Raw genomic sequence first — 107,720 nt, 5'->3', positions numbered from 1 at the left:
CCTCAAATTCCATTGATCTTCTGTCATGAGATACTTAACTCCCCAGGTCTCCTGTGTTTCCTGCCTACTCTTTCTTGTTAGTCCCTCCCTGGCCCTCCCGTTGTGGCCTTCCAACCTGACTTCTTCCCACACTTGTGGACACAGCTCTTTCAGGAATGTCCTTATCTCCAAATTCAAATTTTTTTTAACTCATGTCACGATTTCTTGGCAGCCCCTAATCCTGCTGCTAATCTCCTTTCTGAAACACTTCTCCTTTGGCTTCCATCGCCCTAAACTTTCTTGATTCCTCTCTTACTAAATGCTTCGTTCTTCTTACCTCCTTTTCTCTTTCTCATCCCCAAATATAGATATGTCCCATGTTCTCCTTTTCAAAAATTTTTCTCTCCATATATTTCATTATTGTACCTGCTGTCGTGGCTTTAACTCTTCCCTGTAAGAGAACTATCCCCACAACTACCTCTTTTTATTTTTTATTTTTTATTTATTTATTTTTGTTGAGACAGAGAGAGACAGAGCATGAGCAGGGGAGGGGCAGAGAGAGAGTGAGACACAGAATTCGAACCAGGCTCCAGGCTCCAAGCTGTCAGCACAGAGCCGGACACAGGGCTCGAACTCACAAATGGCGAGATCATGACCTGAGCCGAAGTCAGACGCTTAACCGACTGAGCCACCCAGGCGCCCCCACAACCACCTCTTTATACCTGATTACTCTCCTAAATGCAGACTGACAGTTTTTGTTGCCTATTGGACACCTTACAAACACATTACACTAGCACATCCAAAGGGAACTACTCATTTCCTGTCCAGAAGCCTCACCTTCTGACCCCAAGATCAATCCAGGCTTCCAGGAATGGAATTTCAAACTCAACTTTAAACCCTTCCTCTCCCTCATCCTCCAATATTTGATGAGTCGAGAAGTTTGATGAGTTGTTTTTGATTTTCCAGTTCTCCCATGTCTAGTTTTCTCTTTCTATTTCTGCCACCACCCAGTTCAGGTCACCATTGTCTTCTCCGGCAGCCCTGTATGTGGTTTCTCTGCCTCTATTCTTTTCCTACTTCGACCTGTATATACTACATACTGTCATGAAAGGAATCTGTGTTCGGTCCCTATCACTTCCTTTCTTGAAAGCCTTCTATCTCGGAAACTAATTTGACAATAAATTTCATATAATAAAAAAAAAAAACTCATCAAGTTGAACACTTAAATAAATGCACTTTATTATTAAAAAAAAAAAAAAGAAAGCCTTCTATCTCTTCTCACCGCCTATCAAATAGACGTCAAAATCTCTAACATGCTCTTTAAAAGCCTCCATAAACGGGCTTTAATGTATCTTTCCAGCCTTCTTTCTCATCACTCCCCATGCTTTATCCAGGCCAATCCAGGCCATGTGCTGTCCCCTAGACATGACCCATCCTTCCTGCCTCTGCACAACATTTTAAAAAAATCATTATTAGAAACTTTCTTTCTTTTTCTTTCTTTCTTTCTTTTTTTCTTTCTTTTTTTTCTTTCTTTCTTTCTTTCTTTCTTTCTTTCTTTCTTTCTTTCTTTTTCTTTCTTTCTTTCTTTCTTTCTTTCTTTCTTTCTTTCTTTTTCTTTCTTTCTCTTTCTTTCTTCTTTCTTTCTTTCTTTCTTTCTTTCTTTCTTTCTTTCTTTCTTTTAGAGAGAGAGAGAGCACACGCAAATGGGGGAGGGGGCAGGGGGGGGAAATCAATTTAAAACATGAAAGAACTTTCAAAGAATCAACACCTGCAAGTTCATTATCCTAGGACAACTGTTTTCATTTGTGCCTTGCTATCGCCTGGCCCTTCTCTACAAGAATAAAGGTTTTACATAAATGCGATCATAAGTACTTAATATTATGTATTCTACTTTTACTTAGGATTATATTTTTAAGATTTTCTGATCATAACACCATCGAAGGTTGCGTTACATTTTGTATGCCATAACTTACTAAAACATTTTCCTAAGATTTGACATTTCAGGTGTTCACAAGGTCTCACTAGTATAGACAGTATAGGCAATAACAGAATGAGCGGCTTCAAATTAAAAAATCATTTTGCCCAAGTTAGACTAATCTGAGGAGTGGGTTTACTTGGTTCAGAAGCTTAAGACTCTTTACGACTCTCTTGCTATATTTCCCAAACCTTCTTTCAACTTGCCACGTCCCCTTCCTTAATTTTCATCTCTCAATCCTCCTCAGTTTTTTTTTTTTAAGTTATTTATTTTGAGAGAGAGAGTGTGTGCACGAGTTGGGGAGAGGGGGAGAGAGAGAGTTTTAATCTCGATCTCACGACCCTGGGGTCACGACCTGAGCTGAGATCAAGAGTTGGATGCTTAACCAACGGAGCCACGCAGGCCCCCCAATCCTACTCACTTTTAAAGGCCCAACTAACCGTGACTTTTCTTAACAATTTTCCTGCCTCCGCTTCCTCCCAGACAGGAGGCCTCCTCCTGGAAGCTGAGCTCCCATGGCACATTCTTCTGTGAAAAGTGTTTATTACATTCTAACCACCCTGAATGGATGATATGCGTCTATCATCTTGTGTCTATTAATAGACTGCGGGCTACTTGAGAGTTTCTTATTCCGATGTCTTATTCTCCTTCATAACTACACCGAGGGATGTTCCATTAGTTCGAGCTCTCTTAGGCGTTTTCTTTGTATTTTATCCAGTTTTCCTATGTGTTTTGGTAGAGAACAAAGTGAGAGATGGGAAAAGTTTGTCATATCATGTCAGTATGACATCTTGGTAAGAAAACCTTAGGATTCTTGCTTATTCTGCCCTCAAAAAAAAAAAAAAAAAAAGAAAGGAGAAGAAAATACGTTCACTTATTTTTCACCATCTCAAATTTCCGATGCCGGGCTGGGTTTCATCTAAATGTGGTAAGCAATATTACTGCAGAAGATTTAGAAATGTGGTTCCGTAAACAGGATATAGGGGAGACTCAGAAGACACAGTTTAGGTCCTAACTCTACTTTTGTCTCAATAGGTCTTTTTAAGGATATAGTTATTCGGAGTCTATTTTCTCAAATTGAGAGGTTAATTTTTGCCTCATAAGTGTTGGTTAATTTGAGGTTATTTTGTGCCTCACCATTTGCGTCTCATGAAACTATGAGGCATCCCCCTAGCTGGGATCTGAGCTTCCCATTCTCCTTACGGACTGGAAATTAAATCCTTCATTCCCCATTGATCTGAAACTGGTTTTAGAACCAAGAAGAAGGTTTATTCATAGGGTGCTTTTCTATGACCCAGCCTGCTCAGCTATAATGTCAGGGCATCATTTTTTGGCTGCAGCTTGGCTTTCTGAATTTCCAGAAAATATTTTACTTCCTCCATCGTTAAGGAATTTTCCTTGAGTCTTTTCATAAAGTTCCGCATGGCTTTGCAAAGGTCTTTCGTCTCCTGAAAGGCAACCTGAAAAAGAAATTTTTTTTTTTTTTTTAAGTAAGTTACAGCTTAAGAACTGAGATTCTCTGAAGCCATATACTCCGAAGCTAATGCGTAGCGTTTAGGTCCCTGATCTGGGTATTCAACGTGATGAATCACTTAAATTTTTCTAGCTTATGTATACTTATTGTTATCCCAGTAATAAAAAAAAAAAAAAAGAGGGATCTATAAAAGGGATCTCAATGAAAATTGATCTGTTCAGGGTTTTTTTAAATCTAGAAGAATTTCAGAGACTTTTTACAGCAATACATACAAGTCTAAGACATGACTATATAAAACTCGCTCTATAAAGTCCATGAGACAATAACCCTTACCAACACGTCCTCATGAGGTGTTTGTGATGATGGTGGTGAATGTGAACTTCTCATGTAAAAATACGAATTAATAGTTTATGATCCCTCTTCTACAATCGGGCCAAGGCCAACTCTTCAAAAACATCCCACAGTGAACAGATATTTACTGAGCATGTGCCAGGAGATACAACTGTGAACAAGGCAGACAAAAGCCTACTACTTACAAGCACCCGCTCAAACTTGGTCTGTGGAATTGGTTTGGGAGCTTCTTGGATCAACTCACAGACTGGAAGTGCACTGCTCCACTCCCCATCAATGCACCGTTGGTCCCGCGTGCCCACCAAGTGGTACCTGAACAGACATTAGAATGGCAACAACACTTAACCTTTCCACCTCTGATCTGGGCTAAGGCAGCCAACTAAGGTTGGTTTTGTATAGTTGTTTTCCGCATTTCCTATGGTGATAGGATCCACCTCCCCGAGCCTTAATGAATGCTTAAGTTATTTCAGTATTACAAAGCAGCCATCAACTAAAGTCACTCTCCTTTGGGGGGTGGAGAGGACCCAAGTGATAATTTAATCTGTAAAACACGGACCAGTGAGATCTGAATACGTGTGTTCACACACAGTTGTTGGGTGGAGAGGGTGAGGGACGAAGTGTTTCATCATTCAATAACTTAAAAAAACATCTGCCATCTACTCTCTAAAAAGGAGTGGAAAGCTAGAGAAAATCCTCAAATAAATCTTAGGAAGGAGATACAGCTTTTAATCAGAAAAAAAACATGCCCACTGGAAGTTTATAATAAGACTGAAATGCTAGTGAAGCAACACGACCCCGAGTTAAGAAGGTTGAAGCCGAGGAAAGAGTAGGTAATCTGTAAGCTAGAGGATGAGATAGTCTAAATTAAGGTTAGAATTTAATTAGGATGTATTAAAGCTCTATAAATCATTCTCTTTCTTTTTCTTTTTTTTTAAAGATATATATTTTTTTAATTCAAAGAACTGCAAATAGGAAACCAGATTGGGGGAGGGGGGGTGGTGGCAAGCTGGGACAATAAATCATTCTCTTTCTTTACCTCTATGTGTTCTGTGTTTCTTTGAGTTTTTGTGCTGAGAGTCTTTGAGACTCTGAGAGTCTTTGTGTTTCTTTGAGTTTTTGTGCTGAGAAAAAAACATACATTTTAAATATCTTCTCTTGTCTTTTTTTTTTATTTGAGACAGAGTGTGTGCACAGGTAGGGGAGGGGCCGAGAGAGGGGGCAAATGAGAATCCCAAGCAGGCTCCATGCTTAGCCCAGAGACCAACATGGGGCTCGAGGCCATGACCCTGGGATCGTGACCTGAGCAGAAATCAAGCGTCGGACGCTCAACCCACCGAGCCACCCAGATGCCCCCGTCTCAACTAAGAGAAAAAAAATGTAATACTTTAGGATAAATACACTAAATACTTTAGGATAAAGACATGAGTCTATCTTTTAGAGATTGGGGACAGCTGGCAGTGGCCAAAGCAGCTCTCGTCAGAATGAGCTCAGACTCCTGAAGCAGTAGGAAGTCAGGGCACGAGGTGACACAGGCTGGGTCACTCCCCACAACAAAGCTACCAGTCAATGGGCAAGATCTCACTTTGTGGGGTTTTTTTTAATAATTTTTTTAAATTTTTATTTACTTATTTTGGGGGGGGGGAGTGAGAGAGAGAAAGAGAGAGAGAGAGAACGTGCTCAAGCAGGGGAGGGGAAGAAAGAGAGGGAGAGAGAGACTCAGAGCACAGAGTCCGCCCTGGGGCTCAACCTCACAAACTGTGAGATCATGACCTGAGCTGAAATCGGATGCTTCACTGACTGAGCCACCCAGGCGCCCCACGATCTCACATTTGAAAGGCTGCAAACACTTACCTGTCTTCACAGTAATAAGTAATGGTCGAACCTAAGTTGAAATCTCTTCCCTCAAAATAGCCATGAGCCGGATTCCCAGGAGGGCCACAGTCTCCTGAGAAACAGGAGAACAGGAATGACGGTCATGAGTTACGCTCAGTTAACAGCACCCCCTAAGTTTAGCTGTCTATGCGGGATCTTAGGGCACCTTCTCCATTCACTTCCTTCTGGTCAGAATCATGTTTATCCTGGGAGAGACTGCCTTCTCCTGCTCCTCCGCTGAGTGATTAGGAATGTGGGAGTGCTTTCTGATTGGCGTGAGTTTTGAGGAAAGGAAGTTTCAATTGTAGAGATCGTCAGGGAACAAGAAAAGGAAAATTAAACCAGAGGTAGAGGTGGGAGTTGCAACTCCCTAAGAGGGGAGATAAATGGTGGGCGTTCAAATGGAGGCTGACGTTCTCTGTGGGACAGAAGTGTGCAAACACGAGAGCTTCAGAAACGCAGGATACAACTGGGAGGAAAGAAGATGAGTCTATAAAATTGTGGAAAGAGAGTTGGACAAAGTACGAGATGTTGTGAATTTGGGGTTCTGCCTCTTCCACGACCCATGATTTTATCCTTCTCGGTTTCCCTCCTAACCTATGAGATGAGCAGGTTAAACAGAATTATTTCTTAAGTCCCTTTGAGCTCTGAGATTATATACATCTAAACATGATGATCAAGGTTAAAGGGTGAATGAAGAATAATTACGTAGGTATGTATTTATGGAAACATAAATGCCTTCAAACCAAATAGTTGAGTAAAAACAGCAAAGCATAAGGGAATATGTGTTAGTATAGTACATAGTATGTGATACTATGTATTATAATAATACATACAAATTGAAATGTAATTATAATAATAGCATAAAATGCTATTTTTGTAAAATACACTCATGCATCAACGTAGATGAACAGAAAAAAAGCCTGAAGATTATATATCAAAGTACTCTGTTACTTCTGGGCAGTAGGTTTGTAGGTAATTAAATGTTTTATTTTCTGTATTTTTCTACACCACAGATGTTTTCTTTGAGAAGTTAATAAATAATTTTTAGAAGATCAAAAACTGAGTTCAAAAGCTGTATAGAGGAAAGGAAAAAGGATTTCCATGAGTTGATTAAGGAACCCCAGTACAGACAGGGCTCTCCTGGTAACTTTTAAGAGTACAGTTTTCAACTGAAAGAGATAATATGGATCTTGGGCCTAAGCAGAAAAGAATCTGCTTTACTCGGGGACCTAAGGAGCTTTCTTTAGAATTGGGCAATGAACTAACACCAAAAGACAGAGATCCTGCATTTCAGAGCTAGAATGGGAAGTCCTGAATTAAAAGAGATTAAAAGAAATAAATTCTTTAAACCTGTGTCAGGCTAATAATAATGATGTTATATGCTTGTGATTTAACTGCCTACAGTATATATGTATGTTTCAAGTAACCCCTAACTCCTTGAAAGAGGCTACATATAGTTTGTGCTTTTAAACTGCTTATTGGGGCACCTGAGTGGCTCAGTCGGTTGAGCATCTCTTGATTTCAGCCCCGGTCATTATCCCAGGGTCATGGGATCGAGCCCTGCATCAGTCCCTGTGCTGAGCATGGAGCCTTCTTAGGATTCTCTTTCTCTCTCCCTCTGCCCCTCTCCTCCACTCACGCTCTCTCTCTCTATAATAAAATAATTTAAAAAATTAAAAACAACAAAAGGCTGCCTATTATTTTAATAGCTACTGCCAAAATATATCTACAGAATGATATCTCTTTTCCTCACTGACATAAGTGACTAGCCCCTCATATCATGAACGATGTTAGGTGAAATCATTTTTTTTTATTTGCTAATTTGATCAGTAAAACATGTGTATCTAATTTCACTATTCATTTCTGTAATTATTAGTTATATTCATTATCTTTCCATAAATTTGAGGAACATAAATGCTGTTTGGGGCCTAATCTTGGAATTGTTTAGCCTTAAAATTTGCCAGAAACATAGGGGAAGGGAAGCAAAAATGAGATAAAAACATGAGAGAGACAAACCATGAGATTCTCAAATACAGAGAACAAACTGAGGGTTGCTGGAGGGATGTTAAGTAGAGGGATGGGTAAATGGGTGATGAGCATTAAGGAGGGCACTTGTTGGTATGAGCAATGGGTGTTAAATGTAAGTGATGAATTACTAAATTGTATTCCTGAAATCATTATTACACTATGTGTTAACTAACTTGGATCTAAATTTAAAAATAAAATAGGAGCGCCTGGGTGGCTCAGTCAGTTAAGCGTCCGATTTCGGCTCAGGTCACGATCTCACGGTTCATGAGTTTGAGCCCCGCATCGGGCTCCGTGCTGACAGCTCAGAGCCTGGAGCCTGCTTCGGATTCTGTGTCTCCCTCTCTCTCTGCCCCTTGCCTGTTCATGCTCTGTCTCTCTCTGTCTCAAAAATAAATAAAAACATTTTAAAAAATTAAAATAAAATAAAATAAAAATAATAAAAATAAAAATAAATAAAAAATGGGCCCCAAACCTTACAGACACCTCATCAAAGAACATATACAGATGGAAAATCAGCATATGACAAGATGCTTGACATCATTTGTCATCTGGAAATGCAAACTGAAACAAGGAGATACCATTATACAACCATTAGAATGGCCAGTCTGGAACACTGACAACACCAAATGCTGACAAGGATGTGGAGCCACAAGGCCTCTCCTACGTTGCTGGTGGGAATGCAAAATGATACAGCCACTTTGCAAGACAGTTGGATGGTTTCTTAGAAAAAAACTAAATCTACTCTTCCCATAAGAGCCAACAATCGCCCTCTTCGGTATTTATCCAAAGGAGTTGAAAACTTACATCCACACAAAAACCTGCACCCGATATCTATAGCAGCTTTCCTCATAAATGCGAAGACTTGGAAGCAAGCAAGATGTCCTTCAGGAGGTGATCGGATCGATAAACTTATGGTACATCTGGAAACGGGATATTATTCAACGGTAAAAGAGAATTAGCTGTCAAGCTATGAAAAGACATGGAGGAACCTTAAATGTATATTTCTAGGTAGAAAAAAAGGCAGTCTGAAGAGGCTACATACTATATGATTCCAAATATATGACATTCTGAAGAAGGAAAAACTATGGAAACAATAAAAAGATCAATGGCTGAGATGGGTGGGGGAAGTAGAGAGACCAATAAATAGAGCACAGAGGATTTTTAGAGCAGTGAAAAGACTCTGTATGATATTATAATGATAGATATACATCATTACACACATGTCCGAACCCACTGAATGTAAAACACCAAGAGTGAATCCTTAGGTAACTATGGATTTGGGGGGAATATGATGTATTAACATTGGTTCATCCTTGGTAAAAAAAAAAAAAAAAAAAAAAAAAAAAAAAAAAGTACTAATCTGGTGAATGATGTTGACAATGTGGGAGGCTGTGCATATGCGGGGCTAGGGAGTGTATGGGAAATGTCTATACCTTCCCCTCGGTTTTATTATGAATCTAAAACTGCTCTAAAAAACTAAGTCTGAAAAAAATTAAGTCTTTAAATCAATAAATCTGTAGTGTTAGATATGTACCTTCCCAAAGGAGATTTCAAACTCAATTTTTTGTTTTATACCTTTAAATTTGAAACTCTTGGGGCGCCTGGGTGGCTCAGTCGGCTAAGCGGCCGACTTTGGCTCAGGTCATGATCTTGCGGTCCGTGAGTTCGAGCCCCACGTCAGGCTCTGTGCTGACAGCTCAGAGCCTGGAGTCTGTTTCGGATTCTGTGTCTCCCTCTCTCTGACCCTCCCCCGTTCATGCTCTGTCTCTCTCTGTCTCAAAAATAAGTAAACGTTAAAAAAAAAAAAAATTTTAAAAAAAGAAACTCTGGGTAGAATTCCATTGCAATACCAGTCTGTCCATGCAGGACCACGGTATATCTTTTATTTAAGTCTTATTCCATGTCCTTCAGTAAACTTTCATATAGGTCTCATGAATGGAATTATTTTTACATTTCAATAGTCACATCATAATTATTAGAAAGTAATACTGTTGATTTTTCAATATTTATTTTGTGTCCAAGAATGAAGTTTTTTAGTAGAATTTCTTGGATCTTTTAAGTATGTTTTACAAATAAGTATATCCTGTGACTTACCAATCATTCTAGGAATCTATCCTACAGAAATAATAGCATAGACATAAAGATATATGTATATGTACACATACATAACATTCGTTTCAGCATTGTTTGTAATAGCAAAAATACAGAAATAGAACAAATGTTCATCAATACTGGAGATATGGAATAACTGATGGTGTATCCACATTATTTTTTAAAAGCAGGAGATAGAAAAAACAAATAAATAAAAGCAGGAGATACAGCCACATATACTGATCGAAAAAGATTCCCATGTATAATGTTACATAAAAAAAAAATTTAAACAATACAAAGCACAAAGTCCCATTTTTGTAAGTGTATATGTGTGTAGATGTGTGTGTGCGCATTTGTTTATTTTAAATGTCTGCATAAACATAGGAAAAGACATGAAGCAAACACATTCCTACTAATTTCCTCTGAGAAGTGTGAATTACCATGTTAGAAGGAGGTACTTCTAATATATGTTAGAAGGAGGAGGTACTTTTTTTTTTAATTTTTTTTTCTTGAGAGACAGAGACAGTGTGTGAGCAGGGTGAGTGGCAGAGAGAGAGGGAGACCCCGAGTCCAAAGCAGGCTCCAGGCTCTGAGCTGTCAGCACAGAGCCCAAAGCGGGGCTCAAACTCATGAACCACGAGATCAACACCTGAGCCAAAGTCAGACACTTAACCCACTAAGCCACCCAGGCGCCCCTCAATTCTTATTTTATATAATTTTGCAATGGATGAGATATGGTCCTCTTCCCCTGTTTTCATGTATTTTTCAAATAAGAACTGTAAGGCGTTATCATGAAACAAACAAACGAACAAAGAAAGTCAGATGCCCCAAACTATCCTGTGTTGGACTTAGTAGGAAAGGAATCCTACTTGAGAGGGGAAATAAAGTGTTCATTGTTTGGATGCTGTTTGTTTCACTGGAATATACCATTTGAGGTGACTTTTGGCTCTGTGAGCTCCATTTGTTTTCTGGCTTCCTCCGAGATCCCAGACCCTTCCCAGATACAAAAAAAAAAAAAAAAAAAAAAAAGAGGAAAACATCATTGCAGGGATGTGACAAATGCCTAGGGTGTCCCTCTGGTCAGTGTCTTTGGATTGGTGCTTGTTTCTCTGACACTTACTGCTTTTGCAGATGGGTAAGGGAGGCATCCAGGTGTGGTCGTTCATGCACTGACTCCAGTTGCTGCCCTGGAGGATGTAGTTCTCATGGCACTTAAAAGTGACTTTGTCACTCACATTCACAGGACCTGAGAAACTGGGTTCACCATTCACCAGCACAGGGTCAGGACAGTGGCCCACTGAAGAAGAAAACAGGAAGTGATCGGAAAGAGCAGGAGAAAGTCCGCCACTGCGGAGGCTAGACCACCTCAGTCTTCAATGAGAGAATAGAAATCAGAACTAAAACTGTACTTTGTAACGGGGACTCCTACACGGTACCAAATCGTATCAGTGCAGGACGCGAAGGGACTAGGTTGGCCTGAGTGTGGTAGGAAAGGTCTTGGTCATGCACGAGAGTGACAGTTGGCACTTGAACTTACGAAAAGTAACTAAGCACATAACTGGAAATGATCAATAGCGTGTTCATCATCCTGGTAAGCGTTGCTGAAAATACTTCACCCTATGCTGGAGGCAAGTTTTTCCCTCCCTTTCCTCCATGAAGAGACACATCACTCATCAGTTTGTACTTTGTTTCATTTTGCTTCCCCCCCCAACCCCCCCACCCCCCCACCCCCCACCCCCCACCCCTCCGTGAAAAAAACAGGAGAGAAGGTGAACTTGTTGGTATAAATAAAGGATAAACATTTGGTGTGCTTTACTCTAGGTATCAAGGAGAACAAACCCAACTATTCCTAAATATACTAATAATAACGAGGATATTGACCAGTTATTCTCTGTCTCTACAGACACCACAAGTGAGTTTTGTGAATGTGAGCAAATCACTTGGATCTCGGTTCTCACATTTGTCAATTGAGAATATAAATGTGTCCCAGTTCAAAAGTCATATAATGGATGAAATAAACTATGACATATTTACTTCAAAATAATAATCATGCAAAACACAATCGTTGAGAAAAAAGATTAGTTACATGTTGACAGTTGTTGAAGCTCAGTGATGAGTGCATATGACCTGATTTTGCTCTTTTGTCTTTTGTATATGTTTACAATTTTTATGTTATAGAAATTCTATAAATAGATTTCTATAACATAAAAATTTTAAAGGAGTATGATATTAAATTAGACCCCCCCCCCAAAGCCAGTTTTAATATATGGTAGAAATTCTTCCCTCCCTGCAGGGGTGATTGAGTCTATTAATTCTATTAATCAACTAATTAAATCAACACTGAGGAAGAGCTGACCATGTACCTTGTAAGAGAAGTTCCACCCTGGGGTGCTTTAAAAATTAATTCCCAGAAGTTGAGAATTTTTGTCTTATAAAGTTTTAACGCGGCCTGCGGGAGGTAGGATGTGTAAGAGCGGAGCGAGATGACAAGATACACAAAGAAACAAAATTTCAACTCACATTGGCATGTGGGAGTGGGAGTGGGAGTATTCCACTCCCCAGAGGCATTGCAAATAAAGGTTTTCTCTCCTACCAGGTGGTAGCCCTTGATACAAAAGTAAGTCCCCAGAATTTGTCCTTCCACCTTCTTTGCGACAAATATGCTATATCCCACTGGGGGAAGTTCTGGACAGTTCTCTGTTGGAAGGAAAAAGAAAACAGATTCACTTGGCATTATCACGTGCTGTGGCGAGGCCCCGTTAGACAGCCATCCGAGTGTCCTTTTCCTGGATTATTGATTCTCCTTCCTTGTACAATTCCATGTCCATGTATATCCCCATCCCCCCCTTCCCAAGAATTCCCAAAGTTTTGTTTTCAAAAGGATAACAGGCATTACATTCAGTTCAACCATGAAGATACAATTCCCTTTCCAAATAGCATTTCTGGAGTTTATAACAGACAAGACCTCTCAAGATTTTGAAACTGGTACTTTTTGGTACCAAATTGGTACAGTTAACCACCCACTTCGTAGAGCAGAATTATCATTAAATATTTACTAAGCCCCTACTGAATACAGGGCATTAGGCCAAGTCATTTGACATTTTTCAATAAAGGAAATACATTTCATTGACTTAAATTTCATTAAAACCATAGACAGCATGCTTCGTACCCCGCAGGCTGATATTAAGTACCCTAGAAACTAATCTTAAGCATACGCACCGTATGAGGCAGAAACCGGCCACACAACCACAAGATAGCACACAACCCGCAAAAACATCTTGCGATCAGTTGCTTGACCCAGGCTGGAATTAACCCAACACAGACAACACGTGGTTTGGATCAAAGTAGGAGATACCAACCACCTCCCTCCTGGAGATGTTGTATTGATTTCTCTTCCCTAGGAAGAATGAAAAAAAAAAAAATTCTACCAAAGGAAATAAGAACAGCTGTGAGGAAGTCAGTACAGGGAGGGATTTTGCAAAAACACAAAGGGGCGGCTGATGAGCCGCCCGTTTTAAAATTCAGTTTTAGAAACTGCCTGGTTGTGTCATGCAAACCCAGTTGACCAGGCCCTTTGAACTGCAGACGGGCCAGATGGTGTTACCCTGACTCTCAGTTCTGTCAATATTTGCTTGTGTTTACCATCCAGCTTCTGTGACTCTCTCCAGCGTTGCGGGCAGGGGTGGGGGGGACCAATCTCTGGTGCTTTGCCAAGTGAGACCCAACCCTGAGTGCCACCTCTCTCAAATACCAGGTGCCCCAACAGCACCGAAGGCTGAAGACGAGAAAGCTCAAGGAGTGAAACTAACCTTACCTTCCTCTGACCTTCCGGATCTATGGCTCCCAGCAAGGAGCTGATCCCAGTTACTTCCAAACCTGAGAAAAACTCCAGTCCTGCGGGGACACTTTGTCCTCATTTGCCAGGCCTGTGCCAGGGTTTCCATCCTGTGGGTCTTTGGGAGGCAGGATTTAGCCTGAGTCCAGAGTCAACCAAATGATTTTCCAAGGGAAATAAGGGAAAAGCTTTTGTCTCGGGAATTAAAACATGTAGAATTGCTTTTGGGCTCTCCTACCTTTTATTCATTTATTCATACATTCATTCATATTTATTTAATTATAGCAATTAGCTGGTTGTCCGTGCTCCAATTATAAAATTGGGGTAAAATTCCTCCAAATGTTTAGGTTTTAATGAAATAATATAAAGCATCATAATAAATATAAAGCATAAGGACACAGTAATGTCTTTTTGGGGTGTTTTGGGGGATGTTTTTTATTTTGAGAGAGAGCGTGAGAGTAGGAGGCCCAGAGAGAGAGGGAGAGAGAATCCCAAGCAGGCTCTGTGCTCTCAGCACAGAGTCTGATGTAGGGCTTGATCCCACCAACTATGAGATCAGGACCTGAGACAAAATCAAGAGTTGGACGCTTAACCGACTGAGCCACCCAGGGGCCCCTGGACAGAGTAAGGTCATAAATGTTCTTCTCTTCTCCGTCCATTATCATTACTTTATGATGATTTGTTCATGTGTTCTCCCACACGAGACTGTTAACAACTCTAGGACAAAGATTGTACCTAGTGTATTTCTATGTCCTTTCTTGGCACTCCATAATGCAAAACAGAATTGTCTGCTAAGTAAATCTGAGCAATGCAGTACAAATAAAAAGAATACAGTCATACAGAAACTGTACCACAGCCCCTCAAATCCATACTGATAATGTATCATTTACTGTATATTACCTTTATGATTTCTCCATATCTTATTTTCACTCAAATAATATGTGAATTCCTATAGGGCAAGTACTCTCTATTTTTTGTCTTTTTTTTTAAATTTTTTTTTTTTACGTTTATTTATTTTTGAGACAGAGAGAGACAGAGCATGAATGGGGGAGGGTCAGAGAGAGAGGGAGACACAGAATCTGAAACAGGCTCCAGGCTCTGAGCTGTCAGCACAGAGCCTGATGCGGGGCTTGAACTCACGGACTGCGAGATCATGACCTGAGCCGAAGTCAGACGCCCAACCGGCGCCCCTTTTTTTTTTTTTGTTTTTTTAAAGTAGACTCCACAGCCAGCATGGAGCCCAACATGGGGCTTGAATTCACAACCCTGAGATCAAGACTTAAGCTGAGATCGAGTCTGACACTTAACTGACTGAGCCACCCGGGGCACCCCTAGTGCAAATACATTTTACAGTATAATTTTCAGGGGTGCCCCAGGTGGCTCAGTCAGTTAAGCATCCGACTCCTGATTTTGGCTCGGGTCGTGATCTCATGGTTCCTGAGACAGAGCCCTACACTGAGCTCTGCAATGACAGCCAGAAGCCTGCTTGGGGTTCTCTCTCTCCTTCTCTCTCTCTGCCCCTCCCCCCCTTGCACGCTTGCTCGCTCTCTCACCCTCTCAAAGTAAATACACTTTAAAAAAGTGAAGTATAATTCTTGAAACAGTAAATAACATGATACTCATATTAAGTATAACATGAGCATGTGTCGAAGATTTTGCTCATGAATTAATGAGAGAACCATTAAGAAAGAGGCTACAGCTAATTCAAAGAAGAATTTGAGGAACAGAGATTTATGTGTTCAGTCAAAGGCCTTCTGAAGTGACTCTTCTAATCGATGTAAAACTGACTAATATCATACATGGCAACACCCTGTAATATTTGGAATCAGCTTTTCTAACTCCCGGAAATTAATTGAATCTCTCTCTTCTGGACAAAATTCATTTGCTTTGTTATCAGAATCCTTTGCATTGTTTTCAGAAAAAGAATCATTTGCATTCCAAATTAACCTCTAGTCTTATAGAGGTGTAAAAAAGACGGATTGACAATCAAAATTTCGCACTCCTGTGAAATTGATGATCCCTGAGAGGGTCTACAAAACAATACTCAGTCACCTACTGAAAATGTCTCCAGTGATTTCTTTTTGTCTCTTTTGTCAAGCTTCGAGTAATTTTTCTTAACACACTACATATTCTACTTCTTGAGGAATACAAGTTCCCCAGTACCTACTGTATATATTGTTTGTACAATACATGATTTTTAAAAAACAGAAAATTGGGGCACCTGGGTGGCTCAGTCAGTTAAGCGTCTGACTTCGGCTCAGGTCATGATCTCACAGTTCGTGGGTTCGAGCCCCGCGTCGGGCTCTGTGCTGACAGCTCAGAGCCTGGAGCCTGTTTCGGATTCTGTGTCTCCCTCTCTTTCTGCCCCTCCCCTGTTCATGCTCTGTCTCTGTCTCAAAAATAAATAAACATTAAAAAAAATTTAAAAAAAACAAAATTTTGTTTCCTCCTAAAATTAGGAATTTGTTTATTCCTAAATGAGAAATTCCTAAATACCTAAGAAAATAGAGCATTATTACAGGAAATAATTGCAAGTAATTCTTCATCTCAATGGTTTATTTCGGATCCATATTAGGGCTTCAGAAAGGCACTATATTATTTAGACTATTGTTTTACTAATACTTCTCTATGCAATGTAAAAATATTTACACTAAGTGAGATATATAGAGATTACAAACAACCTCACAAAGTTTAGGTCCAATTTTCCTGTCAAATAAATTAGGAGAGAACTTTGTTTTCAAAGCTTTTGAATTTTAGGATTACATATAAGGGAATGCAGGACTGCATGTTTTATTATGAGCATCTGAGCTTAGAAAAATTAATGAGAATTCAGAAACCCTTCTAGACCTTTGGACGTTAAGGACAGTTTGATCGAATCCAGATTGTTTTCTGGAGAACGGGGCTAACAGGTCAAGTGCAGAAGTTGTACTGACTGGTTAGCTTGCTCCACAAAGGAATGGGCCAACAGTGGTTAGTGGAAGGCTAAGACTAAGACTAAGACTAAGGAGGTGAGCAGGGATGTCAGCCAGGGAGTTGTGGGAAGTTAAACTGTTGTGTGCACGTGAGGTTTCAAGAAAATTGGGAAAGGACATTTCGACAAGTTCTCTGGTATGTTATGAGTGGATTCCCTTTGGTCTTTGTCATGATAATTCAGAAAAGATTTAAAATGCTTCTCCATCTTTTTTTTTTTTTTTAAATATATATCAAGTTGATGTCTCTTGAATATCTCGCCAAGAAAAACCTGGCCCAGAGAAGTAACCTTTACGCAGAGTACGTGAGAATGAAACGAATATAAATTTCTTTAAAGGTCTAATTGTTCATGAAACGTTGTAGAATAACCATTGTAGAATAACCATTGGCGGGGAGTCAAATGAGAGACTTAGCCTCTGTGCTCCTTCCTGTTGGTGACCATGTAGGCAGGATTCCGGTAGCTCCCCAATAGCTATGTGGTACTGTTGGGGTAGAATCATTTTGAGGATAATATGTTAACTTCACAGAAGGACAGAGGGGCAGAAAGTCCTGGATGACTGGGGAAGCTCCATTCCAGTCCTAGACTGTTTCTTATCTCCACACCGCTTCTCTCCACACTTCATTGTGGATGAGAGTAACCTTCTGTCACAGGTAAGGTGCTGTTCTCTGGGGTTTGCTGGCACCTTCTAATCTGAAACACTGACGAATCCAAGAAAATAAGGGTCTACCAGTGTTTGAGTAAAATGACCCAGGAATTTAAATTCAGAGAAGAATGTTTAATAGACCTTATTAGGGGTGACGGGGTGGCTTAGTCAGTTAAGCGACCGAGTTCGGCTCAGGTCACGATCTCGCGGTTCCTGAGTTCAAACCCCGCGTCGGGCTCTGTGCTGATGGCTCAGAGCCTGGAGCCTGCTTCGGAGTCTGTGTCTCCCTCCCCAACTCATGCTCTGTCTCTGTCTCTCAAAAATAAACAAACATTAAAATTAAAAAAACAAAAATAGACCTTACTAAGTTATGCCCAGAGACTGTTTCCCTTTCCAGCCATAAATTCTAAAAAGGCAATGGACAAAAGAGGAGAGAACCTGGCAAATGAAAACTGAATGTAAACAAGAACGTAAGAGGTTCACTAATGAAGAAAACGCAAATGGACGAAGAAGCTGTTGTTCTCTGCAGGCTGTGTGGTTGAAGGCACTACATGCTTTGAGGCAAGGCTCTATGAGATCTGCAACACTGCTTCCCGTGCTTGTGAAATTATTTAATTGCAAGGAGGAACTGGTCTCTTGAAGGTGACCTAGCTGTCGCCGGCAAGGTGCCGCATAATACCAACAGGGTAGGTAGGTGCCCTTGGGAACTGGAACGGAGCTCTGAAGTGAGTTGCCCTGCCTGTGGTGATGAGCAGTGGGGCATCGGCTTCACGAAAACAAAAGGAGACAGACTATGCACCTTGAGGTTAAGAAAAAGAAAACACACACCCGGGGGGAGGCTTAGTGAAACTATGTTGTTACGATACAAATTCCTAAATATTCTACAATGTCTGGTTTAAAAATCTAAGCGTTTCAGAATCCCATATATTCTTCTCCTCTGCTTAAAAAAGTTAATATCAAATAGATATCTCCTGATTTTTTTTTCTTAATGTCAAAGAAAAGAAAGGGAGATGGGTTGTGTCATTATCATCTAGCTCCTGCTTTGCTGCCCTGGGGTCACGACCTCCCCTAAGCTATCTGTGAAACGTACATGCATCTACCTTTTGGGGGTGGGGGTCAGGGGGCCCTTAGCTTTCGTCAAATTCTCTAATGAGTTCAAGACCATGAAAGTGGGTTTGTGGCAGGATTCTCGCACCGAGAGTCGTGGCACTGAGGCTTTTCTTTCCAGGAAGCCATTTTATTTGTGCTGGCACTGCTCACTTGGGTTCCTATCGGAACAACTGAGCCTCAAATGCCACGTGGCATAGTTTTTAATACACTTTTTACTTTTTTGTCTCCCATATATGGTAACACACAAACATGTAGTCTGAGGGGCGCCTGGGTGGCTCGGTCGGTTAAGCGTCCAACTTCGCCTCAGGTCGTGATCTCGCGGTCCGTGAGTTCGAGCCCCACGTCGGGCTCTGTGCTGACAGCTCAGAGCCTGGAGCCTGTTTCAGATTCTGCGTCTTCCTCTCTCTCTGCCCCTCCCCTGTTCCTGCTCTGTCTCTCTCTGTCTCAAAAATAAACGTTAAAAAAATTTTTTTTTTTAAAAACACGTAGTCTAAGTGGTCTCCTATTACGAGGTCCAGAGGGATGTTGTCACATACATGTATAACCAGGTTGCCTTGAGGTTTTGGGTTTTTTTTTCTTTCCTTAGGGAGGGGACCCTACCACGGGTTGGACGGTGCAGTATACTTCGAGACAATAAAGCACAGTGATGGCTATTGCTGGATTCACACAGGAAGTGCTGGTGGGGTCGTCACCAACCTGGCCAAGCTAGTGAGCTTGAAGGCTGATCTTCTCACAGTGAGTCCCCAGTGAAGATCCGGGAGAGGTTAAAGATCTGATATAATAATTAAGGCTACAGAAATCAGACAAATAATGACCACCACCCAACACCGGGGCACTGTCTGCAGAGTCATTTTTTAATACTGGTATCTTTTTTTTTTTTTTTTTAACGTTTTATTTATTTTTGAGACAGGGAGAGACAGAGCATGAACGGGGAAGGGTCAGAGAGAGGGAGATACAGAATCCAAAACAGGCTTCAGGCTCTGAGCTGTCAGCACAGAGCCCGACGCGGGGCTCAAACTCACGGACCGGAGATCATGACCTGAGCTGAAGTCGGCCGCTTAACCAACTGAGCCACCCAGGCACCCCATTATACTGGTATCTTTATTAAAGTTTCTAGCTACATTAAAAAAATAGTCTGGGGGTGCTTGGGTGGCTCAGTCGGTTAAGCGGCCGACTTCAGCTGAGGTCATGATCTCATGTCTCCTGGGGTTCGAGCCCCGCATCGGGCTCTGTGTTGACAGCTCAGAGCCTGGAGCCTGCTTTGGATTCTGTGTCTCTCTCTGCCCCTCCCCCACTTGCACTCTGTCTCTCCCTCTCAAAAATAAACAAACATTAAAAAAATTAAAAAAAAAAAAAAGTTTGTTATGGGGCACCTGGGTGGCTCAGTTAGTTAAGCATCTGACTTCGGTTCAGGTCACGATCTCACGGTTTGTGGGTTCGAGCCCCACGTCAGATCCTCTGTCCCCCTTTCTCTCTGTCCCTCCCCCCGCTCATGCTCACTCTCTCTCAAAAATAAACATTAAAAAAAGTTTTTAATAATAAAAAATAAAAATAGTATATGTCTGTTGGTCCCTCATTGTTATATATCATACCATTTACCTTGTTCTGAGGTGTGGGCTTTGACAAAAACTCCATCAGTGTTGAGGTAAGTCAATTAGTGTGTTCATTCACCTACTTGTGAAATAGGGAGAATGATTGCAGACATGCTTAGCCTTCTACAGATGATGGCTGGACCGCTGAATAAGATAACCCCTGCAAGAGTGCCTGGAGACCTTTCCAAGAAAAGGGGACAAGGACTTGGTTTTACTCACTGCATGGCAACCAATAGGTGATCATTAAATATTCTTTAAAGAAGTTAAAAAGCTGCAGAATGTCGATAATACATGGCAATAATGATCCCCCCGATATCATTTTAAAATGGCTAATGTAACTTGATAAAAGCAGGAGTCACCAGTCAAAACACCAGTTGGAAATATATATACGTATATTGTCGGTATATATACGTATATAGTCCGTATAGTCCGTACATATATACGGTATATATACGTATATAGTCCAGTAATTTGAGAACCTTTTTAAAGAAGCTAGTTCCAAAAACATTTTGCACATCGCCAACATTTTGTGTTATGTATATAATGCGCCAAATGTTATCCTATTTTGTGTGTGATGTCCAAATTAATCATATCTTTAAATTAAAAATAACTTTTATTATGTTTCTTATTACAAAGCAATGCATATTACTGACATATTTTAGCATAATTTTATTTTCTCCAGAGAAATGCATCTCGTGGATGATACTTACAATAAAAATCAATGAGAAAAAAAAGTATTCAAAAGCCATCCACTGTGTCTTAGCACAGTTATCACCCTTTTATAGAAGACAGATACCTATGCCCTGGAAATTTAGTTTAAGGTAATACTATGGACATCAGACTTAAAATCTCAAACTACCTAAATTTCTACCAGAAAAGTGACACCAGCAATTATCTTACATTCTGATTAAACACATGCAAACACTAATATGGGGACTTCGAAATATCTTGCATGGATGAATAAATAACTAAATAAGAACATTATCAGATCATCAACGGACACTGTGCTTAGATGCGGTAAGAAACCCGCATCACAGGAACTGAAGTGTTCCAGTACAGCAAGCTACGAGCAGCTAGATGAAAATCACCTGCCACAGAGCAGAGTCAGGAGCCTTTCCGAAGGCAGCTTTGTGCGTATAAAAGCAGCTCCTAGTTGCTGGATGCTGAACTGCCTGCAGCCCAGCTCATCACATCTTAGGTAACAGAGCCCTGTATCATCCACAGTATAAAAGAACCGTTTGGGAACAGTTGCATTTCATTACTTCTCTTGCTACTTACCCTCTTGTCCAGCAAGTGGGTATTTGCATGAAAGAGAAAAATTATTTACAAAGCTAAAAACTTACTGTTCTTAAAAAAAAAAAAAAGGGTGGGAGGTTGCATGTAAGATATTTATCCCTTGGAGCTTCCATAGTTCCATAGCCTCCTTTGGAGTGGTGACAGATTAAAATCACACTGACAAAGATATTTGTACATTTGACAACCACTGATCTAGTTAATGATTACCTGGCTTATCTTTAAGGGAAACCAAATGATGGATACATCAAGGACGTGGTTCCCCTTTGTTCCCTGCCCCTCCCCTGCCGCATTTTACCTAAGAGACCTGATCAGTAGACCCCGATAGTGACAATTAGCTAAGAGGCAGGCATCAGAAGACTGCTCTTGAAGTCACAGCGGCAGCTTAGAGACCACATCACGGTGACAGACCCCACAGAAAGTCACGTCCCCCTACACTTGTTTTGAAGCCAGAACTCCCTGGTAGAGTTGATTCCCAAGGAACCTTCTTTACTTCTTCAGGTAATGCAAATGGTGCCCTACTTTTCCCACCCACTGGAGAACGGTATTATCCCTCTGCAGCTATGAGAGGACCCAGCATCAGCTAGAAAATACAGGTAGAAAATGAAAAGGGAAGTTAGAAGATGGGTATGCATTCTGGGGAGCCTTGCAGTCAGATCCTGCCCTTACGGGGCCTGGAACAAGAAAACCTTCTCTAAACGAAAAGGCAGCTGACGCTGCTTCTCCATCACCAAAGTAGAGACGTTTCAGGGACTGAATTTCTCAGATACCCTCTCTATTCACCTGGTGAATGTGTCTCTTGTTTCCAACGTGACAAAGGGACTGCTCGCATAGGTATGTCGTACTCAAGCCCGTTCGCCCGGAACGGATGGAGAGACCAGCTCTTAGAGCACAGAAAAGGCTTGCGCAGCACAGCCCGTTCACTTGGAAACAATTAAATCCAAAGAGGTACGTGTGCATTTCAGGAAAGAACAGCCAGCCAGGGATACAATTGCAGGTAGGAAGTTAAATGCCCAAACGGAACAAGATTGACCAACTGAGGTCACACCCAGCAAGGAGATAATAAAAACTAATGGACTCAGGCTGTTAGATATTTTGAGGCACAGGGAAGTGAAGTTCTTCAGTGTAGCAGAAATTCCATTAGGCATGAGGGGAAGAAATGTGATGTTTTTCCAGGCCTCATTTTGGGGGATCTCAACATCCGATCCCTGCTCAACTTCCTGATCAAGCCCCTGTGGAGCTGACATCCCAAGCTTTATAGTTGATCCTGGAGAAGTCTGGCCTCTCAAACTTCTCGTCATCAGGAATGCGACGTGAGGGACATCGTGGAAGACAAGTGCCTGTGCACAGCCAGCATGGACTCCGCCTAGGAGCCGGAGAAGAAAGAGAAAGCCATTACACCACCACAAAGGGACCGGTAAAAGTAACGCAGAATCCCCGCCCCCGCCCCCCCCGCTTCCACTGCTCCCCCACAGGCCAGACCCCCACATCCGCACACACGCATGGACACTCTGGTGTGCTCACACATACCCGTTTTACCCTTGGGATTCAGCCAAACTCCACCGGTACAGTCATGGGCTTCTTTCCCTGAGAAACCAACCTTGTACCCATGCTGGACCAGGCAGTCCTTCCAGACCTAGACCATAAGCCATATGCCCAAGATACGAGCCACGTAAGCCCTGTGGTAAAGGGAGAGCACGTAGGCCCCTACCAGCCAAAAGACCATGCCGAGAAAATGGCACCACATTCAGGGCAACTTGGCTTGTGAAGAGGGTCTCTACAGTTGTTATCCCAGTCCGTCCCGCAACCGGTCGTAGCACAAATCAACTTCTTCCCATAAACTGGGATTTAATGTTTTTTTTTTTTTCTGGAGAAATTCTCGCCCCGAGAGCAGTGTTGCTCAAGTGATAAATGTGCATCTGAATCACTTGCTAATCCCATGAGGATGAGGATTCTGATTCAGGAGGCCTGTGACGGGGCCGGAGGGTCTGCATGTCTAACGAGCTCCTGCTCCTTGCGAGGGTACCAAGGAATGAGGCAGGAGACAGTGACACAATCCCACCTATCTTTCCTGTCTCAGAAGATAAATGCCATTTTATCCCTTCGGCTGTAAGTGCTTTAGAAACAGGCAGGTCATATTCCAGAAGGAACAGCCCACTAAATTCTAAGAGATCTCCACATTTTTTCTTTACGACGAAGAGGTACACATTGCTAATGGGAGTCACAGTACGGTGTGGGCAAAGGTTAATTTTTTCTTAATTCTTGTAGAGGCGCCAAAAAGTACACACAACTCCTACTCAAGTTCACGTGCCTTCCATAACGTCCTACCCATGTTTCCCAGAAGGTGGTGGAAGAGAGCCATGACTCCATCAAGGACTCCAGTCACACTGCCAACTGGCTTTGGCTTGTCTGAGGCTCGATCACGGAGCAGCATGAGATCGTTTTGGAGGTGGGGGGAGTGGGTGGAGAACACAATCCGAAATACAAAACAAAAAACCCAGAAGCCTTCTGATAGGTTCAAGTTACACGCCAATTTTATTTACCCATTCTACACACACGCGCACACACAAAAAACATTTCAAATATAGTTATACACACCTTCTGTGGATCTGAGGGGCATATTTTGATATCAATGTCACCAGATTAAATCAGAACGCTGGTAAGGACTCACATTCCTTTTTCACCAGAGCTGTGCCTAGGAAATCCGCAGGATAACTAGTACGTGAGTTCCCAAGTCAGTCCATTCCCTTCACCCATTTCCAACCCCCTCCAAGGGGCACAGCTGGTGATCAGTCCTTTGCTTTTGCCACAGTAAAACCGGCACCAGATCAGAATGAGTTGATTTTGTTATTCCAACACGATTTTAAAAATGTGCACAAGCGATTCAGATACAAAAACACCAAGTTGGTGAATAATGGTCCTAGATCCCCAGTGAAAGGCTTGCTGGAAAGAATACTTCTGCCAACTCTTAAAATCAATTTTTAAGTGCAAAACTTCCCTTGCATTTTTATGTACTAGATTATGAGTGAGAGCCAAATGCATGGCCAACTACACACAGCGGCATGAGCCACTGCTACATCCCGTAACAGGGAAGCTGAGGACACAGAAGGTTCAGAAACAGGCAGTGAAAGGGAAGTCCTGCCTAGAAGTGGGAGAATGGATGGAATGAATTCGGGCAGAGGTAACAATTTCAGGCTTTGAGTAGGCATTTCCTTCGCTGAGTTTACAAAATACCATACACAAGTGATGTTTTCATCATTTGCTGCAAAACGGTGGGGATTTGGCCGCTACTCTAAAAGAAAGGTCTATTAAAAATCATAGCGTACAGAATGTCCCCCTTAAAAAAAAAAAAACAGTGAGTGTTTCCTTCCTTTCTTTGTAGGACTCATGCAACAGACACAGAATGACAATGATGCGCATATACTATTAACTGCCACAATTAGAAAACAGACTGTCAGCATACAGACCCCAATAGAGTCCGTCAGTCATCAGCATACAGATCCTACTGGAGTGTGTCAGGCGGTCAGCATACGGATCTTACCAGAGTCTGTCAGTCAGCACCGGGACCCTACCATACATAGTCTCTCGGTCAGTCAGTCAACATACAGACTCGACCAGGGTCTGCCAGTCAGTGAGCATACTTATACTCCCACTGGATACAGTCTTCTGGACACTATGCATCTAAATTAAATTCCTGGACGTACTTCTGATGGCTGATGTCACCTCTGCGGGAAGTCAGAGATCAACCCTGATCTAGTTGCCAGTGCTGCAATCTGACTCGATCGTTAGATATTTTTCAAAATGAAAATATTTAGAACGTGACCCAGGGAAAATGCATACTAGAAAACCTGAGTAAATTTATCACATTTCTTGCAAACGACCACAACGTGGCCTCTGAACTCAGCAAAGACAACGGAATGTGCGTAAGACTGTGTAACCCGGATATAGTTCTCTCAGTTCTTGGACACTCTTCCCCATCCTTTGGCTACTCCAAGCACCAATGAGTTTCTCCAGAACTTAGATCTCCTACTCACAGAAAGATTGTAAGACGGACTTATTTCCAAGGTTATGTCATGTTTCTTCAAAATGCCAGGGCCTCTGCAGATCAACTGTGGGTTGCAAAGAGGAACACCCAGAACCTCCCAGGAAACACTATTCATTCAGTCTAGGAATAGGAGTAAATTGTATTCCTAACTCTAACTTCGCGGAAGGACAGCAAACAAACCTGAGACAATAAGAGAGGGCGGACCCCCAGCACCATGCACGTTTTTGAAACATTTTCTTATTCTGCTTTGCAGCTGAATGTAAAACAATCCCCTTGTCAAAACAAACCCAGAGATAATACAGATAATAAGAGCTAAATTCTAATTTGAGGATTAAGAGACCAGAGAAGCTAGTTCTCTAAATCTGCTTTACATTCCTCGTTCAAGTCTGTCACAAAATTCATCGTTCGGCTTCCAAGCGAGAAAACAAAATATACAACGATTTTCCTTTCCTCATTTACTAGACTAAACAATTTAATAGATTAAATGCTAAAGCCTTCGCCTATTTCTCCCACAACGAAATGGAAAGTCTCAGCAAAGGGTACTCCGGAATCCATCCTTTCTTTGTAGAATCTGTGATCTAGGCACAATTACAGTCATATGTATATACTGCCAATACACGTTTTAGTAAGAAAGGAAGAGGAAGACAGAAAAGAAAGGAAGGAGAACTTCTCTGAAATGTGGAGTAAGAGCTCTACGCCTTCTGTATCCTCCTGGCTTCTTCCTGCTCTAACTCCTCTGGAGGGATCTTGCTTGCTCTAGAATCTACTGAAGGACGCTGAAACCCATGCTACCGTCAAATCCTAATTTCTTGGGTCCCACCTGAGCATAGTAAGCCCACCTCAGTCTCCTCTTCTGGGAGAAGCACACTAGGACAGGGGGAGAGTGAAGAAATGATGGGCGGGCTGGGGGCCAGCACGAACTCCCCAGTGACCTGTGTGTCCCATGGTGGGGTTTACAACAGGGTAACACAATGCTAGCTCGTTAGAGAATTCTCCTCTCACTAAAAGTACGTACAGCCTAAATCCAAAGTCTTTGGCTCAAGATGCTCCTGCTTGTCATTCATGAGCTCTGAATTGCTCTCACTGCACAGCAGGAAAAAAAGAAAAAAAAAAAAAAAGAATAATCATTTAGGCTAAAATGCTGCCAGCCAAGTGAGATGAGGCCACCTTCTCAAAGTGCCACACATACCACCTAGGCCTCATTCTCACCTGGCGGGGTGGGGGTTCTCTCCTCCCAGCCCCTTTAGTCTCCTAGCCAGAGGACAAGAGGAACGTCAGGAGAAGTAATCTGAACTCCACAGCAATGTCTACATTTACAGACTCGATGTGTCGCTCTTTCGCAAATGTTCATTTAGCATAAATTATACACCCTGTCTCTAATATAACCTTCTTCAGGGCAAGGACCTTTTCTTCTACTTCTGTGTACCCGACCCCTCCACCACCCTCACCACCAAGCCCCACAAAGACACTGTGTACATAGAATGTAACAGCGAAACAGGAATAGCAGGTTAGACGCAATTAGGAGCAGAATCTAGGCAAGCAGCCTTTGGAAAGGCCGTGATGGGTGTAAGAATAAAGGACTCATGGTCACAAGTGGGCTGCCTATGATGATAACCCTTATCGTTCGACAAGTTTTATCTCTGTGCCTTTACCCAGAGTGCTTAAAATTCCCAGGTATTACCCAAGTGCATTTATTCACACAGGGATCTGTTCAACACAAAGGGTTAAAGATGGGACGAGAACCTAGGGTGACCCTCTAGAACACAGCAGACTGCCTTCACAGGTGTCACCTCATTTAATATTGTGATCTGCTTGATCTGCTCACACATCTAACTCCAAAGAATCACCCCTTCCGAGCCGAGAGGAATTCAGAATTCTTAGGTTGACGTGCTGTCCAAGGAACTATTCCAGTATTTCTCCCCCACAACTTCATAAAAAGGAGTTCTAACATGGAGTAGGAATCAGAATTCGGGAAGTTGTTTCAATACGTGCATGTCCAGACCCCAATCCCAAAGACTCTGAGTTAGTATTAAGCCTGAAGTGGACCCAGGCACGTCTAGGTTTCAAAAGTTCTAAAGAGGATTCTAATGACTGCTCCTAGGTGAGAACCATGACAAAAGGTCATCTATCACCCAACAAAAACACCCTTGGCAAACAGGTAACTGGCTCTTGCTGGTTACCTCTAAAAGGCAAATCGGTAACTTCAAGGTGTGGACCCATTCCATCGCTTTTAAAACAAAATCTCATGAGAGATCTGGACTTCCCTCTCAGAAAACTGCACATACGTTCCTGTTTTAGATACAGAATTGGAGGGGGGGAGGAGTATGCCGCCATGGGTCACCAAGAAGCTAAGAAGAACTCCTTGCTCTAAACATTTCCTGTTTAGCCCTACTGAGAAAATAAGGTGACGCAAGTGAACAGGCAATTCCGGACAATGAAAGGCTAGACCCCTCAGGGTCCCGAAGACTTCTGGATGGCAAGATGAGACAAAAGAATATGCCAGTGAGGGAGATTAAATTCATGACCAGGCTTCTCCATATTTAGAACAAAGAAAACAACAACTGCTCTTGCGTAATTTTTTTTTAACGTAAAGAGGGGAGTGTGTTGAAAATTACGGGAAAATCAGAAAAAGCTCTAGTGGACTCTTCTCTGCTGTTTGAGCAATTCCATCAGAGGTGACTCTTTAACTCTGTCCTTCTCGACAGCCCCAGAGGTCACTGGCCTTGGCAGGAAAGCTGCTGTGGTTGGCAAATGGGGAGCCACTGGGGAGAAAAAGACATGACCGCCCTAAAAGAGCCCAGTAAGAGCTAGAGACCGTCCTCTCCCGAACCTCACTCCACAACTGCCAAGGGCCCTGTGCCTGGCTCCCGAAGTGAAAACTACCAACCCAGCTATTTCCCACGTGCTCAGAGCCAACTCCCCCAGGGCACCGCACACTTCAGACTGGTTCTCGTGAACCGAGGTGCGAGCTCTCGCTCTATGTCCACCTGTAGGCTCCAGAGCATCTGTGGATGTTCTGAGGCCTGGGCTGACCCTTTCACGACCTGGCTTGAGAGGAAAGGAGGGGGGGGGGGGGGAACCACACTCCCCAGTCCCGATCCATTGAAGCCCCCTGTAGAGAGAGCATCAACAGAGCCTTGACTTCTGTCTCGCCCACCACCCCTTCCCACCTCGACAGACACGATGACAATGCCATGCATCACACCGGACAATCCAAAGGGAAGATGAGGGAGGGGAACAAAGCAGGCAAGTAAGGACCGTGAGTAGAGCACACCTTGAAGAGACAAAAGTGAAGGCAAAATGGGCTTCTTTGTCCCCCCTCTGCCCTGCCCCCCACTTTAGCAACACAAGGACATTAGTGAGTTTAGACACCGAGGACAAAAACCAAGTCTATGGGGCATACTTAACCTCAGAGCCAGCTATGCTAAGCACCCAGGGGAGTGTACCCCTTTTCCTCCTCCTCCAGACCACCCCAACCGAGGACATGTCCTGAAACGGCCGCTGGTCAACTTGCCCCTGGGCGGGGAGATGTTTCACACTGGAGAACAGCTAAGATTGGTCTGGAAACACATGAGCTCATGTTCTCTGTTGAGATCCACGGTGTGTTGTTGGGGGTGGGGGCTAGAAGTTAAATGACTCCTTGGTGATTAGTGACAAGGGCAGGAGGCCAAGCCGGGGCAGGGGTGGGGTGGGGGATATAGGGTTACACCACCGGAATGCTGACTTGGGTCTTCGGCTGGTCGGCCCCTTCTTGCGTGTCCAGGGCACGGAGAGGGCTGAGGGGCTTGAGGGGCCGGCTCCCAACACTGTAATTTCTTGGACGCCTTATTGTATTCGAACTGGACAGAGGCGTAAAGCTGTTCCTTCTCATCCTTACAGGGGTTTGGTTCTTGGGGAAGTTGTTCTGATTAGAAATGGAGGGACACCATACAAATGAAAGCCAAGCCAAAAGCTCACTCATCAAGGTTAAACAATGCTTGTAACCACAAGTTTCCTCCACTCCTGCTCCTCTGCAGACAGAGCCTCTCATAAGACATGGGCCATAGCCTTGTCCCCAGCCCCTGGAAACTAAAGGGTTGTAGCTAAAGGTCCTTGAGCATCACCATCCATAGTGAAAGAGGGCCCGCAAAAGGAAGGGGCTTAAGATCACACAGATTATCAGGACAGACCAAGGAACAAATCTATTCCTCTTAACCCCACTGTATAGGGTCTCCTGGATCCTATATTCTAAAGGGAGCATTCTCTGGGGGAAAAATTTTGTATTTCACTTCAGCTAAACACTTTCCATATTTAACAGGACTTCCAGGAGCCACCTTTCAAGTGAAGACTCAGGAAAGAGGTACTAATTTTTAAAAATAATAATTCCAACATCTCTTCCTTTTGGAAGTAAAGAGACCACACAGGACACGAGTTCTGGACACGTTTTCCTTTTGTACATAAACAAAAGCCCAGGCTCGTGATGTCAGAGGTGCAAAGACTCAAGGTGGCAGGGAAGCTGCACGTTCATCTATGAGAAAATACTTACAGTTGGCTTGTCGCGATGAGTGTTCACAGCCTCCACGTTGAGTTTAATTGTTTCCACTTTGCATCCTGAGAAAATGGAGGAAAGAGAACAGGCTTTCAGGGAAAAAAAAGCTCAAAGAAAAATTCTTAAGTTTCAGTATGGGAAGCATACCATAAAAGTACGTATATATACCCGCATACAAACATACAAACATACATACATACTTTAAAAAAATTTTTTTTTTTTAACGTTTATTTATTTTTGAGACAGAGAGAGACAGAGCATGAACGGGGGAGGGCCAGAGAAAGAGGGAGACACAGAATCGGAAGCAGGCTCCAGGCTCTGAGCCATCAACCCAGAGCCCAACGCGGGGCTCGAACTCACGGACCGCGAGATCGTGACCTGAGCTGAAGTCGGACACTCAACCGACTGAGCCACCCAGGCGCCCCCATACATACTTTTAAAAATGGAAGGCATTGATGGGATTCCCCTGGTATACAGGGGTCATGAAGTTGAACTTCTGGACAAACTTCAGACAAAATTCAAATATCCTTTCTTCGGTCCCCACCTCCTGCCCAGCTCCTTAGCTCATAGTTACCGTAGGCCACGGGAGTAAGCTGGAAGATGGTATGGAGAGGACACCTCAGGTACGGTAGCTCATCTGAAAGCAGAAAGACCGGGTGCCAGAAGTCGCTTTATCATGGAGTAAGGTCAAGTTGGTGGGCGAATCTCAGCCCACGAGTTTTCTTTACCCTACCTAGAGTTGAATAATCCCCCTCCTGAATCCCAGACAATTAGCAGGACAGTCACCAAAGAAGCTGCCCAAGCTACGGAGAGGCTAAGAAAGGAAATCAGTCCATTTTGGATCCTTCCACGCAGGCAAAACAGGAGTAAGAGCAGGAGCCAGAGCCCCATGAAAGAGAACATGGGGGCCCAGCTGGGTGTGCCAGAGGCCGGCCTGCAAGCTTGCCAGCAGCTCAGGTAGATCACGAAGGAAAGGGTCAGAAAAGCCAGCAATTTCCTCAGGGCTCTACCCAGACGGAAACTGTCCTACGCCCAATCCAAAGAATGAAGACAGTTCTAAGACACCACGCTCCTCGTAACCGAATAACCAGCTGGGAATGTTTGACCACTGAACATCCTGATTCTGCCAGGAGTGTCAGCTTGACGCTGGCCCTTTAGCCAAGGAGGATCAAGGAACTCCAGCAGCGGCCACTCTCCGCTGAGGGCTTTTGTACCAGCAGAGTAAATTCAGCTGCTGGGAGCCCCACGCTGCTGCCTCAAGAATGCACTCCAATTTGAGTGGAAGAGGGGAGGTCCGGTTGCCCAGGATCCTGGTGCCACCTCAAGTCTAGCCCCCTCCCCATGACTGTGTCCCCTGGCCCTTCCCTCAAATGTCACCTGCACCCTTATCCAAGAAGTAGGCCAGGAGGCAGCGCATGACAGCCTGGTGGGAGATGACGAGGACGTTGCCCTGACGCTCCAGCTCCATGATGACAGGCTCCAGCCGCTGCACCAGGTCCTGGTACGACTGCGGAGGAAGTGGGGCACACGGGTAAGACGCCAGCACAGGCCAGCAGCCAGGTTGGCGGCCGGGTCCGGAGTCAAGAGGCCACTTCTCCTTCCCCAGCTGGCTTTCCTCCTGGAGGTTCAGCGACTTCATGTCGCCTGCTAACTCCCCCCAGCCCTGGGATCTCTTGAGAATACTCAAGAGCAACACTCGGACCGAGAAAGCTACGGTCAAAAGGAGGAAATCTGAATTCAGCCTGTGTTTTTTCCCCTTCCCACAGAGGAACAGGCAGAACGTGAGGCAACGAGAGTCTCCTAGGGGCTCCCCGGGCCTCTGCCGTTGCCTCCCAACTCTCGACTACGAAGCACTCAAGCCAGGGAATGGCCTCAAACACGCCAGATGATAGGGGGATCATTCATGTCCCATATATTTACTTGGGGTCTAGGCCTGCTTGGGTGGGGTGGGACAGAGGGAGTGGTACGAAAGAAAGATGTAAAAGAGATGATGTTGATTCTGCAATTAGTCAACACAGAAGACATCCTGTCACCTTTTCCCCTGGAGATCTCAATGAGCCATTCGACTGTCTAAGCTGAATTAAACACAGCGTGACCCGAAGGCAGAAGGGAAAAACGACGCGATGCCGTGACCACCGTCTCTAGACCCTCCACATCACGTTCACTCCTTCCCCCAATTTAAAGCTAAACCCCCAACCGAGGGCTGGGCAGTTGCCCCACGTGAGGGGAGTCTCACCTCCCCGCCAGGGTATCGATACAGGTATTTCTCTTGGTCCCGAAGCGCAAACTCCTCTGGGTACTGCTTCTCAATCTCTGCGTAGGTCATCTCCTCGCACACACCCTGCAGGGAGCCACGCCGGCTGGAGGAGGCAGACCGGCCCACGCATCCCCCCACACACAAGGGGGACAACACCGAAGAACCCCAGCTCTCACTACGTGCCAGGCACTGTGGTGCTTGCCCGCGCTGCCGCTGACTGGCCCTGGCATGTGACACTGGCAGGGGGAGGGCCGCCGCAGACAGGACGTGGCTGCTTAAGCTGTCGCTTGCTCCGGCTACTTCGGAGGAGTCAGAAGTCAAGAAAAGTCAGCAGGATAGAGGGAACAGGAAACAGGGAAAGAGGGGACACTGAAGGGACCAGAGAATTCTTACAGAAGGCATAAAAAGGTACAGAGAAAGAAATGAAAAAGAAAGGTCTACTTCTCGATGAAAAAGAATGAAATCTTGCCATCTGCAACAACATGGTTGGAACTAGAATATATTATGCTGACTGAAATAAGATATATGACTTCACTCATATGTGGAATTTAAGAAACACAACAGTTGAACCTTATAAGGGAAGGGAAGGAAAAATAAGGTAAAAACAGAGAGGAAGGCAAACCATAAGAGACTCTTAAATACAGAGAACAAACTGAGGGTTGCTGGAGGGGAAGTGGGTGGGGGGGGGATGGGCTAAATGGGTGATGGGCATTAAGGAGGGCACTTGTTGTGATGAGCACTGGGTGTTATATGTAAGTGATAAATCACTAAATTCTATTCCTAAAATCATTTTTATATATGTTAACTAACTTGGATGTACATTCAAAAATATACAATAATAATGAAAGGGAGGGAGGGAGGGAGGGAGGGAGGGAAGAGGAGAGGAGGGGAAGGGAAGGGAAGGGGAGGGGAGGGGAGGGGAAGGGGAGGGGAGGGGAGGGGAGGGGAGGGGAAGGGGAAGGGAGGGGAGGGGAGGGGAGGGGAGGGGAGGGGAGGGGAGGGGAGGGGAGGGGAGGGGAGGGGAGGGGAGGGGAGGGGAGGGAAGAAGGAGAGGCCTACTTCTGGGCTCAAGGACAGAAAAAGCCAAGAACAATTTGGAAAGGACTTTTCCAAAAGAGCTGACCAAATGATCTAACCAGAAATTAAAGTGTTGTTAGCCATTTTTTTCCCAGGAGAAAAATAGGCAAAGGAACAAAATGGAGCTTCCCTCTCCCCAGGTACCAGAGTGGCTAGGTCGCAAACTGGTTTGGGCCCATCACTGGCACAGGGGCTCAAGCATGAGGCAGGCAGTCCTGACTAGGGGTGCAATTGTTCTCACCTCCTCCCCACGTACTACTACCCGGTAGTTCTGGTTTTCTAGACAAAACTGCCCATCTCCTGACTTCTGAGTTCCTGCCTGAATAAGAGACTCTTACTGGCTTTGTAGCCATCAGAATTTCTTACTCACAGCATCAATCTCATTCAGAATCTTCCACTGCTCATATGTTACACCCAGGGACTCAGCAGTCTGGATAGTCCTCTTCAGCTGGCTTGTCCACACTTTGAGGTCTGCTATCTCCTGTTCCCCCAGAAACTTCCTTAGAGCCTGGGCAAACTGGGGTTTGAGATAAAATTTTAAAAGGAGACACACACGCACATACACGTGATTGCTAGCCTGGCCTGTAAAAGACAACACGTAGGATCATGGTCAAAATTCAAAACATGCTACACAGTTAGGATAAACCCACGGGGAAATGAACTTCAACTGGAGCATCCTGTACTGTGCTAGGGACACAAGTGGTGCCCAAGAGATAGCTGACGGTCCCATGAACAGCAGAAGTGGTTCTAAGTTATCCACATTACAACACAGAATCAGTGGATGAGAAAATGTCTTCAACATTTGCTTGGCTAAGCCCCAATGGGATTTAGGAAGAAGTAATGGGATAAGAGGCGTGACCTCTGCCATGCCCTTCCTCCAACCCTAAGCCTGGGAACTTCAGCCTGCCGCCGAACCACTCACCTGCTTTCCCCGTGCCGAGAGGCCGGAGTCGCCCCCAATCTTCCCCAAGAGGTTGAATTCACTCTCTCCGTGCCGGCAAAGGTAAATGGTGCGAGGCTGCACGTGGATATTCATGAGGTAGTAGACTATTTTGCTCTGGATGTAGTCCTGGACTCTGTTCACTAAAAATCGCTGGCCCACATTTATCACCTTGATGAAAGAAAGATCCCTGGGACAGAGCAGGAGAAAAGAGAATCCCTGCGAATGAAAATCTGAGGATAACAGTGGGAAGGGAAGGATTCCCATAGCCACTTTCGGGTTCAAGACAGCTCTTCCTCCTCTCCTATCAGAGCCAACTCACATTTAAGGAAACAAGCGGTAAGAGACGGGTTACACCTCAGATCCAGTCTACCACTTCTTCAGGGCCTATACTGTGCCATGCAGTGTAGACAGGTACGATACAAAGAATCCAGACTTTCCTTCAGGGGCTAGACTAGGTGATGTGACAATTTTGCTACCCTGAAGTTTGGTGAGAAGCACATTCCCCATCTGAGGGAGCGAGAACGTCTTCGCTGGCAGGGAGGGCAGGAGGCAGCAGAAGCTTAGAAATCTCTCTACATTCCTGCATCGACCGAACCAAGCCTCTCTCAGAGGCACTTCCACAGCTGTTGCCCCATCAGAGAATTTGTCTCACCGTAAAAATGATCCATGCTCATTCCAAAAAATTTTCCAAAAAAAATGTGTAACGATGTAAATAAACATCACCCAAACCCTACCTACCAACACACACACACACACACACACACACACACACACACACACACTTTTAGAATGTTATTCTATATAGGACCTCTATGAAGAATATACTATTACACCCTAGAACTCATCCAAATACTAACGTTCTGGGCAATCTACTTGAAGGAACTTTGAGACTCCAAACATTAAGCAGACCATTAACACAACCGAATGATGGGCTATGCACACTTATGTCGCCACTTGCTTGGCTGCAGGGCTGTGTTCTTGAACACAGCTGTTAACTGCCTCGACTACATACTTTGCCAAAGGCCACATTCTCCCAGGTTTCTGTGTACACATCTTTCTCCAAAACGGACCTGACATTTTACTAGAGCTCTCGTACCTCGTGCATATCAAGTTATCCCATACTACACACTACATTGCTAACAGACACTGGCACAGTAATAATGGCTGGCCCCGACCAGACATTTCTGGTGAGCCAGGAGTGGCAAGGACTTTACGTGCTATATATCCACACACAGACACGTGTGTCTGTGTGTGTATACATATACATATACATACAGGTATATATACACATATGCATATTCATACACCTACACACATGTTTTATATATAACATATGTTTGAGTTTATTATAAATTTTTGTTTGTATCTACTCGTATTATGTGTATTTATATGTAAAACGACAGTATATATACATTACCCATATTTGTACATGTCTGCATGTCATATTTTATATGAACATATATTTCTACATAACGTTAGGGCGATACATGTAACATATATATGTGTATATATATATATACACATATATATGTAGATGCTTCTTACACATTACACAATATATATACACGCAATAAACTTTAAAAATTTTTCAAAAACCGATGACACATCTCTCTGAGGGGTTTCCTACAACACCCTAGATGAGAACCATGGATCCAGAGCAGTGGTCCTCAACCTGGGGTGACTGTGCTCCCCAGGGACATCTGCAGTGTCTGAGAACACTTTAGGTTGAGGCAGATTGGGAGTATTACTGATGTCTAGTGAGGGGAGGCCAGGGATGCTGCTAAACATCCCACCGTGCACGAGACAGCCCCCTACTGCTCTGATAAAAAATTAGCCAGCTCAGAACGTCAACAACGCTGAGACTGAGAAATCCTGTTTTAGAGAAGAGAGAAGAAGAATGGTGGTAAAAGACACCTCACTGTTCAAGTGTAAGGCGTGACCCACATCGAAGCCACAATTCCACACCTTGTTTCTCTGGAAGGATGTAAACATTACAGGTCTGGATTGTCAGACAGAAGGTTTGAGGACAGGGGGAGAAAGGCTCTTTTCTCAAATGAGACCCCAGCCTCAGGCCCTTCAAACCATGGCCTTAAACCTTACTTGTCATAGCTGTCTGGGTCAAGGGGCCGATAGGTGACTTTGTAGCACTCGATCCTCTTTAGGAAGTCCTCCATCACATTCTCCCTGTTCCTTTCAGGGTAGTCAGGGCTCGACACCTTTACCTCCTGGAATCACAGGAAGAATAGGGCCTGGTCAGAGGTCTGCCCTTAACAGCCCTCCCATAAACAGCCAGCGCTAAATAAAGAGAAGGAAGTCCACAGAAGGGCCCTTTCACTAGAGTGTTGGCAATCCCCACTCGTTGAGCGCCCCCTCCCTGTCCTGTGACCCTGGCAACCAAGAAAGGAAAGACAACTGGGGAATCATGTGCCTGCCCTTGGCTGAAGGACTGAGGCAGTCACGCAGCTGAAAATGCTCCTGGGCCCCAATCCCTCTATGCGCCCTGCCAGGAAAACAGAATGGGCTTCCATTTCTCTACACAACCACTCAGAATAGGGTGTTTGATCTGATGCAGACCTGACTTGGACCAGATGCTTCTTCTGAGATGGTCCCAAGTTCCCACATTGCTAGGAGGGCACTGCCATGACACCATGTATACACGGCACAGCACAGCCCATCAAATGAGCACTGGTTTACACTGTGACAGTACAGAGCATGAGGCATTCGGTGCACGGAGCGCTGACCTGAATGGCAGACAGTTAGTGGGCAGGTGAACTTCCTATACGGCGGCCCTGACAGACAGCGAAGGGGCGGATCCACTCTAAGGATATACCGAGGTCTCGGCACCCAGCTAATACCCAGAACACGGGGCCAAAACTCCTACCGTCTTAGTCTTGGCTTCCATTCAACAACTAGTTCTTACTTTATTCCTCAAAGCCTCAGCTTCGCCTCCCAAGGGAAGGGTGTGGAAGTATAAAATGGTGCTCCAGCAGATTAAAACGATCAGCTTGTATTGTTAAACGTGTCTATTTCTTTCACTACCCGGTTGACTCTCACCGCTCAGCCACCAACACACACACAACACGTGGCAGAGAGGATAGAGAGGTGGCGGTATGCAGGGGAGTCACCCACCAGGATGTTGGCAGCAATGACATCAGGATCATCACAGACAGATTCCACAAAGAATACCTGGCCAGGGAGAGAAGGCAGTGATAAATGAGTCCAAAATGGCCGGGCTGTTAATTAACAGCATGTGCTCACACCTGCCCCACCCCAGTCACCACATCCTCCAGGATTTTCTTTCATGAGAGCAGCCTCCACGGCCTCTTCGTTTAAAAATAGCTCTTACCACATCCCCGGGGCCTCAGACATACAGGCTACGGGGCTGAGAAAGGACCTGAAAGAAAACACTCAAGGACTGGGGGTATTCCCCAAGAAAAGAAAAGGGAGAGCCAACCCGGTCCTCAGACACCAGAGCCAAAGAGATCCACGTGTCCCTCCTGGCTCCCTACCTCCACTCATCCCAGCATGAAACCAGGTTCCTACCTTGAAGGAATTCTCCTTGGCAAAGTTCAGAATCATGTCCCGCCTCTCCCTAGTGGTATTGGTGGCATCGAACACCTGAGAAGAGAGGCCCCAAAGTAGATGAGTGGGAAGAGAGACTGGGAATCCCACCGAGACAGACCCAACGTGAGGCCGTGCAGCCACGCTGCTGGAAGGGTGGAGACCAGGATGGGGAAGGGGCAGGGAAGGCTCACCGCGATCTGCCCGCTCTCCTCCGTAAGATATGCCTTCACATCTTGCAGTGCCACCAGAGCGCACTGTCTGCCGTGAGAACAGAGGACATCAGCGAGAGCAGCACCAGACCAAGGTCAGAGACGTGAACGACTTGGTTGCTATAGGAGTCACATCCCCTCCCGCCCGGCTTTCCCAATGGTCAAACATTTTCCCTAACTAGACTTTTCAACTTCCCCCCTGAAGTTTTTACACCCCCCCCCCACACCTTTCTCCCTCCTCTGCCCCATGCGTACCAAGCGTCCCTCTGCAGGTTTACCCCACAAACACACATGCATCTCCCTGAGCCTGTTCTACCTCCCAAACCCGCTATGACCCGTCCACCAAACAACTTCCAGTTAAAAGCCCCACAGGATGTTTACTGAAATGAAAACCGAGCCCTGTCACATCTAGTCTTGTGATGGCAGAGAAAGAGCTGGCTGGGAGGTCAGGCCTAAGAGGACTCACTTGCGGATCTTCATGGCCTCCTCGTTGTCATGCCGGAAGAAGTCATATGACTTATAGGACTTGACCGCTTCACGCCGATATACCCCAAGATTAAACACTGCAGATGACACCAACAGCCTTCAGCAGTGAAACAACACAATGGTCCCACCAAAGGGGACTTCTTGGTCTACTGTCAGAATGGCCAAGGAAATGAAAAAAGCACCATGGTATGTTGGGAACAACACCAGATTGCGAGTCAAGTTAGATTCAAGTTCAGACTTACTAGACCTTGAACAAGTCTTAAACTGCCTGAGTCTCAATTTCCTCAGTCACTTTGGCTATTTCACAGGGGTACTGCTAGGATGAGGCAGGATGGTATACATGGAAGGGCTCTGAAAATGCAAAGCCCTATATTACCAAAGGCATTCCCTTAAAACTAGGCCCATCCACCCAGGCCAAAAGGAAACAAGTCTGTAAACAGGGAGTAAATCCAGTAAATCAGGAAGCAACCACTATTTCTGCCAGGAGCACCCTGTAACCTTGATGCCAAGGAGAATAAATCGCCCAGAGGCCCGGGAGGCCCAAGAACTAATCATTTCCCTTCCCAAGGGATACATGACCTGCACCTACCTTTGGTGGGCACTCCAATCCAGTTGAGGTAGCGTGTGAGTTTCTTGGACACGTAGGTTTTGCCCCGGGCTGGCAGGCCAATCATAACAATGAGCGTTGGGGAGTTGGTCATGTAAGAGGCCCATGCTAGAGGGGGGGAAAGAGCAGAACTGAATGGCTAGGGGCTGAGTAAGGTTCACGCACTGGGCTAGGTACTTCATAGCCATAACCTGATTTAATCTTTATAAGCCTCAGTAAACCCAAGGGAAAACTGGGAAGGCAAACTGAGGAGATAGCAGTCCAACCTCCTAAAAGAGAATTAAAAGGTCATGTAGATTTCCAAGAAGTACCCAAACCAAGATATGTCTTCCCCACATATGCAACGTCTCCACAGAGGTACCTAAGGTGGGAAGAGAGGGCAAAGTGGCAAGGATTAGGAAGATAAGAACCATGGCACCTTCCTTCACGTAACCATGTCAGGTAACCCAAGGTTGATCCGGCTGTGGAGACACGCCTTGTGTCTGGAGAGTCTCCAGTGCAGAGCTGGGCTGGCTCCTAGAACAGACCCAACAGAGCTGGAGCTTCCTGAGCAGCTTGCTCGCGGGGCCTGGCTGCGCCCGCACCCCGGCCACCCGGCCCATCCTGCCACAGAGGAGCGGCAGGAGATGGGCCTCCACTGCTGCCAGCCACTCTCCTGGGCCAGGACCCAAACTGAGGTCATGTAGGACTTGGGCTCTACAGGCTCTTGTGAGGGGAGGCCCTGCCCAGGGCTGGGAAAGGGAAAGAACTGCCTCCCCTCTGCACTTCCCAGCACTGTTTTCCAGAAGGTGCCCTGCAGGTCGCTGCTGCTTCTCTGTTCTGAGACAAGGTGACCCTATAAGGCTAAGAAACAATTCAGTGAAACTGGGCTACTTGCACAGGAAAGTCATTTTCAACAGATCTCAGGGGAGAAGTGGGCAGAAGGGCCTGGGTAGAGGAAGACCACAGAAGGAAGAGCGTTTCCTTAGGGTGTTTGGCAAGAAGTACCCAGAAATCAAAGAGTGGCCCAAGGGGTCAGGGAGGAGTAGATGCCCAGATGAGGGGTTAGGGGACTTGGCCTTTAGTCCTTTACCCGTGTGCACAGGGAAAATGCCTGGGCCTGAGCAGGGGCTCCTCCAAGGTAGGTAATGAGCAACACAAATGATTTTCATCTCTGTACAAATAGGGAGCACAAAGCCAGGCAAAAACACCACCCTGCAGACTTAGCTGATGTGAATCCCCGATCTCTGATCCCCTAACAGGTCTGCCCGGAAGCTGCTGCCTCGGGTTTCAGTAGTAAAATTCTCCCGAGTCTTCACTTTCTCCAGCTCAGCGCGATGCTCTTCTCAATCCCCCGTGATTTGCCTCATTACCTGCACTTCTGGGCCTGCTTTGTCCACAACTTCCAGCCCATTAGGCGCTTCCCCCTAAGGTCCTCTCACCCTCCCTAAAGCTGAACATGAACTGATACTTGGGAGCTGCTCTGAAGCTAAACAGGGGGCCAGCTGCTGAATGTTTACCTAACCAGTCAGAGAATGCTAAGAGCAAAAGAAAACAGGGGTCTCTAAAGACTCCCCTAGGCACCACACCTCCCACCACTGGGCTTCTCATTTTCCAGGACTTCTTAGTTTCTGAAACGAAGCCACACTTCCTATCTCAGATTGCCACATTGACAAAATTAGGAACCTTCTGTCCGGCTGGTTACAAAACAAAACCACTACCACCTTAATTTGAAGAGTAGATAGTTCAAGCTGATTAATTTCAGGGACAGTGAAACATACCCCTGGACATATAATGGAAAGCTGTTTCAATGCTGAAAATTCTCTCCTACCTTCTTTACATAAGGTTTAATTTGCTTTCTTAATCTTTTTTTAATTGTTTTTTAATGTTTACTTATTTATTTTGAAAGAGAGAGAGAGAGCAGGGGAAGGGCAGAGAGAGAGGGAGACAGAATCCCAAGCAGGCTCCGCACTATCAGCATGGAGCCCAATGCGGGACTCAAACCCGTGAACTGTGAGATCATGATCTGAGCCAAAATCAAGAGTTAGATGCTTAGCCGACTGAGTCACCCACGTGCCCCTCCGTTTCTCAATCTTAAATTTATTCTCCCTCATGAACATAATTAGAGGAATGGAGGGGTTGATAACCTCCCTCCTATAAACAGAAACAGTCAGACCCAGGGAAGTGAACAGCTCGGCCCACAGTTCTACAGAAGGTCAAGTCAGGGCTCTGACCGGACTCCTGGTTTCATGACAGCCCCATCAGTTCCAGCCACCAGCTCTTGTCAGCACCTGGCGACGGGAATCATGTGATAAGTATGACTACACTCTCTAATCTAATCCTAAGAGGTGGTCTAGAAGGTCAGTGGAGAGAGCATTGGTGGTTCGAAGGTAGAAGGTCAGTGGTTCCCAGCCTTTTCATGAACAAGGTCTTCCACGGTATGTTCTAAATATACCCAATATTTTTGGAATATACAGCCTATTAAAATGTATTTCATTAGTAGTATCTTTTTTCATGTATGAAAAGTCATAAAACTGCCAATTACCTCCTGCTATTTGACTGATAGGCATGAAATAGCCAAGTTCTGCAGCTATAGTTGATAATGCCCAATTTCCACTCATGTGCTTTGAAGTATTAAAAATAGCTAACAACGTAGAAGTTTTTAGGAGAATAAACCAGTAATGCTGACAAACATTTCAGATGTGTCTATCTTTCCTCCTATGATTTCTGTGCAAACAGGCAAAGGCGTACACGCGAGCATGCTCCCTGCAGCATTGTCTATGATGATGGAAAACTGGAAACAGCACAAATGGGCATCAGGGGGAGGCTGGCATATGCAGATAATGCAGTTAAGTATTACTATACAGAAAGAGGTAAATTTGCATTTATGAACACACGCAAAAAAACGCTCCATGATACATGGAGGTACACATGGGAATTGGTCTGTTCCAGACCCACTCAAAATATCAAAGAATGAAAGAAACAAAGAAAAGCATGTACGCCCACACTCACCCCTATCCCCAACAGGCCTAATTCCTGAGGTGCCTTTAAGATGCCCTGAAGCCAGTCATCTGAGCACCTTAAAGGCACCTCGGCCAGCAACCTCCCTGTCACCCCCATCTCTGGAGCCGCTGAAGTTCCAGTAATGCTCCTTTGGAGGCTGTGGCTCCCTAAAGTCATTCTCCGGTCCTCCAGCTCAGGCACTTCCCGGAGCGAAGCCAGCCAACACAGGTGTAACTGGCAGCAAGGGGATAACGGCTGACCTATTAATAAAGCAACTGCTGGGTGTGAGCACTAAGCAGCCAGGGGAGCCCTGCTCCAAGACACAGGCAAGCAACAGAAAAAAAGGAAATCAGCTAACACGTATTTTCATGTGCGTTTCTCCTTTGTGGCTGCAGCTGTCCCCCGGTTCAACCCACGAGGGGAGAAGTAAAAGGGGGTAAATGAAAGATGGCGGTGTCAGGACAGCCCAGACGCTTCCAGTGGGGGAGAAGAAGGTGGAGCTTGGAAAGGAGAAATCAGAGCCCAGAGCAGGAATCAGAGACTAGAGGATAGGAAAAAGACCTGGGAATACTGCCTCCTTAACTATCGAGAGCCCTCAAGGCAGAAAAACTGCAGAAGAGCGGGAAAGGCAGGTAGCAGGTTTCTGTGGAGAATAAAGCGGAGCTGGAAGGCTGATGCTGGGCACTGTGCAGCCCGCGTCCCCACCAGCTCAAGTGTCCTAGTAACATGTGTGCACCTCTCTTTAAGATGTGCATCCCATACCCCCAAAGCCGGGTTACAGTACAGCAAGAGGAGAAAGCATTCTTTACTGAGAATCTAATCCTTCACAGGGCTCTTTCAAATAGCTCCCAGCACAGCATTTTCAATTTATATGCAATGAAAATAGAGTCACCAGTGAAAACTAACACACTTCAGCTACAGAAACACTCTTGTAAGTACTTTCTTATATTGACTCATTTAACGCTCACATCGTTCTAGGGGGAGATATTATTTGTATTCCCATTTAATAAATAAGCAAACTAAGGCCCAGAGAGGATAAGCAACATGTTCAAGGGCACACAGCTAAGAAGTAGTAAAACGGGATTCAAACCCAAGCAGTCTGACTCGAAGGGATGCACTCAAACATCATGCTATACTAGTTATCTCCTATTTGCCCTCAGTACCCAGCTTCCTGCTCTGGCAGAGAACGGAGACCCTAATCATAGAGGTGTGCCAACCCCAGTGTCACATCCAAACAGGCTGCCTCTGTTGCAGCGCAAACCCCAGCAAGCTTTGTCAGCGCTAGATGAAAAGAGATCATCGTCCTTAATCATGAGACTGACAAGGACGTGACATCAAGGCCGAGACCTGAGGGAAAGCTTTGACCATGAGAGATGGATTCCAGGTCTCATGCTGGTTGGCTGTCGTTCCCACCTGCTGACACGCATAACCACTGAAGTGAGAACTGACTGACAGGGTTCCAAAGGAAAGGGGCATCTGGAAGCAGGGCCGAGGGTTAGCATTCCTTGAGGACCTTTTGGACCATACAGTCTACAATGATGGTCAGGAATGCAGGTGCATGGGGAGAAGAAATGATGCTTCATTTCTCTACAAACCCACCTGATGTCTCTGTCTAAACTGGCAGGGAAACACTCCGGTGATATCTGTCCCCAGAGGAGTGAACTTGCGGGAAAAGTAGTTTGCAACGTGCAAAGGCTAACCCTGTGGGAAGCAGGGTGCCCGCGTCAGAGTGAGAAGTCAGATGCCAGGGTTGACTCCCCTAAGGCCAGTCAAAATGAACGACTGCTGGCTCTCACCTGCCATGTCCACAGTGAGCAGCATCCTCACAAAACTTGGCCCCCCAAATAAAGGGAAACTGTTAACAGTATCAGCCCTAAGTAATCCCCGCACCTGCCATTCTGCCTTGCACACCGTGTAACTTTCAACATCAGTCAAGTGTGCACATCCCCCCACCCCCACCCCACGAGGCAGTTAAAGAAAGCAGTAAGAAAATGTAGAGAAATACCAGCAGTCTAGCTCCAGTGACAGACATTTCACTGGGTCTCCTTGTTTCGGACAAGAAATTCCCCTTGTAGATTTGGTTCTAAATTCCCCTGTCAAAGAATTATCGCTTACTCCCACCAAGCATTAAAGTCAAGGATTACAATTCTATTCCCAAGACAAAATCCTGGGAGGGAGCAGCCCCTCCTCCCTCCCCGAACTCACAACATTTCTTCTCTGACATTCGGAGACTGGAGGTTTTGGTTTCACAGCTGTTGTTGTTCTGTTCTGAGGAAGATGCAAAATTCCCAGACATGGCAGCTCTTCAGGAGATGTCTGGAAGGGACAAAAGGAATGGAAGGAAGGAAGGAAGGAGACATCCCTCAAAACACTCAGGGAAGAGGACAGGTGCAGTATCAGTGAAAGAACACGGGGCCAAGAGTCAACCCCAGAACTTGTTGCTCTCAGTTAACAAGTTGGGAGGACCTTTGGAGAAGGTCCTCCCTAGCCCTGTTTCCTCATCTGTAAACTCAGTTGCACTAGAACCTTCCATGTTAAATGCTACTTAGGGGTTTACATTCACATAAATTCAATCCTTCTAATAATCCCTCAGTAAGGCATATTTTGCTACCATTGTTACTTTCCCCCATTTTACAGGTTGAAAAACTGAGTTTAATCAGTCAGTGGCTCATCCAAGTTCCTTCCTGACCTCAGATTCTAGTTTAAGAATCTGGGGAGTAGGGGTGCCTCAGTGGCTCAGTTGGTTAAGCGACTGACTTGGGCTCAGGTCAGGATCACACAGTTGATGAGTTCAAGCCCTGCCTCTGGCTCTGTGCTGACAGCTCAGAGCCTAGAGCCTGGAGCCTGCTTCGGATTCTGTGTCTCCCCCTCTCTCTGCCCCTCCCCCAATTGTGCTGCTGTCTCTCTCTGCCTCTCAAAAATAAAATAAATGTAAAAAAAAAAAAAAAAAAAAAAAAAAAAAAAAGATGCTGATGGTGGGACGCCTGGGTGGTTCAGTTGGTCGGGGGTCCGACTTCGGCTGGGGTCATGATCTCACAGTCTGTGAGTTCGAGCCCCGCGTCGGTCTCTGTGCTGACAGCTCAGAGCCTGGAGCCTGTTTCAGATTCTGGGTCTCCCTCTCTCTTTGCCCGTCACCCCCCCCCTTTCAAAAATAAATAAACATGGGGGAAAAAAGAATCTGGGGGGAGTAGTGGCAGAAGTCGGGGGTGAGGTGGGTTGCAAATAGATGCAGTTCATTATCATAAAGTCACTGCAGCCCAACGGCAAGATTGGACTGAAAAAAACGGGAGGAACGGGGAAATCTCAAACATGTTCCCTTAAGGAAAACTGTAACTGGACCCAGGGACAACCCTAGTACGTCACCATTTCTCCTCTGGTGTTCCCATTCGCAAGCCCTTGCTCCACACCCTCTTCCCATCCCTCCCTCGGAACGCAGTCTATATAAGGAACACGGGGGCGCAAAGAGGTGATAAATGACTTCCCCAAGGTCACCTGCTGATTAAGACTCGAACTGGGGTGGAATAGCCTCGTGCTCACGCCCCACACCCAGACAAGGGGCTCGTGAGGACCGAAAGTCCTGTTGCTTCCAGAACCTTGTCACTGCCCTTCCACCAACCACACAAACGCTCCAACCCCAACACCAGCCGCGGCTCCCGGTCCCCGAAAGTCCGCACTCTCAGCAGTGCCAGCACTTCCCCGAAACGGTAAGGCATCACCGTCCCGCACCTCATTCGGCTGCACGTAGCCCCCCTCCTCCCTCCCGCCCAGGCCCTCCCGGGCACAGTACAGCTGTCGCTCACCCTGTGATCCCTCCTAAGCTCCCTCCCGGCAATGGCCCCGGCACTTTCCCCGTTACGCTGCGGACGGGAGCCGGGAGACTGTGGCCCGGGTCCCGTCACCTCCGTAGCCGGCAAATCACGTGCCCGGGTCTGGCCCCTCCACCCAGGCGTCGGTCCTCACCTGGAGAGGATCGACCAATCCGGCGCCCGCAGGCTCCAGGGGGCGGGTTCAAATCCGAATCGCTGACGCCGGCTCTGGAAGGTGGATGAAAACTGTAAAGCCAAAAAGATCGCTAGCTCCCAAGTTTCCTCGCCCTGCGGAGGTTGGTTGCATCGTTGCTAGGCAACTAATAGGGCTGGGGGCGGGGCTAATAAAAAAAGCATAAGTTTTTTTCATACTCTCGCGAGAGGAAACGAAGGGGACGTCTTCAGAGGATGTGACTTTTTGGTGATGGGGAAATGTTGCGGAGATTAACGCTTTCCTCCCTGAATCCCAGAGGGACCTCGCTTAGATCCGTAAACTGGAACGTAAACTCTAGAAGGTGCTTTGCTAAAGTAAGCTACCACCGTCCTTGAGGTGATTACACCGTAGGGGGTTTGTATATCCTTCCCATAGGCCAGACACTGTAACCTAAGAAAGTCAACTACTCTTCTGTCATTGCTGAACCAGGAGCTTCCCTGGACCTTCCACATACTCCAGTGGTCTCCCTTCTGCCTCCTATGCTATACCACCTGGTCTGGTCGTCTTGAAGACCCAAAGAGGAAAATTGCTCCAGCAAAAATATTGGGTTACAAAAGTGAAGAGGCAAAGCTTCCATATAACTTATTCGGAGGTATTTAGAGTAGAGGTGAGTTTGTACATTTCAAGAGAACTTTTCACAGTTGCTCCCAGGCCTTTCTGATGCTTGATTCTGTTGATAAACTCACTCTACGCAGGCTAGGGCGTGCTCCTCCAGGATGGAAAAAGAACAAGGAATAGAGATTTCTTGGAAAGGAGATAAATTCAGAGATGTCTTTATTCCTGGGGATAAAATTCATCCTTCAAAATAGCTCAACTAGCGCCTCCTTTTTGAGGCTTTTTACAACAACCAGTATAACTGCCTTATCTGTACCAATACAACTCTGTATGCATTCAGCAAGTGTTTGTTGAACGCTTGTTTGGTGAGGCACAGTCCTTGGTTCTAGGGATACAGGATTGCCAAAGGTCACATAATCTAGCATTACCACGTGGCTGTGAAATTCGGTGGGTATGTGCCCTTTACACCCCACCCTCTCTCCTGATTACAGTGAGTACTTGCTATGCTGAAGGCAGGAATGGAGTCGTCTTCATATCACTATACCCAGAGCCTGAACTGGAATCCGAATGATAAACATTAGTCCTCTTCCTTAAACTGCTACCACCCACGTGTAGCAATTGCCCTAGGCCCAGATGATGACCTCATACTGCGCTTTCTGATGTGGCAAATGGACATTTTCAAGTTACAGCGTCGAGGTGGCCAGGCCAGTTGTCTGGCTCCCTTAACCTCAATGAGTCAATGTTTGCTGCAGCCACGAGCCTAGTCACGAGTGTCTGATTGTTTTTTGACAGGTATTTTGACTCACTGACCATTCTTGGTATTCATTTGCGTTCTGAACTATGACTCTATTTCTCCCGGTGTAGTTTGGAAGCCCCAATTTACTAATTTCCGACCTCACTAACTGCAAGGTTACATTCCAATGTACCCGATTCAGGAACTCCTTCCTCCGCCCTCTTTCCTTGAGCATATATGCTGCCAACGCAGAAGGCACCTCACTCGTTCGACAGGTAGCAAAGCCACTTGTACTGGAGGAACAGGGATAAATCTTCATCCTTTGGCTCCTGCAGGGTTGGCGGCAGAGAATTAGTTGTCACTTTAAGAGAGTTCGCGCTAAAGCTTACGCTACACCAAAGTATCGCGAGAACTGTAGCCACCTGCGATTTCTCGCGATGTTTGGCCCTGCAAAGGGTGGCCATTTTGGAGTCCACCCGGCGGCTGGTTGCCCCGGCGGCGTTTGCCAACCCGCTGCCGGGACCAAAGCTGGCCCCACGGGTGTCTGGCCTGCGGGCAGCCGGACCGACACGATGTGGCGGCTCCGCTGCAAGGCCAAGGACGGCACCCATGTTTTGCAGGGGTTGTCCAGCCGGACCCGAGTGCGGGAACTCCAGGGCCAAATTGCCGCCATCACCGGCATCGCCCCCGGCTGTCAGCGAATCCTCGTAGGATACCCGCCCGAATGCCTGGATCTCAGCAACGAGGATACCATTCTTGGGGATTTGCCCATCCAGTCAGGTAGGGAATCGAGGTTGGGGCCAGGGAGAGTCCTGGGAGGACGGAGAGGGGCGTGGGGGGAAACAGAGAACTGATCCAGGCAAGGTAGCTGTGGGTCTGTTGGGGGTTTGGAGGACAGGGCTAAGGATAAATTAAGGAACGGAGAACTCTGACGGAGGCCGGGGCAAGTGTCTAGCAACTCTTCGACCACGTACCTGGTTGAAAGAGGGAGGGAGGGCCCAACCCGTGTGAGAAGCCCAAAGCCTCGGGGTCCCCCCTTCCTCAATGTGCTTTCTGGTCTGCCTCGAAAACGTCTCATTCATTTTGTTTTTTCTTAGTCCACAAACATCCAAAAAAAAAATAATAAGGCCTATTTTCTCTATCCTGATGGCTTTTTCTCCTCTATCTCTAAAAAAAAAAGAGCAGGTCTGAAGGATGCAGAATACTTTTTTTCGCTTTCCTGGTTGGTTTTTGCCGTCACCTTCACGTAGAGTTCGTTGTACTCATTTTAGAGTATGCTTTTACACATCCACCGAAGGCCCTTTCAAATTCTAAACAACGGCAGTTATTTCTGTCCGCTGTTAAAACTTGAACAGCACTATTGATCATTAAAAGCTTTCAGCTGTTGTGTCAAGGATCCTGTAAACACTAAACTGGGTAGATAAAATGTTAAGCTTCAGAGGACAAGAACCCCCCTAGTGGCCTAGTCTTGGGTAAATACCTTTTGGAAGATGAGTGCTTTTAAAATGCAGAGAGGGAGCATAAGGAAATTTTGTTGTTGAAGTGTATCTTTTCATGTAAGTATAAAGGTGTATAACGAGGGCTCCTTGATTGGAATGCCCCCTCAAATGTTTTTCCCTTTGGTTTGTTTTCGGCTTTATGAAGACTGAGGAACAAGAGGTCTTACCGATTACTTGTTTGCAAAGCTGTATTCTCCCCAGTAACCCAGTTTATCTTTTTTTTTTTTTTAACTCTTCCTGTTCGTAATTTGCAAACTTGGCTATGAACAACGGATTTCATCTATAATGTCTCTGCAGTTCTGGCTTTGTTTTATTTTTAACAGGCGACATGCTGATCGTTGAAGAAGACCAAACCAGGCCCAAAACTTCACCTGCATTTACAAAACATGGTGCTCCTAGTTATGTCAGGGAAACTTTGCCCGTGCTTAGCAGAACTGTGGTCCCGGCAGACAACTCCTGCCTCTTTACCAGTGTATACTATGTTGTAGAAGGAGGAGTCTTGAATCCAGCTTGCGCCCCTGAGATGAGACGCCTCATAGCGCAAATTGTAGCAAGCGATCCAGACTTCTATAGTGAGGCAATACTGGGAAAAACAAATCAAGAGTACTGTGACTGGATCAAAAGGGATGACACTTGGGGAGGAGCTATTGAGATATCAATTTTGTCTAAATTTTACCAGTGCGAAATCTGTGTGGTGGATACACAGACAGTAAGAATTGATCGTTTTGGAGAAGATGCAGGATATACCAGAAGGGTCCTGCTTATTTACGACGGCATCCACTATGACCCGCTTCAGCGTGTCTTCCCTGACCCAGACACCCCGCCTCTGACCATTTTCTCCTCTAACGATGATATTGTTCTTGTACAAGCACTGGAATTAGCAGACGAAGCTAGAAGAAAGAGACAGTTCACTGACGTAAACCGCTTCACCCTGAGATGCATGGTGTGTCAGAAGGGATTAGTCGGACAAGCAGAAGCAAGGGACCATGCCAAGGAGACAGGCCATACCAACTTTGGAGAAGTGTGATCTATGCATGATGAGGACTGCCGCCTACTACCTCACAGATCCAGAAGGCTCTGGGTTTTCCAATAAGCTATTCGTAACCCTAAAGAACAAAGGAACACAATGTTTGAACCATCTTTTTTAACTTAAAACCACTAAGACCCCGAAATCCCTTGTCAAGATTAAAAATGAGTGTGCAAGTTTACAGATGTGTGTCTCCAGTGGTGATACATGCCCTTTTTCTGCTGGGGTGACAGACCAGGTGGTCCTTGCCACTTACTGACACTCACCGGAAGATTGAGTCCTAGTATTATAAGCTAGCACCCAGCAGCTTTAACTTGTAGAAGAAGACAACTGCGTATGTTGGGTAATGCGGAAGGCCTCACGTGAGGCCACTGGACATCGACCACAGTGTCTCCATAATTGAGTCCTTTTAAAAACTCTGGAGTAATAATTTTCTAAATTGTGCATCGATTCCTCAAATGAAGATACACAGAGTCGTCAAAACTGATTTTATATTGCAATTTGGTAGACTTTATAAATGTGTACTTAACCAGTTATAAGTACATTACAAGCAATTTTTACAGGGATGAGTCTGTTCCTTGAGAATGTTACCTAAGGAACTGATAGTACCCAATTTAGGATTTCTAGTGTATAAAAGGAGAATGTATGAGGGAACAGGTGCCTGAGCAGCTTACTAAAGCTTTAAAAGACCGTTGGCCTCGTGTTTTAATGCAACTCATTTATTGATGTTTGTCACATTGGATAAGAATTTTTAATTAAGCAGGGTATTTATTTGTAATTGAAGTTGCTTGTATTTTGAGTGCTTGATTTTTTTTTTTTTTTAATGATTTATCTGGAGGGATTCACTCTCCTCAGCTTTTTCTCCAACTCCTAAACAATCTTCATCTAAAGGGATAATGCTATGCTTTGATTTGATTTTTGTGAGATCTTTTCTTACCTACACAGTACTTATTTTCTTGCGAGCCTTATCTGACCACTAATGCTCTTTTGAATAATTTCACATTTCTGCAAATTAGCACTTTGCTTATCTACTATCTTTTACTTTGACTTTTGAAGAGTTTTAAAGTAGCGGGGATAGTAATGTTGAATGAATTTGTTTCACTTCCAAAACATGACCGTTTTTAAATCCTTGCCTTATTCAGCTTTTCTCGGAATTCTGCTTCCTGATACTAGATGTGTACTCTTTTGCTTGGTGGGCTGACCTGCGAGGCACACCCTCTAAAATTAGCTTCACCATGAGATCTTCCAGATAAAAGTTTCCTACCTCTTTTCTTAATTCTTCTGAAGATCAGGGATGCTAAATTATAATTTGTTATGTATTATCTCATAAAATGTGAAGAGGTTTAATGTTGTGACGTTTTGTTATCTTGGTCTCATTTTTGATGAAGTATCTCACTTAGAATACCAATGGAATATTTTAAAGCACTTCTGTGTCTTTCAGCTTATCTTCTTGGCAAATGTTTTAAAATTGAGATTTACTTTTAGCACTTCACTTGGTGGAGGTGGCCATATAAAATTAGGAACATGGGAACAGTTCAGTGGACAAGTTCCTTTAAGGAAGAATTCACAAAGTATGCTTGAAATCATTAGGTGACCTTTCTTGAGTACCTTTTTTGTGAATAACTACTTTAGGCATTGTAAATTATGGTCAGTATAACTTAAATTAAGTGTTGAATTTTCTATTTTACTGAGCCTTAAAATAGCCCTTGTGAGCTTGAGATACTTAATGTTTGGCAATCATACTACGTACAAATGAATATGTTTGAAGATCTCTTTGCACCTGGCTGTCATCTTGGTCTAAAGATTTTTGTATCTCTCATTTCCCCAGAAAGTAAGTTTAAAACTAGAAGTTACGAGTATACCCACTGGGTAGCATCCATCAAATTGAGCTTTACACATCACCATTCATAAAGCTTGCCTTCTTAGGTACTTCAGAAGCCCAATTTGACATTTGCTTACTGGGATTTTAGACAAGTTTATTCATGCAATAAATAGTTATTGAGTAATTTATAATATCCCAGGCATGTATTGATATGTGTCCCAGCATAAAATTCTGTCACTTTAAGATGGAGTGTATCTTATCTATGTTGGATTAACTTAACAAATAGAAAGACATAGAACCTGATAGTTCATAAAATTAAACCCCTTCATTTTTAAGTGTTTTTGTTTGCATATTTAAGCTCATGCTTTTATACAAAGCAAGTGTCAAGTATTTATTCCGGGGACCTTACTCTGTTTTACCTGTTACATAGGTTGTCCATTCACCACTGGACACTGATCACTCTGTCAAATTGCTCTCAATAATGAGTTATAAATTAACCAGTTGCTGAAATTCAGTACTAGGACTTGAATGTTCTGATCATGGAAAATCCAAGATGATGCATTATTTGCGGACAGTTTGTTTTAGTTATGGAGGAGTAAAAACCCAAACTTGTGCTCATTCTAAACTCAAGCTTGTAAACCTCACAGAATTTAAAGTTGTTTTTTTTTGGTTTTTTGTTGTTTGTTTGTTTTTTTTAACTGCACTTATTGAACTCTTAAAATCAGTTTTGGGTGTTTTGTTTTTTTTTTTACTGTTTTATTTATTTTTGAGAGAGGGAGACAGGATCTGAAGCGGGCTCCACGCTGACATTCGTGTGTCCGATGTGGGGCTTGAACTCTTGAACCACGAGATCATGACCTGAGCCAAAGTTGGACGCTCAACCAACTGAGCCACCCAGGTGCCCCTTGAAATTAGTTTATAAATGTGTATAAATTCTAATCTTCAGAATTTTGAAAACCTATGGGTTTTAGTACTTGCAACAGGATCAAAAGAAACTTTCTCTTCAGTTTGCACGTGAGCAGAATGAAACCCTTCTTCCTATTTATTCAGTTTTTGACTGCCGTTCAAGAATATCTTTTTAATTAAAATGAGGATAGTTTACCTTCCTGGCTGAATGAATGAGGACTGTGCTTTCCTGTCCCCCAACCCCTTTCTCTTATTCTTCTTTGGATTTAGAGATTCGGTGTGGGAGCATGAAGATGCACTTCTGGATAGAGTGATTTCAGAAATTAAAGTGAACACCCCTAGGGATTTGGGGATGGGAGAGCCATAGAAAGACATCAGGGTGGCACATCTTGTGTTAATCATTCCTAGTTGATTTCTTATTTCCCAGGAATGAAAAATGGGCACAGTCGAGTGGTACCCTTGAAAGTTTGGCTGCTGGTCAGCGTGACCCTTTTGACAAAACTAATTTAATCATGCCAGTTGATTACTCCACGCTCAAGTCCCAGCAAAGTCATAATCAGGAATGCGTTAATGTATTGTCTCTCTATAAATGCCCCTAAGTGCCCACGCCTAATTTACTTATCCAGCATATTCTTTCTATCCTACCTAGGCATTAATTAAAACATGTATGTTGCAAGTTGCCCTAACTAAACGTAGTTTTTTGTCTTTTTTTCTTTTTAATTAGAATGGGGAGTATGTAAAATGAGAGTAATTTTTGTTCTTTATGGATCAGGTGGCCTTCCTAAACTTTCATATGTTAAGATTTATGTTCTTTCATGTGTTGAGACACACTTGTTATTATTTGCAGCACTTTAAAAGATAGGAAGTAAAAGTTTACATGTTAGCCCTCTCCAGGGTTCTTGTTAAAGACATTAAAATATAATTCTTGAGCTGCTAACGGTCAGCTCTTAATCAGCATTGCCATCAGTGTATGCTGTATCCATCCAGTGGTGCAGCATTCTGGTGTTTTGATAACAGTGCAACTTGATGTCCGTCACTTGGGAGCATGCTGTGTGGCCTAGCATTCAGAAAGTTACCTGTTTCTATAATGTGATTGTTCTTAATCATTCATTGTACCGTGCAGTATTCAAATTTATCCTTGTAGCACAAAGAGGACTATACCAACTTAGAAAAGATTAGAATCTTAAAACTCTTCATTTGTTGCTAAGCAAACTTATTTTACGGAGGTGATTTTTTAGCCTTAAATGTATCCTTTTTAAGTCTAAAGTGAAACACTTCATTTGAATAAGCTGGTTCATTAACCAATGATGTTTCCCGATTAAGAGTTACAATATTTCAACACATGTAATTCGTCTTAGAAAGATTATAAAAGTTGCCTGATTGTGGGAATGGGTTTTATTTATTTTTTTTCTTTTCCAAAAATTAACTGGCATTTTGTTTACAGTGCTTTGAATATTTGACTTTGAAGAAACTACATTGATATTGAATTGTGGGGTGCTGATTTAGGTAGGTCTTGGTCCATATGAATTTAAAAGAGATTGCTATTTTAGGTTAAAAAGAAAGGGGGATAAAGTACCACTTATCACAGAAGAGATCCCCAAGTGAATCCTTTCCTTAGTCGTGAATTATGCTTTTTGAAAAAATTTTCAAGCAATGCCTTTGTGTCATCCCAACCCTCCTCACCCATTTCTTGGCATAGAATGTAGCAGGGCCATAACTGAGAAGTTTGTCATTAATGTGTAAAACCATGAATATGAGCATTTTGCTATGATGCCTTTTTATACTTGTTTTTTAAAAATATCCTACATGTAGTATAGTTTAGGGATGTGAAGATATGATTTGGTTAAGTAGTAGGTAACAGGTTAACCTAAGAAAGGTTTAGAATTTCTACTAAGATTACATGAGACGGACTTTATACATGGTATAGGATCTGTAGTTCGTTGTTGCCCATAAGTTACTGAAAAGGACCAGGGCACTTAATTCTTGGCAGTTTTCCAGTTCACCTTGGTGCCATTCATGACTCAAGCTGTTTACAAGCTGTTTAGCAAAGAGTAATTTTTTTCCCCATTACAGAAGTATTGAATTCAGCTTAAAATGCGGAATCAACATGTATAGCTTGTCAAAAGGGATAGAGAATGATAATAGTCCTGTATTTCCTGTATTAATGGAGTAGAGGTGGAGATTCCTGAAGCAAGAAGGAAACCACAAGATTGTCAAATTTAGAGCTTAGAACATGACTTGAAAAAAGTAGCAGGAAAGGGCAAACAGAAGAGTTTGTTTCTTGGCATATTTTTATTCATTAAGATGGACAGTGTTTTCTTAATGTTCTTTTGTCTGTTTGCCAGCATTTTTTTTTTTTTTTAAGTTAATGCACTGCTGCTACCTGGGAGATGTATGATTTCATTTTGTACAACTCTTACGTGATTTTGCCATTGTCATTAAGATGAATTGATTTTATTTATGAGGTCCATGATTTTAAGTATCTAAATGCTGTACGAAGTGACTTGTTTTGAAGGAATAAATGAACTGAAAATATTGTTGTCTGAGCATATTTTGGGGTGAATACAGCGGGCCGGTGGACAACCATGACACCCAAGTTGCATGTTTATTACCAAAAGCTGATAATAGTCCACTGCTTTGAGGAGGGTGCCAACATCTGCTGAATCTCACTCTGTAGGTGGAATCTTAATGACTGACGGGAGAAACTAAAATGTTCCTTCTTAACACCAGAGGGCATTTGAAATTTTCCTTCCTTGATTTCCCAAATTTTCTGGTATGCAATCAGCTCCTGAAAGTTGTTAATTCAGTGTCTGTTGCTGAGCAATTGTGGGAAGGCTAAATGTTCCCTTTCCACTTGTCATAGACTGAGATCTACACTGCAGCATCCCTGTGGGAGAATTTATTTAATTGTTGACAATGTCAACATTTAAGCCTATTTCAAACAACACTGGAGTTATTAGAATTGAACTGAGCTCTAAGGACCAGAGTTTAGACTTGAACCACTTCTCCGTTCTTCTCACTGAAGCTTAAAAACTATGGAAATGGAACCATAATATAATCTAATCAATTTGTGGGAGATCAAGATACATCCAAAGAATAAGTCAGGACAAACCTCATTAAAAGGTTTGTAAGGAGTCTCATAAACTGTGATGGCAGCTTGTGGAATAATTAACTGCACCCATAAAGCAATACTGCTTAAAGTGTGTTTCTCTTATTATCTGGTAACTTGTTAGAAATGCAAATTGTCAAAAAGATCAGAAATAAATGAGGCCAACAATCTGTTCTGATTCTGATGCATGATACGGTTTGAGAACCAGAAGTATAACCACGGTTAATTAACTTCCAGAAGACCTCTGATGGCTAATGTCAGTCCTTTGTCCTTGGTTTCATGCAATCCCTTTTCATCCACTACTTAAAGACAGTTACTAAATTTACAGGTAATATAAATCCAGAAGGGACTGATAGTACAACGAATGACCATTCAAAACTCTTCAACAGGCTGAAAAAACCCTAAGATTGGATATTCATAAATGTGAAGCCCTGCCCCTAAGTTCTAAATCTATTATGTGAGTCCAGCATGGGTAAAAACTGGTTTTGTAGTTGATCTGATGAAGAAATAGCAATAATATTTGAACTCTAATCTATCCCAGCAGGGCAATGTGACTGGGCCGCAGAAACAGTTGCATTTTAATAGTTAAAAGATCTAGAAAACAAGGAAACACTAGTGTTCGTGTAAAATGCTTTAGTCACATTGCACTGGGGGTTTGGGTGAGGGTTTTACATGGAAAACCTAAGGAACGACTGAAGTTTGACAAAAGGAACTGGAGATCCTTACCTGGACGAGAGATCGCAGGGCGATGCGACAGCTTCAAATTCGAGGAAGTATTATGTGAAAGATGTAGATTTATTCCTGAGGCTCTAGATGAAAGAACTCAGACCAATAAGGAGTGAATATTGCAAAGCAAAATTTACCATAAAAACCTAACACAAATAGAAAGGGATGCTTTACCATGAAAGCTCAAGTACTGTGATCTAGCCTTCCTGCCTTGTGAGAAATAGAGCTACAAGTCATTAGGTCCCTGACATCTTGGAAATTTTGTTTCAAGTGCTAGTTACATGAAACGGATATTTACAAAAAGAACTTCTTCCCGGGAGGAAAATCGATTTTTTTGTTGTTGTTTCCTCATTACCCCTCCCATTAGTGTTTAGAAAGGAGTGTGGCTTGTACTCTTATTTAGTAATAACAGCAGAGCCTGCAAAGCAGGACTGACATATTTGGCAGTGGTATACGCCATGCTGCTTACATCTCTAAGCCTAAAAAGAGAGGTTCAATAGTAGAAAAGCAAGCACCTCAAATATTTTTTCTATTTAAAAAATTTGTTCGAACTTGGATTGCCTTTGTCTCTATTGTGTTTGTAGATTTTGAGGATATTTATCTGATGGGATCAAGTGCCAAGGCATCATAACATAGTTCCTTAGGCTTATTAAACTTAGGATTTCCCTATGTGTGAGTTAAAAGAAAATAATAATACTAAGTCAAGAATTCATGAGGAACAAGTTCTGAATGAATAGTCCTTTCTCTGCTTTAGTGACTGCCTCTCTCAACTGCTTCTCTGCCTTTGTGTCCTAAGATTTCCTTCTGTCCACCAACAGGGGTTTTCTGATCTTTCTTGAGAGCATTTATTCAATTGAAGGGCTTCATTAGTGAATCTTAAGATATCAGAGCAGGTGTCACAATGACTTGGCCGTGTTCTAAAATCCTGCAATTGAATAACTGCAGTAGGTTGAAAGCTATGAGTTTGAAGTTTGAAGCTTCCTCAGCCGAAAGTCAATGCTGAAGTTAAATACAAAATACGGACAAAATTTTTCCTGATAATCCCTTAATTGGCTCATAGAATCACCACAACAGTAAATCCAACACAGCTAGTGTTGAAAGAGTTTATGCTCACTCCTGCGGTGCAGCTCGGAGTTCCCCACCCACAGCAAGCAAGGGCGGTATACTAAGTACACTAGGTCCCCATCCACTGGTGGATCCTGGACTCCCAATTGCTGATTCTTCGCTTGTGTGAAGCTGTCAGAAGCACCCCTTAGTATCTCAGCCACCCATTCTGGGTTAGAGAGAGGTCTCCAGAGGAAAAGTCCCAAATGTTGGCTGTACTAAACCTGACCTCTTTCCTCATCTTGACCCAGGCCTGGCGATTCTTTCTTCAAAGTCTTCATTGTATGTTTGGCTCCCCACTGCTTCAGCAAGGAGGGGTTGTTTGAATTACCTAGTCTGACGTTACTGGATATAGAAGTCCCCAGCAACATCTTTCACATGATAATCAAGAAACAGCTACTATAAAATTTGTATCTAAAAAAAAAGCAGGGGTTGGGTGGGAATAATCTTGGAAATATAAGGTAAGAAGCAAATTATTTAATAATATATTTTTTCCGTCATCAATGGTGGGAGGATAGTAAAAAATTTGTCCGTGTTTATTTTTAAAATTCCAGATGGAAAATACTTTTTCAAGTAACCATGAATATTTCTAGCACAGTTCATTTCAGCTCTGTTGGATATTCATATTGAATTAAGTAGAAAATGTGTCCCTTATGGAATGAGGATAATTTTTTAGAGTCTATTATGTGGGATATTTCAGAAAATTATTCATCCTAATTGTGGATGGAACATTACACCTATTAGAATTCCAAACTTCTTTCTACTATGACTTTCGCATTGGAATTGATAAATCTTTCTCTTTGGAATTTTACAGTCTTGCATTACTTCTTTTAGAGCTTGAATATTATGGAGTAAAACTAATGAAGTTTTTAAGCCAAAACAACGAAGGTACAGACTGAATTATGTTAACCTTCTGCCAAAATGACTCTTCCCATTGGATCCATCCTTTAGCATCCGGCCTTATTTTTCTTACTCTTAATCTATAACAACGAAGACTGAGAAAATGATCTTGGATTTGGCTAGAAGCAGCCAAAGTCATAATTTATCTGCGATTAATTGTTCAGCAGTTTAATTTAACAAGCTTTTATTGAGCTTCTATTTCTTACAAAGTATGCTGTCAAATACCTTAGGATTTAACAAGGATAGTCATTCATTCAGTAAGTATTTTTGAATGCTAAGTTTCAGGAACTGCCCTAGGTGCTGGGTTTTTTTGGGTGGGGGTGGGGGGGTCCACAAACAGCGCTACAAAGAAATAGAAATACAGGTGCTATGAAGGGAATAACAGGGCAGGGAAATTCTAACTCAAAGTGGTGAATCTGGGAAAGTCTTTTGGCCAAAGTGACTATTTGAAACCTGAAGCATGAATAGGGGTTAGTCATTTGCGGAGTAAGAAGAGCATTCCAAGCGGGGGTATAGCATTTGCAAACCCTATATTGCAGGAGGAAAGGAAACCTCTTCCAGGCCAGTCTGGCCATAGCGTGATAAACAGGAAAAAAAAAAAAAAGGGACTTGAGATGAAGACTTTAGGAGAAAGCAAGGATCCAGATTTGCATCATCTATGAGCTATATTAAGCACTTACCTGAATACCTACTTGCCACATATTATTTGCTTGTTTATTTTATATGAGTGTCCCCAAGTAGTTTGTCCAAGGGCAGAGACCAGTTCTCCCTATTACCATTGTAGTCTCAGCACCTAGCAAAGTACTGGACACATAGCAGACATTCAATATATATTTGAGTGAATGAACATACGAATGAATGAAATCAATGTATAACTTTAATAGGACATGAAAGTCTATTAAGGAAAACATCAGATTTATGTTTCTCCAAGTTATTTTAACTGCTCTTCGGAGAATGGGTTGAAAGGGGCAAGAATGGAAGTGGAGGACCAGTTAGAAACAGGCTACTGCAGTGACCTATTTAAGTGATGATGGTAATAATTATAATAGTATTTGTTGAGCACTTACAACGTTGTGAGCCTTTTTCGTATATTAGCTTACATAATCTTCACAGCAATTCTGAGATGCATAGTTATTATTAAGATTTATTGAAAGGCATAAAGTCTGAAGGACAAAGAGATGGTGGGATAAACGATAGCAACAAAATTTTGGAAGCTAGCCAGCAGTTGGATGAGTGGTAACTGACCTAGCAGATTTGAAAGAGCTGACCCTAAGCTAGCAAGCCTATTTTTACCATGGAGGCCCCGGCCCTCAAAAATTCAAGAATTGGTGGCATTAGTAACCCTGGAGACAGGGGTGGGAAAAAAATCAGGAAGGTGGGTGAAGAGTCTGGTTAAGAAACAGTTAAGACCTCTCAGATCTTCTCTCCCACTCAGAACAACTAAGAACTTGCTACATCCCCTCTCAGGAGAGGGTAAAATAGGGTCTCTCTGTACTAAAACTAAGGGGATGAAGTGTTGTTTTTACATACTAAATGCTGAGAGCAACAACCTTCCTCTGCCATAGGCTCCAAGAATGCTAGCTGCCAGAACTGCGCCCTTCAAGAAGGATTTTGGAAAACTCTTCTCTGAAGGATCTGCTCTGAGGATTTCAATCAAGCCATCAAAAAAGAGTAAAGATACAGGCATCAGAGATTTTCCAATCAAATGGCCCTATGAGATTGCTCTGTAGCGAAGTCCATGGTCAACCAGCCCCAGCCAGGGCTTCAAATGTATCTTTTTGTTGACAAATTGTTGAATTTGAGTGGATAGCCAAGAATCATCCGACATGTGAAAATATTCTTTAATAAGAAACAGAAAAGCCAAAACAAATAGGAAAAAAAAAAGTAACTTGGAGAAAACATTCTATAGAGGCAGAAAAACACTAACACTATATATGTTCTTAAAGTAATAAGATTCTGCATCAATGAAACTCGAAGAAATGTAATAAAAATTCAGAGAACAAACAATAATTATTGGAAGTTAAAAATACAATAGCAAAAAGAAAATGCAATAGGAAGTTGTAAATACATTTTAAAAATCTCTCAGTAGCAAAACAAAACAGAAGTTGAGGTCCAGGAAGGTGTCCAATAACATCCAAATTATATAAGTTCCAAAAAGAAACAACAGAGAGAGAGAGAGAGAGAAAGTGGACAATAGGAATTCATCAAAGAAATAATTCAAAAAAAATATCCCAGAACTGAATGTCATGAGTTTCCAGATTGGATTTACTGAGTACCCAGAGTATAGATTCACTCCAACACACATCATTATGAAAATTCAGAATACTGGAAACAAAGAGAAAGTCTTAGATTTAGAATCATAGATACTTTGGGCTTTGCAACAGCAGCACCAAAATCTATCAAATACTGATCTAGAATTCTATACCCTGACAAACAATCAAATGAGAGGCTAGAATAGCAATACTTCAGACATGTAAGATCTTATGCGCTCTTTCTTGGGAAACGACTAGAGAATGTGTTTTATCAAACTGAGAGAGCTAACTCAGGAAAGAGGAAGATGTGAGATTCAAGTAACCCAACAAGAGAAGAGGTGAAAGGACTTTTCCCAGTAGGACGATGAAGACACATATGAAAATGACAGCCATGCAACAGACTAGATAACAACATATCCAGATGGAAGCAAATCAGAATGTTCTGGAAAATGTTTCTCCAGGATGAAACTACTACTACCTCTGAATGTACTGAGAGGAGATTTACACAGTGGGCAAGAGTAGACGGACAAAAAAGATAAATGGAATTGGAAAAGTAAACATAGCATATCTCAGAGCCCACCTGTCAATAGCATTTTATTTACATGCAGAAGCAGAGAATCAAATCAGACATTTTGACTCCAGAGACACCTAAGTGTCATATATTTGAATGCTGATGGGCATTATTTTAGTAGAAAGGTCAAAAAGATGATGTAAGAGAGAGGACTGCAAAGGTAGAGAGTCTATGAGATGAGATCCAGAGCATATGCGGACGGTGGGGTTTTATTGGAAAAACATTTTCTTTGTCGTCCCAAGAGAGAAGAAGAAAATGAGTACAAAGGAAAGCAGGTTTGTAAATGTGATGGGAACGGGAAGGCACAGTGTAACAGGATGTCAAAAGATAAGATTTAGAAAAAAATAATAAGCAAAATCGTGGCAATAGATGGGTTATCCATCAGTACGATCTCAAAAAAAAAGGGGAAGTTTAAAATTTAGGACATTTTTCTTAAGTAAAGCACTTCAGTTGCCAAAAAGTTCATCATCAGTTTGGCATTAATATATAACCACTATAAGTAAGACAATAGAAGAGTTATACACAGAAATATTCGATGTTCTTCATGAATTCAAATTTTACAGGGTGAGAAAAAGGACAGTTACACCCTAGTGGGTTCAATTCAGAGATGTACGCTCTGCATCAGATTACAGTGAAGCAGCACCTAACATCCCATTCCAAAAGAAGATGGTACTTGAGTTGAATCTTGAAGGAAAAATAAGACTAAGCCAGGAGGACATCATGGGAATGGGTCCAAGCAGAGGGTACAACATGTGCAAAAGTCTCAGAAGCATGAATGTGTGGCAGTTTCAGAAATATTAGATTGACTGTAATAAACAATATAGATGACTACGTGACAGGAAGAAGCACGTAGGGCCTGCTCACGAAGGTCTTTCTATGTCACATAGGGTCTTTGAATTTAATCCTGAGCACTATGAACTTGCACCCAAGAATTGAGACGATCAACCACCCACATAATCTATAAACCCACCTATAAAATGGAATATGTGAAACAAGACATTCCTGTCGTCTCTTCACATCTTCAGTGGTCCACAACCCTATAACTTGTGCAGTCCTGAAGCTGAATAGAGAGGAAGAAGAGCGGCAATGATCTCACAGGAGACAAGGGAGGATTGCTATGAAGCACGGAGCCTGGGTGAGAATAGGTATGGTGATGCAATTAGCTGGCATGGGGAAAGGGGAGAGAGGACATGTTGGTAGGGGCACAGAGAGCAAGATGAGCTCAATTTTGAACATGTTAAGATTTGACACTCTCTGATCCTAATAGGTGACTTCAGCCCTCAAACTTTCATTAGCACTGGAAGGAAAAGGACTGCCGAATCCTCCTAATTTCCATGGTAGGTGGGCCAAAGAGACACTGATCTCAAAAAAGAAAAACAAATCTACCCCTAAGTATTACTTAATGATTAATTTCAGAATTTCTTCGTCCAAACCCACTTAATTACACCCTTTAGTTCCCCTCTAATCATTTTAGGCTTAACACTAATACCACTTTGGTGAGAACTGGGTGATCTATTTGATGTCTTAATATGGCCTATCAATTCCAATTTGGTCTTATAGCCAAATTATAATCACCCGCATCTGAACCTCTCCCCAGCCGTTTTCTCTTTAAAGCAAACTCTTGCTACTACTTGAGGAATAAAAGCTTCCCTCTCCCTGATATGTTGGGAAAGCATTCGGAGACGCAGTATACAGTATCATGCTCAATATCATGAATATAGTGGGTACCCTGTGTCTCTTAAGGATGGTGGTAATACATGTTCAAAGTAACTTCATTATTCCTTTGGAGAGGAAAAGGAAGACACTGATAGGATGTGACTATAATGTGAATGAATAAGTATCATGAATGGTTAGAATGGACATCCACAGCTATTGTGCAGAGAGTTCAACTTTATAAGGGGCCCAAAGAGGAAAGATTAACCAATGACTGGTAACTTTGGTTTTGAATTAGTGTGTGTGTGTGTGTGTGTGTATGTGTGTGTATGTGCATGCGTGTGTGTGTGTGTAGGAAAAATGCACTTGTCTAGGGGAAATTAGATCTTTCAGTAGGAAGTTGTACTGAGAAAGGAAACCATAAACTAGCCTGTATCGGTCAAGGAGATGGGCACACCACAACAGCATACAGGATGGATGAGTCAGGTGAACTGGGCTGTAATTAGATTTCACGGTCAGGTCATCAAATAGGAATTCAATTGCTTTTCATCAAGAAACAACTACACACTTTCCTCCTCAAATGATGACCTACATCAACTACATAGCCTTAGTCTTTCAAGTGTTTCTGATTTTGAAGGACTCTCTTTCCCCTAGTCCAGGCCTCCTTTCCAACTCTCTTGGAACCTTTAGAGACTTGATATTTTTCCAAGCAAAACCAAAGAAAGCAAACCAAAAAAATTCCAGGGTAAGACACTTAAAGATAGAATGAGGAATACCAAATTCAGGACAGCAGTTCATTTCAGCAGGGGCATATGTGTGTTTTGAGGAGGTAGGAGGAAAGGGAGGGGCAAAGTATGTAAGTACCTTCAACTATAACATTCTATTTCTTGAACTGGGTGTTGGTACAATGGTGTTTGTCATGTTGGTACAATGGTATTGGAAATATTTCATAATTTTCAATAAGACATGTCTAAAAGGAAAGAGAGGAACAGAACGATCATTTTATCTATGTTCCTACTTCTACCTGTGAAAAGATGAGTCCTTCCTATTATACTAATTTTAAATTTTTTTAAATGTTTTATTTATTTTTGACAGAGAGAGAGAGAGAGAGACAGAGCATGAGTGGGGGAGGGTCAGAGAGAGGGAGACACAGAATCCGAAGCAGGCTCCAGGCTCTGAGCCGTCAGCCCAGAGCCTGACGCTGGGGCTCGAACTCACAGACCGCGAGATCATGACCTGAGCCGAAGTCAGACGCTCAACCGACTGAGCCACCCAGGCGCCCCAAATACTAATTTTATTATAAACTGAAAAACTGTTCACAAGCAAGACGGTGCCTGCTATCATCTTTGAAGTTAATGCTCATAAGTCAAATTCATTTTTCTAGCAAATGTTCAAATCACACACGTATGAAGCTGGGTCAACTTCAGCGATTCCATCCATGGGTGTGACTCTCGTTGCACTGAACCCCTGATGTGCAGCTGCCTTTCCTGTTTGGTTACTCCTGTGACATCATACATGTTTACGTGACACACCACAAAGAGAGGTCATCACCCTTAAATGCTCAGTTAGCTCGTTCAGTTGTGATAGTGTATTGGTTATCCCAGGCTTCCTCGGTCCTCCTTCCTCCTCGACTAGTCCTGCCCCATTTCTCCTCTCTCTTGGCCCCTGTACTTCTTATTTCCTACCCAACCATGATTACAGGAAGAGAAAAGATGAAAGCCATGCGTCATCTTTTTAATAAAAGGTGTGAATGGCTACAAGACAGAAATGAGATAGGAAAGCTTTAATCTAATTGTTAGAATTAGACCTGCAAATTATCTGTGTATTTCACGTTTCCCACTTGGGAATTTGTCCAAAACGGAGGCTGACTAGCATTATACTGATGCATGGCAAGCTTGGCGTCGTAATGCCTGAATTGAAATCCCCGCTCTGCTGCCTCCTGGCTACATGATCTTGTGCAAGTTATTTAACCTCCCTGTAAAATTTGGATACTAATGGCGCCTACTTTTTCGAAGTTGAAATAAAGGTTGCATGGAATAATGCACGAACACACGTAGCACAGCATAATCCCTAGTACACAGCAATTGCTCAATAAATGTTGGCGATCATTATGTGCATTGATTTTAATTTTTCTCCCTGCCCTTTTGGCATCAAGGATGGCCTATATCCAGGAAAAACCAGCTTCCAGGCAAAAAAAAAGTCCTTTCTGGTAAAAGTGGCCTCCATACCCGGGGGGGAAGTTTTTTCCTGAAAGCTGTGATTTCTTCCACCTACTCCCATCTCCCTATTCTCCTCAGGTTGTTTTAACAGCAGATGCAAGGAATCTGCCTATGGAAGGAGACAGGTTGCTAAGCTGGTTGGTAGCTTGTTTTGTTTTCATTTCTTAATACTCATTGCCACCTTTCAGGCACAGCCAAAAGAGATCAGAGACCCAAATGACAGCATGCATGTTCCCTCCTTCGAGGCCATCCAGTCACTTTTTCCTCAGGAAAGGGACCCCCTTGGGAGAGAAAGTGGCTTCACGCCCCCCAGAAATAAATGAGGTCAAGAAGCTCATTGCCAAACAGTGGGGCAAGGGTGTCTCCGCTCCAGCACCCCTAGGCTCAGTCACCTTTTCCAGCAGTCCTGAGGACAGGGGCTAGTAGTAAGAGCTGCTAGGAAAAGGCTTGAGAGCAAAAGTGCTTGCGAACAACTAGAAAAGCTACTAACAAAACTGGCCACAGTGGATCTTAACTTGGAGAATTCAGGGGAATCCTTGCCCCGCCAGTGAAGGAAGGCAGCTCTAGATAGAAAACCAAGTTTCAAACAGACATAGAAAAGCATACCGCCTGTCTGTGTTTCTTTACAGTCAAATTTTAAAATAGTATCTTTTGCCTACTCCCTCCAGGCCAACTCTCCTCTTCCAGTCTCAGCCCAAAGGAGTCTTCTCCTTCCAGCCCTCCTATTTCTTTTTCTTTTTCTTCCTCCCCCCCTGTTTTTTTTTAAAGGGCTCTTTATTGGCTCTAACCGGGGAAGGGGAGGGCAAGAGATGATTGGCTACGGAGCGGAGGGAAGGGGGGGGGAGAGTCCCGCCCATTTCCCTCCCACACCCTCCCTCCCGAAACAGCTGGAATGAGAAGTAGGGAGGGAAAGCTGCCGGGATTGGCTGTGAGTCAGTGGCAGGGTGGGGTGGGGTAGCACTGATGAAGCATTTACCTGTCCAGGTAAGTCTGGAGGAGGTCAAAAGAAGAAAACAGTGGAAGGCAGGGGAGGCAGTCTCTGTCTCCGTCTCTGCCCTTTGAAATAAAAGGGTCTTCCTTTCTTCTCTTCAGCCCCTCCTCCAGTGAAGGTGAGTTAATTACTAACCAACTATTGCTTATTCTGCAGCAAGAAGGGGTGCTTCGTGGAAAGTCAGGGCCACAGGATGTGCGGAGCCCTGTATAGAGGGAAGCTAGGGGGCTTCCCTCTCTGTTCCTTAACTCTCTGAGCCCACTCCGCAATCACAGTAGGCTGGTAGCTTCTGCAGATGGGACTGTTTTTGTGAGAGACCCGGGCTCGGATGCATTTTTTTGTTTGTTTGTTTCCATCTGCCTGTTTAGGTTGGATAAGCATATTTTGCAGACGACAAGGAAATAAAATGGGTTTGTTTTGCAGATTTCCATCTCTGACCAACTGAAATTGAGCTGTGATTTTGGAAAGGAATAGTTGGGAGCACAGGGAGTCAAAATGGGGGATCACCCAGGGGAGAAGAGTGCCATGGTTTCTCCGTTGCGTTTATAACAGGAAATTTGCCCATGGTTCTATCAACTCAATGTCTATAGTTCAAGAAAGGGTGCTGTGTGTGTGTGTGTGCAATAATGGTAGCGTGGCAATGGACCTCTCTGTGGACGTGTGTAAAGGTGTGAGCTGCGCTCGGCTGTGTGTAAGGGGATGTGAGGCTGGGAAAACTCCACCTCGGACTACCAGTTCGCCTTTGGAAAACCCATGAATAACCTGGTTGCAGAACGGAGTCTCTTTGGATTCGACTCAATTTTCCGACTTTGCCTGCTATTAGACACAGAGACTGACAAACACAAAGCTCCTCACCCGCTGTGCCGGGGCCTCACCCACATTAATAATATTTCACAGTAGTACCTCGAGTCGGGCGGGAGTTCTCCGGGGGGCTCAGGCCAAGTAGTGTGGCTGAGTCCACAAAGAAGAGCCAGACCCCTACGGTGGTCCTCCTTCAGGTGATAGTCTGTGTGGCAGGCTCACCTGTAGAGGTCAGTTCAGAGTAGCTTTATCCACCTCAGGGAGGGGAGGGGGCTAATGTCCTGGTCCCTAACTTTGCCTCTTTTCCTCTTGCTGCAGGAAAGAGCAAAGTGGGGAGACCCCAGCACCAGGCTCCCAGGGCCTGGCACATACAAGCCCTGAGCAAATATACTGGGTTTCCAGTCCTGGCAACTGGCGCTTGGTTTCAGCTTAGCCCACACCGCGGGACCAGCCCCCAAAACTCATTGACCGAGGGCTGCCGCAGATGGTGAACTTGTCGGTGACAAGATAGCCTGTAAGTGTCAGACAGAGCTCTTCTGTGCAGAAGATATTTCGACCCACCTTTTCCTGAAACCCATCTGTGAAATAGGAGATTCTAACGTTGACTAAACACACTCGGAAACTTGCCCATGTGCTCACGGAGAAGGACGTACACACAGGGCAGCTTTTAGTCCTTCCTGGTGTTTTTCTTAGGATGTTCCTCAGCCCGAGGCATATTTCTGGATAGTCGGCAAAAAGGAGAGATACTTGTTCTGAAAGAAATAGGTAATCTTGGGGCGCCTGGGTGGCTCCGTCGGTTAAGCGTCCGACTTCGGCTCAGGTCATGATCTCACAGTCTGTGAGTTCGAGCCCCGCGTCGGGCTCTGAGCCTGCTTCCGATTCTGTGTCTCCCTCTTTCTCTGCCCCCCCCCCCCAACTCATGCTCTGTCACTTTCCCTCTCTCAAAAATAAATAAACGTTAAAAAAAAATTAAAAAAAAAAAGAAATAGGAAATCTCTTTGACCAGTGGGGAGAGAGGTTGAGCTCTTGGAGGATACGGAGCTGGGCTCACAGGAGGAGGGTGACAAGGGGGCCTTGCGTCTGTTTAGAAGGTACAGAGAAGCCAAACAGGAATGGGGCTGGAGCCCGGCCCCTGCCCCATGCCAGAACTCCAAATGCTATTTATTTACTCTCCTCCAAGACTTGGCCGGTTTCAGTGGAGCAGTTAATATTTAACACGCTTTTGCCTGAGTGGCCCTGACTATAGGCTGTGCATATGTCCTTCACCCATTTCCTCCTCCTCTCAGATCCCCCAAAGAGGTCAAGGGTCAAAAGATACCAAACTCTCACCCTGAGTGTTTTGCTTGTTTCTCAAAAGGCTTCTTATCAGGTCGAAATACCTCAAGTTTCGATGGCTGCCCTGAAAGAGCCCCCAAGTTTCAAGGTTGTAAAGTTGGTGGATAGAAATGCAGCATCCAGGTCAGGCCAGAGTGCTGAGAGAGAGAGTGGAAGGGGGAGAAGAAGAAAAGACTCTTACAGTCTATGTTCTTTGGATCAGAAAACTAGGTGCGGAGCCGGGATGCAAGCACTCATCCGACTTTGGTTTCAGGCTCAGATTCACCTCTGCGGTGATTACGCAGTGCCGGATGCCACGATCTCCAGGGGCATTTGGTGGCGTTTGTTTACTCTGGAAACATCTGTTGTTGGGCCAAAAAAGCTTGCCTGGAAGCACAAAGCTGAACCAGATAATTTAGAGGGTTTCAGGTGTGAAGTAAAAGGAGAAAGGTGATCTTAGGGCTTTTAGTGTTTAGTCAGGGGAAGCCAATGGCCCTTCTTCAGGTACAACGTGGCCCTCTTGCCATCTCCGAGATGCCTTCTGGAGGGACCGGGATCCACAGGCTGCCCTGTATATGCAGTTGTAGGTTATTCGCTACTTCCCTTAGGAGACACCAGTAGAAAGAGACCCAGATTTGTCATCTGTCAAAGAAGAAAATACCGCATGTTGCCTAAGTTATCGGGCTATTTGGAAGATCTAATAGGCATATCTGAAAGTGTAAGCTAGACCATGTTTTTGTTTTGTTTTGTTTTTGAAGCAGTGCCATTCATATTGTTTCTCTCCCTCCCAGCTACTACTGTAGGCTATCCTTAGTTCCAAAATGAAAGTGTGATGGGTTGCCCTGGGAGGAAGGAGAGGCTAACAATCCATCATAAAGTCTGAAGAGTACTTGGAAGAACAGGGTGGTAATTGTCTTTGAAAGGCAGAGGCATCATCTGGTCACCCGTTCACAACATTATATTAACTACAGTGATTAATACAGTACTAATATTTATTGCTCCAACGTTGATAAAACTGGAGCCCAAACCTAGACCCTTGGATTTACACTGACTGCTTGGAAGCAATGCCTTTGTCTTATAAAGTGTTGCTTGCCCCATCCCTGTTAGGTGCTCATGAATGTTAGTTTAGCTGAAGGCATTGCCCAAATTCCACTGAGTCGTATATTCTCAGGGAAATAAACTACTTAAGAAAGAGTCTGTAATAATAGAGCAAAAACAACAACAAAAAAAGTGGTCTTCCAACAGCTTAACTCAACAGATGCTAGAACAGATGGCAAGTTTATTCATCCAGCATTTTTCGAGTGCCTTCTGTGTGCCTAAGCTTATGAGAAATGGATCTCTTTTGCTATAATGGCCTCAGCCCTACAGAATGTTAGGGATGAGTTAGTATCCTCTGAATCTAAGCTGTCATGAATGGAATGGATAGCTGAGGAGACTGAACTTCATCCACATGACTCCTCATGTTTCTGTCTTTGGGGTTCTGGGTATTGGGAAAGAAACGTCACGAAGAAGACTGAAGAGCTATCTTACCCAATGCTGATTTATCACTGGGCTCCTTTGGTGTGTCTGTCCCCTGTGGTCCTGTCCCTATCTCCTGAGAGGCTCTGGACCCTTATGAACTCCATGTGTCTGGCTCATTGGGATTTTTTCCTCTTCTTTCCCCGTTGTCCTGCCCCTCCCTACCTGTCCCATTTGCAGACCTTCCCCCCAAATCGGCCTTGTGCTGGTCAGCTCTACAGCATTGGCAGCTGACTCACCCAGCACAGCCCAAACCTGACTTGGCAGTGGAAGAGGTTATGGGTAGAGGCCAAAGAGACAACCTCCCTGGAATCCAAACCCCGGGTCCCAAGATCTCCAATTGAACACATTTTTTTCTATGACTTTTTACTTAGTAAAGGGGGAGAGGGGTGGGGAGTAGAAAAGGTGATAGAAAATATAAAATGGTGTCACAGGAAAAATATAGATTCTAATCCTAGCTCTCTCCAAACTCCCTATCTGACCTTGGAACTGGCTTTTAAACTTAATTTTTCCAGAATTTTATTTCAACATAGGAGAGCCCCATCTGGCCTTTCTAGACTTTGCGATTTTCAGAAGGAAAATGGTACCGCCTTCCTTTGCTCTTACTATTGGCAGAGTGAATTTGAAACTCTTTTTCCCTACGAGTTGGAATTGGGAGGAAGCTACACAGGCCTTTTCTCTCGTTTATTTGACAAAGATTAGGCAACCTTGCTGGAAATAAGTGCAGCCTCAGAGTGGGTGGTACACAAGAGGGAAACTGGGTTTGTATCAACCTGTGTGAGTTACATAAGAAGCTCCCAGACCAGGGAGATGATGGTGGCCCTGGTGGCAGGGGCTGTTGATGATATTGGCTATGACAGCAGCTAACAGTTACTGCACAGTGTTTTACGTGAAGTATCTCAGTATATGTCCATGACAACCCTATGCGGTTGGTGTCGTTGAGGGCCCCGTTCCTTCTCCCCCACGTAACCCAAACCCTTCTTTTCTAAACTCTTGTTCCCTTACGTCAGTTTACTTTGATCCTCGAAGGACCTTGTCTTTTTCTTATGACAAGAACAGTAGCAGTTAGTCCTTTATTCATCGAGCATTTACTTCCAACTAAGCTGCGCAAACTGTTCTCATGTAATCCTTGCGTTAACCCTACCTAATGAGAAAAACCGAGTCAAAGAGTAATTTGCCTCAAGTCACATAACTGTAAATGCAAGCGGGATTTGAATCCAGATCTGACTTCCTCCAGAACCCACGTTATGAACCCCTTCCTATTTATTGCTTGTGGTCCTGGAAATGTAGCCTAAGCTCCCCGACGCAGAGAAAAAAAGCAGCTAAGACAAGTGTGGAGTTCCCTCTCTGACTAGACTGCTTCTGCACCTGCTGAGCCCGTCCTCCTGCATGTGTGTGAGCCCGCTTCTGCGTCCTTCCACGCAGGCGGGGAGGTGTGGGGAACCGCCGTGCACGGCCCCTTCCAGCTCTCTGCTTGCTTGGTGTCCCTGCCGCCGCGCCCCGGGGGCCCGGGCAGAGCCTGGCCCGCTCACACGTGGCTTTGATTCTTGTCTTTTCAGGCCGGCTTGGGACATTCTTCACTTCCCTTCACTTCCCCTCTGGGAGCCCCTCTCACCGCCCCTGCACCTTGCTTCAGGCGATGCCCAGGAGCGAGCTGTGGCCAGCGGGGCCTGGCTCGGAACCCGTGACCCGCATCGGCAGCTGCGACAGCATCATGAGCACCGTGTCCACCCGCTCTGGATCTGTACGTACTCTCCGCCTTGCAGCCCGCCCCCCCTGCTTCTGTCTGCACGCCCGCCCCGCCCCGCCCCGCCCTGCCCACCGCCCGCCTGGCTGCTCCTTCGCTTTCATCTTCCTTGTCAGAGAGTGAATCACACCGGTTGGTATTTCTGCCTTTGAGTCACCCAGGTTCTCGAGAGAAAGGGTGGGACAGTCCCAAAGCGCAATGAGATGAGACTTGCTCCCAGCTTTCATTCACGGGGGGTGGGGGGCTAAGTTGAGGTGAGAGCCAGGGCCAGTGATCTGAGGTCCTGGTGGAAAGCAGAGGGTAGATCACCATAGCACTCACATTCCTGAAGCCTCCCTGCAGCCAGCAGGGTGCCTTCAATCTTTTACCAAGATCACAGAGGACAGAGTAATTAGGAGCCTGGGTTCTGGAGCCAAGCCGGTCTGAGTTCTCGATCTATAAGCTCTATGGCCTTGGGCAAATTATTGAATTTCTGTAACCTTCAGTCTCCTCCGTTTTAAGGTGGGATATAAGGTAAACACCGAGTCCTCCGGGGGGTGGGGGGAGTGAACGAGATGCGTGTGAAACACAAAACACTCAGCACACGCCTCTAAGTAGAAAAGAAATAGCCTTATCCAGGAGCATCGATTCAGAATCGCCCAAAGTCATCGTGTCTAACTGTTTGTGAGTGGCAGGTAACAAATTGTAATTTTTCTGGGGATGAATTTAAGTCAAGGTTGTTGTAAGGCTGGTGCGAAAGAGTACATCTGCCCTACATCCAAATGGAAACATTCCTTTACTGTTGGTGTTCATTGTATACCTAATAACCTAATAACCCTTGAGAATTTATACTTTATTGCTCTATATCCTACAGAGGTACTTGAAAATTTAAGGATGCTGAAGATCTCTACCAAATGTCAAGGACTTTTAATATAGCCAGTGAGTTTTGATATGTAAAAATGGAGTAGAGAAAGCAGCACACGCACACACACACACACACACACACACACACACACACATACACACACACAATCCAAAGCGTGGGCAGCCCGTATATAATTTCTTGTTGACCTGAGATGGTGGGACCACAGAGACATCTTTCTGTTTCTGTTAGGCTGAGGCCAATACGAGCAGTTACATACTACTGGACACAGAGTGTGGCACGGATTAAAGATCTGCAAGGTGAATCCTCCACAAAGGAGAAATTCAGAGTTGGTTTATCTTTGGCAAAGCTATTTTGGGAAGAAGAGGGCCGTAAAGAAGATTTTGTTCAGGGAACCCCTGGAATCGGCTTCAGGGCTTCCATGGGCTACATTTGTAGCTTCCTTTGACAGGTCGGCCTGCCAGATGGCCCTTTAAGGAGTCAGGGGAACTGGTGGGGTTATTCCAACAACCATCTCCTAGGGTATCTTTAGAGCTGTCTCAAATCTTTCCTGGCCATCTGAGTGGGTCTGGAGAATATATAACTCTGAAGTATCTTAAATATTAGGAAGAGGGATGAGATAGATGCCAGGAGGAAACTCAGGCCAAGTTTCTTACATTTCCATTTGCCCTTTTGGTTTTCCCTTCAACCTTCAACTTTAGAGAGCAACTATCCTATGGATCTTCCTGGCCTTGCTGACCGTGGGCAGCAACCATTTAAAAGGGCCGTAACACTTTTCCCCAAATACCCCTATGTGCTTTTTCATCATGACGGTTATTTACTTTAATATCTACTTGATATTTCACACTAAGTTCCTTTCCCCTCCTCCCATACCCGTCCGGTTTCTCCACCCTACCCACCTCTAGTTAATATTTGCTTAAGAAATGCACACTTATTTGAATGTTAGCCAGAGCCAAATGCCATCAAGAAAGTAAATACACAAAGGAAAAAAAAATCCTGTATGGAATGCATTTCAAAGTCAAGTGTAAATTATTTGGTAAATTTATCTGTGGCTACTCATACCACTGTTGCCACTGGCCGGATAGCCAGTGGCTGGCTGCGTTTCTTGTTTGTCCTTATACTGTCCTTGACATACCAGATCAAGTGTGCAAAAGTACTCTGACAAGTTAATACCATTGAAGTTTAAGGTCAAGTCATTATGTTACCCATGTAATTCAGAGCTAAATCGGAGACACGTAGAGGGATATGCTTGTGCCGGTCACACACAGGAACTAGAATCAGAACCCGGGACTGCTTCTGATCTGTTCCCCTAAGCGTCCCACCCAGGACTGGGTGGAAAAGGCCAGCTGCCATCTGCCTGCCCAGCACTGGGCGCTGGTGGGCCCACAGCCGCCAGTCTCCTCCCTGTCCGGTGCTCGCAGTTTCTCAGGAGACAGACAACTCCCGCAAACTTGCGGAGTCGCCTCCTGGAAAGGTTTCCAGCCCTTCAGCATTCCTTCCAGACACAGGGTGGTTCTCAGCCCCACCAGTTTCTGCGGAGCTCCCTCTCACAGCTCCCTCTCTCCCTCTCTCTCTGTCCTCCACGCCTCATTCCAGAGTGACGGCAGCTACGACTTCCTGTCCGCAGAAGAGAAGGAGTGTCTGCTCTTCCTGGAGGAGACCATCGGCTCACTGGACACTGAGGCTGACAGCGGACTGTCCACTGACGAGTCTGAACAGGACACAGCTCCCCGCGGCCCCCGAGCCCTGCCTGTCACCCAGCCTGCCCCTCAGGGTAAGAGAGACCATCTGGGGTGGCACCACTAACAAACCCAGAAAGCCAGGACATTCTTGTGGCTGCTTTGCACCCTGTTTGCCCTCTCCTCTGAAGGTCATAGGCAGAAGGAACGACAGCACTCCTCTCCACGCCCCTGGCTAGAAATAAGCCATGTCCCGCAGAGGAGAGACTGCGGACAAGCCGGCGTCCTCTGTCTTTCTCTGAAGTCTCAGAGGCCTGGGAGGGAAAAAGGTTTGACTAGCTCCCGTTCTCTCGCAGAAATGCTGAAAAGACATGACCGCAGAGGTTCATGGGAGGGGTTCAGAGAAGGGTGGATGGTTGCTCTGGGGACACGAAGTGAGTCTGGAGAGCTAATCTGGATGCTCCAGGAGGATGAGGCTGCAAGAGATAAGGGGGAAGGGCCCCCTGAACTTCAGTGGGTGGCACCTCGAGGCTCTTGTGAGAGGGGGTGGAAAGCCAGTGGTGTTGAGGCTCAGTAGAAGGGGGACAGGATGGCACATGAGTGTGGCCATGAGGGTGGGGCCATATGTCCCAGAGTGAGGGGGGCACTTTACTCCTGAAGACAGCCCCACTGCTATCAGGATTGCAATCATTGATTTATTCGTTTAGCAAATATTTACTGACAGTGTGTTAGAACCTCCATGGAGATAGAGGTGTAACTGGGGACAAAGACTTCACTGCTCCCTGAGACTGATTCCCTGGTCCGTGGGCCTAATGCACCTGCTGGAAGGAAAGAGCCCACGTTGCTCACTCGTGTGGGGACGGCTGTGGCCATTCCAGAGCCATTCACGTGTTTATAGAAAGTGAAGGTGGAGGAAGGCGGAAGTCTGGTCAAATCAAGAGCAAATCTGCTGTTCATGGACTCAGTTGCTTGGGAGCCCCGAGATAGCTAGAGGGAATCTCTCCCCCACCCTGGTGCTTCTGTAGAAGCTTAGAAGGAGCCCGAGTCAAGGACCTGGAGTTATAGGAGGCTGCTCTTTCCCCAACCATTGTGAAAAAGTAATCCTAGGTTGAAGGGAACCTGCTCAGATCGATCTGTCAGTGTGAATGATAGACATGCAACAGGGCGGCTCCTTTAAGAGCAAAGAATCAACCCAAAACAAAACCCACTGCTAAGTGGAGACCAGAGTTCGGGAGGTATTAGCTTTGCCCCCGGCAGCAGGGTTCTCACCTCTGTCCACTCTTCTTTGCCCGTTCTCCTGGGCCCTCACAGGATATCCAGGGGAGAAGATCGTCCCACAAGGACCGGAGCCAAGGACAGGGACTCAGTCCAGCTCACCCCATCTGCCTGAACCCGAAGGCCTGGGCCTCAGGTCTGGCTCCCATAGCCTCCCCAGAAATATCCACATCGGCAGGAAGCGGAACCCCGGGGAAAGCACCACTCGGACGAATAGCCACATCCCGGGGGAACCTGAGGGGCTTGTCCCAGAGCCCAAGAGAGAGCAGGCCGGCCAAAGCGGTGAGCCCAGCCAGGCTCCGGCCGGCCCCCTGACGCCTGCCCTTGGGTTGGACACAGTACCCATCCCCCCACCAGAGGCCTTTCAGGACAGCCAGCCAGAGCAGTGTGGGGAAGGCGGCCTGGGCGTCCCCAGGCCAGGGCTGCAGAGCCATACGCCCCGGCTCCATTCGTCACTCAGCCCCCAGGAGAGGAAGGAGACTCCTTCAGCGGCCATGTCCCAAAAAGCCAGTGAGAAGGGCTCAACAGGGGGACCGGGGCAGCCTCAGCCTCCTCCCGCCGCGTCATCTCAGAGCGCAAGAGCCAGAGATGCTCCCATCCCGTCAGGGGGGGACCCCAGTGCCCGGCCAGCGCCCTCCACAGCTCCCAAGCCCCGGAAGCTGCCACCCAATATCGTTCTCAAGAGCAGCCGAAGCAGTTTGCACAGTGAGCCCCACCACTGGTTGTCTCGCCACTCCGAGGCCACCGCGGGAGACTCCGGCCTGGCCTCCTCCTCGCTGCAGGAGCAGAAGAAAGCGCGCCGGGAGGCCCTGGAGAAGCTGGGGCTCCCCCAGGACCAAGATGAACCTGGCCCCCACTTAAGTAAACGCACCAGCTCCACCCGATTCAAGGAGACCCATGCCCAGGCCTCCTTCCAGGCTCCAGCCCCGGCCCCGGCTCAGCCGACGCGGCCTGCTCAGGGCACAGCCGCTGCGCCTGCCGGAGGGAAGGCTCCGGCTCCCGCTCCCACTCGGGGACCTTCTCCAGCGAAGCCTCTGGCTCCGACTCCAGCTCGGGGTTCTTCTCCGGACAAGGGGTTGATTCCCGCCCAGGAGCCCACTGCAGGCAAGGTTCCAGCTGCCAAATCCATGCCGATTCCTATCCCCAAAGCCCCTGGGGCAGGTGGTCCTCTGGCTCAGGCAAAGGCGGACTCGGGGCTCACTCTCCGGGAGAGCAACGTCCCTGGCCTGAGACAGATGAGCTTCAAGTCCAACACTCTGGAGCGTTCGGGTGTGGGGCTGAGCAGCTACCTCTCGGCCGAGAAAGACCCCAGTCCCCAAACCAGCACCTCTCTGGGTAAGGGCTCCTTCTTGGACAAGGTGTCTCCCAGCGTCTTGCGTAACTCAAGGCCCCGGCCTGCCTCCCTGGGCACAGGGAAGGACTTCGCCGGGATCCAGGTGGGCAAATTGGCTGACCTGGAGCAGGAGCAGAGCACCAAGCGCCTGGCCTTCCAAGGACAGAGCCGTGACAAGCTGCCTCGACCCCCCTGTGTCAGTGTCAAGATCTCCCCAAAAGGAGTCCCGGATGAGCACCGAAGGGAGGCCCTGAGGAAGCTGGGACTGTTGAAGGAGTAGTCGCTGGCCACCAGCATGGCCCCGCCGTCCCCGTCTCACCCTCTGCCATACAGGAGGCTCAGGTCCTCTCCCACCCAACAGCCCGGGGCTCGGACAAAGTGGGCTTCTCTCCAGCGTGCACCTCTCTCTGAGGCCAAGGGGTGGAAGAGACTGGATTCCAGCGGACGCGCGTGTTTGTATTCAGAGCGGTTGTGTCACTGAGTGCCTGCCCAAATCATCCTGAAGATGATTTCCACAAGACGGTGTGTGTGTGTGTGTGTGTGTGTCCATGTACTATAGGCTGTATATATCATTGAAGCTATTTATATGACACAAGGAGTCATTGCTCAGAGTTCTGCTTGTGTTGGAGATTTTCTTCCACTGGGTAGGGTTCAGCCCAGCCAGAACTAAGGGGAGAAGGTGGGGGGGGGGGGCTGAGTCTGAGGAATAAAATGTCAGCTGAGACAATGGATTGCTGGGGACATTAGGCAAATGCAGTGTCATGTGAAATGTGGGTCCCCCAGAATCCCTGCGTGGAAGGGGACTGGCTCGTCCCTTGGTTCTGGACTTCTGGACACCCCGGTCCCAAGGTTAGGGCGCGTCCCTGTAGCTAAAACTGTCCATTGACCGAGAACAGAAGTGCTCTGGTTGGCCTGCGAAGGCAAGATGGGTGACCGCACAGCTCACGGCCACTGGGAAGGACCCCTGTCCATGGGCTTGATGCATTTATAATAAACCGTGTGGTGGCCCCTACCGGGGACATTCCTATTCTTCCGCTCCCACTCTCAGCCTGCATGTGACTGACCCCAGGGCCGGGCCAACAGTGAGATGGGAGTCTGAGCCCAGAGACTTTATAAATACCAAAGAACTGTTTGAGGCCTTACCTATGCTACTGCACATAGATTTTTTTTCAGTTTCTATGGGAAGGCAACACCATACATTCTCTGCTAGTCACTCACAGAATATCAGAGCTGGGAGGAATCTTAGAGACAAGACTCTTGTGACCCACGCTGTTGGGGAAGGGAAGGGAGTCATCTGCGGTCACTCTGCCATTCAGCGACAGAGCCGGGACCCTGGCTCCTCATTCCATGCTGCACGCTGCCTCCCTGAAGCAGTGCTTCTGTACGTCTACACAGCACCCTGTGGATCAGGAGTCACCATCAGAGGCTCAACCCCAAAGCCTAGAGAGATTAAATGTTGTTCAAGACCATATTGAGTGCTGTTTTTTCTACTGTGTCTTCGGAAAGTAGCAATATAGTCATTTATTAATCCAAATTCCCTGACCGCTTTGTACAGCTTGAGAAAATGCCAAAAGGAAGGTACTATGAGTAGGCGTCGTAGGCTTGTGGATACAGGCTTGGAAATTAGACACAGCTAGACATGACCCCTGCTTCCCCTAAGGAAATAAATATTATTCGTGGCTGTGGTTGGAGTCTAGGATCCCCAGATGTGAGGAGCGGATAAAGGGAACTGTTGTTGGAAAGGTGCCCTTGAGGTCTGCTGAGAATTTCTGGACTGTGTCCTTAGGGACCCAGCACTGTCAAAGCATGGTATTTCTAAAAATGATGAAAAGATTAAGGTGAGGACAACAAATGGCTCCACCCTGTCATGGTATGTGGGACGTGGGTGTGGACAGTTTCTGTATATACTCTCATGCACACACCCAAAACCTTGTGCCTTCCTGGCCCTGGTAAAGACCTGGTCTGTTGGAGCTGATAGGGACTCCCACCGCTGGCCAAGCCATATGTTATTACAGACTCTTCTGAAGAGCGAGGGCCCTTCCTGGAGGACTGGTTTGACATGCTGTATTTGGTTGAGCTGCCTCATACGTGTATTTCAAGACAACCTGGGAATGACCACTTAATTTTTTTCAATTTTCCTAATTAATAGGGACACATGGTGCTACCTATAAAGTAAGACTTGGTAGGAAACTGAGGCCTTCGTATCGACACAAGGATGATCAACACAGGTGGGTCAGGAGTACCTCCTCTTACATCCTCACCCCTGGTAGGGGCGAGGTCTCTCGAACAAAACATGGTTACACACAGCTTGCGTTCCCTCCCTGAACCCTTATCTAGTGACCTGCCCATTTTCCCCGCAACTCCCTCCTGGCTTCCCCGTGTCCTCGCCCTTCCAAGGGCACGTCTTGCTCTTAGGACGGTCTTTGGGATCCAAGTATTAAGATAAAAAACCCAAACCCATCTGTCCTCATTTTGAAGAGGGGCAAAGGAACCCATCTAGGGACATCGGCCATCCTGAAGTTGGCCCTAGAGCCACCTGAGGAATTTTATCTACCCTCTGACGTCCGTATGGGATTGGTCTTCATCGAGCTTGAGCTGGAGGTAAGAGTGGGGTCACTGCTGTTGTTACCCCTCTATCCCTTTTTGGAAGATTTCGGATGGACGTTTGTAAAGGCCACTCGTTTGATTTTAAAAACCCATGTGACAGTTCTCCTTCCGCTTGGCCCCGTAACTCTGCCATACCCTGCTGTGATCTTACTGCTACTGGGAATGAGCTATCTGCCAAATACAGGAGCTGGCTTCACCTCCGCCTGGCACAGTGGGACAGGTGCCTTAAGTGTGTCGACAGCTGCTCCTCTGAATCACCACTCACGTGCGTCCCTGGGCGCCCTGCACTCCGACCCGATGTGGAAGGGCTGTGTGCTACCCGGGATGGGCCCGGTCGCCTCGTAGGTGCTTCCCTCCATAGTGGGAAGTATGGTCTGGAAGAGGCCACCCCGCACCCTGACGTTGCACAGGTGTGCAAAAGTGGGTGTTAATTCCACGGAAGAAAGAGCAGATGAACGAGTGGAGAGCAGGCCCTACTCGATGTTATGAGTTAAAGCTGGAGGTGGGATTTAAGAGTCTGCAATATGTGTGTGTGAGGTAAAGCACTCCATTCCTTGATCCATGATCACATGTGTAGGGAGAGGAGGATCATCCTGTCAGAGCATGAAGCTCATAGACTAGAGGAGGTGGCGACCAGGGGACGGGCAGGAGAAATCATGTCTATCTCAGAACCTGAGGAGGAATGGGGCCACAATGCGCCCATGCTCTTTTCTTCATGTGAGTGACTATAGAGCGTATATAGGTCAGGCTCAATTGGACAGCCATCACTTACCAGTCAGGGAACCCTGGGCTGCTCCTATCTGTAAAGTGGGGATAATAATACCATCCTTTCAACATTGCTGAGATGAACGAGTGCTATGAAATATGTAAAACTCAGTGCTTAACATAGTGTAGCTGCTCGACAAATGATAGTATGGTCTTCGGCATCTTATTTCTTCCTTCTCAAAGGGAGCGAATGGAGGCAGGGATGGAAGCCAAGAGCTCACCCAACTCAGCTCCGAGAGGAAATGGGAGCGATCTTGCTGCAAGTAAAAGTCCAAAGTACCGACTAGGCTTTGGCACACCCTCCAGGTGATTCAACTTCACCCACGCCAGGTTTCCTGGAATTGGAAAAGAAAGGGATCGGCATGAATATGGTGTTTGTGTCTCAGGGAAGCCAGCTTCTCTATCTCCAAACCCAGCTTCCAATTTGTCACCAATGTCTTGTCGCCCATGATCATATAGTTTACTTCTTTTTGCTTCCTCCAACTTCCTTTTGCTGTGTGGTTCAGTGACCTATATGCTGTTCTATAGTTATTCATTTTTAAAATGGAGAAAAAGAATAAACATATATAACAGAGGGGAATGATGGCTCAAATCTATTTGAGGTGGCTCAAATAGAGACTAGAAAATGTCTCAAGCATTTTCTAAATAAGGTAGGCATCTTTCAGAAATGAATCAGGCGTAAGTGGGCAGGAAACAAGAAGGTATATTGGATGACTCCTCAAATCCCTTCTAATATAAGGGCCCAGTGAATTGCAGGAGTCATCGCCATCATCATCCTCATCACCACCACCGTCATCATCATTGTCATCGGTGACCCTTGGCAGACAAGGGAGGTAAAGACAGGTGATGTTCTAGTTCCGGGCTGCCATTCCCTCTTGCTCATTGCCTATCTGGATCATTGTCCTTATTCAGCACTTGCCACGTATCCAGGGTTCAAAATAATTCAAAGCAGAATGGTATCCTGGCAAAGCCAGATGAGCTATAGTGAGTCACTGCATCTCACTCATAAAATGGGGAACTTGGACGGAACTATCTCTTAGATCCATGCCAGCTCTGAAACATATGTTAAAATGAGTCCAAGCAACTTAATTAGGAAGATAAACACCATGCCAAAAATAATCACAATATGGTCTAAGATAAAATATACCTCATAGAACCGAAGACCTGAAAGGAACGTTTTAGATTATCTAATCCAACCTCCCACTCAAAAAGGAATTATGTCGTAAGTTGATATATAGTCAGAAAGATGGATGGATGGATGGGTGGATGGATGGATAGATGGATGGACAGACAGGTGATGGACAGATGGATGGATGGATGTGTGGATGGAAGAATAGGTGGATGGGTAGATGGGAGAAGGGAGGGGAGAGAAACATATCATGGACAAGAGTGCAAGCTTAGGAGTCAGGCTGCCAGGCACCCTGCACCTGTTTCCTTTTCGGTTTATTTTTGATTCCTTTAACTTCCTTTGTTGTGTGGTTCAGGGAACCAGGGAACACTGGTTCAGGGAACGCTATCCTACAGTTACTTAGTTTGAACATGAAGTGTAAAAAAAAAAATTATATAATAAGAATGAACCTTGTAGAAGCAGTAATAATCCTTACCTTTTACAATAATTTTGAGAAATTATGCTCATTGAAAATAGAATCAAATGAGATAATACATATGAAACACACCACATTGCTCAAAAAATGGAATCTATTAATATTATTATCATATACATATGTAATTCAGACGCCAGTGGGTGCCCTTGAGGATTGGACTGATATCAGCCTACACTTAAATTCCTCAGCCGGGAACAGTCAAAAGCCCTCCTCCAGTTTCCAGAACCTCCTGCAGACAACCTGCTCATGTACCATCCTGTGTGCTCTCCATCTGGGGGTGTGGCTCCGGGGCCTCCCTGCGCTGCCCGCCCTCCTACTCTATGCACTGTGGCCTCGTTTCACCCTCACTGTCCCCACTCCCAGCAAATTAATCAGACCCAAGCCCGACCAGCCTCAAAGCCCAGGCTTTTAATTGATTCTCATAGGAAACCAAGTTACTTGAAGCATTTTTGTTGTTCTCTGACTTTTTAACCAAAGATTGGGGTAGGAGATATCAAGGGACCTAACACAAGGCACACGTCCATTCTCACCTCCCATGCCACCCTTTCGATCCTCTTGTTCCCTCCTGGTGTGGGTGCTGTACGTAGGTCAACCAGGAAGCTCTCCCCGCCACACCCACGCTCAGAGCCCCTCATGATCTGAGCATCTGCCCCAAGACACTGTTCAAAAATTTTCTTATCCATGAATAGGGTTGTCTCCTTGAAATGAGCTCTGGAATGTTCTCTACCTCCTTACCTTCAGGCCTGAAAACGGAGAGGAAGAAAACACAAGATGACTTTTGGCATCTACACCTCCAACTGACCTGACCCCCGCTACACTCTCCCTAAGGAATCCCAGGGGCCTCCTTTCCATCGCTCCCTGCTGTGCCCATCTGCTTGAGAGGGTTGGTTCCCTCCCCCCTGTGACTCCCCCAACCCCCATGCCTCAGGCTGGGGCTCTGTAATAGCCAGGGTCCACGTAGGTCTTGTGAGCGGTGGGGATACGGTTTAGTTGAAGTTACTTCAAATACAGGATCATTAGCATTTTAGGGTGACTTGAAATCAGGCACAATTGCAGCCTGAATCTTCTGCCATCCCACCTCCACCTAGAGGGGCAGGCACTGCCCTGTGCCTCTGACCTCACCCTCTGGGAAGGCACAGTCCTCCTGTGGGCTGCTGCCCTGAGCGACCAGCCTCCTGCAAGAAGAGAGTTGAGTGACTCCCAAGGTTTTCTTTTTGGGGTTGTTCTTCTGCACGGGACCGGCACATCTTCCTGTAATATTTTGGTTTGCGATAAGAAATACACACTTGGTCTTCGTTTCTGTGCCCGTTTCTGGCACTGGGCTCTTAACACCCTTGGGGTTTCCTGTGAAGAGGGAGAGAGGGGATATCATCTGTTATGTTAATGAGTGACTTTTGGAAAGCCCCTAGATCTGCTAAGGTGAGGGCTGGTTCCCAGAGGAACCAATCCAGAGATTAGAGGCTGGAACTATCAATCCTACCTGCACCCCATCCCCCACCTCTGGGGAGGGGAACCGGGCTGGAGAATAAGTTCAATTACCACTGGCCCGTGATTTAATCAATCAGACCTATGTTAACGAAACCTCCTTAAAAGGCCGAAGGACACAGTTTGGAAAACATCCATGTTGGTGAACCAGAGCGCATCCACGGCAGGATAAAAACTTCTTTGTTTGGGACCTTGCCCTGCTTATCTCTCCACCTGGTCGTTGATTCGTATCCTTCAACATCTTTTGTAACAAACTGGTAATCTAGGGGGTAAACGGGCTTCCTGAGTTCTATGAGCCGCTCTAGCCAATTAATCGGACCCAATGAGGGCTCGCGGAAGCCTCTGACCTACAGCCAGCTGGTCAGAAGCACAGATCACAAGCTGGACTCCACACTGGTGTCCGAAGCGGGGAGCCGTCTTGTGCGACGGGGACCCCAGCCTGTGGATCTGCTGATGTCTCTGGGTAAGCGGTGCCAGAGTGGAGTTGAACTGTAGGACACCTAGCTGAGGTCGTGGCCTTGTTTGGTGGCGTAAGGAACCCCCCCCCCATCTTGCCAGAACTGGGTGCAGATCATTCTCCCTGCGCCGCCGCACTCTTACTTCCTGACCTACGTGTCCGGAAAACCAGGGCAGAATTCACGCGGCTTGAGACATTTCTCTTCACAGCTCCCCTCCGTGTTTTATGTCTCAACTGCCAACTCTGTTTCCACTTCAGACTCAACATGTCCAGACCCGGACCCAGGAGGGGGGACCCTCTGCCCAAATCTGATCCTTTTACAGTGTTGTAGGTCTCAGCCAGTGACACTAGCATCCGTCCGATCAGTAAAGCCGGAAACCAATGCATCATCTCTGACCGGGCCCCTCTCCCTGGCCCTGAGTAATCAGTTACCGAATCACCACGTCACCTCCAAACATTCAAACCTGTCCTCCTCCTTTCCCTCTAACACCACCGCTGCCCCAGTGCCCCATCTGCTCTCTTTTGGTGGCAGGTCTCTAACTGTTCCCTTTACATCCACTCAAGCCCCCCTCCCGCACCCGTTCCAGCAGCAGCCAAAATTATCTTTTCATCTGTAGGACGCTGCTTCTCATGTAAAAAAGAAAAGGACCTAAGAAAATGCACGCGTACCTGCATTTGTGCAAGAAGAAATACAGCAACGGGGAACCCCAAGCTAATGGGACTGATTAGCTACAGAGGGTAGGTGGGAAGGCTGTAGAAAGGGGAGACAGGGAGAGGGTGGGAAGGATGGCAAGAACTGTCCTTGGCTGAGTATACTTTTTGCATAGTTCCGATTTTAGAAATGTGGTCATGTTTCACATATCCAGGAAATAAATATGTAAATAATAAAGAAATAAGCGGGATGTGTGTGTTTGGAGGAGGGTTTGGAAGGATCCCAGATGAAATACACCCAGTAACAAACTTAATTACGTTAAAAATGAAGGTCATACCACACGAAACGGAGTGGGGAAGAAAAGAACTAGTTTAACTTTGAAAAAAAAAAATCTACTTTCACTATGTGATTGCTGCATGAACGGGAGGTACCTGCTGACACGTCCAGCTTGAGGATAACGGCAGGTGTGCTTATTTATGTATTTATTTATGTATTTGTTTATTTCTTCATTTATTTCTCTTTTAGAGAGCGCCACAGGGGGAGGGGGCAGAGGGAGAGAGAGAGAATCTCAAGCAGGTCCTATGCCCAGCACCGAGCCTGACTTGGGGCTCAATCCTCAAACCCACGACCCTGGGGTCATGACCTGAGCCGAAATCAAGTCAGACGGTCCAGCAACTGAGCCACCGAGGCGCCCTGAGAAATGGTTTCTTAAGGGGACTCAGGGACAGAAGCGTGTCTTGAGTGGCTATAAGACCCAAGACACGTACGTCTGCAACCTCAGCTCCGTAAGATGTACTCCTATAACTCTAGAGACTGGGGAATACGTGCCAGAAACCCACCAGGTAGGAAATATCGTGTCTTCGGAGTAAAGGATATTATGCCCCAAGGGTGTACTTATGGGTGTGATTAGACAAAAAGGAAAGAATGTGGATGTGGGGGCTGTACTCAAAGCCTCAGGTCACAAAGCAGTCGTCGTGACACGTTCGTCCAAGATGGTGTTAGTCTGGTTCACACAATGATGTCAAAGGCTAAAGACAGATTCTAGCTGATGGCGATGTACTTCCCATTTATGGGCTAGCATTCTGCGTTTATGTGTATTACAGGATCGAGCAAACAAGTAACTTTATTATGGAGGAAAGCACTATGTTTCTTGCCGTTGGAGAAGAGAGTTACAAATGAGAAAATGAGAAAGACCAGAAAAAGCCCTGTGATTTTAGATTACAATTGGAGTTATCAATATGAACTCATGATTTTTAATATATATATACAGACAGGTAAGTATAGATAAAGATACAGATGTGTGTGTATAATATATACATATATTTCCTAGTTCTATTCATCAAAAGGGCCTAGGAGTAATAACACCCCAGTCGCAACGAACATATCTAACACCCACATCAGGCTTCTTAATATAATTTTACAAAATAGGGTCCAGTAGTCCTTCAAAAAGTTCAGGCTGAGAACAGAGAAAGAACAAGATGGGCCCCAGACATCTCATGATGCCCAAAGCAAGGAAGTCTTGGGGCGCCTGGGTGGCACAGTCAGTTAGGTGTCTGACTTCAGCTCAAGTCACGATCTCACAGTTCGTGAGTTCAAGCCCCACATCGGGCTCTGAGCCTGCGTCAGATTCTGTGTCTCCCTCTCTCTCTCTGCCCCTCCCCTGCTCACGCTCTGGCTGTCTGTCTGTCTGTCTGTCTCTCTCAAAAATAAATAAACATTAATAGAATTTTTAAAAATAATAACAAATTTTAAAAACACAAGGAAGTCTCAAAGAATGGTGGAAGCATGTCAAAAGGACAGAACAGCCAACGTAAAGGGTCTCTCTAGCCAAATACGCTACGCTGAGCAACAAAATAAATAACAGTCATGGACTGTAACCCACAGAATAAAATAAATATATATGATCCCATAGCAATGTAAAGAAATAACTGAGTAAATAATTAAATGGGGGTTAAGAAATGACTCTGGTACAGTAGCATCCCAATAAATAAATGTTGAAGGAATGACGGAAACAAAAATCACAACTTGGCAACCACCACAGTGATAATTGTTACAGGTGAAAATCATTAACATATGCTAAAATTAGTGGAAGAAAGCATGATGGGAAGTAGGATTTTTGCAGAGTCTCAAGGTATCCACCTGTAAGATACGTAATGGTCGAAACGGGAAGAGCAGTGACTTTGCGATGAAAACACGTGGCAGATACAAGTTTAACAAAGTTAACGGAGTTAACATCACGGGTTATGATGCGTAGTTGATAGCCAGTGCCTCCTTTTACACTGCACTAAAAAGGACACAATGTCACAGTGTTCTTGCCAGCAACGCACAATCTGAACTTAAACATGAGAAAACATCAAATACCAATTGAGAGACATTCCGCAGAAATAATCGGCCAGGATTCTTGAAAGGCACCAGGATATTTAAAGACAAAGGCACGATCACACATTGAAGAGAAAAGAGACACGACAAATAAATGCCGTGAAAATTCTGGGTTGGATCTTGCATTGGAAAAGGACATCTTGATTTGGCTTAAAAAAATATTTTTTTAAGGTTTATTCATTTAAAAAAAATGTTTTAATGTTTATTTTTGAGAGACAGGGACAGAGCATGAGTGGCAGAGGGGGAGAGAGAGAGGGAGACACAGAATCCAAAGCAGGCTCCAAGCTCTGGAGCTGTCAGCCCAGAGCCCGACGCGGGGCTCGAACCCACGAACTGTGAGATCATGACCTGAACCGAACTCAGGTGCTTAACCGACTGAGCCACCCAACTGCCCCAATGTTTATTCATTTTTGAGAGAGAGAGACAAACGGAGCACGAGCAGAGGAGGGGCAGAGAGAGAGAGGGAGACACAGAACTCATAGTGGGCTCCAGGCTCTGAGCTGTCAGCACAGAGCCCAAAGTGGGGCTCAAACTCACAAACTGCAAGATCGTGACCTGAGCTCGAGTCGGTCGCTTAACCGACTGAGCCACGCAGGAGTCCCTCGATTTGCTTTTAATAAGTGGACTTCTGTAAGATGCTAACATTTGGGGAAGCTGGGTGAAGAGTATGTGGGAACTCTTTGAACTCTTTTTGGAATTTTTTTTAAAGTTTATTTTGAGAGAGAGAGAGAGAGCATGCACGGGTGAGGGAGAGCAGAGAGAAAGGGAGACAGAATCCCAAGCAGGCTCCACACCATGAGTGTGGAGCCCGACTTGGCGTCTGAACCCATAAACCCTGAGATCATGACCTGAGCTGAGATCAAGAGTCGGAGGCTTAACTGAATGCACCACCCAGGTGCCCCTGGAACTTTTTTAAAGTTTAAAATTAGTAAGTTTAAAGAAAGACTTCTTTTTATGTTTATTTTTGAGAGAGACAGAGAAAGAGTGTGAGTGGGGGAGGTGCAGAGAGAGAGAGAGAGAGAGAGAGAGGGAGACAGAGGATCTGAAGTGGGCTCTGTGCTGACAGGAGAGAGCCCGATATGGGGCTCGAACTCACAAACCGCGAGATCATGACCTCAACTGAAGTTGGACACTTAACCAACTGAACTACCCAGGGGCCCCTGAGGTGCACCTTTTCACTGTCTCTGGATATGCCCTGTTCATATTGCAACTTGCATGGTGGGCGGTAACCAGGTACTCCAGTGGTCCTTTGGGTAGTCAGGCTTGACAAGCAAAGGTGTGGACATCGTCTCCACCCGGGGCCTGGGACTATACAGAGGAACCTCCTAACCAGAGATGGAGAACCTCATCCTAAATCCCCAGGAACAGACTCATGTCCCTGAAAGGCAGCAGAGAACAGGGTAAAAGGGTAGACTCTGGAGTCAGACCTTGGGGCTCATCTTGAGAGTTGTAACGATAGGCAACATTTACTGAAGTTAAATATGTACAGGACACGGAAGTAGGCACTTTACCCACACTGTCCTGTTTAATCCTTCCCCCTAGTAGGGGGGAAACGGAGGCAGAAACAGATTAAGAGAGCTGCCCTAAGTCACTCAAGTCGCGTCCGGTCTTGAACTCTGGCTGTTGTGTTCAACAGAGAGGAAGCAGGGAAAGTCCTCAGGATATGGAGCAGCGAGACCCGATTGTGCCATCGCGTGACGGCCATGTGCCCTTGAGCAAGTCATGTCACATCTCTGCTACGTTCTGGATGCACAGAGTTATTTTGAGACATACATGAGATGCATATTTGGGGAAGCACAAGGACTGTACCGATGTCGGTTTCTCTTCTTACTTCCTCCACGCTGGGACGGAGACCCAGAGCGGTTCTGCACCGGTCGTCCTGCACAAGGAAAGGAGACAGAGCTCCGTGGCTTTGCTGCCCGGCAGCATTCGGACTACAGCTCTCCCCCAGGCACCGGGCATCCCGGGGGGACCCCACCAAGGCTGATGAACTCCTCCTCTCCCCTCCACTTCAACTAACATTTATTGAGCCCCTGTTATGAGTCAGACATTCTCACCTCCAACATCTAACTTATTCTCATGACAGCCCCACACGTTTATATACAACCTCCCATTAAGGAAACTGAGGCTCAGCCAGGTGACTTACCTTGCCCAGGTTCACAAGTTGGTAATTAGTTGAATTCGCATCTGCCTGTCAGCAAGGCTAGTGCTGTTTCTGCCGCCACAAAGCTACCACAAACGAATAACTTCATTTGAACACCAGACAGCCCTGTGATCTTGGCAAAGGTAGAATTATTACTCTCGCTTTACGTAGGAAGAAAATGAGTTTGCGAGAGCTCGTGTGGTTAGAAGGCATAGACCTGGGGATAGAATCAAGGTCTCTGGTTTCAGTTTGTCCATTCATTCATTCATTCATTGTACAATTTCCTGAGTTCCAACCCTCTACCCAATACTGGGAAGACAAATCCAGTTTAGAAAGGAGCTCACGTTCTAGCTGGAGGGAAAGGCAATCAAATGTGATTGTAATCTCTCGGCTTTTCCTGTGGGAATGTTCTTTGAAATAGTCCTGGGTTCTCCTTTCTCACCCCACGCTCACACCTCCACCCCTTCAAAGACGCGTCCGTGTGCACCATGTCCCCACGATTGCACTTGCAAATGTCAGCAGTGGTGTCCGTGTTGGCAGATCTAATGGTCCCCCTTGATTTCATCTTATTCTGTCTCTGAGCAATCCTTCTCACGGACAACTCCCTTCTTTTTGAAACCCTTTCTCCTCTTGTTTTCAGGGTGCTATCTGCTTCTCCTATGTCTTAGCCACCTCATCCTCTTGGGTCGCAGGGCTTTATGCAGGAATATGTCTGCATGTTCTTTAAACACATGGACTTTGACCCAGCTCTGGACTTTGCCTTGGCTGTTCCTTCTGCTAGAATTCTTTTCGCCTCATCTTTACATGGCTGGTTCCTTATCTTTCAAGTCTCTGATTAAATTTTAGATCTTCATAGAAGGCTTTACTGATTCTCCATCTAAAGATGACCCTCATCCTTTTCCTTTAGAGTTCCACCCTTTAGTTCTCTGCATTGTACTCACCACTATCTCCTATTTTGTTTACTTATTTTATTTGCCATCTCTTTCCCTCAACCAAAAGTAAGCTCTGTGAAAACAAGGGCTTTGCCCATCTTGTAGAAGAATGCTTGGCCCATAGTGAGCATTTGACAAATGTTTGTTTAATAAACATATGGAAAGGGGGGGCCTGGGTGGCTCAGTCGGTTAAGCGTCCTACTTGGGCTCAGGTCATGATCTCACGGTCCATGAGTTCGAGTCCCGCGTCAGGCTCTGTGCTGACAGCTCAGAGCCTGGAGCCTGCTTCAGATACTGTGTCTTCCTCTCTCTCTGACCCTCCTCCGTTCATGCTCTGTCTCTCTCTGTATCAAAAATAAATAAACGTTTTAAAAAAAACCCAGCAACATATGGAAGGTGTTCTCTGAAAGATAGGAGAGAGAGACAGAGACAGAGAGAGAAAGAGAGACTTTGAAAGCTAATTAAAAGAGTTTTTAGAAGGATACATGGTCAACAGTATCAAATGCCCCAGATACGTCAAATATGACAATAAATAAAACGTTTCCATTGGATGCGGAAATTTGGACGTCCCCATTAATCTCAGCAAAAGCAATTCCGGTGGAGATTTGCATGTGGAAAGCTAACCCAGGAGCACTGTGTGCAGTTCGTGGACGTGAGACAGTGAATGCAATTTAAGCTTAGCTGTAAGATGAAAGGAAGCTAGAGAAATTGATAGGTCATCAGGGTCAAGGAGGATTGTTCTGTTTTGGTTTTGGTTTTGCTTTGGGTTGGAAAACATTTGAGCATGATTATACACTGAGGAGTCTACGAAGGAAAAAAAAACATATAGGAAAGGTGATCATTATAAAGCAAGGTTCTTGAAGGAAAGAAGGGATGGAATCTAGTGAACAAGAATGAATTCTTAGGAAAAAGGGTCAGCACCTTCTCTTCCAGGTCAGGGGGGAAGAAGCAAAGCATGGAGAGAGGTAAAAAGAAAAAAAAGGGGGGGAGGGGTGGGACGCCTGTGTGGCTCAGTCAGTTAAGCGTCCGACTTCGTCTGAGGTTGTGATCTCACAGTCCGCGGGTTCGAGCCCTGTGTTGGACTCTTTGTGTCGACATCCCAGAGCCTGGAGCCTGCTTCAGATTCTGTATTTCCCTCTCCCTCTGCTCCTCCCCTGCTCTCTCTCTCTCTCTCTCTCTCAAAAATAAAGATTGGAAAAAAAAAAAAACCCACCCAACTTTATGGGTAGAGGTTGAGAAATGGAAGGAGTTCCCTCTTAATGGGTAATATTTTCCCTTTGAATGTCAACCGCTGATGGCAAGAGAAGTAGGCGAAGGGGCAGGCCCTTGCTAAGACAAAAGGTCTAAAATAGCCATCAGCCATCGTAGGTTGGGATGAGAAATAAACTGCATTCGGAACAATGACAGAAAAGAAAGCGTGTTGATACTGAAGTCGGGTGAGGTCAGACCCGTGTACTCTTGAGGAAAGTGTGAGTGTGCAGAGAAAGGAAGGTGGCATTGGGTCAGTCCAGGTTGGGGAGCACGTGGGGCTGTCCTCACCCCTGGTGCTGTGACCGAGGCCCCCTCTCTCACCAGCATACAGCTACTACGTAAACACACCCAAGCAGAAAACATTTGTTCTGCAAAAGCCACTGCCCCCGTTTTCTAGTCGAATAAACGAACTCGTGCTCACACCCTTGCTCATTCCCAGAACCCGAGTGCACCGCTCTGGCATCCTGACTTCTTGAAGCTGCTCTTGGTACCTGAAGGGAACTGGAACATACACCCTCCAAGCACTGAGGAGTGGGACTATATGCTTAAGAGGGCAGAAAAGGCACATTCTGGAAATGGTCTGGGGTCAGCCGAACGCTAACACTGCCTTCCAGGGTCCTCTCGGCCCCTGGGCAGAAGCGGGGAGGGATGGAAGGCGGGGAGGCAGGCTGGCAGAGAGGAGGCATGCCCTGTGACACACTGAGGCTGTGTCACAGCTTTGCATCTAGTAGAAAATGCTGGGCGTGGGGGAAGGAGCTGCCTGGCATGTTAGTGCCCCGGGGCCTCCATTTGGGTCCAGGCTGGGGTCCTTCTCAGGTGGCATCAGTGTTAAAGGAGCCTGGGCCCCCGCACAGCTGAACACAGGCTGGGAGGAGATTTTTCCTTCTGAAGTTATCACTTCTCACTTAATGACTTTTGGGGCTGTGTCTCTGGGTGGAGAGGAGGTGATTAACCCTTTCCTGAGACACGTAATTGCCTTCGAGGCTTGGGGAGGAATCTAACTCAACTCACTTTGTGTCATTTACTATAGTCAATGTCGTAACTATAGTCAGCAGTGGGTGGTTGATCTACATGAAATAACCTGCAGCTTATGTCCAATCCCGAGAGGGAGGGAGGGAGACAGAGAGAGAGAGAGAGAGAGAGAGAGAGAGAGAGAGAGAGAGAGAGACTTTCCACATAGACCTTTCAAACACTGTCCATGGGAGAGCTGAGGCTAGAATCAGTATTTAAAAATTTTTTTTCTTAATGTTTTTATTTATTTTTCAGAGAGAGAGACAGAGCATGAGCAGGGAAGGGGCAGAGAGAGAGGGAGACACAGAATCGGAAGCAGGCTCCAGGCTCTGAGCCATCAGCACAGAGCCCCAGTGCGGGGCTCGAACTCACAGACTGTGAGATCATGACCTGAGCCGAAGTCGGACGCTCAACCGACTGAGCCACCCAGGCGCCCCGTAGAATCAGTATTTAACAAACGTGTACAGAACATGACTGCTTGTATTCAGGCTTCGAGTTGCAAAGAAGGGAGTTTCCAGTCTAATGGGGGAGACCTAGACGATGCCCTCAGAAAGCATTCCAACGCGAGGGCCAAGCAGGCCGATAGAAAGCACCACAGAAAGAGGGCAAATGGGCATGACTCAGGGGAGGTACGTAACCGCCGAGGGGATGTGGAAGTGTTGACAGATCAGAGGATGTTGATCCCCTTCTTTAAAGGATAAAGTGCTTCATCTGAGAAGCCAGCAGAGGAGAATTCTTTAACAGGCTTGAGTTTAGAAGGCGGGAAGGAAAAGGTGGAAGAATGCCTCATCTTGAAGAAAGGTAACCCTGCGTCCAGTGGTCCTGCTGAATCCCCCGTCATCCCTGGGCGGGAAGCCCTGAGCAAAGCCACCACACAGGCCTGCCCCAGGGTCTGCCCCCTCCCAGAGCAGGGCTGCTCTCTTTCTCTGGCACCACTGCATTCAAGGCCACGGGCAGACCCGAGGCTCTGGGCCGCCTCCCACCTCTGGAAAAGTCCGGGCAGAAAGGTAACAATGAGTCAATGTTTAGCTCAGGGAGACAAAAGGCCCTTTGATAAGACCCTGGCCTCGGCAGACTCCTCCGCTCTGCGAATGAGCTTGGATTGCATTCAGGAAGAGGGGGAGCAGGAAGCTGCGGTTTGTGAGCCCCCCTCCACCCCCCTTGTCCTTTCAGACGCCGTGGCTGTGGTGGCTGTGGTGGCTGTGGTATAGACCCTGCAGTTGGGACCCTGGCCTGGCAATCACGCTTCTAGTCACCTCGTCTGATAAGGCCCTCCTCACACCCAGGAATTCTGGGCTTGTTCCTACGGAGATAGGAGCGGGGCCAGGTAGCCAGCCACGTGGAGGGAGCTGGGACTTGCCTCCACTGCGGGGGTGGGGGTGGGGGGAAGGGCCACAGCTCGATGATGCCGGAGTCCTGTGTCCCTGAGCCTGCATTTCTAGAGAGGCACCTCCTCTGTGATGTGCCTGTTCCCTGGTGAGTCTGTTGTCTCAGCTACTCACCTTTCCAAGGCAAAGCGGGGAAGAAAACACTAAGCTGTCGGGTGAGGCTCTGCAGGGAAACAGAGTGCGGGCCATTAGGAGCCATCCAGGGGGGCTGGTTAGGAGGGAAGCTGGGACTGGGCTCACAGATTAGCAGCCTTTGTGTGGGTCATTTGGATTTTATGGAGGCCGTGGAGAGAAGGAGCTAGGGGCAGGTGGGACTGTGACAGGTAATAAGAAATGTATCTTGGGGGGCGCCTGGGTGGCGCAGTCGGTTGAGCGTCCGACTTCAGCCAGGTCACGATCTCGCGGTCCGTGAGTTCGAGCCCCGCGTCAGGCTCTGGGCTGATGGCTCGGAGCCTGGAGCCTGTTTCCGATTCTGTGTCTCCCTCTCTCTCTGCCCCTCCCCCGTTCATGCTCTGCCTCTCTCTGTCCCAAAAATAAATAAAAAACGTTGAAAAAAAAAAATTAAAAAAAAAAAAAAAAGAAATGTATCTTGGGCCCTCACACAGAGCTCCTAAGACCTTTGGAATTTCCTAAATGGTGAGAATCATAAAAGTTTCTCTTGTTGTGTTAATGAGGCAACTTTTGGAATATCCCTAGGTCACCTAAGGATGGGAGTTGTTTACCTGAAGACCCTATCTTACCCCCCCCCCACCCGCCCATGAGGAGTGGGGGCTGGAGGATGAATCCAGTCACCCTTGGCCAGTGGATTAATAAACCGTGACTATGCAAGGAAGCTTCCGTTAAAAACAAAACCAAAAAAGGATGGGGTTTAGAGAGCTAATGGGTTGTGAACATGGAGACAGGGGGGGATTGTGGGAACCTCTGACTTAAAGCTGATTGGTCAGAGGCACAGGGGACAACCTGGCCTAGTGATTAGCATGTGAAGTCAGGGAGTCTTGGAGACTGAGCCCTTAACCTGTGGGATCTGACTCTGTCTCCGGGGAGGCCTGCTCAGAATTGAGTTGAATTGTAAAACAGCCAGCCAGCCAGTGTCCAAAAATTTCTTGGTAGTGTGGAGACCGCCCCCGCCCTCCGCCGCCATATTGGAATTAGATTCATAAAGACGGGGTTAAAGCTGCTGGGTGGGGACCAGGACATGAGATAGCCACCATGGAAAGCTCAGTCTGCTAAAAGTGAAGTCCTATATGAACAAATAAATGCGCCCCCCTCTCTGCCCTTTAGCATCAGTGCCAGCCCCCTTAGCTCCACCCTGCCCTGTGCCCCCTCCCCTCAACACACACAGAGGAATCTGGGCTTAATGAGACCTGGGCTCTGGGGAAGGGAGAAGAAAGTAGACAAACCGGTTCAACAGGGAGGAAGGATTCTTGCCATTCTCTTCCCAGGCTGAGGACGGAAAGGAGTAGGGGAGCCAGTGAGGTGAGCTTGTGGAGGGAGAAGGAAGGGCCTCAGAAGGCTGGGTGCTCTCCCATAACGGACAGAAATGGGTGCCGCTTTGTGTCCTTCATTATTCCAGCGGGATTTCAAGAAGGCAGGCTGACTGGCCCCATCTTGCAGGTCCGTGCATGAGGAGAGGGCACGTGAATTGCCTGAGGAGGACGGAGTTTGATGGGGAGGAGAGAAGAAGCAAGGCAGTCAACAGATTGAGCTGGGCACCGTGCATAGCCATGCCGACCCAGATGCAAGGTGGGAGAGCCTGGTGCTGTGCACACGAGGGATGGCCCCTCTGAAGGCTGAGGGGGTCCGAGGTTCTTGGATGCCCTTCAGCATTCTCTCGTCCAGGCCCCAACCCTCTGGGCTGCTCCCCGCCGTTGAACAAAGCATCTTCCTAACCCTCAGAGGTACAAGAAGACCCAGGAGACCGAAGACGCCAGGCCACCGCATGTCGGCAGTCCAGTCTCCTCACTTGACTCCTGCACTGGTCTGATAGAATGGCCACCACACCCCCATGCCGGGCTTCTGACGCCCCCCTGTCCTCCAGGGGTCCCAAGCCAGATGGAGGCCATCCGCATATCCCCCGTGGTCTAGCTGCGCCACGGCTGGAGTTATTTCCCAAGAATTTGATAGGAAAGTGTAAGAAAGGCAGAACTCTTCAATAAGAGAATACAAGAGCCATCAGAGCTCAACTCCCTTATTTGAGTCCAGCCACAGACTGGTGTGGCCGGCAGGAGTTCTAGTTCTGCGGCTTGATCGCAGAACATGAGGGGACTGGGTTCTGGTCTCTGTTCGCCCGACTCCCGGCATGCCCGGCCTCTTACAGGTGTTGGATGAATAAATGAACGGATTGCCGGCAGACAGGAGTGCAGGGTGGATTTACTCAAAGGCCACTTGCCCAAACATCTGGGGACCCCCCCCCCCACCGTCCTCTCCCATCCTGTCCCCAACCCCTGCCTTCAGGGAGCAGAGAATATTCCCAAACAAACTGATCATACAAACTGGGCTGACGTGATGGGAAAGAGTCAAGGACATCTAGGATGCTTCCCTACAGTAGGTCCCATTTTCAGTAAAGCCAAAAACTCTTTGAGCTCCGGGTAATGTCCCTTGCTATCTTCCTTTGGGCCTGTCTTTCTATGGATCCTGCTGTTCTCCCGTCTCTCTGATCCCTCCTCGGCGCTTCAGCCTTTCTGCCTCTTTGTCTTTGTTTCTCTGGATTGTAGGCCTGGGTCCGAAACCGGGATCCTCCCAGGCTGGACTCTCTGACCCTGATCTTCAGAGGGTCCCCCCCCCCCCCCACCCAGCACCTTCAAAGTGTTCAGTGCTAAGCAGATGTGCACAGGCAAAAGACAGCAAGCGTGCTTGTAGAGACATGTATCCACAAAGACACCTGGGAGCACTGTTTCCTTAGGCTACTGGGATGGGTCTGCTGCATCCAGATATTTTACAGTAGTTTTGTTTGGTAAGAATTATGTGCGCTTGAGCAACATACTGGCATTTTATTTTTCTTTGGAGGTTCTGGCACAAATGAATGAAAATACCTATCCCCCCTGCAATGCATTTGCTGTGAAAGATACATTTGCAAGGCATTGTGTCGGTCAATAGGTAGGCTCCCTCCTCCACGCGCATAAAATGCAAAGTGTCTTAAAGGTAACCAGCAGTGAAAACCAGTAAGCACTTTGCTTCCCTTGTCTTCATCCTGTGACTGACGCTGGGGAGCTATACCTGTAATTTATAACCCAAACGTGCCACAGATGGTGAATTTATTGGAGCAGGGAGACGGGCTGCGGAAAATGCAAAAGAAGCATTGTACTATGTCTCAATGTTTGGGTGTAGGTAACTCACTGTTGACCAACAGCGCAATGGCTTAGTCTGACGACCTCATTTGATTAAACAGCAAGAGGAAAAAGTGAAAGACGGGTGCCGAGAGGATTGGAACGATACTTGGCCAGCGCAGTGATTTAAATAGGGTGGGTGCTTACGTGAGCAATGGATTGATCGGAAGCCATAGGTCAGAGGGAGAAATGGTTCATGACAAACCAGTTCAGGGCACCAGCCCCGAGAGGGTCCACGGGGCCCTGGGACATCCTGCCCATCTCCTCCGGATCTCTGACAACCACCCCTTCCACCAGCCCAGCATTTCTCGGGGGACAAAACATGCCCACAGTCATAAGATCGTTCGGATGTCAAAACACAGAAGAGGAAGTTGAGATTTGTAATTATGTTTTACAGATGAAGAAGCTCGTCTGTTGGATGAAGGGATTGAGTCCCCTACCCAAAGTCTCAAAGTGGGGCTTCCGGGACTAGAACCCAGTTACCCCGACTCCCCGGCCAGGTGGACTCTTGGGCTCTAACTGCATCTGCCGAGACTTTACTTTGGATTCAACTTGCCGTGTGGTCCCACCCTAGACACTTCTCCCGGGACCGGCCTTGTGCTGCCCCTGACCTCATTGCTGGCTCTCAGGGCATGTTTTAGAGCCGGGTCCCAGAGACAGGCAGACTCATCTGAGCTCAGGAAAGTCTCTTTATACCCAAAGCCATCAGCCTGCGACCACCCTGCTTGAACAGTCTCCTAACTGGGCTGTCAGGTGACATCCACTTCCCTGTGATACGGAGGAAAGCTTGCTTGCCTGGGAGGCGAACACCCAAGCGTTCGTTCTGGTTCCTCTCTGGCTACGCAGCCCTAGGCAGGTCACTTTACGTCTTTGCACTCCAGCCTCTTTATCTGCAAAACAGGGAGAAACGTACACACCATTCGGGGGTGTTGACAGGATTACATGAGGTCTCTTTTATAAAAGGCCTGCTAGGTGCTCAGCAAAGGCTACCTCTCTTCCTTCTTCCACCTGTCCATCCCTCCTCCCTGCCTTTTCTTCTTTCTGCTTTGTTGAAGTTCATTTTCTTATGTTGATTTATTTATTTTGAGAGAGAGAGAGAGAGAGAGAGAGAGAGAGAATCCCAAGCAGGCTCTACACGGTTAGCACAGATCCCGACGCGGGGTTCAGCCTGAGCCAATGACGGCAAGAAATGGACACTTAACGTACTGGGCCACTCAGGCACTCCTGCTGAAGTTCATTTGCATACCACTCCCAGATGATCTTTCTGGAACTCCATTAGCCTCAGGCTGCCCTCTGCATCCCAAACCTCAAACGACTTCCCGTCGCCAGTGCGGCCACTTCTCTGTCTGCCACGCAGGACCCTCGGCTACAGACACCGCCTCTCCTCTTCATGCTTCCTCTCTTACCCCTCAGGAGCGTGCACAGTCTGCTTGGGGGGTTCCTGCCCATGCTGACTTGCTCCTGTCTTCACTTCTTCTGCTGTCTCGCCTCCTGGAATGCCCTTTCCCGCCTCTCCATCGCTGCAGGCATCTGTCACTCCCGTGGGGATCTCTCCCTTCTCTGATTTCCGATTTCATTTACTGTTCGTATCAGTTTCTTTGGTACCAAATCACAGAGGCACGTATGGCTTCCGTTGTTTCCTGTGTCTGTATCTTTTTCTTATCAACTTTACAATCTGTTCCTCCAGGGCAGACCAAGGTCTTAGTACCTCTCCACTGGCCGGCAGAGCCCAGTGGGAACAGGCGATGCGTTCTGGGCTCACGCCTCCAGGCCTGGGTCCAAATCCTAGGTCCAGTACTCACTAGCTATGTGATTTAAGGAATCTGGTGGGTTTTTTTTTTTCCAGCTTTAAAATGGCTTCATCAAAAGGTTGCTGTTTCCAAATGTATTTGTCCACTGAATAAATATTTATTCAGCACCTACTATGTGCCAGGCCTGTGCTTTTCAAACACCTAGAAGTTCACCTAAATATTGATTATTTCAGGGTGGTAACCTCAGCTCTGGAACCCCAAATCTTAGCATCAAATTCACGGGGGTTAAATTAAGATTGTAACTGAAGTCGCATGGTGCTTGACACAGAGGAGATGCTCAGCAAGCCTTTGCTGAATCTGACTATTAGGTTCTCAATAAACTGAATGTAATTGACTCACCCCCAGACAGTGCTGAAGATACAGTAGTGAGTAGGACGGGTTCCCTGTCCTCCTGGAGCATTCAATTCAGTCCAGCAAAGGCTGAGATAGACATTAAATGAATAGCGACAATTGTCATAAGGAGTATTTTTGGAGCATGTAAGGGGACCGTAAGGGGTACAGTATTGGGGTAGAGTTCTCTGAAGAAGACAACGAGCTCACATCCGAGGGATCTGAGGTATATAAGTGGGAAGAGAAAGGGGAAAGGGCTGACGGGTGGAGACAGTGGGCCTTCCAGGCAGCATAAATCGCAGGTGCAAAGATCCTGAGGCAGGAGAGCACACAGCCCTCTCCGGGAACTTGAGCCTAGCTTGGTTAGCAGTGAGGAGAGAGGGGCACGGTGAGGCTGAAGGTAGGCTGTTCTAGAGCAGAGCCTGGCTGGCCATGCTGAGGAATCTGGACTTGATGCACGATGGGAGACCAGGGGGGTGACCTGGTTAGATTTGTGTTTTGAAAGCTCACTCCGGGTGCTATAGGCAGAATGGATAAAAAGCTAAAAGTCGCTTTGGGGGGTCGAACTGAGTGAAAGAGACACCGATGCCTGGAACGCTCCCAATAAAGACTCCGCGGTGTCTGTGGGTCTAAAACCTGACTTCAGGGGCCAGTGCTCAGAAGAGCAGAAGGGGCCTCCAGTCCCAGGCACTGTCTCCTTCCTGAAGCACATATTTCCCCAAACCATCGCCTCTTGCCTTGTCCACCCTCTTCCTGGACAGCCTAGTTAGTTTAGGGCGGGGAGGAGAAGAAGAAGAGTCGCCCCCCACCTTCCCCCATTCCTGAAGTGTGGGCTAAGCCACAGACTGGTTTGAACCTGTCAGTGCAGAGCTGGCTGCAAGGCAAAGACCTACCTGGCCTGGCTCGGGGCCCTTCTCTGCATTCTTGTGCCCACACTCACCCTGGGGAGGCCAGAGCAGAGGCAGGGCCCTCCTCCACCCCTTCCTCTCCTGACAGCTGGCAGCTGCCCAGACTCCACTTATATAATCTGAGCCCAGGGCACGGCCCCACTCTCATGTGGGCTGGGCGGCTTCCGGAGGTGGCATTAATAGATAGGTTCTGGCTTGGAGATGTGGAAATAGGAACCCGTTTCTGGAGTCTGTAGTTCTGCCCCCTGAGAACTGATGGTCTAGACTCCGGGCATCTCCACGGCTCACACACCCCAGGCTCAGGCGATTCTCCCAACACTCACTGCTCAGTGTCCTGCTAGTCTGTCAGGAGAAGTTGGATGGACCGTTGACTGGGGGCAGGGGATTGTGGTTTTAGACCCCTGCTTTGTCACCGACATAGGCAAGTAGCCACAGCTTCTCTGGGCTTCCGTTTCTTCAGCTGTAAAACGAGGGATGGACCGCCCGTACTGTGTACACGTAACCGGGAGAAAACCCAGTGTGAAGGTACTTGGCAAAATGCAATACAATACCAATTAAAAATATGATACCAGTGTAAAAAGCATCAATAATATCAGTAACAACAACAATAAAGATGACCTTATGTCCACGGGGACTCATCTATAGCCGTCAAGGCCCTGAGGATCCTTTCTTTTAAATGTTTATTTTGAGGGGCGCCTGGGTGGCTCGTCGGTTAAGCGTCCGACTTCGGCTCAGGCCATGATCTCACGGTCCGTGAGTTCGAGCCCCGCGTCAGGCTCTGTGCTGACAGCTCAGAGCCTGGAACCTGTTTCAGATTCTGTGTCTCCCTCTCTCTCTGCTCCTCTCCTGTTCATGCTCTGTCTCTCTCTGTCTCAAAAATAAATAAACGTTATAAAAAAAATTAAAAAAAAAATAAATGTTTATTTTGAGAAAGAGAGAGGGAGAGAGAGAGAGAGAAGGAGGGAGGGAGGGAGAGAGCGCCATGGGTGGGGGAGGGGCAGAGGGAGAGGGAGAGAGAGAATCCCAAGCAGGCTCAGGGCAGTCTGCAGGGCTCAGACTCACAAACCCCGAGATTAGGACCTAAGCCGAGATCAAGAGTCTGACACTTAACTGACTGAGCCACCCAGGCGCCCCTTAGCCCCGAGGGCCCTTTTACTCCAAAAGGAATCTGGTGGGGTTTTTTTTTTTTTTTTTTTTTTTCCCAGCTCTGGTGGTTTTTTTGTTTGTTTTTTTTTTCCAGAGCTCCAAAAGTAGTGATATTTCCTACCCCACTTGCCCTCCTGACCCTAACCCCAACACAGTCAAGAATGGGACAGAGGCTCAGCCCCTCTCACAGTTATGCAGCCCGGGATTGGAGAACTCTCCACCATGGACTGGGCATGAGAGCTAGGTATCCTCTCTCTCAGCTTAGACGCTTATGAGGAAGCTCCACCTGACTAAAGTAGGGCCTTCCTAGGGAAGGGGTAGAGTGGAGATAGTTATCAGCTCAGAAATGGCAGTTGGAAGTAAGTGCCCCAGGCAGGACTGAAACTGACTCCTAAAACTGAGACCTTACTGGAAGGAGTCAGTGCCCAGAGACCCAGGCAAGAGGAAAGACTAAGCCAACCCGAGCACAGAATACAAAGTAGCTAGATGTGCCTTCCAAGTCCTGACCTCTCTTCCTTTCAAGGGCACCCCTCTTTCCCAAGGTTTTCAAATGAACAGAAAGTTCATGCATTTAAAGCCAAAGGAATGAATCTCTAAGAACACACATACTTATATACTGAAACCTAATTAGCCAAGAGAAAGTCACATTTATTGACTCAGTGCGGTGAGGGAGGGTATTCCAGAGGAAGTGGAGAATGAGGTTCAACAAGAGGAAAGAGGGGACGTACCTTTTGTGAGGTTTGGGTTCCTGCCGAAGAATTTTGAGGACAGTCTCAGGGAAGTGAGGTTCTGTTCTGAACTGATTGCTGTTGCCAGTGCAGGATTAAGGTATGTGGAAATTACCTAGGGATTGAGTGCTGTCAGGAGACAAGGGCCATTTACCAGTTGGGTATCCCGGCAAAGCGAGTTTGGGAGCATCAGCAGGAAGACAAAAGTGGTCACTCAAACAGGGGGGCTGTATTCTTTATGACATTTCCAATCTGCTGCATAACTTTGGGGAAACAGTGTTTCTTGCTAATCTTGCAGCTAGTTTTTATCTGTGTTTGTCCTGCCAACCTGATGAAGGACAGGGTTGCTTTTTATTTTTCGTTCTGAGTGGATTTTCACTCTTTCAGCTTAGGACACAGATTTTGGTCTTTCATCTACCACCATTGATTATAGGACCTTCAGGTTGAATGACTGTTTATCTATCATCTATCAATCATCTATCTATATCATCTATCATCTATCTGTCATCTATCAATCATCTATCAATCATCTATCTATATCATCTATCATCTGTCTATCATCTATCAATCTATCATCTATCTATATCATCTATCATCTATCATGTATCAATCTATCTATCATCTATCTATCATCTATCTATCTATCTATCTATCTATCTATCTATCATGTATCTAATGTCACATGACGATTAGGGACAGTGCTCCTCGAGTCAGATCACCTGTATTTATATCCTGCTTCCACTCCTTGTTTATCCCGGAGATCTCTGGCAGTGATTTACTGTCCCCATCTCTCTGTTTTCTCACCTGTAAAGTAGGAAAAAAGTAAGAGTCGCTTGCCTCATAGGGTGGTTGTGTAGATTAAGAAAAGGGTACATGTGAAGCTTTCAGACTAACGCCTGGCCTTTGGTTCGGGTTCGATAAACATTAGTCCTTTTTCTTCTCATTACTTTTATTTTAAAAGTAACCTAATTTCTGGTTAAAGGTGACAGATTTACTGGACATGTTTCCTCCTCTCGCTTCAAAGATCCCTCTGTATAATAACAGTAAGGAATTAAGATATATGAACCCCGAGCAGGGAAAAGCGGTCATCAGCAGATGGGAGACGCCACACGTGGAGGTGGTAAGAGAGGAAGCGGAGAACAGGTGCGCGCGTGGCGGGCGAATAACGTGGAGGAGGGGCTGCCACACCTGCAGAACCGGTGGACACGAGCCCGGCCAATGCCAAGCGGAACGAAGCCGGGAGCGAGACGGGGGGGGGGGGGGGGGGGGGGGGGGGGGGCCGCTGGACAGCGGGGATTTGCCGGAATCCTGTACACAGAGCAGTTGACTGCTACGAAAGCCCTTTGCTCCAAATATACACGAGTCGTGCACCAACCTCCCCCGGACCACAAAACAACCAACAGCCACAAACAAACAAAACCCCCGAGGAGAAAAACACTGTGGGGCTTTTTCTCTTGAGACACTGAATGGTTCCGGAGAAGAGATCCTCCCCACATGGCATGTAGACGTCAGGGTCACGGCTGGCTCCCAGTCCGCCTGCATGAAGCAAAGCACCTACGTGTACCCGGAACTCCCCATGCGGTGGTTTAAAATACGAATAGACAGCCAAAGATAACCAGATATCTTAGAAGAGCCTTTAATGAGAAGGAGGGGGGGGGGGGGGGGTAGAGAGAGAGAGGGAGAGACAGAGACAGAGAGACAGAAACTGAAAACAAATGGATAGTTTAAAGAAGGTAATTTTTAAAGTATTCAAATTAATATCCTCGGAGATACTACATCCCTATAAAGGACGGACCACAAACCAAACATCCAGTGCAAGGATAGAAAGAAGGGATTTAATTTTTAGAAATCAGGAGATACGCACATAAATGAGTATGCATATATCTAGATAGGTAGGTAGATAGATAGATACAAACTTAATGTATGGATATATACATAAGAGAGAGGTTGAGGAGCACCTGGGTGGCTCAGTTGGTCAAACGTTGGGCTCTCTCCATTTCTGCTCAGGTCATGATCTCAGGGCTTTGGGGTCCATCCGTGCATCAGGCTCCCTGCTGAGAGTGTAGGCTCCTTAAGATGCTCTCTCTCTCTTGCTCTCTCTCTCCTTCTGCCACTCTACTCCGCTGGCATTCTCTGGCGTTCTCTCTCAAAAGAGAGACAAAGACAGAGACAGAGAGAGATAGTTGAACCTCACTTTAAAGGATAATCTGTATACTGTTAAGATAACACCACAGACGCCCATATACCCCCGACCTAGCTTCAGAAAGAGACGATTACCGGTTCCTTTGACATCTCTGTGGCCCTCCCTCCCTGATCATATCTTCCCCCTCCCTCCAGCCCAAATTTAGTGGCGATCATTCCTCTGCTTTTCTTTATAGTTATTCACGTCTGTATCTATTCCTAAGCAATGCATTGTTTCGTTTTTCCTTATTTTTGATCTTTATGTAAATGAAACCACACTTCCTGTGTGTTTCTGGGTTTTTTTCCCACTACATCTGCCTTTCAAAACAGTTTTATTAAAATATAATTCACGTAACATAAAATTCACCCTTTTAAAGTGTATGACTCAACGGCATTTAGTATATTTAGTATATTCATAAAGCTGTGCAACCATCAAAAGTATTTCACTCCAGACCGTTTTCATCATCCCCAAAAGCTACCCAGCCGTGACGCCTGCGACTGTAGTTCATCCACGCTGTGTTCGTACCACACTTTGTCCATGCTGTTGTTGAGGGTCACTTGGCTATTTCCAGTTTTTTGCTGTTATACTCACCACTTCTATGGACGCTCTCCTTCCGGTCAACGGGTGTGCAAGAGCTTCTTGAGTTCGTGCCCAGCGGCGGAACTGCTGGGTCATGAGGTATGTGCATTTTAAATTTCATTAGATAATTCTGAATTGTTTTCCAGTCTCATTCTACCCCCTCCCCCAGTCTCATTTTCATAAGCCCTTCATCCGCGGTGTTGAAGAGTTTCTGTCTCCCTGCATCACCTCCAACTATTGACATCAGATTTTTAAAACCTTGGCGAATCTGATGAGTAGGCAATGTTCTTTCACTGTGGTTTTTTAACTGGCATTTTCCTGATTACTCATCTTACCGAACATCTTTTTGCGTGTTTCTGGGCCATTTTAGGTCTCTGCTCCAGGGGAAAGGGAGATGTCTTTTGTTCGTCCTCGTCTTGATTTCTTTTTCTTTTTCTTACGATTTGTGGGTGTTTTTCCTATATCCCGGATACAGATTCCTTTGCTGCTTAGGTGTGTTGCAATTATATTCTCTGAGCTTGTGGCTTTTCTTTTCTTTCTCTTTAGTACCATAAACAGTATCAAAGTATTCAACGATATGCAGTAGATTAATGTATTCAAGTGAGTCCACTTTTCCTTTGGTTTGTGATTTGTGTCTTGTTACAAAATAAAACCCTTCTTTTTCTTGAAGCCGTGAAGTTTTTCTCCTCTATATCTTCTAAATGTTTCATTTTTGGGTCTTCTATAGTCAAGTTCTTAATCCGCCTTAATTTATTTGTATGTACAGTCTAACAAGGGCTTTGATTTGTTTTTCCCCGTATAAGTAAATAGTCAGCAATACCACCCCTTTCATATATCAAGTTTTTATCTATGTGTGGGACTGTTTCTGGCTTTTCTTATTCTGTTCCAGTGATCTGTTTGTCTGTCTTCTTCTAATATGACACTTGTGATTACTCTAGTCTTATAATCGATCACGATGCCAGAAACAACATGCTGTCCCACCCTCATCAGCGACCTTGGGCTTCTTCAGGAGGGTTTTGAGTATGAAACCATGTTGTAATTTTTATTGGAATTTCTTTAATTCTACGTACAGATCAAGATGGAGAACATGGAGATACCTGGGTGGCTCAGTCGGTTAAGCCTCTGACTCTTGGTTTCAGCTCCGGTCATGATGTTGCAGTTCGTGGGTTCGAGCCCCGTGTCGGGCTCTGTGCTGACAGCAAGGAGACTGCTTGGGATCCTCTCTCTCTGCCCTCTCCCTCTGCTCACGGGCTCTCTCTCTCAAAAACAAATAAGTAAACATTAAAAAAATGTAAGATGGAGAAAATGTACATATTTACAAAATTGACCTTCCTTTCCCAACAAATATCTGTCTTTTTATTTCTTTAGGCGTCTCTAAGATCTTGCAAAAAGCCGTATTATTTTCTATATGAAGGACTTGCACGTCTCTAGAGTCATTCTTAGATATTTTTTTTTCATTTTGCCGCTTTTGTAATTGGAAATTTGAGATGATGTTTTTCTGTTTATTACTGATATTCAAAAAATTAATTTTCATATATTGATTTTAAACTTGGCAACTTTGCTAAACTGTCAATAATCCTAATAATAAATCTGTAGATTATTTGGAGTTTCCCATGTGAGTATTCATATCGTTGGCAAATAATGAGAATTTTTTTCATCCCTTTTTCATTCTTATACTTTCTCTCTTCTTTTTCTTGCCTTTTGAGCTGGCTATAATCTTCCCTGCAATCTTAATTTTGTTCCTGAATTTAAAAGCAATACTTTTTTTTTTTTTTAATTCACTTATTTATTGAGAGAGAGAGTGCCCACAAGCAGGGGAGAGGCAGAGAGAGAATCCCAAGCAGAGCCTGACTAGGGGCTTGATCTCAGGAACGAACCAATCGTGAGATCAGGACCTGAGCCAGAATCAAGAGTCAAACACTCAACCAACTGAGCCACCCAGGAGCCCCTAAAAGCAATACTTTTAATATTTCACCAATGGCTTACCATGTTAATACTACAGTATTGTGGTTTTTAAAATAGGTTTCTTTGATCAGGTAAAGAAAATTACTATTTCTAGTTTACTAAGAGGTTGGTGCTAATTTTTTTTTTTAATAGATAAATGCTGAATGTCATCTAAAATTTTTTCTAAACTTATTGGGATAAATATATCTTTAAATCTCTAATGGGATAAATTATATTGAGATGTTTTCCAATATAGTTCGGACTATACTCATATTTGGAAGAAAAACCTAGCCGGGTTATGTTTGGAAAATTTAATTTAGGTTTTTAAAAAAATTGGTATTCATGAATATGACTGATCTGTAATTTTTCTTTTTCATATTTTCTTTGTATAGCTTGGGGATCCAGCTTCCATTAATCTCCTGAAATAAATTGGGGAGTATTTTCTCTCCCATTAACTTGAAGAGTTTGAGTAAATATCTCTTGAATATGTCACAGAACTCACCTTTATAATTGTTTGGGCCCAGTGTTGGGGTTTTTTGTTTTGTTTTTGTTTTTTGTATTCAATTTCTTTAACAATTCTTTAACAATTCTTTCTGTAACAATTTCTTTTGTATTCAATTTCTTAAAAAATCTGTTGGAGGTAGCTGTTAAGTTGTTACCAGTTACCTTTTTCATGTAGAGGCAATTGTTACCAGTCATGTTTTTCTAGGAGTTTGTCCGTTTCAACTAAGCATATAAGGTTATTGGCGTCAGGTTATTTACAACATGACTCCATTATCTTTAATGTTGTTAGTTCCTCTTTTTCATTCCTGATGTTGTTTGTGTCTTTGCTTCCCTTACCTGAATCTTCTTTCCAGAGCTTTGTTATCACTTTGATCTTGTTGCCTTTCTGTGTTTTATGTTTCAGGGTTGCTCTTGTCTTCCGTTTTCCCTCTTCATCTTTATTTGGTTTTCCTCTCTGGTTCTTTTTCTCTTGTTGCACACTTAATCCAAATCAATTATTTAGTGTTCAGCCATTCTCCTCTTCTAATATACTTGGTTTACACATTTCCCTCACGTGTTTTCGTTTTGAAATTTAGAGCTTTTTATCATTTAGACTGAAATATTTTTTCCAATTCACATTATTATTTCTATTTTTAACCCTTCAAATACTTAGAGATCGGTTTTAAAATTTCCAAATACATGGCTGTAAGAATATGGTATGTTTTTGGTACCGAATTTTCACGTAATTATTTTGCGATTGGATGATAAGATCTGTTTCATACTAACTCTTTGAAATTTGGTGAAAATTGATTTGTAATTTGCCATGGTGGTCAATTCTTGAATTTTTTTTTAAAAGCCTGTATTTTAAAAGAGTGTGTTTTCTTTCATTATTAAGTATTGTATTTACTCTATGTCCATTAGATCAACCTGTTGCCTTACTCATAGTGATACTTTTAGAAATGCAAAGATGAGAAATTTACCTATCAAACCTCCTTTGTTAGTAAATGATTCACAACATCCTTCAGCAAATATGGGAGTCAGCTAAGACCAGGAAAACGGCGGGGGGTGGGGTGGGGAC

At 45.5% G+C, this 107,720-nt stretch overlaps 3 protein-coding genes and 1 long non-coding RNA gene across 24 annotated transcripts; 2 read left to right on the top strand and 2 right to left on the bottom strand.

The window, feature by feature from the left end:
• Positions 1-3,201: 3,201 nt before the first annotated feature.
• C4BPB (complement component 4 binding protein beta) lies at positions 3,202-13,350 on the bottom strand. 4 transcript variants are annotated; one of them, XR_002075246.2, is made up of 7 exons: positions 12,993-13,345; positions 12,294-12,470; positions 10,894-11,070; positions 5,631-5,724; positions 4,024-4,091; positions 3,762-3,930; positions 3,309-3,414 (listed from the first exon to the last, which is right to left on the bottom strand). XR_002075246.2 is itself a non-coding variant. In XM_019430147.2 (6 exons), exons 1-6 carry the CDS (start codon positions 13,048-13,050, stop codon positions 3,278-3,280), a joined length of 711 nt encoding a protein of 236 aa, XP_019285692.1. In that variant the 5' UTR covers positions 13,051-13,344; the 3' UTR covers positions 3,202-3,277. The 4 variants fall into 4 exon arrangements, 3 of the variants coding, with proteins under 3 accessions (XP_019285692.1, XP_019285683.1, XP_019285706.1); XM_019430147.2 differs by lacking the exon at positions 3,762-3,930 and having other exon boundaries at positions 3,202-3,414; positions 12,993-13,344; XM_019430138.2 differs by lacking the exon at positions 3,762-3,930 and having other exon boundaries at positions 3,202-3,414; positions 3,965-4,091; positions 12,993-13,339.
• An 8,853-nt stretch (positions 13,351-22,203) lies between these two features.
• PFKFB2 (6-phosphofructo-2-kinase/fructose-2,6-biphosphatase 2) lies at positions 22,204-46,573 on the bottom strand. Of its 8 annotated transcripts, XM_053909111.1 has the most exons (16): positions 45,876-46,573; positions 44,121-44,231; positions 38,916-39,041; positions 38,307-38,403; positions 37,823-37,889; positions 37,611-37,685; positions 37,197-37,253; positions 36,168-36,292; positions 34,047-34,254; positions 33,495-33,641; positions 32,027-32,131; positions 31,168-31,297; positions 30,365-30,427; positions 29,788-29,852; positions 28,975-29,166; positions 22,204-22,583 (listed from the first exon to the last, which is right to left on the bottom strand). In XM_053909111.1, exons 2-16 carry the CDS (start codon positions 44,209-44,211, stop codon positions 22,518-22,520), a joined length of 1,614 nt encoding a protein of 537 aa, XP_053765086.1. In that variant the 5' UTR covers positions 44,212-44,231; positions 45,876-46,573; the 3' UTR covers positions 22,204-22,517. The 8 variants fall into 8 exon arrangements, with proteins under 8 accessions (XP_053765086.1, XP_053765081.1, XP_053765079.1 ...); XM_053909106.1 differs by lacking the exon at positions 28,975-29,166 and having other exon boundaries at positions 45,876-46,567; XM_053909104.1 differs by lacking the exon at positions 22,204-22,583 and having other exon boundaries at positions 27,828-29,166; positions 45,876-46,565.
• Positions 46,574-47,164: 591 nt separating this feature from the next.
• YOD1 (YOD1 deubiquitinase) lies at positions 47,165-78,000 on the top strand. Of its 8 annotated transcripts, XM_053909101.1 has the most exons (8): positions 47,165-47,282; positions 47,844-48,003; positions 59,882-62,284; positions 62,407-62,476; positions 67,122-67,317; positions 71,195-71,379; positions 73,841-74,018; positions 75,235-78,000. In XM_053909101.1, exons 6-8 carry the CDS (start codon positions 71,275-71,277, stop codon positions 76,809-76,811), a joined length of 1,860 nt encoding a protein of 619 aa, XP_053765076.1. In that variant the 5' UTR covers positions 47,165-47,282; positions 47,844-48,003; positions 59,882-62,284; positions 62,407-62,476; positions 67,122-67,317; positions 71,195-71,274; the 3' UTR covers positions 76,812-78,000. The 8 variants fall into 8 exon arrangements, with proteins under 8 accessions (XP_053765076.1, XP_019285738.2, XP_019285755.2 ...); XM_019430193.2 differs by lacking the exons at positions 62,407-62,476; positions 67,122-67,317 and having other exon boundaries at positions 59,882-61,414; positions 62,027-62,284; XM_019430210.2 differs by lacking the exon at positions 67,122-67,317.
• Positions 78,001-92,895: 14,895 nt separating this feature from the next.
• Positions 92,896-95,557, top strand: LOC109255513 (uncharacterized). 4 transcript variants are annotated; one of them, XR_002075283.2, is made up of 2 exons: positions 92,896-92,953; positions 94,820-95,557. It is a non-coding gene; the product is annotated as an uncharacterized LOC109255513 (long non-coding RNA). The 4 variants fall into 4 exon arrangements; XR_002075274.2 differs by lacking the exon at positions 92,896-92,953 and adding an exon at positions 93,022-93,293; XR_002075279.2 differs by lacking the exon at positions 92,896-92,953 and adding an exon at positions 93,022-93,360.
• Positions 95,558-107,720: the final 12,163 nt, after the last annotated feature.

This window comes from Panthera pardus, unplaced genomic scaffold (assembly GCF_024362965.1).
Source record: "Panthera pardus isolate Hobbes unplaced genomic scaffold, ASM2436296v1 HiC_scaffold_21, whole genome shotgun sequence".
In the NCBI taxonomy this organism is placed as follows: domain Eukaryota; kingdom Metazoa; phylum Chordata; class Mammalia; order Carnivora; family Felidae; genus Panthera; species Panthera pardus.
Note: the sequence above shows the minus strand (reverse complement) of the source record. Positions and strands in the feature narration are given on the sequence as shown.

Coding starts and splice junctions, on each gene's coding strand:
- C4BPB (XM_019430138.2), bottom strand. CDS start 13,050: ATGTTTTTGCGGGTTGTGTGCTATCTTGTGGTTGTGTGGCCGGTTTCT. Junction 11,071..12,293: donor TCCCACTCCCACATGCCAAT/GTGAGTTGAAAT, acceptor TTTCTTCTTCAG/TGGGCCACTGTCCTGACCCT. Junction 3,415..3,964: donor CCAAGTTTGAGCGGGTGCTT/GTAAGTAGTAGG, acceptor TTTCTTTTTCAG/GTTGCCTTTCAGGAGACGAA.
- YOD1 (XM_019430174.2), top strand. CDS start 47,661: ATGTTTGGCCCTGCAAAGGGTGGCCATTTTGGAGTCCACCCGGCGGCT. Junction 48,004..71,194: donor GGATTTGCCCATCCAGTCAG/GTAGGGAATCGA, acceptor TTGTCTTTTCAG/GCCGGCTTGGGACATTCTTC. Junction 71,380..73,840: donor TGTCCACCCGCTCTGGATCT/GTACGTACTCTC, acceptor GCCTCATTCCAG/AGTGACGGCAGCTACGACTT.
- PFKFB2 (XM_053909111.1), bottom strand. CDS start 44,211: ATGTCTGGGAATTTTGCATCTTCCTCAGAACAGAACAACAACAGCTGT. Junction 38,404..38,915: donor GATTGGAGTGCCCACCAAAG/GTAGGTGCAGGT, acceptor TGTCATCTGCAG/TGTTTAATCTTGGGGTATAT. Junction 30,428..31,167: donor CTTCTTGGATAAGGGTGCAG/GTGACATTTGAG, acceptor TTCTGCTTTCAG/ATGAGCTACCGTACCTGAGG.